The 144,179-nt window shown below is 39.1% G+C and overlaps 2 protein-coding genes across 2 annotated transcripts in view; one reads left to right on the forward strand and one right to left on the reverse strand.

Moving 5' to 3' along the window:
* Positions 1 to 9,350: 9,350 nt before the first annotated feature.
* LOC131971631 (metabotropic glutamate receptor 7-like) lies at positions 9,351 to 104,171 on the reverse strand. The gene is made up of 10 exons (XM_059333159.1): positions 102,729 to 104,171; positions 64,708 to 64,924; positions 54,137 to 54,272; positions 53,369 to 53,523; positions 48,666 to 48,803; positions 44,708 to 44,908; positions 36,043 to 36,182; positions 28,983 to 29,918; positions 18,338 to 18,590; positions 9,351 to 10,483 (listed from the first exon to the last, which is right to left on the reverse strand). Exons 1-10 carry the CDS (start codon positions 103,230 to 103,232, stop codon positions 10,434 to 10,436), a joined length of 2,730 nt encoding a protein of 909 aa, XP_059189142.1. The 5' UTR covers positions 103,233 to 104,171; the 3' UTR covers positions 9,351 to 10,433.
* A 39,588-nt stretch (positions 104,172 to 143,759) lies between these two features.
* The window catches only part of LOC131971632 (amphoterin-induced protein 3), a 2,999-nt gene continuing 2,579 nt past the window's right edge, over positions 143,760 to 144,179 (forward strand). The window contains exon 1 of the mRNA XM_059333160.1: positions 143,760 to 144,000. The gene's annotated coding sequence lies outside the window, so the exon portion shown is untranslated. The remainder of the gene's footprint in view (positions 144,001 to 144,179) is intronic.

Genomic DNA, 144,179 nt, shown 5'->3' on the forward strand with positions numbered 1-144,179 from the left:
TTTTTGTCCAAAAATTTTAAAATTGAAATTCTTAAATGTCTAAAAGTGGTTCTAAAATGCTATATGTATCAACAGAGTATAATATTTGACCAAAATACACCATATTAAAGGATTTTGAGAAAACATGAAGACAAAAAAAGTCATACTATAGTATGTCGATTTTTTTGTCAAAAAAGTTTAAATTTTATAGGATGTCAAAAATCTGAAGAAAAAAATGTATCATAATACTATACTTTATAAACAAAAATTTCAAGAAAATAAAAGTCATAGTATAGTATGTCATCCAAATGCCATGAAATTGTCACTGTACAGTATGCTGTTCAAAATGCCATAAAAATGTCACAGCATAGTATGTCGTTCAAAATGCCATAAAAAGGTCACAGTATATGTTGCTCAAAATGCCATAAAGTCATAGTATGTAATTGAAAATGCCATACAAAAGTCATATATTGTATGCCAAGGGTCATTCTTTTTTTTAAGCTTATCTAAAGTTTGAGAATAAGTACTTGTTTGTTACTTGTTTTCAGAAAATAAACGTCTTACCTTGTCAAGGCCCAGTCCAGTCATTGACTGTGTATCTGCCGTCTTCTTCATTCCAGCAGCTCCTCCGTTGTGTAATTCAGTTACTAAGACGTTGTTTATGAACCATGTTCAAAGACCACAGAGCTGATGCCTGACCTGGCAACTTATCATCACCAAATGATCTGTGTCGAGGTGTGCAGAGGAAACAAATCTGAACCTTTTATAAAAGAAAATGCAAATAAAGATGATGTGTTGAAGGTGATGCATGCAGATAAGACAAAACCAACAAGCCAAAACTATTCTCTCTATTAAACATTTGACACCGATTCGACAATTTATTCAAAGCTTAGAAGTTCCAAAGAAACATTTACATTTCTAACTTGGCATGATGAGATTCTGAGTGCATAATCCTAAACATATATAGAATTATGGTCCACTCAAATACATCATAAACTGTCAGAATATAGCTGTAGTGAGGTGAATTTAACAGGATTGTAATAAGTTGAATCAACATTACATTACATGTCATTTAGCTGACGCTTTTGTCCAAAGCGACTTACAATAAGTGCATTCAACCTGAAGGTATGAGCCTTAAACCACAAGAATCAAGTAAGTACACTGTAAAAAAACAAACTGTTGTTTTTACGGTAAAAAAACGGCAGCTGTGGTTGCCAGAACTTTACCGTAATAAATACAGTGCAACTTTTTTTAATATTACGGTAAAAAGATATTGGCTAGGTTTAAGATTGCCATTTTATTCAATTTTTTACAGTATAAATAAAGAGTTTTTCCATCAAAAGAAACTCTGTTCTGCCATATAATTGACAAGAAAATACTTCATAAGATTTTACTATTAAATATGACAGTATATTTTTGTTAGAGATATTGTGTTTAGAACATTTAACAGTTAGAAAAAGTATTTTTTACAAAAGATAAATGCAAAAATGACAGTGATGGCTTACACATTAAAACTTTGTCTCAGAATATCAGTTGCTTTCACTTAAATTTGCATCTAAAATCTCAGAAAATATTTTTATTTTTTACTCGTAAATGTACTGGTTTTAATCTTAAAGAATATCTGATTTATTTTTCTCAGAAATTTGAGTTTTTGTCTTTTGCCACTTTCATCTTTATTCATGATATTCAAGTTTGTTTATATATAACAGTATATTTTTGACACAAACACAGTGCCAGTGAATATTACAGTAGAGTAATGTATTTTTTTTTTTAAAAAAGAAGTAAAACATACTGTTTTGGCTGATATATACATTTACAGTGTTTCATTGTTACTGAAACTGAATTAACTCATTTATCATTTTACGTCTTTTACTGTCATGGTTTAGCAGTTTTTCACCGTAAAATCTACAGACATTTTTTTACAGTGTACAGAACTTTAAGAGCCAACTGTAATCACTACAGGAGTGCTTTACGTTAAAGAAGAAAAGAAGAAGAGCTTTTTAAAAATGTATTTAAAAAAAAAAAGATTTTTTTAGGTGACCATGACTTAACCGAGGTATTGTTGGAAGATGTCCAGGCTGTCTGAGGTCCTGATGTCGGTGGGGAGCTCGTTCCACCATTTGGGTGCCAGGACAGAGAAAAGTCTGGAGGAGGTTTTGAGGAGAGTTGACCCACGCAGGTTGGATGTTGCCAGCTGTTGCAGAGCGGAGAGGGCGAGCAGGTGTGTAGGGTCTGAGAAGGTCCTGGATGTAAGCAGGACCTGAACAATTACACTGCAAAAAAGCCAACTTGTATTTTTTGGCCTAAAACAGTGATTTAAGTTGGTAAAACTTGGAAATATAAATTATAGATATTTAGGGCAATAATGTAAGTTAGCACAACAAAGGAAGCCAGTTGTCTGCTCAAAAACAAGTTTGTGAGTTGTTGTTACTTATATCTTTAAGTTGGGGTTCACAACAAGGGACAATAGTTCTGATAACTCTTATTTCTTTGTTGTGAAATTCGGTCATTAGCGAAAGCTAGCGGTTAACTGATGCTAGCAGCGCTGCTTGTTACAGCTACAAGAGTAGCCATTAGCGTATCAATGCTAACTCAAAATTGTGGTCGCAACATTAGCTAACATTTCATAGCGGCGTTACAATCGTGCCAATTCAGCACATTGCAGAAGTTAGCAGAAGTAAGGATTAAAAGTTATTACAATGTAAAATTATAAGTTAGTACAACTTACAGTTGAGTTGACAAAAATCTGAATTCAGAGTTGAGCAAACTCAAAAACAAAACTTAAAATATTTAGTTTAATTGTCCAACTTAAAATTTTATCGAAGTTTGTTGCCTTGAAATTTTGACTTCACCCAACTTTTCTTTTTTTGCAGTGTAGCAGCGGAGTACACTAGAGCTAGAGTCGAAGTTGAAGCGTATCCATGCAACCACCAGTAACCAGTGGAGGGAGCGAAGGAGGGGTGAAAAAAAGACACAAAATTACAGAAAATAACTAAATTACTTAAAAAAGACACAAATGACAAAAAAAGACACAAAATGACCAAAACAGACAAAAAATGACAACAAAAAGACAAAATGACCCAAAAAAACACACAAAATGACTAAAAAACACACAACATTATTTTAAAAAGTAATTAAAGGGACCTTCCACACACAACATGGTAAAGTGCCATTCATATAAAACTCACATTAAACTTTCAAATCAAGGTGAGGGCCACAAAATATCATCATGAGGGCCGCAATTGGCCCGCGGGCCGCAAGTTTGAGACCCATGATCTAGAGATAGATGATGCCTTTTACTTTTGCAACTTCTACCAAACTATTTACACATTGCAATGTTAGATTGCAAGAGACTCTTTATTTTACACAGTATAAATCCACCTTGACATAAAGAATTAATGTTTCATTAGTATATAAATATATGTGCTACATATTCACACACAATTCAATTAAATCCACATTCACATCAGTTTTTCATATAAAACATGACAAATAAACCCTGCCTCCTAAGTGTGAATGCTGGATGCCTCATAAGCCAACATTGTTTGTCAGCTTTTTTAATAAAAAACTTGAAATATTCCAAATTTTATTGGTATCATTCAACTTTTTAATTTGAATTCCATCCATTTCCACTTTCCAACTATTCCTACTCCGTCATGTTTTTTTCTGACACATTCGAGTCAGCCTTGCAGTGTAGCAGCAGCTATTCAGCATCCAGCATTCACAATGCAATTTCCCCAGAAATTGCATTCTCTAGTTCAATGCACTGTCCTCTTAGCAGGCTGTCTGTGTGTTGATATTCTCTTGACTGGAAATGATCATGATGAAGTCGACTTGAGTTCTCACCCCACCTGCAGGCTGCATCGTTTCCTCCCACCAACAATGACCACAGCGCCATCTTGTGAGAGAAAAAAGCAAGTTGATTTGAATGCTCTGTGAAGACTGACACACAATGAGCTTGCTTCCCCTGAGAGGCAAACAGGAAGTCTATTCAGAAGTACATTTTGTGATCTGTCGGCACTGGTTGTACAGATCTTATATTCAGAGATGGGGTTGCAAGAATACAAGTCTCTGAGGCAGAATGGGGGGAACGAAATAAAAGGCAGAGATCACAGCAGCATCAGTAGATGGCAGTAGCATTACACCATGGCAAAGGTGCTGATTGATAACCTTTGCATGAGATCATCATATCTTTTGTAGACAAATAACGAGTAGCCTTAAGCTGTTGTAAACAAAACACACATTGGCAATTATCATCTATCAGATGCTGCGTGTGTAGACAACAAGATCCCTTTTATGAGATACTTGAGTTTATTTAAATTCATTACCTTCCAAGTCAACATAACGCCACATGCGAATCAATGAGTGTATCACTGATGGCTGCTATTTATTTAACAGAGCATCAGCAAAGATCCTCAGTTAATTCCCCCTGATAATAAAATGTGTCGGCTCTCTCTTAAGTCACACTCATAATTAGAAAGTGAGATAAGTTATAACAACTGTGAGACTCTATAATTCAGTCACAGATTTAGAAAGTGTAGACTAATTGCATTTCGCTCCTTATCTCATAAATTGGATCCAATCCAGAGCTGGGATGGAAATCCTCGTCTTCAGCCATGGAAGGCGCCCGCTTGCGTGGATGCGGTGGATTTTCAGAGGCATGACAAAGCTAAGAAGTTGGGAGAGTTTCATAAGCGACGAGGGGGGGAAACATGACAGATGCTGCCTTGTGCTGGCTGCTTGCACTTGCGTTAATGGTGTGAGCAGCATGTTAAGCTTGCTGCAGGGGCGAGGGCAGCACCGTACACTTGGCATGTGAGAGGTTAGAAACGTTTACATGGCTGTGCATTTGAGTGTAGAGCAGAAGCAGCAGCAGCACTGAGGTCAGGTTAACCCCCCCCCACCACTCTGCACTGTAATGTCATGTTGAACCAACCTCCGCATGACTTGCAAAGATCACAGCAGAATCAACATGTTGTTTTTGCTCTAAATTATACACAACGCAGCAGCAGGATCACTCACTTTATGCACCATACAGCAGATTCCTCTCGGTGGTGTGCGTTTAGCTGGAAACTCTTTGCCCTCTGTCATTACATGCAGTTCAGACAACACACAACATCTGAAAATAAAACATGAGGGTTACTCAGTATGTGGTTGCTGTACACCATTTCTACCTTTTACTGGCATTGTGTGATCTGCCAGTCTCATGTTAGCACAGGATGTTTGTGCAGAGCTTTGGTCTCTGCATCCTGCATGCTCCCTGCTGGCCTGCTGGCCAGATGGGTCAGTGACTGTGTAGTCAGGGCTTCGCGGGCCCCTTCTGTTCTCCGCGAGGGTCCACTCATGGGACTAAAACCCCGGAGATCAGAATTATAGAAGCTGGATCACAAGGTAGATGGATTGCAAGCTGAGCTAAGACATCCGCACACATATGCATTCAGTGCACACACACACAGGTACATTGAGGAATGCACATTGCCTCCTGCGTGGCAGGGAGTATGTTGCACATACGTGTAGTGCATTTTACACTCTCCTGGAGGAGACGGATCTGACAGAGAGCAAAATGTTTTACCGATTAACGGGGAAATTAACACAAGAAAATGTGATTTTATTTAATAAGCTAGCAGCAGGCCTGATCTTTTTTCATTTCAGACAAGCTATTCAGGAGGGTTACATTACTGAAGTGAGATTTTTCTTGCCATGTCATGTGGAAATTTAGTCAAGTCATCTTCAACTGTTATTGCAGTCCATTAACTCCATTGTGAAGATACATAATTGATGCAGCCTTTGGGTAGAGTTTAATCAAATGGAGAGTGCTCCACACTCCACCGCCAACTGAAAAATGAGACACACAATATTCAGCGATGTAGTTTGTGTGGTAAGACTATAATTCACACTTTGAATTGATTTATAATCATTTGACTGTACACTTCCTGCACAATGCCCAAAGCAAAACTCGTAGCTTTAAAGCTTTTAAAGGTGGATTCGTGTGACGGATTTATGTGCCTGAATAAGGATCAGTTTTAGGAAGAAAGATGAAATAAAAGTGTAACAATTGTTTCTACTAATGTACTCCCAAACAAGTGAAAACAAGTGTGGTGCGTGATTTATTCCATGTACCTTACAGGTTTTTCAAATTGATTTAATCTTTTTTGATGTGGATTTCTGTCACTCTTTCTCAACTATTCATTTGCATTTGAGTATTTTGCTTTCTCTTGAGGCATTCACTTTTCTTTGAAATAACAGTGATCTGTGTGGGATGTGGAAATGCATTGTTCATGCTCCTTAAAATCAAGGGCTTAGCTTTCTAGTTACATTTCACAGCAAGCCAACACTTATCTCTGTCAACTCCTGTTTAAGCCACAGATGATCTGTCTTGCTTTAAATGTTGTTGGCTTTTGTTTGTGCCGTGATCCTGGGCTACGATTTAATGCTTAAAATGTGCTGCTTGATTTTACAAAACTTTCCAAAAGTGTGTTGCATCTTTTAATGCAGCCGAGGCAGAACAAATATGCAACATATTCACGAGATGTACGCCTGCACTCGGTACCTCTTTTCTCCATGAATGCATTTTTCTGACAGGGGAAATTGGGGGAAAGCAGCAGATTAGTGCACCTACTCAGCTGCGAATTCTGAAGAGCATTCGTCTCAGTCAGCCGTCTTAATAACGCAGCAGTCAATTAAAATCCATGGAGTCAGATATGTAATTTTCAAATAATCATTAACGGTGGGAAAGATGGAATAAGAAGTTTGGGTATCGGAAAGAAGGCAGGGGAAGAAGAGAGAGAGAAGAGAGAGAGAGAGAGAGGTATAACAGTTATTACAGCAGAGGCAACACGTACTAAATCCCCCAGCCAAAGATGAGTGAAGATAAAGGAGGTGACTGAGCTAATTGTGTACTGTCAGAGTCCATATCTCTAACGACTGTCAAATGAGCAAATTTCAAATGTATTCTCTCCTCCCACCCAACTCCCCCCAGGAGTAAAAGTGGTGAGACAGAGAGAGAGAGAGAGGGAGAGCAAGAGAGAGAGCGAGAGGGAGAGAGGGGAATAAATACCAGGAGACACTAATGTGATGAGAATGATGCCTGGTCTCTTCCGCTGATTAAAAATGCAATAACGCTGTGACAAACACACTCATGCACACACAGTGTGCAGCCTAAGCAAAGCAAGGAGTGGGTCTGTGGACCCTAAGATAAGAAATGACACCCAGTGACCCCACACTAATTTATTCTCGTAAAGAAGAACTATCTTTTCTTGGATCACTGATAGAAAAACAAACACAGGATCTCGGCTGTGGAGCCCGTTCATAAAATGCACTTATGATCTTCCTTTAGATGGTAATTAGTGCCTGAGAAGATGTGGATGTTATGATTCATGTCTAACCAATGGCTATCTTACTGTACCACTCATTATAAAATCTTAGTGTAACTGTGTGCTGGTAACAGTAACTGGCCTAATTTCTTCAGAGCAGAATGGAAATAGAAGAAAAAAAAAGATGCTGGTAAACAAAATGCATCATAAAGAGGTTTAGTGTACAAGATGCAGCAGGGGGAAAAATAAGAAGAGTGTCTTTATCCAACCCACGTTATATCAGGCCTCAGTTGGTCACTGACGGGAAGCAGATAAGGTTTCACTCTGGCTGGAGTTGGATAATTGGACATTTATGGAGAGATAGGAGAGCCCAGGGCCCAGAAGCCATGGAACAGAGCTAATCTAGACTCCGCATCAGTAAATTGTCTGTGAAAGAGCGCATCAGGAGTTCTGACAAGATAAGGAAGGCTTTCTTTAAAGGCGGAGCCGGACCAAAGTGACATGAAAACTCAAGATAGAAGAAAGCCTGAGCGTTTGGTGCTGGGACTTCTACATGTCACATGAGGCGCGCGATGAAATGTACATTTCACAAAGCAGCGGTGTCACCTTGTCATCCAAATTGGGTCACGCAGACTTGTAATTCTTACACAGTCAGGACACTTTTGACAACTTCATAACTACGACAGCTCTTAAGAGGTAGAACTCGTATTGAGCCTGTGTACGTTTTTAAGAGAAACCTATTGTTCGACTTCAAATGTTCCGCTCATATTAATCTGCAATTGACAGTCCTTAGCGTTTGGAACATTTAAATCCTCTTGGTGGAGTGTGCCTTGCTCTCAGTCCACCATGATTAGTTTCCTTCCTTTGATGTTTTCCCAGGAAACTGCTGCCTCCAGAACAGGTGCATACTGAGCAGGTGGGCCTGACGGAGGAGCCTCCAGAGTTTGGAGCTGGTGTAAAACCATACTTCACACTATTTTAAGGTACAAAACATCCTCTTTTTAACATGTTTTCTGCATATCAAACGTCGCATCTTTCAAAGTTCTGCTTTATATCAAGATCTTAAATACTATTGCACGGGCTGTTTACTATTTCTTTTCTTTTTGCTGAGCTGCAAATCTAAACTCTGTTCAGCCCCTACTGATTACTTGCACACAGACACTGACACAGGCAATTAATTTGGTGGGGGAGAGGCTAGTCTTAATTGGGCATAAGTGGGATTTTTCTTGGCTATGTGCAACAGAAAATGACAGACTGTGCGTATGAGAAGTAAAGACCATCTGGTCCCACAGGAGCTGAGAGAGATGCCAGACAAATGGAAAGAGAAACAACAGAAAACCTGTGTGGGTAAGGATCTCATTCCCTCGCTTTCCCACCATCTCTCTCTTTCTCACACAGACACACACACACACACACACACACACACAAACACGCTCGCACACAGACAGAATAGAGGAATCAGCATCTCTTGGTCATATATCATTTGGCCATGTAACAGCCTTGAGGGAGATGCTTACCCGGTGAAGAAACAGAAGTCTCTCATGCGTGGCCTATTCATGTTTTTATATAATAATCAATATTGAAAATAGTAACATTATGCTTGCAGGCAGGCACAGGAATAAAGAGCGGTTAGCTCGTAAAGGCTTGGCCATCAGCGAGACAAATTGATCTGACATGTTATATTATTCATGTAGGGGATCGGTGGTGAGACTTGGAAGGAGCAGCAGCGAGAGAGAAACAACGGATGTGACAGAAAAGAGCAAAGGGTGAGTAAAGGAGTCAGCTAGTGGACATCCTCTCCACTCGCAGGGTCTCATCTTCTTTGCATGACAGCACAGCTCAGCGAGCCCGCTAATGTGCCCCGTCATGGGGTGAGACAGTAAACGAGCACATGACATTTCCATCGGTTTACAGAAGCACATAAACAACAGCAGTGATTAATTGTACTTATTCATACAGCAGTTTAAACACGCCGCGCTCGATCGTGCTATGAAACACAAACATGCCCACTCATACGCACACACACAAGCACAGAAATAACTATCATATGTTGTCTGGTTTAGTTGTATAAAAGATAACAAAATGATTTTATTACATGTTCATAATTTGACAGACATCACAACATACTTACATGATTGCTCTGATATTAATGCTTCCCACACCATAATCAGGCATATTATACCCAATACGAAACTATATATATAAAACAAACATGCTTGCAGATACAAGGGGCGGGAGGGTCAATCCAACAACAGATTAAAGCCATATTCTGTCATTTTTAATGAAGGTCAGTCCTGGTAAAGAAAACAAACTGCAGAAGGATGCTGAAGCTTAGTATAATTTTCAGAATTTATTTCTCTTTTTTTTTTGGTTTACATCAAATAGAACAGACATACATTGGCACATGCAAAGTGAACACTTTGTGGTGCTTTTCATAACCATCCAAATCCAATTGAACAAAGACTGGATATCTATTTTTGTACTCCAAACATGAAAATACTCTCAAATATTTACAAAAAAAATATACTTACAATGCCCATCACTCTAACAAAGTAATCGTCTGGGACTGTTTTGAGTTGATTTCAGTAAAACAAAGTACTGTATGTGGCAGAGCTTGCTGTTCAAGGTAATTAAATCAACTGCAAGAAAAAGAGGCACAGAAGAAAAATCACTTAAACAATACAAAACAGAAATCAGGTAATGGGAACCCCAAGAGAATATGGCTTTAATGACATTTCAAAAGAAAATATCTTGAAAGCAAATCCACTGTCCTGTGTTTTTTTTTTCTTTTTTTTTTCTTTGTGGTTTGTCCTCGTTCACAGTGACCCCTTTTAGCAGGCAAGTTGTTCTCTGTCAGAGAGAAGGGGGCCACAACACAAGTTTAAAACCTACAGTTTGCTTCGTGAGGCCAATCCAGCCACACTGGCCTACAGCTGTGCTAGTCTCTGTCAGGACTCATGTATCATGTCTGGATGAAGGTTGGATGCTATCCACAGTCCTGGAGTGCATAGGTACTGCAGGTGGTGCTGGGATGCCTGCGCTCGCTCTCCTGTCTCTGTCTGTCTTTCTCTGTTCCTCTAGAGCTCCCTTCCCTTTTCAAATCACAGATAAAAGGACAAACAGCATTCATTTTCAAGCAGATCAGATCCTGAGGTTGTTGTAACTCACATATGTTTTCTTGGTTGCCTGACCTGAGAACAGAGCAAAAAAAGATTAAGATTTACTTTGAGCGCTGCTAAAACAAAAAGCATCTTGAAGCAGACTGAACATCAACTTGTTTTGTAGACTCATCCTCCTGCGCTGTGCATTCTTATCACCAGCTGTGTGCAATCAGTCGCAATATTTTCTGGCCCCGTGTATCATTCCAACTCATATGCCCCCGTGTACAGCCTTAGTTTTCTATTTTAAGATGTTAACTAGTGATAAAAAACACAAACACCACACAAGTGAGCACTGAACAAATGCTAGGGCACGCAATGTGATCCCAGCCTGGATTGCCATGGAAACATATCAGAGTGTGGCTGAGTGCCGAGGTGCTGTGTGTGTTTGTGTATGTGTGTCCTCCTGTGTATCTGTCGTTATGAGAACCAATTTGAGTATCAAACCTTCAGAGTGAAGGTATTTTGGTCTTGTCATGACTTGGTGGTGGTTCAGATTGCCCTAATGAAAATGTGAGCGCGGTAAGTGGGCCGACATTGAGTCAGGGGATGTCTGTATGTGCATGTGCGTTGTCCTTTCTGTACGGAGGCGAGGAGAAGGTCGTCATACATTTTCTTAATCACGGACATTGCTATAAATTCTCATTCTACTGCTTTAATGTTGCTATGGCGACCAGCTCCCATGGGCTATGCAATTAAAGTCGCACCATTTCTTTACAGCTGCATTTTGTAGTCTTGGCCAGCAAGTATGATGAATAAAACATTAGTAAATGTACAACAGATTCTTGCTGTTAACCATAAACAGTCTTCTGGAACATCAGTCTCTTTTTAGCTAGACGCTGTGGCTGTGTGTGTGTGTGTGTGTGTGTGTGTGTGTGTGTGTGTGTGTCTTGTCTGGGATTTAGACAACTCTCTATGCTATCATCCTTGTTTTGAAATATTCTTTCCATGGCTTTTCTTATATTTTGTGTACTTTTTCTGCCTTTATTTTAAGTTTGACAGTGTAGAAAATGTAGATATGCTGATATTCCTTAAAAAACAAACAAGTAAATTCCAACGTAGGTACACAGGCCTTAGTTTGTGCATTTGAAAAAAGTTCTTTATTTGTATTATTTATGTGTCTATTTGATTTGGGATTTTTTTTTTTAATCCAGTTTTTGTTTTTAGTTATTTACATTTAAGAGCACATTTGACTGCTGACCTGTTTGTATAAAATAACTGGTTGTTGTGTTTTCTTAAATTAAACAGTTGTATAATCATTTTAATTAGTTTACAAAGAATTATGGTTTTAAATAAACACTGTGGTGTTGTCGTGAGCAGGATTACTATTGCAACAACACATCATCAGGAGGGAAAAACTAACCTGTCTCACGACAGTCTAAACCCAGCTCATGTTCCCTATTAGTGGGTGAACAATCCAACGCTTGGTGAATTCTGCTTCACAATGATAGGTAGAGCTGACATCGAAGGATAAAAATTGACGTGGCTATGAATGCTTGGCTGCCATGGTTTCGACACCTTTTTAAAACCTCAAAAAGTCATGCCGTGGTTTCACGATGTTAAATGAGAACCATGGCAACCAATAATCCAGTCATGTTATTTATAGGCACAAAGTGGGCCTGAATTATGTATTCCTTTTTATAAACTGTTTTTTGTCCTTTTTGGATAGAATAGCCAGTGAGAAAGAGGACACAACATGCAGCAAATAGCCTTGAGTCTGGGTCAAACAGGCTCTACCAGGTGAGCGTCCAATAGGCCTGTCTTTAATTTTCTTAACTATTTTTATCCACTAATGATGCTTCTAAATAGAACTTCTCATTTGCCTAATTTAATTTTTCTTTTTCCTTTTGTCTTCCATCTTTAGACTTTCATTTGGGCATTTCCTTTTCAGTTTATGTTTGCACACGGCCCTGCTGTCTGATGTCCTTTGGGGATTGGCTGGACATTTAAGTATGCTAATTAGGATAAACTGGCACACGATTTCCACTTTTTCATGAAATGAAACTGATCTGAAAAGGATCAAGACATCCACACATGCCTGTCTTGGTTGAGCTTTATAAAAAAAAACAGCACAAGACAGTGAAACATTTCCACATCTCTGATTTGCGAGGTCTTTTAGAGGTGTAATCATGAAGATATTACACCAATGTAAATCTGCAGAAGTGCTAATGCCGTTAATCCCATAAATCACTCCGAGTCATCTCGTACAGGCCTGATGGGCCCTGAAAGGGAGGTATTTGGCGCTCTGATGGTTACAGGAATTGACGGACAGTCTCCAGGGATGGTCGAGGCACAGTTCAGGTTTCGGGGCGGTCATGCACATAAATTCGCCATTAATAAATGTCACTTCTTCTGCAGCTAAAAAAGAAGGGCAAGAGGAGGAGAGAGTGTGCTGAGGGGGGGAGGCGAGGTGAGAAGACATCCATGTTGGAGAGACAGAAGGTGAGAGACACGCAGAGCAGATGACATGGTGCACTTTTGGGAGGGACTTGCAGAGACCGTGTGTCCTGCTTGGGGAGTTTTGATGTGCTGCTGCGACAGATGTTAAAGTTTCACCCTCAATGCAGAGTGAATTTGCTCATTGAGCCACATGTGTGACTGGCAAGGATATATTCCCCATCCCCTGATACACTTGCATCAGCTCTCTGATTTAAATGTGTGTAACTCACACATTCAGTCACACACAGATACACACAGATGCACACTCGCAGTTGTACGCATCCACACATGCACAAGCTTATTCGGCTCCTGACAGATGAGTGTGACAACTGTTGGGTGTTTGGAGAAATTCCCAGGAAAATCTGTCATCTCATAGGCATAATTCAAAGAGGGGTTGAGGGGCTGCTGCACCTGTGGGTGCCATGATCGCTCTGTGTGATTAGAAGCGTTGCGGGAGAGGAGGCCTTCTGAGACTGTGATATGTGATTTGCATGAGCTGTCAATCATCCCTGTCTTCATCCTGACAGCTAGAGAGGAGCAAAGAGCTTCCATGACAACGTTGGTCTGAAATCCAGCTTTTGCATTTTTTTCCCCCTCTTTAAACCTTTTTCAAGTGTTGGTGTTTCTCACCCAAACAAACACCACCTCACCTAACTATAGAAGTATGTAGGCTTCCCCACTCACGTACTAATACCCAGTATTATCTTTGCTAACAGGATCATGCTTACTGTTTCAGATGAAGGCTGGTATGAGTAACACACCGCCACAGAGACAGATTATATCCTTCCATTTCCCGGCGACAAAGCCCTGCTTCTTCAAATCTCTCCACGGAGCGAGTCCCCCCCCCCTCCCCCGTTGCCTTTCATGCTCACTGTCGTGCACTCGAGTTAAAGGTCTTACCACTTATCAGGAACCCGAGATAACTGGCTCCATTCTATAGGACATTACACACACTTTTTCTTACCCACCCAATTAAATTTCTGGAATGGTTCCTTTTTAGTTCAATAAAGGAAATATGCAAAAGAATAAAAAGACATATCATTTTCCTTCTTTTGAGAAATAAGATCGAAACCTCTATAACCTGGATATATATGTAGATCTCAACTCTTGGCTCTATAACGCCCTGATGTCTATTTAAGCTTTGTTAACTCATTGTAGACTAAATGGACAGACTGCGCCTACTGTAACCCAGAAATAGTTGGTATGAAATCCATGTGTGGGATGCTGGCTGTAATAGTTTTTAACGCAGCCATTTTGACCAACGCTGGTGCATTATTTGGCTTGATCAGTGCAGAACGGACAGTGATAATTTTAGGCTACGTGTGACCAAACATAGAAAACATTCATACTGTTTTTTTTTAAATTACTAACTCCTGAGTTCTGATATTTAAAGCAGTAGTAGTAAACATGTTGTGATTACACGTGGATATGTCCTCTAATGGAGGGATGGCAAGAGCACTTGAACTAATGTTTTTTTCAAAAGAAAAACATGCAGGCACTCTGGTGGATTGACAAAAGTTAAAAACCTTTTAATTCACATGGGTTTGCGCCAGCCGTCATGCGTTGGTGTTTTTAGATGTAACCCATGTAAATTAAAGGGTTTTTAACTTTTGTCAATCCACCAGAGTGCCTGCATTTTTTTCTTTTGAGTTCACTTTTTACCCATTGCAAGAGCACCGGTGTATTTAGGGACACCAGCAGCGCTCCTGTTATTCTGTTTTTAATGTTTTTTTCACTTGTCAATATCTTACTACAATGTGCTACTATGACAAGTGGTTCATGCCAGCCACCAAAATTCAACACACTCATAAACCATAAATTCTTCACGTTTGTGTACAGTAGCAGAATGTGTTGTCAGAGTGTGTTGTTACGTGACTCAACGTAATGTGAGTCAGGGTTCGTACACTTTAGCAGTGCACTGTAAACAATTGTCTTGTAAATTAACAGTAAAATACTGGCAGCAGGGTTGCCAGCATTCTACTGTTAATTTTAAAGTTCCTCTACCGTTATCTACTTAACAGTATGTTGCTGTGATAAAAACACATACTGAATTACAGTAAAATCCTGCATTTCCTTGTTTTTTACAGTAGACTAAAACACAGTATAGTGCTGAAGCTAGTTGCAATATTGTTGCAGTATACAATGCAGTCATTTTTTTGTAAATAGAGCATTTAGAATCAGCCATTGAGAATGTGGACAAGAAGAGACTTAGAAAATATCATATATATATATATATATATATATATATATCATATATTTTATGGGAAACGGCAAGCTACCTACAAATATTGCCCAGAATGCATTGTTTTCTGCAGTAAATTACCTTTTTAAAGGAAAACAGTATGTTACTGTCACAATTTGGCTGTTTTCTTACAGCAATCTTTTACAGTGTGGTCAAATTAAAGCATTTTTCAATTTTCAAGCTTTTTCAGTAACTTACACCTGTTGTAAATTGCATGTTTTAGATGAGTACTTACATACTAAAAGGGGGAGATTTCACTGAACCATACCAACAGAGATGGTGTTACACTTTTAGGATGAACGGTCTTCATTTCAGATAGACTACTCATTATTTTTTACATTGAACATGTATGTGACTACTCCCTGTCTGTCTATGTCACTGTATTGTATTATTGCACTATTTGTCTGTCTGTCCATATCACTGTATTGTATTATTGCACAATAAAAAATAAAAAAATAAAAAAAAAGATGTTTGCTATGCTTGTGATCTATAACATAGATGTGAAACTCAGTAATGAGCCTCTTTGTATTGTGTAATGTTTTCGTGGGTTATTAACTCTGTGATTGTTTAAAGATAATTGCATTGAAAGATGCAAAGATTAAGGTTTTTCAGTTAACTTTTGTATCATAATATCATAATGTGTTACCATGCAAGTTGTTAAGATATCCTTTTCAAGTCCAATTCATACTCATTTAATATGGGCTGCTGTGAAATGAAGCATTTCTGATTCCTTGTGCTATGAAAATAAAGTGCTTTTTGGAAAGCAAAAAAAAAAAAGAACATGTGATTATCTATAGTCTATAGATGGATATAGTCAGATTGCAAGAGAAATACAGTAAGAATTTCAAGCATTTAAAAGCACTTTATCCAAAATCAAAGCACTTTTTAAACCTTGAAAATACAACATTTAAATTCAAGCATTTTCAAGCAACCGAACGAACCCTGGTGAGTAAAAATGCTAAACTGTGTTGTTGAGTCTGTTTTCTTTTCCAGTCCAGTCCGATGTATGAGCTTAAACCGGTTTGATTATACAGTCTACAGTATACAGTATATCTGTCTGGGGGAACAACATCATCCCTGATCGATTATCTCCCCTCTATCGCACACGCTCCGCTCTATTGCACACACTCTGCAGTCAACACACAGAGAGGAAAAGAGCTGTTCTCTGGTAGTAAAGTAGCGTTCGAGGATGCATACATGAGGAAATATGACAACATGATTAACATAATATTATGTTTGATTTATAAACGGACTAATTGAGCCACTAGTGTCTCATGATCATGCACACTTTACTGCACTTCTTCTTCTGTTTATTGTCAATTGGCAAACCAGCTTGGAGATGCATTACCATCACCAATTGGACTGGAGTTGCTGCACTCTAATTTAATTTTTTTATTTTTTAGACGATGGAGCCTCTGTGCTATTATTTTTATTACCTTCATAAGTAATAAGTGCAACTCACAACCCTCAACTGCACTACATTAACTTGTCTGGGAACAATTTCTGTCAGAGTTATATCAAATCAGAAATGCTGGTTGTTTAACAATAAAGACAACGAATTCCATATCCCACACTACTTAATATCATCCCCCAAGAAAATTTTTGCGAGTACTCAATAATAATTTAATGTAAGTACTTAACCCTCTGGAGTTCTTGAGTCCATCATCTTCCCTGTAAAATTCTGGCTTAAAACTCTATGCACATTTTTTTTTTTGGATGATATTCGGACAAGTAAAACTGGAGATCTTGTCAAATGTATTTAGTATAAAATATTGAACTAGATATCATCCTCATTTTACCTGTTATATTTTATAATCGCAACCTGTGTTCATTTTTGCAATATTTAAAATTCTGTGTTTTAAAACATAATTTTCAAGATTAGATTTTATGTTTCCTTAGTTTCTTTTGGGGTCAAAATTTTGATCACGTAAGTCAAAGTAAAAAATTAATTATCAGGACATATAGGTGAGGTCGCGTTGAAAAAAGTGTAATTTCGTTGTCAATTTTTGTTTTCAAATTCAGTTAGTTTTAATTAGTTTTTAGAGTTTGTTTGCTAGTTTTAATTCGTTTTAATTTTTTGGAAAATGCTTAGTTTTTATTAGTTTTAGTGTTAGTTTTCGTTTTTTTTGTAATGGGGTATTTGTTGGATGCGAGATTCAAAAAGGTCACAATAAATGTTTCCTTTATTTCCTTTGTCTGATCCATCTCAGCCCCAATAAGTTTATTAAGTCATAAAACCAGATAGATGAAATAGATTTCATATCAACCAAAAAGGTTTACGTATGAAAAAAGTTGACAAAGATAAAAACGAAGGACATTTTCACTATAATTTTAGTTAGTTTTGTAACCACACAATACAGTTTCAGTTAGTTATTGTTTTTCAAAAAACTCTCGTTTTTATTTTTATTTCAGTTAACTAAAATATTTTTTCAATTCTAGTTTTCGTTATTTTGTTAGTTTTCGTTTACTATAATAATCTTGATACCAACATGGCATGGTGAAGATTTTTTAACAGATTTTTTAACGGACATAATAGCCAAAGATTTCAGAGGGTTAAATATGCAAATTACTTTGCCCTTTGCTAGTCTAATGTATACTTAACCCTTTGATGCACAACATATGGACAACACTTCTAAAGTATAACATGGGTCAAAAATGACTCATTTATCCAAATTTGTATTAAAATTACTTAATACTATAATAATAGTAATTTGTTTCAAATAGTTACTTTCCACACTCATAAATTTAATATATTTAACGTGTTTATGTATAATTTTGTCACACATACAGTGTATCTTGAAGGTATTAACAGAGCTTCACTTTTTCCACATTTTTTTATGTTTCAGCCTGATTCCAAAATTGATTAAATTCATTTTTCCCTAAAATTATACACACAATACCCCCATAATGACATTTTTGACCCATGTTGTGCATTAGAAGCGTAGTGATACAAAAAGGGTTTTTATTCAAAAAGTAAGAAATGAAAAACAAAAAATTAGGATGTATGATGATGAAAAACAAATTGATTGAGGAAAACCTGGAATACTGAATGATGAAATGAATTCATTGCGAAGATATAGAAAATTAAGAACTCAGTCGGGTCACTTTAGACCCATGTTGTGCATCAAAGGGTTAAGTGTGCTTCTTGTTGGAAATGTCCAGTATGTAGCTCTGAGGCTTTGTGATTCTCTCACTGGGCTACTTACTCATGGGGTCAGCAGCGGGGTTCTCACACAGCTCAGTCTTGGCCTCTCCGTTGGGCCTCTCGTTGGGTTTCTGGGACAGACGAGATGACATTGTGGCAGCTGTAACCACAGCCTTGAAGCTACGCTTCCTCTTCTGCACGTTCATCTCAGGGTGGAAGATAATGATGTACACCTTGGGCATGTAGAGCATGCCCAGTGCTACTGAGGCACTTAGGTTCATGGAGATGGTCAGCGTGGTTGTCTGGATGTACAGCTGGAAGAAAGCACAGACAGGTAAAAAAAAAAAAGAGAGATTTTAATATATACTGGAATAGCAGCAAACATAATATAAATCGGCAATTCTGCAGTCTTATGAAGCGGACAAATAAGTAATTTCAGAAATGTATCAAGAAAAATGAGAGACAAGACAGCTATGATGGCTAAACATCTGTGGCCAATTACAGAGCAGTCACACTGTTGAGCACAGAGATGAGGCAAAGCCTAATAATAACCATCGCCTGATAACAGAATATGAGCATCCAGCGAAAAAGTTTATTGGTCGTGGTCCTTTTTTCACTCCTGAAGTGTAGAGAAACTTAAAAGGACCTACGTCACCAGAGGATGTTTGTTTGAATAATATAATACAAATACAAAACCTTCTGATAGTGACTCATTATTCAATTCAGTGATGAAAAAAACATTTTTTTTTCATAATATAACATTATCAGATTTGTAGGTGGTGTTGGTGTGGATATTTGCTGTGTGTAGCTGTGGGGAAAGGAGCAGCCATGCGTACGGTAACATAATCCAGCAGCATTTATTAAAGCCTGACCTCCAGCTACTCAGTCAAGTCGAAGACGGTTCAGGCGTATTAATAACAATAGCAGAAGCACCACCATGAGTTTATCAAAATGTCCTCGCATGGCCTCCTTTCTACCAGTCCGTCCACCCAGACCCTAGACTAGATTGATGGAGTACACTGTCCGGGACATGTTGCAGTCCACTCTCCTCTCCTCTCACATCTTTTATCTCACAACTCAAGCATCCATCTGACCTAATCTACAACCGCTGAGCTGCTTCTTCCTCCACTAACAATTTGCATTTCGTCACACTGTTAAAATAATCACCTCAAGTCATTTTTTGTCAAAATTGTTTTTTTTTGCCTAAATCCTCTCCTCATGACGCCGGCTACCTATGGTAAAATCTCCTACATCCTCAGTTGATCAGATCATGTGATTTTATCCCTTTAAGATAATGGCTTATGTCAAGTGTGTGACTTAAGCGGATTTATTATGCCTAAATCAAAATAAAATGTGACTTAGGCATTTTTTTAACATGCCTTTGTGACTTAAGCAAGATATGGTAGCACTTTATTTTGAAGGTGTCTACATAAGAGTGACATGAGCATGTCATAAACATGACATGGGATATGTCATGAACATTAATGACACTTTAAAGTAACATTAATGCTCATGATACTTGTCATGTCATGTTTCTGACAGGCTTGTGTCACTCTTATGTAGACCCCTTCAAAATAAAGTGTTACCATATCTTGCTTAAGTCACAAAGACATGTTCAAAAACTTGCCTAAGTCATTTATTTCTCTTAAGTTACATAATTTACACACAGTGTTATTACTATGCCAATAGCCATCCTTTGTTACATCCTTTTTGAGTGAAATGATCAATAAATGTCATATGTTACACTTTTGGTGAAGTTTTTGGGGTTTCCAGCAAAACATGAAAAAATTAGTGAGGCGATTATTTCAACAGGGTGACGATTTTCAATATAAATTCCTCCGAGGGAGGAGCAAGCATGCATCTGCAGTAAACATCCGGTCTACATTTTTTTTCTGCAGCCCTGCACGCAGTTGAGTGCACCCTCTGAAAGGCTCTGTGGTAAGATCATTCAGAAGATGTCCATTCATGTGAGAACTACACAGGTACGTTCTCTTCAATGCTTTCTGCATTAAACTCCTTTTCAACGGTTACATAACACCTTTCATTTTGATACGTGGTAATTACACGCTTACATAACCCAGATCACGCTACAATTTATGTTAACACGAATTTTATATAGTGACTTCATCATCAAAAGGTGGTGATTTCACTAAGAGGTAGTGAAGGCAGTAATTCAGCACGCAAGAGCCTCTCTTTTTTCATTGAAGGGTCTTGGAGGAGAAAGAAGAGGGGGCATTATTGTTTCAAGAGCAGATCACCAAAGCCCTCTCACTAATCTACTGCACTTGAAAGCATCAGATGTCACTTGTACGCTGCCAGCTACTGGTGATGTGAACGGGAAGAGGATGCAATTGTAAACACATTAGCCACCACAGTGTATCTGCAGAGCAGCGAAATGCTCACTGATTCAGTGCGAGGATGAAATGTCACCATTTGCATACAGTTTTTCTTGGTAAATAGCACGACTAATGGTAATTTCTTTCATACAGGACAGACTCATTTACATGCCAGTCATGCCTTTGTCTTCCAATCTCCACCCAATCATTCAGATGCCTGATATCATCAACATGCCAATACACTCAACTGCCTCTTTCTCTCTCTCCATCCCCTCCTGTTTCTGTGAAGAGCAGCATCAGAGGCAGTGATCTGGCTGGCGCACCATGCATTAATAACTGTATGAATATCACAATGCTCTCGGTGCACTCTGCTCTGTGTCCCTCCAAGCTGTGGGAGAACAGAAATGTTGCTCTTCCTCTCGTGGGTTGTGAATTTGCAGCGTTTGTGATTAGATATTGGGGCGAGCGATCAAAGCCTTGCGACGAGTACACGTGGCGTCAAATATAATCACCAGAGAATCTCCGCCCTGTGCTGTGTTTCCATGTTTGGTAGTTGGTAACCTGTCTGGTATCCATAGCAACGCTACAGAGTTTGTTGCGGGCAACTAAACACGGCTGGAATAAGCTTTTAATGAGATTCTGATACCTTAGACGCTGCAATGCTGACCCTATCAGAACTGATTTATTGACCATGCAGGAGAGTTGATTCGGGAGCAGGCGCACAATGAGTATTAGGTGCTTACTCATACTCATCGCACACAGCAAACACACACACACACACACACACACACACATACATACATACACACACACACATACACACATAAAACTGTGTCGATATGTAGGTTTTCACTCCCTCTAATACATTTACACACACACACGCACACACGCACGCATGCGCACGCGCGCACACACACACACACACGCACACACACACACATAAACCTGTGTAGATATGTAGGTTTTCACTCCCTCTAATACATTTACACACTGGCACAAACACACACACACAAACACACCAAACCAAATCCTTTTTCTTACTGCCTCTAATCACCGAGACAGGGTTTTTCATTGTGCCTCTCGATGAGCTTGACCCAAATTCGTAGCCCCTCTCACCCACCACTCGAATGTTTAGCTTGTCACAGAACATTCATAATTAATTCCTGTTGCTTTAACATAAATAAATACATGAAGTCATTCTCACAACTGCTTGGCAACTCTCTATTTATAGCCGCGGTAATGATTTATTAACGTCCTCATCAGGAATCAAATCAAACGGTTGCTTTTGAATTTTTCATCTCATTGACAAGCCAAATGCCAATATCCAGCAACAACAAGCGACATGTCTTCCATTTGGACAAAAAGCTGTTGAGGGTAATCCTCATAATTATACCCACCAGGGATATACTTACTGCAAAGGCAATTTAGTTGGGTATGGTTGAGTACTATAAATGCACACAGCGATAAGGAGTTGATTCAGTAAGTGACAATTAGGATGCTCTCTGCCCTGTTAGAGAATGCCTTCAATAATGGATCCAGGGGATTTGCAGTCTCCTCTCAACTACCTGGATGTCTCTCTTGTTTTGGGTGGCCTACTTTCTAGCCGGGCTGATGTCATGAATAACTCTGTCTGGCTTTGTGCCGAAAAACCCTATTCCATATTGTAGACACCGCTTTCTGTGTGGACGGTCTTCCCGTCCTTTTAGCTCTGTGCAGGAGGTCTTCATTTCTGGGCTTCAAGATAAAGATGAAGAGGTGGTGACACATATGCCGCTCTGCATGTGTCAGAGCGGGTCATTAATAGTCAAAACAATCTCAGGATGTTGGTATTGATGTTTCCTCAGCATGATTTGTTGTAGTACATTGTTTACATTTGTTGTTATGGTGATATGTTGCTTTGATCAGTGCCTGTATTCATCAAGTGCAACAAAGTTGAAAAGCAATGCTGATTTTTGGTCCAATATTTAGCACTAAAAGTAAAAGCGCATTGTATTTCATATCTATTGAAATGACTAGGGCAATATTTGGGAGAGGAGAGATGTTTCAGTAATGCTTGACAAGAATAAACCAATATAAAGATATTGTTTTGACAAAAACAGCCATTTCTGTGACTTTCTGCAGAAACTTGGGATCTATGATAGGGATTTTTTTCAGCCGATACTGATGGTAAGGAAGTCTACGATGTACAGCAAAGATGGACTGATTCCAAAAAGTTGTGATGCTGGGAAAAATGTAAAAAAAAAAAATCTAAATAAAATGTAAATGCAACAATTTGCAAATCCTTTGTGACCCTCATTCAGACAAGATATTTAATGCTCTAAATGGCAAACTGTATATATACACTCACTCGAATTTGATGCTTTCTGTTTTTACTGAGCTGAAAATGCAGCTTTGCAACAGTGATTTGTAACAGTTCTGGCAGAACCAGCAATTTAGGCGGTAATAGCTGAAGCTTTGATCTCTGAAATCAAACTTCAAAAACATTTTCTTCATGAGGCGAGGTTAAATCTAAAATAGGGTCTTATATGTTACTTATTATTCATTTATTTTAAATTGTAGCAGAGCTTCAGTAATTGAGAGTTGTGTTCACATTGTTATGGTTCATTTCCCAAGACTGGGTTACATTACAGAAATATTTTCTCCCACCTGTAAAATAAATTAAGTAGAAGACTTCTTGTTCTCAGTGGAGGCATGCCACAGCCCGCTGAGGGTTTCCAACATCACCAGTGTGTGAAACACTGAACAATAGATGCAGTTTGTGTGTGGCATGTTTTGGTAAATGATGTGGTTGGATAGGGCTGATATGATAATTTCACGCAGCTGAGTCAAATTACCTGCTATTTTAATTTGCATATTTTTTTAAAATCCAGACAAGTGGCTTGCCAGTGTTTACTTAAAGCCAACTATGAAATTATAGTATTGGTAAATATCATCATATTTATGATATTTATCCATTTTGGCATCATACGTTTTGCATGTATACCTTTCATAATCGCAAAAAAAAAAATGTGTTGCTATGATCTACATTTTTTTTACTCCATGTGGCAACTTAGCCTGGCTAACACCAGACTATATCACAAATGAGATCTAGTCTGGACACCAGCAATTCATTTTTCCGTAGAGGAGGCGTGGTTTACGATCCTCCAGAGCTGTTTATTGGGCGATACGAATGTCTATCAAAAGCGTCTGTAGGTAGCTCTTAGCCAATCGTACCAGTTATACCAGATGACGTATGTAGAGCGACAGAAATTGATGTTTACATAGCCAGACTAGCCCATCTCTACTTTGAGACTAAAATGCTCAATTCTGCTTCTGTAACATTTTTCTGCAGCATGTTCTGACTCTGGCGGCTCACAGTCTACCGGTGTTGATGTGTGTGTGTGTGTGTGTGTGTGTCTGTGAGAGAGTGTTGCTTGCTGCTTTGCTTCTCCAGCTCTCGCTTTCTGCAAGATTATTTATTTTTACGCCTTATTCCCCCCTCATGTCATTCAGCCACACACATCCACTGATTTTATGTTCAATAAACGACAAATGCTGCGGGTCTCTGGGCGGCGCCGCTGTCCCCCAGCTCGGAGCGAGATCACCAGCGTTACAGCAGCGAGCGGTAGCCTGGCTAGCTGGTAGATTAGGCTTTGGCCAAATCCTGTCGGAAGCAAGGCTAAAACATCCTTTCTGTTGGTGAAACAGGAGTGTAAAGTCAAAAGTTGTTCTTTTAAAATCAACTTTCGCTCTAAACTATTTAAAACGCCGTCTACAGCTAGATGGAATGAGAGTTTCGTGTCTGCTGCAGCCATGTTGGATCTGTAAGAAAACTAGAAAAGCTTCCATCTGTCGAGTAGTACGCGTCATCGTCTTGCCGTCCCTACCCGTTCTGTGATTGGATCCCTAAAACAGGGCTAAGAAACGGCTATAGATTCCAGACTGTCTGTAGGTTCGAAATTAAATCGAGCGTGCAAGGCAGTATGGGTATACCCAGGCTAGCCACAACTGTGAGGAAAAGTGCAATATGTCATCATAATTTCTACTTTGTGGTGCTGAGTGTGGTAAAACCGCACCGCCACACTCTCACCCACCTAATGAATAAATCCTCTTCATGGGATGTTCAACATCTGTTTTGAAAATAAATAATAAATACAACTCTCCCTTCTTTACATTATACTTGACCAGATTTAGCTTTTTGCCGGCAGTGAGCCTCTGGTGCAACCTCGGGGTTTCAAGCATAAACTTACTGATAGGCAGGAAAAATTTCACATATTACTTTTTCAAAAGACTCTCTGCAGCAATTTTCAAGTCTAATTCCCATCAAGTGCAGTTGTTTTTGAGAGAGAGATGGGAGAATTAGAAACTGAAATTTTCATTTTACCTGCTGAATGCCTGGATGAAAAGGTTTTTGTAAAGTTAGTCATTGCTAATGATATTTGGCAGCACAGTCTCTCTTGAAGAAGGCTTGTGGGCACACGAGACATCTTACAAGAGCTTAAGTGGTTTCCATTCACGTATTGAGGTATGTTAGTTTTCATAACATGAAGTTCTCCTTTAAGCATGACTGAGTCCTGTGGGTGTTTTACTAGAAAGTTTCCATCTAGATTGTTTCCACCTCAGGGAAAATGTTTCATTATATCATCATCCTACTCTTCTGAAGTGTAAGAAATGTTCTGTTTTGTGGTCAAAGACGTTTCCGAATAAGAGACATCTCGTGTTCAGTGACAACAGCCCTTAGATCTATTGGCTAGTCATGTAAAAAAACATTTTGTGACGTTTTACGCTATATTGCACATTTCTGTTGTCTGATTGTTCAAACAGATGCTTAGAGTTTGTTTCAAAAGTCAGTTGATCTCCAGGCCTGAGGACAGCTGAGTCTGGATGCTGGTGACTCTCACAGTCATTAACTTGAGAGTGTTGAGTAGTTGACTGAGCACATGCAGGTGCACAGGAGGCGGAGAGGGACGCTCTGTGATCTTTTGTTACTGTTTCTCGCATGGCTTCCCTCAACATAAGTCTGAATGGGCAAAACAAAGGGGAGGGGGACGGAGTCACAGGTGTGGAAAATAAGGGCATCTAAATGGTGTTGAGTTAAAGAAATTCCACTCAGTGCAGTCACAACTTCTGCTACAATAATACAACACAAGATAAGGTCAAATATACGGAAGCCCTAAACGGCCATGCATTCACTTTTTCCCCCCTATGTTTTCTCGTGATAACGAGTTCATTTAATTTGTTTTCTTGAGAAAATGATCTTGTTATCTCGGGAAAACGACAGTTGTTATTTACATTTACATTTAGTCATTTAGCAGATGCTTTTATCCAAAGCGACTTACAGGAAGAGTAAAAAGCAAACAATCAAGGTATAGTGCATTATCTTGAGATAATGGGATCCTTTCATCGAGAAAACAAATGAAATTAACTCGTTATCACAAGAAAAAACGGAGGGAAAAAATATATGAATGCAGGCCGTTTAGGGCTTCCGTACAAATAGCCATGTGAATAGTGTTGGATTATTACTGGCAGCTGGCATCATATCATCACTGTTTTCATTAATCTTTCAATATTGGACAACCCGGGGTGAGAGGGATTACTCAAGTATTTGGTCACGTCTGTGCCTAAAAACACAGTCAAATACATCACACATCTCACATTTAGCCTCCAACAGTTCATTCACATGCACACTCAGACACACAAAGAATTAATCTCATTTGTCACCAATGGCAGCAATATTTTTAGTAAAAGATTGATGAAGAGATCTGTGAGATGTTGTGAGGAACATACTGAAAGGCTAAAGGGACAGTTCAGATATTTTGAAGTGGGCCTGTGTGAGGTACATAGTGTGTGTTATCTAAAGCAAAACCTATAAACAGTGGCACTTAAAAAAAAAAAAGAAAAATCTGTATCACTTTAGGTGAACTTCATATTTTAATATATATGGAAAGAATTATATATATTATATTTTCACCTTTTTACTTTGCTGTCAAAAAGCCCTTTCTGACAGGATCCAAAGCTCTTATTACCATTTGTGTTCTTTTCAAAGCTACCAGACCCCTTAGACCAGGGGTCTCAAACTCATATTACCTGGGAGCCGCTGGAAGTAGTATCAAAATGAGAGAAAAAAAAAACTAAATTACTTAAAAAAGACAAAAAATCACCAAAAAAGACACAAAATTACTGAAAAAACACTAAATTACTTTAAAAAAAACACACACTAAATAACCAAAAAAGATACAAAATGACCCAAAAAAGACACAAATTACTAAAAAAAAGGACACAAAATGACGTTACATAACATGTAACAACAACACGGCAGATAATAAACGGTCCGGTAGCAGCTGCCTTTCTTTTTGTTAACGTCGTCATAGAAACAAGTGAAACAAAGCTCCTGCTTGCGCAATAAAGGGACCTTCCACGCACAAAACGGTTAAGTGGCATTCATATAAAACGCACATTAAACTTTCATATCAAGGTGAGGGCCACAAAATATCGTCACGAGGGCCGCAATTGGCCCGCGGGCCGCGAGTTTGAGACCCATGCCTTAGACCAAAACAGTGATTTTAAAAAAACCCACTGCTTTCTTGGCAAGAGCCACCTTGTATACCACTAGAATTGGCCCGGATTTTATGCTCACACAAGATACTGGTACCTGATTTGTTCAATCCTGTCCACTAACAAATGGGCAACACTAACTTTTATCAATCGGGCTGCAACACAGGGCTGGTCCTTCCAAGAAATGTAGTGAGAGTCATAATCAGGCAGGACTTGCTGGTCTACCGCGGCCTTGATCAGTTAGTTTGTTTGTGTTTCTGTGTGACTTATTATTGTGCAGCTTTTGCTTCCTGCGTGATAAAATATCTTTTTTGTCGAAGGAGTCTGGTAGCTTCAAAGAGGGCATAGATAATGGCTTTATTTCCCTGTCGGAAAGGTAAAGTACTTAAAATATTCTAAATATAGCATACACTGAAACTGACATTTTATTAGGTCTTTTTTTTAAGGTGGTTAAATATGTTAAGCTGCTGCCCCATCCTCAGTGGTGCTTAGCTTAGCCTCTGTGCTGGGACTCCAAACTGGGGGCGTGCTGACCGCCATCTACTGTAGAAATACACTGACTATGGGTAAGTACCTCATACAACCCCACTGCAAGAGAAAAAACAATCATCCCTTCAAGTATAACTAAGCTCAAATGATAGATGAGACGGTTTCACTTCCCCTTAACTACACTGCAGCTTCTGCAAGGGATGTTATCAAGACATGCAAAGGCACTTCTCACTTGCAGTGGCTAGGGAGTAAGTAGAAATGTGCCCACAAAGGCCATTACACCACGATGCTGTGGTGTGAACTGAAGGTGCGTGTAAGGCAGGAGCCGGTGTGAAGAAAGAGTTAACTGCATAAAGGGGAAAGATAAACACATTACTGCCTCGCTAGTCGCCGCGAGTAACATAATGAACTCCTAATCGCTGCTGAGGGTGTAATTCATCTATGAAATCAGCAGCAAATTGAGATGAGGAAAATCAGTTTCTGATCCATCTCATGCGGTAGCTTAGCAGGAAGGATATTGAACGGCGTGCCTCTCAAAAGGTTAGCAGTAACACTTTCCTGTCAGCATCGATATTCTGTCAGTGGAAAACTTCCCCTCCGCTCTGTCTCGTGCACGGGACCTGCCAAGCAGCATGCACCACTATGAGTCCAGCTGATGAATGCATCTGTATTCTGCCCAGTGCACGCAAGATAAGCAATGACTAGCGCGTCAGGTCAAAATGTCATATTCTCAATCAACTCTAGTGGCACCAAATGTCAAATGCATTGTTGAGAAGAGCGCAGCTGTCAAGAAACGGAATGTGTTGAATCAAACTTCTATTTACCCCCCCATTTCACCATGCCTTCCTCCTCCTCCAGCTCCTCCTCCTCCTCTTCCTCCACCTCCAACCTGCTTGTCTGCCTCTCCAGAACAAGGCATAATAGTATATGTTGAGCCTAAGGCGTGAAAGCTAAGATAATGGCATCTGGAGCTGCCGGCACCCCCATCCGTATCACTCCTCAGGCATTTCAGGATTCGGGTGCTTAACATCAACCCTTCCTCCGCCTTTCTATGCCTATTTCTGTCTGCGGTGGTCCTAGTGTGGGCTTCCATGCACATCGGAGCCATGTGAATGTGAAATCAAAAGAAAATGAACCCATAACTTATACAGTCGCTCGATGCGTGTGTGCGCTCGCTGTGTTTTCATTTTGTGTTTGTACAAATATGCATGTGCGCATGTGTTTGGACAAGATAAAAACAGGGCCGAAGGAATGAAAGGGAAATTTGTGAGAGGAGGGAGAGAGACAGACAAAGGAAAGGGTGGCGACAAAGAGAGGGAGAGAAAGCAAAAGAAAGAAATGACTCACCTTCTCTGCCGACTGGGCTGTGCCAAAGAAAATCGGGATGAAGGCCAGCCAGACTATGCAAGTGGTGTACATAGTGAAGCCAATGGGCTTGGCTTCATTGAAGTCTTCTGGTACATCCCTAGTCTTGATGGCGTAGATGGTGCAGGTCACCATCAACAGGATGCTGTAGCCCAACGAGCAGATTATCTGCAGGTCTGTGATGTCACACTTCAGCACACCGCGGGCCAGCATCGGGTTAATGGTTTTCTGCTCATCGTAGTCGATGATGGTGTTCGGGGGGTCAACGGCGAACCACACCAGCACGCCCAGCAGCTGCACACAGATCAGACTGGAAGTGATGGCAATCTGGGAGGTGGGACTGATGAAGCGTGGGGCCGTGACCGTCTGCTTGCCCTGCTCGAAGATCCGATAGATACGGTTGGTCTTGGTGAGCAGCGCGGCGTAGCTGATGCACATGCCCAGGCCCAGGAAGATCCGCCTGAAGGCACAGACGGCTACGTCGGGTTTGGCAATCATGAGGAAGGTGATGATGTAACACAGAAAGATGCCAGTTAGCAGCACGTAGCTCAGCTCTCGGCCCGACGCCCGCACAATGGGAGTGTCATTGTAGCGCACGAAGGTCGCCATGACAAAGATGGTGGCGATGATACCAAGCATGGCGAGGAAGACGGGGATAATTGCCCATGGGGAGTGCCACTCCAGCTTGACAATGGGGATGGGCTGGCAGGCAGTTCTGTTGGGGTTGGGTCTCATGTTGTAGGCACACAGTCTGCAGGAAGTCTCGTCATACTGGTACTGGTAGCCATCACACAGTTCACAGTGCCAGCAGCACGGCATGCCCTTTACCCTCTTCTTCCTCTCTCCAGTTTTGCAGGGCAGACTGCACACAGAGATAGGCACCTCCTGCTCCCCATCTGGCCACTGAAGCTCCTCCAGCTGGTAGAGAGATGACACACAGCACAGGAAGATAACGTTAGCGATGGAGCGATAAGCCAGAGGCACCGCTGAATATGAAAAACCATGTGGAAAGTGAAAAGCACCTGCATTTCGAGCATGACTCAGTATTTAGTGGCTACGAACTACTAATATATTATGGTGCTCATGAAGTAAAATTATTTGTACAATGCAATCTTTGCATACAGCTAAAAACAAAATAATATAGTCGAAAAACAATTAACCTAATACAGTAAAACATCTCTCTTGCCAATTTCTAAGAGGGATTGCCTTTTTAATACATGAAAGTAATTGAAATCACCATGGCAACAGAGCTTACCTTTGTTCAGTGAAATAAAAATAAAGGAATGTGAAATGCAAAAGACATTATGTTTTAATACAGAAGCCAGTGAAGTATGAAATATGTGATGATAAAGACGGAGAATGGGACTTTGGGATTGCAAAATGCCTCTTTTAGACTTCGCAAAGCTATTTCTATTTATGATCTTGTCATCAAAATGAAAAGTGCAGTATACAGGCGCACTGAAGAACTATCTCAAACTCCAATCCAAAAAAGCCCTGAGGTGTTTCATGGTTTAAGCTCAAACTATAGTCTCAATGTACAAGTCGGCCCTAAAAAAAAGCCATGAAGAAATGGAATTTTTTAGGGTCTTACATATTTTGTTAGGGTGTTAAAAAAGCTTTCATAATGCTCTGAGCTGATCTTTTGATTTATTATGAAAGTGTACTGATCCATGGCTTTAAAAGCGCCAGAAGATTAAAGATTATCCAACATGGCACATAGCAATATACAGTATAAACTAAATGAATCAGTTGCAGCCCAACAAATGAAAAAGAAACAAAAACATAGTAAACTACACATTCTTGTGGTATGATAGTTAAAGTGATGTTTATTGTCCTCTAAAGCTGCTTGAATATGACAGATTTAAAACGTGCTTTGAGAGAATCAGTGTGAAACAGCCCACATTAAAATCAGAATGGCATAGCATAAAACTATATTGGAAAGGAACAGGAATTAATTTCAGTGATAATTTTTGTAGTGTGCATTATGCCCCGATGTAATGTGAATTCATGACTTAAAGATACCCTGTGGAGTTTCAGCACTATAATAGTACTACGGAGCATTTTTTTATGAGCGTATCCCTGTTTTGTTTGTCTCATATATGTTCACAATGATGTACATGCACACACAAGGACACAGGGGAAAAGATGCACATTCCTGTCAATGGTTTTGCACTTGTCCACTGATCTACAGGTGGCAGTAATGTGCCAGGGAAGAAGGAGCAAGCTGGAAACCATGGATCTACAAAAATGCAGAATTTGAAATACTAAAATGGCTTTGCTAATGATTTGTGAGGAAGAATGTGCATTCAACACCTTTGTTAGACCTTAAGGATTCGTACAATGTGTTTCAGTCAAGCAGCAGCCCTCCTTTGTTACTCTCCCTGAGGTTTCTTCTTCTTTTCCCCTGTTAAAATGTTTTTTTGAAAAGATTTTCCTTGGCCGCTGTGAGGGTCAAAGGATGACGTACCCTGTACAGTCTGTAAAGCCTCTTGGGGGAACTCTGATTTGTGATTCTGAGCTATAGAAATAAATTGAATTGAAATTGAATTAGGGCTACACGGTGGTCTAGTGGTTAGCACTCTTGCCTCACAGCAAGAGGGTCACCGGTTCGACTGAGTTTTCATGTTCTCCCCGTGTCAGCGTCGGTTCTCACCGGGTTCTCCGGCTTCCTCCCACAGTCCAAAAACATGCACTTAGGTTTAATTGGTGAGTCTAAATCATCCGTAGGTGTGAATGAGAGTGTGAATGGTTGTCTGTCTCTGTGTGTCAGCCCTGTGATATTCTGGCGACCCGTCCAGGGTGAACCCCGCCCCTCCTAATGTCAGCTGGGATCAGCTCCAGCCCCCCAGGGACCCGAGTGCAGATAAGCGGAGAAGGATAATAAATGAATGAATCCATGAAATTGAATTGAACCTCTGGAAAAATAAAGCCAACATGGAAGTGCCAAAACCTGCAGTTCCTTGGATGGCCACTAGAGGCTACAAAAGTAAATCAATCTCCATAGACTGCCATGTTAAAATGGCCAACTTTACAGCAGAAATAAAGATGTTTACCGCCTGGTTTGAAAAACGATCAGCCTTTATAATTACCTTCCCACTTAATGAATACTGCATGATTGTTGAATTGTTATATAATTAACTCAAATCTTTTTTTTGATCAAACCGGAAGTTCAAAGGAGAAAAGCACTTCCAAAATGGTGTAACCGGAGCCACGTTGAGCTTCATTTTGGCGCTACAGACACTTATAAATTAATTCAAACGGTCCAACACTCAGTGTAAACATTTTGGATTTTACAAGAAAGTTTCACAGGGCACCTTTTTTGGGAATACACATATTTGTTTTCCTGCCGAGAGTTAGATGAAAAGATTGATATTACTCTCTGTTCTGTATGCAGCTCCAGTCAGCAGCCCCATAGCTTAGCATCGACACTGGAAGCCTCTAATTGTGAGCGTGAGCCTTTTCACAGACCACCATACCTGTTTACTCCCTCAAGGTGTTTGATGTCTTTAGTTCAGAGAGGTTATGTACTTCATGTCAGACATCACAGAAAAAGGAATGGCTTGGGGTTTGAAGCGTCGATGCAGCGTTAATAACCTGCTCCTCATGCTCTTTAAACAGAATACACACACGTAGCTTCCAGAGCAAACACAGAGAGCTGTTTTTATTCTGACTTCAGTATTGTTTCCCTGCCTCTAAAGCTCACTAATTACCGTGTTGTATCTTGTTTGTTTAATCCATACAAAAAACGACCAGCGGTTGCCTCGCAATGTCACGGTGACTCTAAGACTCAAAGAAATAGTTGAGCACATAACCCCCTGTAAAACCACAACTTCTCATTTTTACACTTCAGTGTTTGTATGGATGGAACAAACAAGGGAGAAAAAAAGTGGTAATGAGCTTGACATGTGATGGTAGGCAGGATTTTTTTTAGCTCAGTTGGCTCATGTTAAGACATGAGAGTGGCATCAATGTTTACAATTAAGGTATAGTGCAATAAGAGACATTAGTGCAGTAAAAAAGGCTAGTGAGAATTATTTAAGGAGAAGAATTTTGGTTAGGTGCGAGGAGAGAAGATGCTCTTGATGCTCAAGGTAGCGAGCTCTTATCTACACTGAAAAAAAAAGATTTTTTGGCCCTGTAGTTATTATTTCAATCTCTTTATAAATTTTACAAAGAAATACGATTTCAATGCTTTTACTTTGAAATAGCAGTTTTTCATGTCGTGCATTACTTAGTGATTGTTTGTTATTATGTGTCTTCAGTTTTGTATGTAAATTAAATCATTTGTTCCAAGTAATATTCACTAAACCAGTTCATTGGCTTAATTAGTTGATATTTCCAAGTAAAATGTAATTGAGGGACATCAGTGAATCTGAAATTTACTTGTGAATTTTCATTAAAAAAAATAAGTGGTTCTATTAAATAAACATTACTTAGCAACAGCCTGAGTAAAAATTACAAACACTTTCTGTGTGGAAAAACTTTCCTAGCTTATTTTAAAATAAATATCACTCCAATTTTTTCAGTGTAGCTCCCAGCAAGAAAGGGAATAAGCATATTCCCCAAAATGTCAAAATATTCCTTTAAAAAGGAACTATTTCTCTTGACGGCTCATCTTTTTTATTTCTGTGGTGTGAAACGGAAATTAAACTGATGTGAGCAAACATCAAACACATGGAAATTCACACAAACTTACCACCAATCAGCTCGCGCTATAACTCACGCTACCCTTCAACGGAAACGTCAGCAGTTAAAAATCCATAGCAGGTATAAAATATCCTCACATCAGACAGGAATCCGGCTTAGGATACTCACAGCATTGCCTCCTCCGAATGGGGCAACTGCCAATAATTACAGATACAGAGCTGCACCTTTCGCAGTGCACACACACACATGCACACACGCACATAAAGTGTGTTTGTGTCGAGTGTACCTGTATGACAAATGTGTTGTTTCTGTGGTGTCTGGATAGATTATCATCTGCCATTTATCTGGGGGCATGAAGGTGCCATTTGTTATTTGGACAATGAATGGTGCTCTCTGGAAAACCTCCCAATTACACACAGTGTGGAAACAGTAATGAGACCAACAGCTCTGTTGCCATGGAGACCGCAGCAAGATTTTTGACACCTTGGACTCATGCGGCTGCCATAGTTTTCATTGGGGCTTTGCTTTAGTTCTTAATTTTACAGTTAATTTGAGCTTTTGTGAGCTGGAGAAGCATTACGCTGAACTATTGATGATCGAAAAGTGTCTCAGGATGCTCATTACAGGGTTACCTTTAAATTAGGTTGCTACTTAACGTGTTACTCAACAAAGTGATTGCTATTGCATTGGAATATAATTGCATTGTAACAGCATTTGGTTTGTAATCACACTAAAACAGAATGCAGCACAAATCTCCAGCAGCAGACGTTGCTCCACCTGTGCCATCCAATCCATTCGGCTGAGTTTAATTCTTGTGAACCAGAGAGCCATTATGCAAATGTTAACTCATCTGTATGTAAATGTCATGTTTTTTTTGTGTGTAATCTGAATTACGTAGAAATACATAGAAATGTTCGGCTCAGGTTTCATCCTGTCATACAGCATGGGCAATTTTCGAACCATGTTTGCCTTGAAATAAAATGAAACTCATCACTTTCTTTATTGTCCACATGAATCACCTGGGCCCATTCTTGTGTTGTGACAGTCAGATCTATCATTGTTGCTACAAACCAACACCTTGCACCTATAAAAAGGAGCGCAGCAGCTGTCTCCAGCTCCACTCCTAACCTGATATTAGGCAGTATTTTTTTGTAGGTAGTTATTTAAAGCTCCCATGAAATGAAAAATGCCCAATCCACGTTGTTATCCCGTGGGTTTAACTATCTTTTCAATATGCCATAAAAAAAACAAAAAAAAACTTCTTCTTACACATTTTCTTTTTAAAATCTCTTGGTTTTACTTCAAAGTACCCAGAGCGTTTTACATGATTTATCTTGCTCTCTTCGGTGTACCTTAAATTCCACCTGATAAAATATGTTCATATCTTTCATCGTGTACAGGAAAATCTGCAGGAAGAGCCAACAAGCATTCGGAGTAACATGGGAGGTGTTTATTAAGGTGTCAGTTTCCGACAGCATCAACATCTCCAGCAGCTCCCTGCCTCCTAACACTGAACATATATGGTGTGACACTTGGGTTAAAAGAATGTTGTTCTCTTCCTCCCACTCCTTTACCGTCAGTCCTCCGAGTGGGAGAAAAGTGATCTCCAACAATGGAGTAATGTCTGTTTTAGAGTGTCTGTTCTCCTACTTTTTTCTCTTTTATGCTGATCTCTCAAATCAAATTTGAATCCTGCCCTAACATCCCTTTTCAGGTGGAAACATATCAAACCCCCTCTTTTTAACAGCTTAAAAAATGTGACAGACGAAAATTACCACATTGTAACACCCTTCACACACTGATTTTTTAAAATCTTTTGTCTGTTTAATTGCAGGATTTTTCCCTCTACATAAAAGCAGCTGTTGGCACATTTGATCATTTTCTATAAAAACGCATGTTTTAATTATAAATATAGCAGTGTTTTATAAAATAAAGTCTAAAAGTTACTTTCAGTAGGACTTTTGAATATGTTTAACATTTGGCTTGCATTAGTAGGCAACACATCAACCGAAATGTGTGTGAACATTTTTCTCTATTCTTTGTTGGAGGAAAATATTACACCTGAGCAATTTTGAATATTTATCTTCTGGGCAGAGAGTAACACTCGTCTTTCTTGCTAAATTGCACAAACAGATTCAGTTTTTGCACCTAAAATACACCAATTAGACTGAAAGTAAAACGTGTCTGCACCTGAGCTCTCTCCGTATTTGAGATGCAAATAATGCGCGCCCCCTTGTCACATAAGAGATTTCAATTTTGGGAAAACACAAAGTCTTCACGCTTGTACGTTTTTCACACGGCTGAGCCCAGACACTCTGTTTAGACACGAGCATTTAAACAACATTTTGACATTGTGTGTCTGTCTGCGCTCCCACTTATCAGTAAACAGTCTTACCCTGAGCTGGAGATTCTCCACCCACTGTCCTACCACCTTATACTCTGGGGTGGAGGAGTTGGTCATCTGGAACTGGAACAGGTCATAGCGTCCTGGAGCATCACCGTTCTTGTTAAACACAACAGAGGTGCCAGCACTGCCTGTACAGAGTGAGAAAAAGAAAACGCAGCACAAGGACAGCGGGGTAGAAAAGTGTTAGAAACCGGCGTGACGGAGTACAGCACCTCTCCTAATAAGAGAAAAACATGAACTTTTAACCCCTTGCCTTGCTGTGTGGTGGCCTAGATGGACCACACAAAGCACCCCAGGGTGTTTGAGTCAGTTACTCCCAGTTAAAGCCTCCAAACACAATGACCTATATCTTGAACCTTTATGATAAACACGTACAGGGAAGCAAGCTCCCTACTGACCAATATAGCACTTTCCCACCTGCTTCCTATGCATCATCACGGCTGCACAATGGTCTCTAGAGAAACATATTTATATATGCGAAGCATGCTTAGATATATGGACTCTCAGCTGTGCATTCGTATCAGAAATTGAAATGAAGGCACACCTCTTCAGGTTTAAAGTAATGCATTTCAATCACACAGTGGTCAACAACAGGAGATGTAGGGAGGATAAACAGGTCAGCCAAAGCATCATACGGTCCCCATCTGCTCTCAGTGTGCAGCAGCCTGTCTCAAGCAGGGCCCTGAAGATTTCTCTAATTAGCTCAGAGAGGGCTGCGGACACCTGAAACATTACGCGCGAGGAAAATTAGTTTTTTAAATGTGTGTTTGTGCGAGCTCTCAGGCCTGTCAGCTGTGTCTATGTGTGTATATCACTCAATTATAACTGCAGAGTGTGTGCAAGATAGTGTGTTAATGCAGATGTCATTCAACACGAGATCTCCCTCGCAGCAGTAAATGTTGAATGGCATTAATGGGAAAGAAAGGTTGTTCTCTATTTTATACATGAGGCCTGCATTGTTGATGAGGTCATTTTTACCATCCCACAATGCTGAGAGAGAATGAACAACTGCTGCATTTTACAAGTCGGTTCACCTTGGCACTGCACATAGTAGCTCGTAAGCACGAATGGAGATACCATTTTTGAAATGGGACGGGGGGAGTCTGATGACACTTGGCATGGGAATTAAGTACTTTAATAGCTCTGGCTATAAAAAGTGTAGAGAAAAGGACCAGGAGCATATGTCCAAAACACTTTTGGGAACATGTTGTCTTTTGTATCTAGAACAGAGCTCGTGGCTTTTGGATGGAAGGCCACTACACCTTTTCCTTCGTTTTTAGCCAGAGGGAATTTCATCTCCCTCCAGTTTTTCTTCCAAGGACATTTGTCATTGAACATTCTACAAAAGTTTCAGGCCAAAAGACTCTTGTTAAACAAGAGAGGCAGAGGTAGCAACAGAAAAAGCCTATTTCAGGCGACAGAATACGAGACCATTTCAATAAAATGCCGCGGACCAGCAACCAAATGTTCCTTTTTGACTTTGTGACACCATTGTGCATCACAAATGTCAGTTTGTAAAACCTTAAGTATCCATTTCCATGTTGATGCAGAGTCACAAAGCCCTCACTATCTCAGTTTATGCAAAGCGGGAGCCTATATTTTCCACATTAACAATGCAGAAATGGCACCACTGGAGTCATTTGACCCTTTGGTCTTTCTATTTAAGAGCAGATAGATATCCACGTGTCGGAGCAGAAAATGAAGCAGGACGGGTGTTAAGAATTAATTCAAGTGCTCTCGTGAAGCCCATAGTGAAAATTCCCAATGTGAAAACCAAACCAAAACTCAGTGGGTGGCAGTCACCGTCCTGTCACTTCTGCTTCCACCAAACAGACAGTAGACTTGTTGACACAGTGAATAAAGATGTTGACAAGGTATTGACTCGTGTGAGCAAAAGCTATGACAGGAATACCATTCTTACTCTACGCCCCGGCAAAAACATACAGCATACAAACAAACACACAAAGTCATTCACTAAAGTGACATGAGTGATTGGGCACTTGGCGCTCTTCAGCTTTAGAGCAAATAATTAAGTGGTGTGTCTGTGTGTGCAGATAAAAAGGCATTAGAAATTCCTTTCAGTTTTCTATTGCCTGATATTTTCAAGGGAGCAAAATGGTCTGTGTAGGCTCCTTAGTGAGAACGCTGTCTAAGATGAAAGATTTATGCATTTGCATGTGGCTCTGAACTAAGACATGACAAAAGTGCACTGCCGCTGTGCCGAGCAGTGTGGGTGGACTGGGGATCCACTGCTGTGTTTCTCTCGCATCATTATTCTTTCCTTTTTTTCTCCCTCTCACTCTTCAGCTCTGTGACTCCGGCGCAGTGGGGAGATCAACAAAGGAGGCTTACACTCCTTCGCTCTCAAACATACATTAGCAGTGGCACATACACAGGATAATGTGCGTGGTTGCAGTCTTTAAATGCAATAAGGGGCAGTGAGATATGCCTGATGGAGCCACAACAGAACAACCCCTGCTTGCCAGTAAAAAGGTTTCAGAATATAAAAGCGAGACAGGAAGAAGTAGAGGAGGTGAAGAAGGAAGTGATCTTATTTTTGGCTCAGGTGAAATGAGCCGCTTTCTTTGTTAGTGCCACACGGAGGTAAATGATTTTCAGAAGCGGAAAAAAAGTCAGCACAAGCCCAGATGGTTATTGAGATTGGACAGCAGATTCTCGATCCGATGCATGAATCTGCACTTAGTTAAGGTCTCCTTGAAATTCTAGCTCTGCACAGGCGATTGCATATATTCGGTTTCTTTAGTTCCCCCTTAAAATCTGAAGGCTTCTCGCCTGCTGGAGCTCTGCACTGCTGCCATAGCGACAGTGTCAAAGAAAGGCAGGCAGCTCTTTAGCCCTTAGCTCACTGACAGAAGTTTGTTTAACGTATTTTTGTCTACAACTAATTGTAAAGAGTTATTTGAGGTGTTAAACGTGATCAACACCTTGCTAACAGTGATCAACAAAATACTTTAGGTGGACAGAAACATACTGTTAATAGATTAATTTAGGGCATGATGTTGCCTGTTTATATTCATAAGCTTTTGAAGAATAATCTGGCGGGATTCATATTGTTCTTGTTAACAAATCCCAAGAAATAACCAAAAACCAGCAATTAATTAAACATATGTAAGTATTGTCTGTTTAGCCAAAGCCTGATACAGTTAATTCCTCTGTGCAAAAGACATCGATTGTTGTCCAAAAACTAATAAAAAACACATCAAAAGCCACATCACTGCACTCATAATTTCGTTAACTCTATGGAGTCTTGGGCTATTTTGTCCGTTTTTTAATCCTTTTCATGTCTTTTTGTGTCTTTTTTGGTCATTTTGTGTCTTTTTTGGTCATTTTGTGTCTTTTTTTAGTCATTTTGTTTCTTTTTTTGGTCATATTGTTTCTTTTTTAGTCATTTTGTATCTTTTTTGTGTCATTTTGTGTCATTTTTAGTCCTTTAGTCCAATATAAAATGTGATTTTGAATCTTTTTTTTTAACTTTCAAAACACTCATGCTCAATAAAAAAATTTAAACGTTGCAAATGTGAACAAAGGTTGCAAATATAACATATATAAGAGGGTTACATCCAGTTCTATCATTTTATACTAAATATATTTGAGCTTGTCTCCAGTTTTACTTGGTATATCATCATCAAACTGAAACTGGCCTCATGGAGTTTACAGCCAGAACTTTAGAGGTAAATTTACAGTAGGGCTCCACGCTGCTTTGTTTTCTCGTCTGGATGTGATGAAGAAGTCATGCTTTGGAGCTTTTGGAGACTCCAGAGGGTTAAACATGGCTGCTGGTATTTATTTTTCAATTGATTCCACATAGACTGTTATGCTGCTGGAAATATTCACAAACACAGCGATTATGTATTAATCCGCAGTTGAAAATAGTACAAAGAAATTCACTATTTGCTCCTCTCTGAATAACATTTGCTACAAACTGCAGTGCCCTGCTGTTTTAGAAACATTTATGACCCATTTTGTAAGATTTAGTCTTCAGCGTGAAAGAATGGGCTTGGGGCAGTAACATATAGTGACAGGGGAATTAGAAACTATTGACATTACCAAAAATTTAGATATAGATATAATCGGCCTGTATCGTTAAAAGCTGATAGACTGGTTTCAGACCTCTGAATCACTGCCCTCTGTGTTGTTGGTTGGAAAATAACCGAGCCAATAAGAGCTTAGTAGGCAGGATTAATAACAGGGAAGTCAACTTCCTGTGCCAGATGCAGAGGAATAGCTGCATTCATTAGAATAAGTGAATAAAAATGACAAATTAGAGAAATAAGAACATCTCTAAATGTCTCAGTTTGTGAGAAAACTTCTGTTTTGACTGAAAATAATCTCAGAGGGATAGATATGTCACTCGCTACAGATTAATTAGGACAAAACAAAACAACCCCTCCTCCCACACTGGAATCAACTAATATGACAGAATAACATTATTAAATGAAATGGCAACTTAATCTTATTATAAGGCTAAAATGTCAGTTATCAAATTCCTCAAGTACTACCTCTGTTAATGATTAATGTGCTGGAGATGAGCTGCAAGTGCAAGAAAAATAAAATGATTTGATCTGTTTTACTAACTACGGTTTGTTCTTTTATTAATACTAAACACATTTAATGACAGTGTGCTTGTATGTTATGAAAAATGTATCTATCTTTAGTCCATTACCTCTTCATTCATTTATTTTACGAAGGAGAGATGAAAGATTTTTCTTGCCCCTGCTCCCTATCAGTCATGGAATCTGTATAAACTCTGTGATGGAAATATACACAGAAATGAGGGAAATGTAATATTAAATTAAACAAAATCAGAATCTTTAGTGAATCGTTAGTAGCCTACAACATGTCAAGACAATAAAGTACATTTCATCCAGTCCTGCATATGAAACATCACTGTGGAGTGAAGAAGAAAAGGGACACGAGGATCTGGGTCCACTTCTAAAAGTAGGGCAGTTTTATGAGAAGATAACGCTGATTCTTTACTTTAAACAGCTGAATGTTATCTGGAGCATTTTGCGAAGACACAATGTACTTCAGAAGAGCCTCTAATGATCACTGGCTGACATACATGCCAGCGAATTTGTAATGACAAAGGTTTCTCTTGTTTTAAACTCGTTTCCCATTTGGCTCTCTTCCTCCACTCACTTCTGCATTTCAGAGCAGTTGTCATTAATAGCTATTTGCCATTAATTGTTAAGTATCTTCCCCATCACTGTCTGTACAGGGCTGAATAATGTAGAGGTTCAAGTACTGGCAGACCCATAATTTATCAGAATGGCTCAAAATATCACACAGATCCAGAAAATATAGTTTTGCTTTGAGCTATGAATGAAAGTGAATGTAAATTTGAACTGGCCGGCTCTCGCCCATTTGGTGCCCTAGGCGAGATCCATTCGTGTTGAACAGCTCCGCTTGCTGTTTCATGGAGGGGGAACTCCCGTTTTTGTTTGCCCATGGAGCCAACCAGGCTATATAATACAACTGTCTGTCTTTATAATTATTAACTTATGAGTAAATTTGCAAAGAGCAGCTGGAGACCGCTAACAAAGTTAGAGACAATGAAAGTGCAAACCACTTGAAAAATGTGCTTAACTGTGTGAAGCTAGCATTGCTTTATTTCAACCTAGCTATCAAGCTAATACAAATGAAACGTCTTCCCACAAAAAAGCATTTAAAAAAAGATTGGGACTTCTCCTCCTCCTCTTTTCTTCTTTTTTGATACTGATTACTGGAGAGCTTTGACGGCCGTTTCATCTAGCAAGATATGTCAAAACATAACCTGTCTGTCACTTGACGTGACCTGACCTCTGTGACAGCGATCTGACCGTCTAAAGGGGGGGCAAGGCAGTGAGCCCATGTCACGTCACTCAGCACCACAAGTGAGAAAATGTCATTGTTTATCTGTTTCTTTATTTTGTTAATATTTAGTATTTTCAAGACAGAACACGAAAGCCTAGCCATAAGTATAAAACAGAGGACGTGATACTGACTTATCACCCATTTTTCTACTTGTTATAGTCAGAAACTGAAATGACTCTGATTATTATGTCCACAATTTTGTTTTTCTTTAAATTGCTTTTTAAATTGACACTGCAGGTTGGTGTGGACACAGCAGCCCTGAGTAAACACTCGGGAGGATAAAGTAGTAGTAAAAGACTAGTTGGACATTTTAAGAAATAACCTTATTTGCTTTCTTGCCAAGAGTTTGATGAGAAGATTCACTTCGCCGGCTCAGACTCAGCTATATTTTGAGCTTAATGCCAACATTAAAGTGCTATCAGCCTGCTAAAATATGCATATTTGGGGAAATTTGATATGTGGCTGCAAGTTGAAAGCAATTGTTTGATATTTGGGGAAATACACTTATTTGCTGTCTCGCCAAGAGTTAGATGAGAATATTGATACCACTCTCAAGTCTGCAGAGTGAATAATTAGCTGGCGCCAGAAGCAGTAGCTTAGAGTAAAGACTGAAAATGGTGGAACAGCTAGTCTGACAAAAAAAAATCTGACTACCAGCACTTTTAAAGCTAATAATCCCTTTAATCTATGCAATAAAAAATGGTAAACAACAATTTGCCATTTTAAAAGGGGTTATGTCCTAGACTGCATGTCTGCTTCTCTGGCCAAGAAACACTTCCATAACCCTTAGCTAACCAGCTGCTGTCTGGAGCTTTATGTTTAGCATGCAGACATGAGATGAGAGCCGTATTAATCATCTCATCTCCCTCTCAGGACAATAAATAAGCGTATATCCCACATTAACCACACTCTGGGTGACTATTCCATTCTGATTGGCTGCAGGGTGCCCATTAATATCAACAATAAACAGCTATTACTGTAAGTAGTTCCAGTAAAACTGTCTGTCACTGTTGACAGGGACGCGGTCAAAGCCTCCCTCTTTTACAATGTACTGCAACACGTTAACAAGATAATATTTTATTTACAACAGAGTGTAGTCCTTCAGTGCCTCGTCCTCTGACCGCCACAGGACGGAGACGGTAACTTGTTAGCTGTAAGAAGTACAGTGACCATCTGAACTCACTGATGCTGCTTCAGACTGCAGCCAGCAATACACAATAAGGTATCATTACCTCATGAAAATAATGATATTGATTTGGGGACAAGACCTGGCTGGATAACTCAGTAGTCTTGTTATTTAACACATTGTCAAATTATATCTATTGACTCTGTTATTGACTTTGGATGTTGCTAAGCTTTCTAATGGGTTCTACGAACTGAGTGGACTCGAAGTCTCTCCTATTGTGAAGTCCTATCTAAAGTTCAGCCTAATTACTGGAGTGCAGTGGTGGAAAAAGTATTCAGATCCCTTACTTAAGTGAAAGTTTTCTCAAGGTAGGGCTCATTTATTGCTTTATATACTGTTATGAGGTTTAATTTTTAAAAATGAGTATAATCATTATAAATGTATATGTTTTTCATGTTAAATCTCGACCCGAAAAGTAACTATAGCAGTTAGCTAAATGTAGTGGAGTAGAAAGTAAAATATTTGCCTCAAAATGTAGTGGAGTAGAAATATACTCAAAAAATACTCAAGTACAGTACATTTAACCTCTGAAGTCCAGGAGATTTTGGTTGAAATTTGTCAACTTCTTATGCATTCGTTTCTGTCTCTGTTCAGCATCTTTCAGTCTGTCCTTACATCACATGCATGGCTCCTTTTTCTCCACACAAACTTGGCTATCAGTCAGATTTTTCATTTTATTTTAATCAACAAAGTATAAAGCTGCCAGGAACCCAAAATACAAACAAAAGACACAGGTTTCTATGGAAATGTACCATGTTTTTTCACCATTTATACACACAAAAAAGCAGAAATCATAATAAATAATAAAACTACAAAACAGTCTATTTGCATGTAAAATAAAAATAGTAATAGTTTTCATTGTAGAAAGGAAATCCACATTTTAAAAATGATCTAGAAACATAAATGGCACACTGTGAAAGCTCCTATGATTGCACTTTCAACTGGCTTCCTCAGCTTGTCTACATATCATATATAAATAAAGTTATTACTGTAAATGAAACGTGTATTTTCAATAAATTGATGGACTCCAGAGGGTTAATCTCAAAATTGTACAAAAGTACAGTACTTGAGTAAATACTTAGTTACCTTCCACCACTGCTGGGCTTGTGAACAATGTTTCCATTGCAGAAGAACCTTATGAGATGGTAATGATTGTTTAAGCTGTGAAAAATTTAAGATTGTGATTGCAAAACAAATAAAAATATATATTTAATTTAATTTAATTTATATTTTAAGGTCTAACTTTGCTTTTTGTTTCAAGATAATGCCATTCAAGGTGTCCATATTAAAGAATTAATGGACACCCATGTCGTCCAATAATTCCTGATAATCGACAGCAATGCTGGAAATGATCCCTTACATGTTACACTATTCATTTACTAATGTAGTAGGGTCATTTAAACATATTTGTCTCTCACTTGTTTTACCTTATTCTGTTTATAGGTGGTTTATCCACAGGATCATCAGTGTTTATGCATGTTTTAGTATTATTCTAGACTGCAGTTTATTCTAATAAAGGGCCTTCCAAAACTTTGCATAAATCCATAGCATAACCAATTTTACATCTTATCCACTCGTTGTGTAAGCACTCACCGTTGAAGCTGGTGTTTCGTATGTACTTGAGAAGAGTCTTTCCCTCGGCTGACTCCATCTGTGGACAGACGCCAGGATGATCAGGACATAAGTCCCTCTGCATGTTGTGGAGTGCGTGGGCCATGGCGTACACCGCGTCAATCACAAACTGCACCTTCCCTTCCTGCTCGTACTTGGAGTCCATCCCAATGCGCTCCTTGCCTGAGGGCAGAAAAGCAAAGAGGAGGACTTACAGGCAAAGACACCATGAGCCATTAGACATTACATCCTCTCAGCGCTCTCCCTATCATCCGCAGCTTCATTTTTATTCCCCCATTTACCATTTCCTGCCGGTGACTTCAATTGTGATTTTGCAGGAATTACACCTAAAGGGACAATGTGGCATAGCAAATAAGAAGACACATTTAATTCCCGAGAGGAAAATATCAAGCTGAGCTGTGAGACAAAGTGTTTGTGACGACTGCAGCAGGCTCTGATTGAATTACTGCGCTGTATTACAAAGTAATAAGCTGCTAAGAACGGACCTCACTTGTCCCATCTGCGAGGTGATGAAGATCACCATGAACTTTAGTAACATACTCTTCTACAGCCGATTCCTGCTCTTTTATATCCTCCTCCCAGTGCACTGCCCTTTCACTATGGGCTGCTGTAAAGGTTTTGCCTCACGCTGCTGATACTCTGCTTGAATACGTAATGCTTCACCTCTGCTGGATTTCTGTTGTTACAAACTGATTTAGGCATTTTTATTCTCCCGCTAGACGAAAGCTGCATTATGAAGAGTGAATGAAAATGAAAACAACAAAAATTCTACTATTTTAATAATAATCATAATCATCACCATGATCATCATCATTATCATCACAATTTCAACATTCAAACTCCCAGTTAACAAAAATGCACCATCGAGGAAATAACTGTGAATACTAAAAGACAATTTTCTCCCCAGTGGAAGCTGCTCATAGCTCACACGGAGAGCTCAGTAGAGGGCCAGATCAGGGTAATAGGACACATATGAAAAAAAAAAATATTGAAGACTTGCATAAACTGAAGGAGGTCGAAAGCAATCTGCGTTGACATTTCAGGTCATTCCTCAGAACTTAACATACATTTCAACCCACACATAACATTTCTGCTTTTCAGAGTTCTGCATAGGGTGCTAAATGGACAGTCCTTGAATGCAAATGCCTCCTGTTTATATTTAACATTCATAAATATCAGCTCAGCCTGACAAAAACAGCAACGTACCGCCAGAATATATAAAAGACGTTTACAACCATTTTACAGAGGGTTTGCTGGGCTCGCTGAGTGGACGAGCATCTTCTGTCTTTGACGCATGATAAAAGACGCCAAACAGGAGATTATAAAGGAAACAAAATCCTTCAGCAAACAGTAATTTGTGTCACACTGCCATTACCGTCATCACGTATGCAAGCAAGATTAATACAGCATCCCACATCACAGGCATCATCCTCGTGGATAATAAATGCAGTGCAATGCTTGTCACACCGTTGACAGGCAGAGTTTAGGTAATATGAGAATGCATCACTGATAACAACACTATCATTAATGCTACCACAGAGATGGTAATACAGCAGAATGGGGGCATGAGCAGTATTCACTTTGCTCTCTGTCATTTTGCCTGCGTTTTCCAGCCTAAATAAAGTGTACTCTGGCTCTGTGCAGTTAATACACACGGCACGACTCTGCTGAGCTGTCAAGGTGACTGGGTTAAGGGGGAAGAGAGGGAATATGGGATTTAAGAGTTACAGGACATTAGCCAGAGGAGCAGACGGTCTGTAACTGTAGTATGACTAAGACACGTGGCGCATTATTATTCTAATAATAAACTCTGCCTGTCCTGCACCTGCTGGGTAGAAACACCTGGTGTTAGACTTTCTGGTCTCGTTGCAGACACAGGACTTGAATTAAAACCCCAACGGTCGATCTGCAGCTACTAATGTGAAGAAAAGGTCAAGTTCACATCAACCTGATGAGGCAGGGTGAACATATGCATTCTCTATTAGTGTTATACAAAATTGTTCTCGTTCTTTCCCATGTCAAAACTGGTGTAGCTGTGCATTTGCAGCTGATATCTTTTCTCTTTGAGGCACTGAGGAGCCGGAAGTCAAAGTTTTGAATGAACATTTGGCAGGTGGTCAGGACTATGTCTCTCAATGAATCCTAATAGGTAGCTGATACATTCATCATATCAACTTTATTATGTGATAAAAGATTTATGTTATGTTTAACCCTTTATCAGGCGAAGAACTATATTCGGTAACTTCAGTGGATATCAAACTGGGTCCCCATGTCTCTCTGTTTGGTCGTAGAACCACATGGATTTCTTCCAGCTAATCAGCAAAGATCAAGCTACGTCACAGACGGTGACCCCATGACAACTGACCAATCAGTATGATAATAATATAATAATATTAACTTTATTGACCTTGACCTCCAATGTAAAAATGAAAAATTTGGAAAAGAAATCTGCAAGAAACAGTCGTACTCTGTAACATTTTGAGAAAAAACTTGCAAATTTACTAGATTAAAGTGGCAAATCTACAAGAAAAAAAGTCGCAGATTTAAGAGATTTAAAGTGGCAAATCTGAGCGAAAAAAGGCGCAGATTTACGAGAAAAAAGTGGGGAAAAAGCTACTTTTCTCTCGCAGATTGAACACTTTAAATCTCGTAAATCTTTTTCTCGTAGATTTGCCACTTTAATCTTGTCCGTCTGGTCCGTCTGGTAATCTGGTCCGTATGTTTTTTATACATTCTGGCAGTATGTAATATCCTCCAATATTCTCTAGGGTTGAAATTTGGAATTTGCACGTATTTCAATGAGTGCCCTATTAAGGGTTAAAGCTTGTGCTGTCTGCCAAAAACCTCCCCAAAATGATCATTGCATGCATTAAGCAACTATAATCAATATTTATATATTTTCAGTGGATCACATGCCTACATGACCCAAAAGCAGAGTGAAAAGGAACAGGGCCATAAAGCTACAGGTTTCATATTATGGATTTGAGAAAATCCAACAGCTAGCCATTGACCGTGAAAAATGTGTTTTTTCTGACTTATACATATGTATTTCAGTCATCCTTCAGCCAACCAGACCTGTGCATGTGGAAAATTGAAACCCCTGCATTGTTTCCCCCGCTCCTCCTTGGTCTGCTGGCCCTCCTACGGGCCGTTTCAATTTGCCACTCGTTGGTGCGTAGATTCGGGTGCATTAGCATAAATCGGTGAATAATTACTCCCAGAGCCGTCAATCAAGGCTTTGACCGCTCCCACCTGCCTCTGCTTTCAGTCCGTCTAAGACGCCATTGTGACTTCAGTATTGCAACTCAGCTAGAGATGTCAAAGCTTAGACTAAGACACGCCAAATGTTCTGTTGTTGGCTGCAACAACGAGCACAAAAGTCTATTTTCTCTCCCACCAAAGGAGGATAGAAGGAACCAATGGCTCGTCAATGGCTATTTTTAATTTTTTTATTAACCAGGTTCCTGCAGTAGCTAATGCTAACGCGTTAGTCTGTGCTAACCATTTTGCCCTTGACTGCTTCACCAACATGGGTCAGTTCAACGTCAGATTTGCCTTTAAACTGATTCTTAAGGTTGGAGCCAGACCCACTATACGTGGCCAAGCTACAGCAAACGTGCCATCGGTAAGTTTGTACTTTGCTACTTTGTGATATCATGTACAGTAAAGAATGTGCAGTTAGCGTTACCTTGGTCTAACTAATAGCATGTCTCACCGTGCTAACGTGTGCTATCGGCTTGTTAGCAATATCATCTTGTCATTATCTTGTTGGACCCTGAACCAATCCGATAGCACAGCAGGCAATAACAAACAAAGAGGATATGAATGCTGACAATAAACATGAACAATGAACATATGCATTGTCTATTAGTGTTATACAAAATTGTTCTCATTTTTTCCCGTGTCAAAACTGGCGTACCTGTGCATTTGCGGCTGGTATCCTCTCTCTTTGAGGCACTGAGAAGCCGGCAGTCAAAGTTTTCCTCCCAGAACTCAGCGAACCACACGTTCCTGCGGTTGTTCTCCAGGGTGAGACCAGTAAAGTATTCATCAAACCCTGGGAGCAGAGGAAAGAGGAGAATGGCTCAGTTCCGGACCAATTATCAACCAATTCAGACCTGGAGGAAATGAAGCGAGACTTGCTGCAGCGGTGTCGTTGCGGTGGAGGTGGTGGAGGTGGTGGTGGTGGAGGCCGCTAGGTGTTGGAAGCACACCAGCAAGCACTACTTCATCAAAATTTGACCACGGTGGTTCCTCTTCCTCTCAAGCTCCGATAGAACTTTAATCACCTCTTTCATCTAGGAAATTACATTAATTAAAAAACAGGATGCATAATAAATAACGCAGGGATTGTAAGTGGTGCCGCAGCCTGTTGCCTCTGGCTGCGAGGTCCTGCAGGTGCTGAACAGGTTTTCTTCCCTTCATTAAATCCATTCCAATAGAAATGGATTGAAGGCATGATGTATTAGCTTAACACTCATTTCAACAGGGATTAGGTGCCTGTGCGAAGCATTAGCTTGAGGAGAGTTAATTTGCTGCAACAAAGGAAGGAAAAAAAGCTTGTATGCTGATTTTTTTTTTCTTGTTTGTGCAACATTACCACCCAATGTGGGTCAGGGAACTGAGCTGGGACAAAACTCCGCCGTGAGATTCAGGGTGCAGTATCTTTTGTTTCGCAATTATCTGTCTTGGGATTTATCTGAATATCACATTTTTGAATCTCTCCGTCTGTGTCTCCTCTCTCTGTTATCTAGTCATGTCAGATGAGCCGTGGGTAGAGGTGATAATGGCTAATCAGAGCTGAATGACTCAGCTGATTTTCTTTTCAAAAGACCATCAATGATGCATGGTAGATTAATAATATTCTTGCTGCCTCCAAGTGTACATTTGTCCTGGCTAGACCTCCCCTAATTACAGGAAGCTTCATAAAACTCAGACTTTCAAATTTCCTCGATTGTAATGATGAGTGGTTATTGAGATTACAAAGCTGGACCGAACTTAAAATAGACAGTGCATGTTAAGAATATTCTATTTCTGTGGTCAATATGTAAATTGTACAGAATATTTTTCTCCTATTTCTTGCAGGGGAGCATTCAGCCACAGTTTTAAAAAGAAATCCACTCCTAAAATCAATTTATAATGGATTTTCTTTTGGAGTTTAATAACAGAAAATGTTAAAATGATCAAAAAACTTCAGTGCCTGAGATTAAAAATTAATTTAAAGCTTTTTCTCAGACTCATCCGTTTGTGTCCCTTTCAACAATGATGCAGCAGAGACCAGAGATACCAATTTCTCCACAGACAGCAGGCTGGGAAGAGATGAGAGATTTTCCCATTTTTAAGCAAATAAGCAAACCCACACTGATGAATATATCTGTGGTGACAGCAAAAAGTAACACACTTTGCATTTATTGGTTTCTGTATCTAATAGATACAGAGCAGCCAATTTTCCCACACTGACTTTAGTCTGGTCATGTACAACCCACGGCCAAATGCAACATCAAGGTCACACTTGTTCTCTGAGGATCGTCCAAAGTCATTGCGAGAAATGTAGAAAATTGCCAACTGAAGTGGAAATAGATGAGGCAGAGGGGGAATGGGTACACCAAATGTAGGCGTAATGTGAAAGAGGTCGGAGATGATGAACCCACAGAGAATTATCACCTGACTCTGCAGTTTCTCTCAGCCTTAAGGAGCATTTTAGCACCTTTTAGCTCACTGTTTTGGTTAAACTATTACTGGGGTAGCTGGAGAGTGTATTTTGAATGAACATTTGGCAGATGGTCAGTAAATGTCTCTCAATGAATCCTAAGTTCAAGTTCAAGTTACTTTATTTGTACCCAGAGGTAGATTTTGTTTGCAGTAAAGAGTCCTCAAACACACACACAAAAGAGGCATATATCACACATCATTCAACTTAAGACAGTGGGAGTTAAGAAATGGCAAGTTAAATAAAAATTAAATTAAATTAAATTTAAAATTAAAAGTTCTTACAGGTCCAGACTATACTCAGATATTGATGTGAACTAAAATACGAATTGCAAAAAAAGAAGACAGAAAAATAAAACAGCAAAATAAAATAAAACTTGTTTAGGTTGTAAAAACGTAGATAAAGGTTAAAATGTATATATAGAAATAGTAAATGCATACATAAAAGCAACAATAAATAAACACCTGTGCAAAGCATAGCTATGACTTGTTCCTCAGTGTAATGGCTGCAGGGACAAAACTGTTTTTGTGTCTTTTTGTTCTACACCTAGGGATTGTAAACCTACGCCCAGAGGGAAGAAGCTGAAACTAACAGGTAGCTAATACACATTCACCATATCAACTTTATTATGTGATAAAATATTTATGTTATGTTTAATCCGTGATCATATAACGTTCGTAAACAACGTTCAAAGCGCCGTAACAAAAAACGAGGCCACGTGAATCGCTGCTGTCGACTTTACTCCAAATTACAGACTTGAAACTTTCTCCATTTTTTTGTTTGACGCTCCGAGGTCATGTAAAACCAAAGATATGATCGTTTTAATTTTATATTACAAAAATACTTATTCAAGTGTAAAAGTAGGATGGGACGAGGCAGGCGTGGCATTTTGTAAAAATGGAAAAAAGGAGTCTAATAATCTAACACTGTTTCTATAAATAAACATGTTTTTATGGTATTTTTTTATGAACAGTCTTATTATATTTAAATTTTACCTTTATATGTTCATATTTGTAACCTATGTTTACCTTTTCCAGGTCTTAGACAGTTCATTGAGCATATTTGTGGTTTTTATTGTCATGAATAGTAAAATTTTATTTAAGATTTCATGATTTTTGTGAATTTTTGGGCTCAATATGTTAATAAAGTGGGTTAAAGTGAAAAAAAATAATTGTCAGATCATGTTGAAGTTAAATACCAAATACCAAACACCAAACATGAGTATAGTAAATATTATGTAGTATATAAAGAGCAAATAGGCTCAGACCCCAGAGTGTTTAAGCTTGTGCTGCCCGCCAAAAACCTCCCCAAAATGATCATTGCATGTTTAAAGCAATCAATATTTATATATTTTCAATGGATCACATGCCTACATGACCCAAAAGCAGAGCGAAAAAAGAGAATAAATATTGAACTTGCATTTGCCTGGAAGTCAAAAACATGACTCCAAATGAATGCTAATGTTGCTCCATAACTGCTGGATATGTAAATAGCCTGGACTGTATATGGTAAATAGGCAGTTGGTAACTTAAAGGTGATAATATATTCATGTTTCAGTGTTGTGTTGACAGCTTGATTCATTACCCCCCAAGTGACCCAAAAAACAGTGATTGCAGGGTGTTTTTGATAAAAATTTAGATTTAAAAAAAAAACTATTTTCTCCCCAAAGTAATAACAAACACACACCAAACAGCTGTGAAGTGCAGCTCACCAAAAAAAAAATGATTTTTTTTCTGCTTCTGGGAGGTTTGTTCGTGTGTTTCAGGCAGGAAGACAGACTTTGTAGAAGACGCCCCAGGAGTCACAGGACTGTTTACTGATTAGCTGCGGGTATTCTACGGCTGCAATTCGACAATTCAATATCCAAAACTTTTAGTTCGGCCAGACCTCAACACAGAATCAAATGATCATAATTTGCTGAGCTCAGCGCAGTAAGCAGAGCTTTACTTAGACATGCAATGCTGTAAAGCTGTACTTCACTGCTACTTGTTTTTTGGCATGAGGCATCAAGAACACGATAAAAATCAAAGTTAGATATAAAACAATTAGGGTTGTCAAAAGTATCGATACTCAAAAAAGTATTGATACTAAAACGTTGTATCCGGATACTATACTCATTTTCAAAAGTATCAATACCTAGCCAAGGAATGAACACTTAAGTTAAGTTATTGTTATTTTTTTTATCAAGCTTGCCTAATATTTTGCACAGCATACAACCTCAAAATATTGTTCTAATTGTTATTGTATTTATTATTATTTTATTATTTTTTGCACTACCTCTGACCTGAAGCTTGTTATCATGGTTGCAGTTTATTTTTGCACAACTGTTTTTTATTATAAATATTTAACCTGTGGTTCTGTTAATTTTTACATGTTGCATTTTTCTTGTTAATAAAAATATTTCTGTTCAATTTTGGGGTCTTTGTTTTTATCCTTGTGGTATCGAAAATGAAAATTTGGTAACGCTTTATATTAAGGTCCTTGTAATAACCATTAATAAACAAGTAATTAGGCCCTTGTAAGTCCTTACAAGATGCTTATTAACATTATTGTGTGTTTATAAGCTTATATAAGTGTTAATAATGGCATTACAAACACTCATGACCCACCCATTATGTCTTTGCCATGCTTTTATTAATCTTATTTTGTTTGATTATTGATATTAAAATATACTTTATTGCTCATCTATTATAAGTGAACTATAAGTTAACTATGCTTTTTGCAACTACCGGATCTAAAGCGAGAACAATGCCTTATTACTTGTTAATTAATGGTTATTAAGGACCTTATTATAAAGCGTTACCGAAAATTTTAGTATCGTGACAACCCTAAAAACAAATACAGTAACAACATGTGGCAAAGCATACAGTGTAATTCTGTGTGTGTGTGTGTGTGTGTGTGTGTGTGTGTACCTTCAATGGAGGAGCGTTTGGGCAATATAGTGACTGCTCCCACCGCTACATCCTCGAGCTGGTGGATCGGGCTGCTCTTGGCCCCCCAGCTGTCAGATCCAATCCACAGGAAATGTCCCACCTGATTGGCCCTCTTGGTGGCATTGAGAACTCCCCTGCAAGGACATCCATGTGTGAATTAGGAGAGAGCATGGGAGGTGAGAGCAATCCAATATCTATTACACAAAGGCACAGCTAGCTTTAGCAGTCGTCTGGACATTCACAGCTCAGACATGTACAGTTCTTCAGTTTATCTCATTAAAGCTGCGAGGAGAAGGAGGGGAACTATTGTTATTTTCTCTGTTGTGCTGAGCAGAGATGGTATTTTTATCTTATTTAAAGATAACAGGGAGATACAGTCATTAATCTCAGTGTCTCCCACTCTTCTTTTCTTTTACATTTCACAGCCATTCATTCTGGATTTACAGGTAATAAATGTTTGATTCTGTGATTCTTTACATAAATGTTTCCCATGGGGCACTGTAAATGAAACAATATCTCTGTGTTGCTTTGTTGTGATCTGTATTCCCACTTCTCCTCCTCGGAGGCACGATTGTGTTTGTGTTGTTGGAGGTATGTTTGTGTAGCAGACATCCCCGTACAAATGGTAAATCTGTGCCTCTAGCCTGTCTTCAGGAGCTGCTACTCAGAGATTAAAGACCTCAACATGGCAAGCCATCAACGCGGTAGAACAACATGGGTGCAACCCGAATGTGTAGTGCTCCTCACCGTATGTCTTCTTCACTGGCAAAGATGATGACTGCCCGCGAGTGCTGCGTTTCTAGCAGTTGTTGGATGGCTTTGTCGTAATCCTCCAGCTTGGGGTTGTGGGGAATTTTCCAAGACTGGGCGATGCAGATTCCACCTTTTTTTTTTTTTTTTTTTTAATGGGAGAAGAGTAAGAAATGATAAGGCCTCTGGGATGAGATCCCATTCACTCACTCACTCTCACACACAGATTCACAAACACTCACACAAAAGCCTGAGGTCACAATAACTGATTTTTTTCCCCTATAGAAATCTCGCTCGTATGGAAATGGAAAACATCTAAACACAACAGCGAGGTTTTGATGATGCTGTCATGCTCGCTATAGAATCTAAATGATAGTCTTACAGTGCATACATTTACATTTTGGCAATGAGCTGAAAACCACAGCCACATGCAATATCTCACTCAAACTGCGCCTTCCGACTGAGCACTGGAGTCATTTCACAGAGTGAGAGAGTTATAAACATATCTGCTGTAACAAATCCAATAATCCACACCAACAGGGACATAAAGCTACAGGTTTCATATTATGGATTTGAGAAAATCCAACAGCTTGCCATTGACTTTTCATTTAAAGTCATTATCAAACATCTCTTGTTGGACCCTGAACCAATCCGATAGCACAGCAGGCAATAACAAACAAAGAGGATATTAATGCTGACAATAAATCATTCTCAGACAGGTCACCACTAATGAGTTTGTACAGGATGAAGGGTACTGATTACTTCCGTGCGTTGCTAAATAGTGGTTACATATTTGGCACAGTACATTATCACAATTGGCTCTTAGCAGTTGGCTAGATTTTGTGTCTTAGGGGTTATATTCAGCAGCTCATTATCGGGTAGAGAACAAAATATCTTTCATAAAGAAATAATAAAATAGAGTTTTGCTTCACTCTGGTGAGGTAATTACAGATACGGAGGACAAACTAACCTTTGAGGCACTTTGGATAAACAGATAATACGATCACCTGTGCGAAAGAACTACTGTAGGCCTAGATTTGAGGCGGCAGCTTGTGTCCTGAGTCAACAGCAAAGCTCTACCCGAGCCAATTAAAATTTCTCCCACTCAAGCATTTTAATAGCCTACCCAATAACCTTTCAGTTTGAGTTTCCCTGAGTAGACAGAGAAATGGAAGGAATCTTCTAATTGCCAGTCTCCTCAGGCTCATTACTTTGATATAAACAGCTTTTAGCTGGCGGATCACACATCTCCAGTCACGGTTTACTGTGGCAATTCTAATGTCAGAAGATAGAAAAATGACAACGGCTAAACCTCCTTTTAACTATCCATTTTTCAAATATCAGCAGGGAGAATTAGGAATATTTCTCCGATGCGAGAAAACATTTTGTATGTGCTGAAAATTCCTCTGGGGTAGCTGCTGTTATCCTCCCTAAGTGGACTAAGCATAAAAATGGAGATCCAGCAAATGGCCTAGCTGTTGCTTAAGGGTTTGTGGTATCCTGTTAAAGTGGATCGCGCTTGGTGTCATTTGTGCCGAGCAGCCAGCGTAGTGGGTCTCCAAGGGACGACAACAAAGCTCTGTTTCAGCACAGAGATTTCAGTTGATTTCAGCCACAAAGCCAACTAGTTTGACACTGCAACTAGCACTGTAAAATATCTGAGTCTGGTAATTCAGTGGCAGCTCTCAGTTCGTAGAGGTTCTATTTCTGCAGGTAGGTATTTTTGTAGAAAATCTTTTAAAAAAAACGGTAACACTTTACAATAACCAACTAAATAATGTTTATAGATGGTTTATAAACCAATTATTAACCATTTACAAAGTGCTTTACATATTTAATCGTTAAATGTTTTCAACCAATTTATTAAAGGTATATGAATCATTTCAAAATCATTAACATACTTAATATGGAGTTAAAAATATTAAAATGGGTGCAACTAAAACTATTTATAAACAATTAATAATCATTTAATTGTTTGTTAATGGTAAAGTAACTATAAACGTACATTAATAGACATGTTTATAAATAAATATACATCTATTTGCCATTTATACATGATGAAGTTAGTTAAACATTAATAAATCATGTATTTACCATTCTAAATGGTCTATAAGCAGTTTATAAATGATGATTAAACATTAATGAACTATCTGTTTACCGTTTATAAATGATGGTTATTGTAAAGTGTTACCAAAAAAACACTTGACGACCAAATAGATTTGAATTACAGCCTTGTGCGGGATTTATTTTGCAAGTATCAAAAACAGATGATAGACAAATCCAAATGGTAGAACAACTCTGAGCGACAACACCCTGTGTCCCTTTTTATTTTGCAGGTTCGTGTGTCATTGTTTCTGTGTAACCAAGGTTTAATGTCCTGTTATTTCCTGTTATGTTCCACTTTTGATATCAGAGCACACTTGGGATTTCCTAAATCAGAGCTGCTCTGATCTTAATCAAGCAGGTATTTCCTGTAAAGAGACTGTGACTGTTGGTCAGATTTCTGTGTGTTTATCAAAACATGTTTGATGCATATTTAAACTGCTATATAACAGATATTTTAATACATCTTCAAATTAATTCACAACAGTATCAAGCATGCAGTAATTCCAAAAAGAAAGATTTAGTAACGCTTTACAATAACCATCTAAGTGATGTTTATAGACCAATTATTAACCAAAGTGCTATACATATTTAATCTTTAAATGTTTTCAGTCAATTTCTTAAAGGTATATGAATCAAAAATCATTAACATACTTAATATGGTGTTGAAATGTTATAATGACTGCAACTAAAACTATTAACAAACTATTAATTCTAATGTAATTGTTTGTTTATGGTAAAGTAACTTTTAACTTACATTATTTTTTACCATCTATGCTCCATTTATAAATGATAAACATTAATAAAAATATGTATTTACCATTCTAAATGGCCTATAAACAGTTTATAAATGATGAGTAAACATTAAAAAACATTAAAATCTGTTTACCATTTATAAATGATGGTTATTGTAAAGTGTTACCAAAGATTTTTTTTCTAAAGTCTCATAAAAATGCATTAAATGACAAAGAGCCCTGTGGGCTTCTAGGAAGAGTTATGATGGTATAACAGTCTTTTTGTGCAGAGACATATTATAGGTTACAACAGTCAATAATACACACAGAGACCACAGGAGCCACTGATGAAGATAAGAAGCTTTTGGAGCAGATCCCATCTTCAGAGAGAGAGAGAGAGCAAAGAGCTGAACATGCTGCTGGCTTCTGACTGCCCTAAAGGCTGCGGACTGGCGCTTTTGCAGCAATGGCTAAATTATTGAATGGCTGCAGAATACCTCATCTGTCAGTCAGTCAGATGGTCAGTTAGTCAGGGAGGAAGGCTTGATGTTAATTCAAGTATCGTATCTGTACTTCCACAGTGCTGCGCTGTAGGTCGGAACGCCTTCACCTGTCACTGGAAGGCACTGTGTGGACTTGAAAGAGTCGTCGACTCAAACAGTGGGTTCAAAGAACAGTTGCATGTCTGTCTTGGCTGGAGATTTGTGATGTGAGGCAGTTAAATGTCAGGCTCTGGGAGAAGAAAGTCTTGTACTCCGGCTTGTCGAGGAATCCAAGAAATGGGATTGTAAAGTAACCTTCTGGCTGCCACTTAAGACGCCAACATACATCATCCAAACTGCTTGTCGGGTGGTCCGACCGCTTTGGAAACCCCCCTGCTTTCATCCCAAATCAACATTCACACCCACTTCGTGCAGTGATTGGCCTGGGCGTGGTGGTAAAGGAGGTCAAGCTCTTTTTTTTCTTCTGTTATGCAACTATTTTTGACACTTTGACTGCATAACCAAGTGCAACACTTCAATGTTTTCCACGAGAGGCTGTCTGAAAATATTCACCCTTATCTCTTATTACCCTTGAGGCCATTTTCACACCCATGGTTTGTTTGCTCTGGTCCAAATCAGTTGATGAGTTTTTAAACCTGAAGCGCTTTCCCCTTCGTTTGGTTTCTTTTCATACAGAGAAAAATCCAAGCGAATCAAGATGCAGCACTACACAACATGCAAGCCTGTTCACTCCACTTATTGGTCAGATGTGTGTGGGGCAGGAAGAAGGAAGAAGGACTGTTTTCTGGACTAGTGCATATTTCTATGAGAGAAACATTGCTATGCAATTTTCCAGCCAGCTGCTACAGTTTGCATGCTCTCCAGCGTCATAGAATGCAAAGCCCACCTGGTTACAGGAGCCATTTAGCTAAAACTGCAACCTTGGGGGTTGAAAAGTGAAGCCAATGTGGAAGGGCCAAAAAGTGCAATTCCTCAACTGGCCACTTCAGGCTGGCTTCAAAAGGGAGTAAATTCTCATTGACAGCCAAGTTAAAAGGCTCCCTTTACAGTGGAGATAAACATGTTTTCAGCCTAATTTCATGACAACTGTGAGGTTTTTATATAACTCAGCCATCTGTTTTATATTGAGGCTTGTAGTTATGCAAGTGGCTGCCCTCACAGGTGGAGCCACACTTGGCTCTTCAGGCTGTCTTCAGTGGCTCCCTGTGGCAAAATGAAACGTTTATTTCTTTACATTTTAAATTTAAATTATCATTGGTGTAGGCCCAAAGCCATTTGTATTCTTCAATTGTGAAAATGTGCATATTATAATGGCAGTTAAAATGTTTTAAAAACATTTTAGCCCACTAAGATGTGCATCATATCAGGCCTAACCTTTAAATTTAGCCAACTTCAAGTTGAGTTTTCTCGCTAGGCTATAACTTTCAGTTCCAAATCTCCTGAGATATTTCTTTGGTTTCCAGCCTCTCATCTGCATTCTGACAAAATCATATAAATAAATGCTCATTATGACACATTATTAATGTTAATCTAAACTTAGTAGACTGTTTTATGTCCATTTTTTGTCAATTTGTGTCTTTTTCAGTCATTTTGTGTCTTTTTTTTGTCATTTTGTGACTTTTTTTTAGTCATTTTGTGTCTTCTTTTAGTTATTTGTGTCTTTTTTTAGTCACTTTGTGTCTTTTTTCCAGTTATTTTGTGACTTTTTATGGTCAATTTGTGTCATTTTTAAATAAAAAATAAGATTTGTGGCTCCATTCCAACTTTTTTCTCTTATTTTGTCCGACAGTGGCTCTTCTGTTAGTGAAGGTGAAGTGATTTAGGATCTTCAGAAACCTGTGGGTTACGACACTACGTCCATATTTTAAACGTTGGGTCAGATTAAAGTTGGATCATGTTCCCATCAAAAACTCCAGAGATTGTTTGGACCGATCTTGTGGATGTTTTGCTCTGCATGCGAGTGTGATTGTCGTGTTCGCACCTTCCTAAACCACACCAAGGGGGTAAACACTGCAGGGTTCTATTCAACCAAACTAAACACGGCAGGTGTGAAGCTGCCCTAAATCTATCTAAACTGAGAAACTGAGAATCTAAAATCTCCGCTAACATTGTATGAAAGTATGACGCTGACATTTTGAGCTAAACTTTTTTCATTTACCTATGATCCTACAACATAATATCAAACCTGTATGCACCGTGAACCCCTACCCTCTGCTCCACATTTGATTAATATATCAAAGACAGCTAAATGATCACGATGGCTAAATTCATCAGGCCTTGGAAGTTCTCCGCTTATCTGTCTGAGTGCCATAGGTCATGCACTGCATTAACTGCTTCAATTATTCATTCTCAATGCCCTCCGTTCTGAAAATGCACTCCAGGGCGAGGAATCTAGCTTCGCCATTTTGCTTAGTGAAATACAAATCCTTTTAAATTAGAGGCTCTTGATGGATTCGACCCTCCGCCCGCCTACTGAACACCCTCGAAAACCCAAACCTCCAGGGGATCCATAATGCTGCAATTATATTTATCACCTCAGCAGTCAAAAGGCAGACCAGCTCTCTGCAGCCTCTCCGGCTGAACACGTGGGAGCACATCAAAATGGGCTGACATGCGGCTGACATTCATATTCTACATCTGTGTGCCCTTCCACTGCCGGTCTGGGACTTGGCAATGTCGAAGGGTCATGCAGAAGTATCATGGTCTATTTAACACTGTTTGCAGATGTGTCAGGCTTCCTCCCCAGTCCTCTCCTACTGCTAAATATGAGTGCTATACTTAACTGGCAGTTTTTCCCCCTCCTCACAGCTCAGACTAGATCTAAGAACGCATCGTGTTGGCAACTTGCTGCAATCAATTCCACAGTGATACTTTGTGGGAGGTTTTCCTCAAATGCTAGTCTTTTTATCAAATGGGAAAACTGAACTCCATCGCTCTGGCCTGAGTCCAGACAGACACAGAAAAATACAAACAAGATTAATCTCTGCCAGCTTCACCTGGAGCCAGGATGAAGGTGCACAATGGAACAGTGCCTAAACAGGGAGAGAGAAAACGGAGCAAAAAAAAAAAGAGAATAGAAAAAACAAAAACAAAACAGAAGAGATCAATACAGGCTGACCATCAATCCAGTCTCAGCTTGGGGTAATGGGTAGCCATATTGCATTAGTCCGCTAGATGGTTCTCCTTGAAGTGGTGAAGCGAGAATCCTACTAATGCATCTGACATTTCACTGCAACCAAACAGAGCAGCTACAAAAAACATCTCAAGGCCTCACTGATTGGCTGCAACAAAAAGCATGCATCCAAAAATGTTTGGGTGCAACAATACTGTAAATCTGCTCACACTACATTTACAGTATTTTTTCATATATTTTCTCTTTCCATATTCAGTAAGATGTTTTACTTCCTATTCAATCCAATCCATTCCAGCCTATTCTGGTGCTTAAAGTGCCTTTGAATGAATCCTGTGAATGTACAGTTATGCTATTACATAATTAATGTGTTTATTAAAGATGGGATGCCTTGGGTATGGAGGCTTTTTCTTTGGAGGAAATAATTCCCATTTGTATAAGAATACAAAATATTGCAAAGTGACTGCAGCTCAGTAGCAATGGAATGAGTCAACAACAACAATGGCTTATAATTTCATACTCCTTGTGTCGCTGTTCAAGAGTCATAATAATAGCCGTGTGTTTACTGCGTTTTGCATAAGAAAAAAAAGGAAAAAAACATCAGTGGAAAAAATTCATCTGAGAAAACCAGCTGGAAGAAATTGTGTTTATCCACAGGATATAAGATGAATGAAAACTTCCGAAATAAGCCTTAAAACGTGACTTTTTCATATTTGTTCCGACGAAGGCTACTTCCTCTCTGTGTCGATGCACAAACAGCTTTAAGTTTTAATGAGTGATCACACTGGACACGAATCTACACAGTTAAAATATTCATGCATGCTGGACTTCTGATCGGTGCCTGTGGGATGTCATTAGCTTTCTGCATTTTAGAGCTTTCTGTACATTAGAAGAGACACACATCACTCCCTGCAGATTCACAGGAAATGGATTGGGATCCATATAAGGTCGAGAAGCAGCAGAACACTTGCTCGTGTTGTCGTGAGCTGCGAGGATGAGCTGTCATGAATCATGGAGGGTAATTTTTCAAGCCTAGTTTACATTCCTGTTAAAGTGATTATTTTACAAATATGGAAAAGAGCTCAGAACACTGAACTTTTGCCAACTCTTGTGCATTAAAACACTGTTGTTTTGCTGCTGGTTTCAGGATTGTGTTATAAAAACGTATACTTGTTCTCATCTTGCAGAAATACTGCAGCAGCAGATTGTAAGCCACACGTTTTCACAGAGATAGATGACCTATTGTACTGTAAAGCAACTGAGGATCTCCAGGCGACAGCAGTGACTGCTGATTCACATGTAGCACCACATGCCATCAGCAGCACCAATGTGGAAAAAAACAGGTGAGTCAAGCATGTGCACAATTTTAAGCCCAGTTAGAAAGCAAAACCACAACACTATGCCTGAGTGGAAATGTCTGTTGTGAATACTCTTCGACATCTTAATCCTAAACCCCAAAACCCAAATGAAAACTTAACAACTTAACTGTTAAACTGAAAAAAGGATCATTGCCACTTTTAACAATCACCATTAATGTTACATTATAGGAGCCAACAAACAAGACTGATTCTAATAGCTTGTTTCTAACCCATTCAGTGGTTCAGCTCTCTGTGTTTAATCATATGGTTTCTTAGAGAAATGTCTAAAGACAGCCACTAAAGAGGCTTATTTTCTAAAGAGTAGTGCTTTTAATCGATTAAAATATTTAATTGGCCTTAATAGCATGATTGCCCATAGTTAATTGCCGTTTAATCTCACAATTCTAAAGTATTTAGTACTCTTATCAATGTGATAGTGGACAAGAATGCTTGCTTAAATCATTGCAGAATCATTATTGGAAATCAACCAACAACACAGCAGTTGGAGGGCTTCACAGGTAGAATTGAATTGGCGATGTCCAGATGACATCTTTCTTACTGCTGGTCAACATAATGCTCTGTCAGCATGAGGTAACTGTGATTGTGAGTGAAGTCCAATAATCTCTAATGAGTCCGTCCCTACACCTCCACTACTGGTGTGGTCTTCATACAAGTTGTGTACCTTCGATAGGGAGGTAGTTATATCACAGCAACCCTTATCCTCCACAATGTTAATTGGCCTGCTGCAAGGTAGGTAGGTGTTTCAGGGCTAACAGGACTGTCTGCATCATTAGTTGTGTGCTTGGCCTGCAAATGGTATTTAAAGGGGACATATTATACTCGTTTTTAGGTTTGTACCTGCATTTTGGGCTTCTGTAGAACATTTTGCATGCTTTAGTTTTTAAAAAATACATCATATTTCATATATTTTACAATCTGCTCTAATGATGGTGAGCATGGGAGAACGCTTTCTGCCAGAAAATCTTTCTATTGTGGACGATTTTGTGAAAGGGTCAATATTGACCATAACCATGACCTTTTTCTAAACATAACCAAAAATAAAGAAAGAAAGAAAAACAGAAAAAAGTCAAGTACTCCCGTCTCCTGAGTGAAAGTCCTGTGCTTAACCCATAGCAACCTTCTACTTTCTGTACTTTGATACTTGGGCAAGATACTGAACCCAGAATTGCTCCGGATGCTGCATCATCTGTACATGAATGCGTGTGTGTGTGAATGGGTGAGTGCTGTAGTGATGTAGTGCAACAGCACTTTGGTTAATGGACTGCACTTGTATAGTGCTTTTCTAGTCATAGCAGCAACTCATTTACCATTTATACTACCACTACTACTATGACAGTTTTCTGTCTCCCATGTAGTCAAGCAGTGGGTGGACATATTCAGTTGGGGGCAGTGTATTTATATGAGTCTGCATTTGACATTTGGAAGGAGAGCCCAGTCTGAATGACTTGTTGAGTCCCTTGTTTTGTGATTTAGGCAGCAGAAAACACAGATAACTGACTGGGTTGTCCTATTTTACGGTTTGTGGGTTGGCAGACACTCAAAAACACTCATATTTACATGCACAAGCACTAGAAAAGTAAATTTTTCATAATATGTCCCCATTAACACAAGATGTACTCTAATGGTAACTTAATTCACATAGACAGTAACTACAAATTACTTTGGTCTTGTTGCCCAGCTCATCTGGCAGGAATCACCCACCACCAACATGATATTATCACCACACTTCACAATGAAGTCACAATGCAATGTTATGCTGAATATTCCATAACTTACATTGCTTACACTTTTTTTCAACTGCATATTATGTCCCTAAAGGGAAACATCTGATTTATCTTGTTTGATAAGCTCACTTCAATCTTTTTTTTGCCACAAAAAGTGATAAAAGTGAGCCAACATAATAAAAATTTACACAATAAAAGATTGATTCTATGCGTCAGTGTATCTAGACATTTTTCCTCCACCAGTGTTCAAAATGCCCTTTTCTTTATCCATTGCTTGTTAGCTGCCATGTGACTTTGGGCAAGTTGTCATTACATAATATGCATTAATGCGTCAAAACATTTAGTGTCATTAAAATGAATTTGCACTAACGTGTTATTACTGCGTTAACTTTGACAGCTCTACTTAAAAGAGTAAATATCTAAAACTCCGCTGCCTATGCACACACCCAGAGGACCAGAGAGGTTTGAACTGAATGACCACAAGGCTGACTGACCACCATTATCATTCTCAGAGCTCTGCACTCTCTCTGGCAGGGACAAAAATGAGATTGAGTGAAACAGAAAAGGCAGAGTGTAAAACAAAACTCATCGCTCCCAAATGACCAGTTCTCTCTCCTCTCTGCTGACTAAAGAGAAGACAGACATTCTCAAATCCTTCCTTCTCTGAGTGTGCATGCAGCAAAATAATCTGGACTGTTCCATACATGACAGGGACATGGCTACAGGCCATGTTCACTATTGTGATATAGCATCTTTTCTACAAGCAGTTTCTCCGTCTACATTTCCAGTAACACTCCACAACTCACTGGGGGACTAAAGCAGAGTTTGCCAAACAGATCAATAATTCATCCACCCAAAACAGATTTCACAATGAATTGGAAATGCAAACTGATCTTACCCTGGCAAAAAAAATGCAAGAGCATGCTTAAATCCTGGAAATACATTTTCAAAAAATCATTATAATTCTGTGTAGTGCCCATCACACCTTTCCTTACCTGCTTCTTTGGAGAGTTGTGTGAAGGCCTCCACTCCCTTCTCTCCATAGCTGCCTTCTGAGGCGATGGTGGAGACGTAAGACCAGCCCAGGGCTCGGATAATGTCCACCATGGCCTGGGCCTGGAATGAGTCTGGAGGAACCACCCGTGAGAAGAAGTCATAGCGTCTGTCATCACTCAACTCCGGGGCTGTTGACGCATAGCTGATCTGCGGGATCTTGAGGAGAACAAGTGGGGTTGGGGAGGGAAAGGGAAACGTTTATTCTTGTGTTGGTGCTATTCTGGTGCAGCATCCTGGCTGGTTGCTATGGTGACTGGTCTAAGAAATCACATGTTTTGAATGACTGTGTGCAAAATCACACACTATTTACTATAAAGGTGCATTTACTGTCTGCCAGCCTTGAATTTACGGTCAATATGCCATCAATTCAGTTGTTCACAATGAAAACAAAGAATAGTGTCCATGGCATGAAGGGTACCGTTTACCTTTCAGCATTTTCTGACAGGTGGGATGTACAGTTATTATTTGAGTATTTGGAGCATTCTTAGACATTTACAGCATATTCGAAATATGGATCTCATCTGGGGTTGTTACTGCAGACACATAATACCTGCCTGTTCACAGTCAGCTCTGTGCGTTTCACACAAACCAACTAGCCAACACTTTGCAAGGCTGCGGTAGAGATGCATGCCTAAAAAATAAAAAAAAAAGCCCACACGACTTCTTTGAAAAACTTGGATATGTGCAAATACCACAGTGTCGACCTTTTCAAGGAGGTGGTTGAAGAAATGATAAAGGAAGTCTGTGTTTGCACGGTCGAACAAGTCCAGTGGAAAACTTTGAAAAGAAGCAAGATGGCACAAGGCTCCAGCAGTTTCACTTGGTAATTTTTTTGACATGATAAAAAAAACATTTGATGTTAATTGGAGTATACATGGCTGCATGTAAACAGGCATTAGGAATTGGGAATATTGTATTTTGCAGAAAATGCAATATTTTTTGCATGCAAAGCAATCATTTATTAAATTATCAATACTGCTCTCCCCACAAAAACACCCCATAGGTCATTTGTACAGGCAGCAAAATTCAACCCATGTTTTAGACTACGTTTAAATGATGACGGTCTGAACAGAAGACGCAAAAGTGGCGTCGCGTCTTCACTTTTTATTCCGCTTTTTCAGGAGGAAATCAGCGTGGATATGGTGACGCAAAAGTGTGTGGAATTGGATTGGGTATATATGCCAGGCGGCATCACTTAAAGCGATAAGAGCATCTTTGGGCATGCAGAAGTTTTTACGCTACACATTTTCATCAGCTACTCCAGCCGTCTGGCTCGCCTCCGACCAATTGGTGCATCCAAAATGTGATAGAGGTAATTACAGATCCTTCTCTGTTCAGTAATACTATCTGTACATATCCTGTTCATTTCTTGGAAAGACTCCTGTAAGTTTATTAGAGCTGCCAGAGCAGCTTGAAGGTCCGACGGATAGAAATAATCCCACGTTTGTTTATTTCCCTGTACTGGAGCATGTACGCTACCGGTCAAAAGTTTAAGAACACCCCAATTTTTCCAGATTTTTATTGAAATTCAAGCAGTTCAAGTCAAATGAACAGCTTGAAAGGGTACAAAGGTAAGTGGTGAACTACCAGAGGTAAATAAAAAAAAGGTAAGGTTAACCAAAACTGAAAGGTAATGTACATTTCAGAATTATACAAGTAGGCTTTTTTCAGGGAACAAGAAGTGGGTTAACAACTTAACTCTATGGAGGCTTGGGCTATTTTGTCCATTTTTAAATTCTTTTCATGTCTTTGTAAGTCATTTTGTGTCTTTTTTTAGTCATTTTGTGTCTTTTTTTGGTCATTTTGTGTCTTTTTTTAAGTCCTTTAGTTCAACATAAAATGTGATTTTGAATCTTTTTTTACTTTCAAAACACTATCATGCTCAATAAAGAATTTTAAATGTTGCAAATGTGCATTAATTTCAGAGTACACTGAGACATTAAACTGCATCATTTTCAATTAAATTCTGGAAAAGTTGGTGTGTTCTAAAACTTTTGACCAGTAGTGTATGTGACGTAAACATGTACGTGATGTGAGCAGAGTTTTTGCGTCTTGGCAGTGTAGACGGACACGCTACGGCGGAGCGTATTAAAGCTTTCCTCTTTGGATGGTGGTTTCAGATTTTTGCATTTTTAAGCCCCAAAAACGCCGTCACCGTCTAAATAAAAGGCACTTCCAATAAAATATTTTGTCGTTTTTACCCGCAAGCATCCTTGTGTAAACGGGGCCTTAGCCTGTCCCTCCTGTAGTGGCTGTAGTCATTATGAATGACGGTGATGCGTAGTATAAAACAAGGAAGTTGCACGCAGGGCATGTGGATGGGTCAAACAGACCCAGGACTTTAACCCAGGAGAACTTGGTTCAGTTCCCATCCAAAAACAAAAGTATACAATGTGATTGAAGCATCACAGAAGTTTGTCCCTGTAACTAGGGCTGGGCGATAAATCGATATAAAAGATATATCGATATATTGTTAAAAGTGATATGGAATTAGACCATATCGCATATATCGATATAGTTCAATTTTTTTTCTTTCTTTATATATAAATGCTGCCCTTACTAGGGTTTGTCATATTTAGTTATTTTGTAATGTTTGTTATTCTTTTCTCATCTAAATATATTTATTTTGGAAAAAGATTGGCCTTTTTAATTTCATAGGCTATTTTTTTAAATATTTTTTTTATTTAAAAGTGCTCTTTATAGAGCTTTGATTTCTTCAGTATTTATATTTTACTTAAATAAGCGGTTTTAATAAAACTACTCGTGACATGTCATATTTGACTTTGACTCAACATTTGCTCTCACTTTGTGATCAAAATATCGTGATATATATTGTATATCGATATCCAGCCTAAATATATCAGGATATGACTTTTGGTCCATATCGCCCAGCCCTACCTGTAACTACATGAATTCCGTTTAAATTTTTACAGTTTAAATGTTTTATAACACCTTACAAGGACATTTTTTGCCCTCAACCTAGAGAAGTGGTTTTGTAGCTTAAATTCAACAAAACTGCATCTGTGAACTGTACAGTAAGTATATTGACATATGCACTATTTTAGGACGCTCTGCTCTGAACAACAAAAAATCTCATATGGGTCATTATAGGTGGCATTGACAAAAAAATGATTGTGTCGTTTAGGTTGGAGATCTTGTTGAAATGATCCAATCACAAAGGGTTAAAACATAACCAGACATGAGCAATATGTTATGTTTTACACAAGTTGTCATTTACAGTAAAATATTTTTACATGCGTTTCACCCATATAGACAACAATATTTATCCCATTAATTAATGAATTGAAAGTCTAAATTAAAACACAAGCGTGCTCTGCACATCTCACAACTCTTCTTCTGCCCCTTCCACAGGCAGATGATGGCTTGCACAAGAAAACGAGTGATACATATTTCATATCATCTAAGAATATACTAACATTATGTAATGCAATATTTTACAGAGCCTATATTGGATCTGTTACCTGGGCAACATGCTGCGCTGTCACTTTCTTCTCTTAACATATCAATGAAGACTTAGTGCAGAAATGTCTTTGCAGCAGTTTTTATGAACTAGCAGCACAGCCTCACTCTGTTACACTTCCCTCCTGGTGAGAACTCGATCTGTCTTCACCACATTACAGAATATTAAACTGAAGGATTCAGCTTTCAATTGCATCTCACCATCTTTCTCAGCTTTCAAGTCTGAGAACAAAGACAAGGAATAAAATTTGACTGAAGTTTCCACACCTGGGTCACATGATGACTGAGCAAACTCCATCTGCTGAGGACGACAGCGGGAGAAGAAAGGCTACTGAGTAGACTAGTTTATTTCTTCATCAAATCTATCAAGTGCTTTGATTTACATGGAATTAGTAAATGGACTTTGAGTTAAGTTTTTTGTTGGCAAACTATCTGTTTCCATATTAATCTTAATTTATTTCTTCATCACTGATTGCAAACACACTCTAAGAAATGATTCAAGGAGCCTGTAAATGTGACAGTAATATAAAGGTATGCATACTAAATAAAAATGCTGAATCATCATGATGAGTGCTTGAGTTGACTACATCAACATTCATTAGTAGAACTCCAACAGGAATCTTTGTGCAAAATATCCATATATAAATTAAGTTTACTTCTTCAAAATAAATTAATGTTTGACTCACAGATTACATGGTTTAAATATTCGTAATAATAAGTGTACAATAACTGTAAAACCAGTCGGTACAACACATTTTTAAAGTAAATCATGAGCAAATTTGCAATTATATCCTACAAATGTTTTCAATATTATTTTCTCAGTTTGTTTAGCGATTTCTACTCAGTTTTCCATATGCTTAACATAATATTTCAGTGACATTTACTCAATTTATGTGGTAATTGAGCCAAGTCAATTCATTCAGACGTACTTGAAAATATGACTTAAATTTACTCATTACTCATGTTTTGTTTAACCGATTTGACAGCTTTCAAATCAACTCAATAATTTTAAGTGTAAAAATGTTGCACTGATTGAATTAAGTAATATGCAGTATTATTTTTTTGAGGGCCTAAAAAGAGGCAAATTTTTCCTGTCTTCACCACTAAACACTTAGTTTGCGTTTATTGCTAATCACCAAAGGTTAGCATGCTAAGATGGTGATCGTTAGAAACATTTTACCTGCTTTGCATTGTAGTGGAAAATCTTAATAGACGACAAGAGTTTCTTAGAAAGAAAAGCCCTGTGCGGGATTTAATGACAAGTATCACAAAACAGATACAAAATTCAAGATACACAAACAGATCCCTGGTCCGAACAGCAACTGTGTAGTTTTCTATTTCTGTCACTATATACCTAATGTTCGTGCGTAAGGTCTCATGCTTTCCTGTTATCGTTCCAAATGGTGCAGTGGGATTTCCTAAATCAGAGTTGATCATATCTCAATCAAGCAGGAGTTAAAGGGACTCAAACGGTTGGTCAAATTCTGTGTGTTTGTCAAATCATATTTGATGCATTTTTAAACTGCTATATGTCTGATATATTAATACATCTTCAAATTAATTCCACGACAGCATCAGCATGTTAGCATTCTGGAGTTATGGAGGCACAAATGGTGCAGTGGTACAATTCAATTGAAAGCCAAGAGGTACAGTATTTCTTTCAGTCTGAATACACTTTTAATGTCGTTTGATACAATCTAAAAGTCTCATAAAAGCAACATTAGATAGAGGCTCTATCCATCTGACTGCATTCACCATGAAAAACCTTGTACAAAGTAAATCAGCTGATAAATGGATCCAGTACAAGGATGTTCACAGTGCAGCCAGATAAAAAACTAAACATCTAATCAGTAACTGTGCTGGAGGTTTTGAAAAGACAATCACACCTGGTGGCATGTCGGGGATCAACCTGGCTACCTCCCTGTTAGACAGGTGGGTGCACAAGCGGGGTCATGCATCACTTGTTCTTGAACCCAGTGCAGTACCTCATCACACAGTCTAATCTAAGCACTGTATGAATGCCATCCATTTCTGTTAGAGTGATCAAAAGGAGCCGGACACTGGGGAAACACAGGAATGAGGACACAGCAGCTCGCTGATGGGATAGCTTCAACTCACAGAGTGTGAGTTATAGCTTTGACCCACAACTCAAAAGGGGTCAACCGCACAAAGCTGACAAATTGAGGAGTCAAGCTCAAGATGACTCAATATGCTTCGAGTCACCAAAAAGAAAACGAAAAAAAAAAGATATGTGCCGAACTACAAAAGCAGCAAACACAAAATCAGTGATGCAATTAAACAAACTCACAGGTGGGAATGCTGCTGCGATGCCACACGTTAAATCACTCCGGGGCTGCCTAAATTGAGTGTAGTGGGTCAAAGAGGGAGCGCAGCAAAGTAATGGAAAAGCAACAGCAGTGGTGATTTGCATTTAAAAAGACTCTTCTTTCCAAAAAATTGAAGCATCTATTTGAAACATTTGATAGTGGATGTATTTTAACAGAGCTGCTGTAGTAATACTATGCAGTCAAAAGGTGTTATAGGTTTGTTGAATCACGTCCCATCTTCGCCTCAGCTGGGACAGAAAGCTGCTTGAACATTTGTCTCTCTGGAGCTTTTTGCTGCAGGGAACCATTTAAGATGGCAATGTCTTTTTACTTTGTCCCAGGCTTGTACCCTGTTGATACAATTTCTCAACTCCTTATTCCCCAGGAATCTGAAAACCTCTGTGTTTTCAGAACGTGCTTTTTTTAATTACCACATTGACCTCCAGGTAACAAAAGTGCTAAACCTTGATTGAGTAAATGCTGAGGTGTGAGGATTAAACCTGCAGGAATTACGATACAAGGAGATGCTGACTAACTAATACTGATTAGAATCTAACACCTTTGTATTTTCTCTGTCGTAGATAATGGGCTACAAATCAAGTGCAAAGCCTGATAGTAAGTTAACCTTCTTCACGAATTAAGTGAATTCAAGTGAAACCTTCTGAACTTCATTATGTCTTTCTCAGTAAATTACGAGCAACAAAGTTTAGTTTGCCACTTCACAGTTGCATGATTGATTCCCAGAATGGTTTCAACCAAATAAGCTCTTGTTGCAACAAATTGCAGCAGATTTAAATTCTTTCATAACGCAGAGATAATAAGGCGAGACGAATGGATATTTTATCAACATTTTAGAATCATTTTTTGTAAGTGATTATCTCTGATTGAGAAAAGAATTATTTTCTTTTAATCTTTCTTCTATATTAGGCGTTTATCTGTTTCACTGTTCCGCTGCATACTGATAGCAATTCTCCTTAATTTATTAAGACACTTCAAAGGCCCGATATTGTAAAAGTGAGATTTCCAGGTCTAGGTCCTATATGAATTCTGTAAAAGTACAAAATGTTCAATCCACAGGGAAATGCAGACCGTATTTAGAAACATTGCTTTTTAACAAGCTGTCAGGACTTACATAACATTGTGAAAACTCAGGGTTTTCCTTAACATTATAAGGCTTAGCACAGCACCAGGCTGTTCTGGGCCCCACCTAAGCCGAATCAATGTAAAATCAATGTGGAGAGCATCAAAACGAGCTAAAGGATTTTTCTCCCAACCATCAAATAGTTGTAGTTGGTTCCCACTCTTTGGCACATTTTCTCTTTTTAGCTTTTTGATGTTTATTATCTGCTCTAGCTTTTCCAAATCTTTGCACACAGATATAGTACGGCTATAATAATGGTCCAAAATGATGTGACATTGCATATTTTTAATTGAAAAACAGAAAATTATTTTGGGGAAGGACACAAAAACTCTATGCCAAATATGTGCACCTAAGTCTTACACAAACCGGCTGTATTGACAGTGCAGGGATGCAGATGTGAATGGCCTTGAACAGGCAGTTCTCATAAACAGTTTATAGTTATTCATACAGAAAGTAATGCACTGGAATTAGAGCTGTCTCCCTGCATTTTATCCACTGAAGCAACTCAATGTTATAAGGCACGTAAGGTACCACATGGACCAGACCAGCCGCCATCATCATGTGTCTGTAATGTGCTGAAAACAGTGGTTATTAGTATCATGTTTCAGCTATCAAATGAATCATATCACCCATAGTTTTTGTAAGAAATCATAAAAAAACAGTTTTTCAGGAGGGGGTTTAAAGCATTAAAACAGAGAGTTGCAGTGTGTGAATACAGGTATGGGTATATAAATAATAGGGTAACACTTAAGATTAGAGAACACATATTCAACATGAATTAGTTGCTTATTAGCATGCGAATGAGTAACATATTGGCTCTGAATTAGTCATTATTAAGTAGTTATTAATGCCTTATTCTGCATGGCCTTATTATACAAACAGTAAGCCATTAACTAAGAGTTTTCCCTCAATAACCTCAGAATTATTGCTTATTAGTAGTAAGTAAGGACATTGTTGTATATGAGTTATGATCTTAATATGCTTTACTTTGTATGGACTTTATAAGTCTCTACATATCAGACCTTTGACGTGACTGGTGGCTCCTTTTGGATGAGGATTGGTAGATTGTAATGTCAAATGCAATGTCAAAGGAGCCACCAGTCATGTCAAAGGTCTGCAGAAGGGGGCTATTTGCCGTTTCGATGGTTTTGTTCACTGCTATGTAGAGATTATAAAGTCCATACAAAGTAAAGCATAATAAGATCATAACTCATACACAACAAATTCCTTACTTAGCCTACTACTAATAAGCAATAATTCTGAGGTTATTGAGGGAAAACTCTTATTTAATGGCTTACTGGTTGTATAATAAGGCCATGCAGAATAAGGCATTAATAACTACTTAATAGTAAGTAAATAAGAGCCAATATGTTACTTATTTGCATGATAATAAGCAACTAATTAATGTTGAATATGTGTTCCCTAATCTAAAGTGTTACCAATAATAGAAACCTTAAAATCTTGACAAAGTGTAACATGTCCCCTTTAATTCTCTGAGACATGAAATATGGTGTCACACATGGCATCATGGTCAGTGCTTCAGTGGCAGCAAGGTGAAAAGGTGACGCCGATGCCTGCAAGTGTTGAGCATCGACAACCACTCCAATAACCGCGAACCGATCATGTGCAACTGAGTCCAGGCCAAGAGAGAATGATTAACGATGCCTCCTTTCAGTATCACAATTACCCAAAGCTGATGTCTGGCACCTGTCATCCGCTGTATACATCAAAGTTAGGATTGCTGAGGGTAATCGCCTGGCTTGCTCTTGAATGTATCTGGGCTGACAGGATCGATGGAAGGAAAACACAGAGGTCTGTTATGGGGGACACTGTTTTATTGATTTACCACCACAAAGTGCTGCAGCCGCCCTGAATAAAAAATCTGTTGCTGAAGTCTAAAGAAGGTTAAGAAAAAAAGAAGGCGGGAGGTGGTATGTGGGGGGAGGGTGGTAATCTGCTTACTGACATTAAATGAGAATTTCAACCTGGGTGTTTAAGAAGGGAGGTGACTAAGCGAGGTTGTGTAAAGGTTAGACACGTTCACAGTAAGTGGGAATGCCAGGTGAAGTTAATTAGAGTGCCTTGGCCTTTCCGTTGCATTTTCACATACGGCGGCCCACAAGCACCACGGGCAGCTCTGGAGAAAAGGTGAGAGACTGTAATGTTTGTGCTTTAATCGTCCTGCTCTGCTAATGCGAAGGTGATGAGAGCAATACTTGCAGCTAGTTGGGCTGCTCTCATATGCTCCATGCAGGAAGAAATGTTATTTGAAGAAAAATAGGCAGCATATGGCACAACACGACTCTCAGTTGGGGTAATGGCAACCATCTATCCTTGCCATCTGAGAGGAGGGAAATCTGCAGATATGAAAAGACAGGCTGTCTCCACAGAAAACAGAGGGGTATGACAGTCCATGGGTTCTTAAACAAAAACATCGACAAAAAACAAAGGCCATCTTTCACACAGAGAGATCCCCTTACAAAAGGCAGCAATGAGTGGACTCCATCAGTGTCAAAAATTAGGCACAGAGAACTAGAGCGTTGTCCAGGCAGGGTTTGGTATCCATTAATCTGAGAGCAACACTCAGAAACATAGCTGCTAACCAAGTGTGAGTGGCAGACCTGAAATGTTTCCCATGAATGGCTTTAACTGGGCCGAGTGCGGCCAGGCAGTTTCTGTTGCAGGAATCCCTGCGCCTCTATTTGCTGCATGATTAGCTTCTAAGTATATCTTGACATCAGTCAGCTCCACTCGGCTGTTTGCAACAATCTCCACGGTGATGGCGGAAATGACAGCGGGTTCTGACAGACCCGGCTCTAACCCCATGCTGCCTGTGGCCGGATGCCAACGCACAGATTGTTCTTGTGACACCAGCACAATGACATGCTCTCACACACTGTAAGTAGGATCCTATATGGACTGGCCAAAGAGCCATTTTGAAAGCAATTTAAAAACTACACACATGATGGAATAAATATTTGCTCACAGACACACAAAAAAAAACCCCTAGACAGAAGATTTATTCCTGGCTCCACTGCCCGGTGCTGTAAAACAGCAACGGTCGATATCCTATAAACAAAATAATACAGTACGATAAACAGGCCTATAAAGATATTGAGCAGTTATCAAGTTTTACATCTTTCCTGCTAAATCAAAGCTTAGCAAGTCTGTGACATGGGAGGGGATCAGACAGCCGTTGGTTTGTATCCAGACGGCAGTGCCATTTGTTAGCAGGGCAGAGGTAATGACTGTGTCCATACATGTAACCTCGGGCTGGGCTTTGGTAATCTCTCTTCACCAGAGCATGGCACTGCCAACACAGCCGAGGAGGCAGGGAGGGAGGAAGGGCGGGGAAACCGACAGCTTTCCCTCCCTCTCTCTGTCACTCTCTCCCCCTCTCTTCCTGCCCATCTGTGTCTCTCACTCAAACTCTCCTTTTGTGAAGGCTGCGTTTCATCATTCTGCCCTCACACAACCTGTGACTTTCAGCCTCGCTCCACTGTTCTCCGCCCTTCTGTGTGTTTCAGCCCCATCAGAGAGAAGGAGACAAGTGAGTCTCATCTCCCTGTGCGTCTCTCCCTCCCTGTCATCTGTCTGCACGCAGACACGCCCACACAGATGATCAGCAGACACTTCCTGCCCAGAGAGGTCCTCGGGCTGCCAGTTTCGCCCCAAGCCGAGACAATCTGCCCTCAGTCATTTGCTCACATGCCACCAAAATTTCCCCTCCCCGCTGTTAGTCTCCTTTTCTCCCCATTTTCTCTAGAATTTTAATCTAAAACCTGGCTCCTATTAGCTCAGGTACACCTTATTTGAATTAATCGCTTTAATATGTTTTGTCGGAAATGTAATGCCGCCGGCAATGCAAAATCATATCAGCAGGAAGTTCATTGTCAGCGATTTTCCCAAAAATATCTGCATGTGGCAACTAAAGCATTATGAATAAATGATTAAAACGGCATTTATCGTTTTTTGGGAACATGGCAGCAGCACAACGACCTGTAAACACATTGACATACCGCTTTATAAAGTTGATTTGGTGTGAACATGTTAGCCAACAGCTTCCTGTTCACGCATCCAGCAGACACAGCAAAGTATGCCCAATGTTAATGGTATTATACAGTGGGATTTTATAGATTTTTGAAAATAGCTTCTGGCTGAATAAAAGGATACTGATGAGAGCAATGAGAGTGATCATAAATAATGAAGCAGAGGGCCAGAAAACCAAAATGATGGTTGAAAATAGTAGCATAATGTAAGTAATGGCATTAATTAGCCTCGTTCATTCATGCCATTTTGAGATAATCGGCATCAGCCAATGGCTGTGCTGATGAGGCTGATTATTTTGGGGTGTTTGGAGGGTCCTCCCCCAGGACATTTTCCGCATCAAACACTCTATTTCTAGTCATGTACTTGCGGTCCTTCAAAATAAAAGTCCTCCTCTGCTCAATTCACTTTTATTGGCGAGGGGGTGGGTGACAAATGCACCTGATCTTATTGTTGAGGTGGAAATGTCCCCTGCTGGCAATGCAATTTATTTAGTCGATACATTTCAAATTACAGTAAGTACTTGGCAGAAAAGGGGCATTCAGCAGTGACTATGTACATAATAACAGTGTTTATTATCAATTTTGTGTGTCAGTCAAACTGTTTTTTTTTATAGCAGGAAAAGAAATTGCATTATATATATTCCCCACTCCTTAGCTCGAAACTTCTAAGTTTCATTTAAAATATTGACATTTTAATTCTAAATTAACATTGAAATGCAGCGTACTTCGTTTTTTTTCCATGTCTATGAATTCTGTTTAAGCCCAGTATGTCTGCACAGTTGCAGGCTGCATTAATATTATTAGTATTGAATCATATGCAATAATATATTCCAGTGGTGGCTCCTTCAGATTGCTTCTGACTCGTGTGTTTAAAACATTTTCAAAGATGCCAAGGTGTTGTGAAGTCCAAAATTCAGAAATTAATTGGAAAAAAACATAGTATAATAATGTTATAATTCATCATATTCATATAACCACAAAAACATCTATTTAGAATGAATCACTTTTATCCAAAATGAAGATTTTTTATTTTTCATTTTTGGATGATGACAACACAAATTAAAAGCTTCATTCAAGAACCTCAATAGAAGCTTTGAATGTAAAAAAGGGTTTTCAATACAGCCCTAGTTAAAAGATGTGTTCTGTACGAGAAAGAATTCTCTTTTCTCTTTCTTTCCTCCATGTTTCTCACCAAGGCCAGCGTCACATCACACTCCTACTACATCTCTCCTCCATTTTCCAGCCAGTTGTTCTACAAGGACCTTACCTGAATAGTGTTTAACCAGTCTGGGTGTTTACTGTGCTTTGCAGCAGATTTTTGCTACAGGACTCACAAACACCACCTTTTTCAGAGTTGCCCACACCGCTGAACTAGACTTCGTGTTACATGACAGAAAGTTAGGCTTTCATAATCCTTTATCTAACGCGACCTTCCACCGTCTCCTTCTTTCCGCCCACTTCCCCTTTTCCCAGTCGATTCCCTCACCCTCCGTCTCTCCTGCTCGCACCATGCCAGTCCCCTGGGCAGCTCCAGTGCTCTGTGCCGGGCCTGAGCTCTTGCATGGCTGCCCTGCCAGTGTGTATTTTAAGACAACCAGCGTGTTTCTCCATGGGTACAGAGGCTAGGTATGACTCACAAATCAGATATTTGACCAGGAGAGCCACACAGTAGAGTAGAGCCGAGGCGTGGGAGGAAAGTGTGGATAGCTCACAAAGGGAACCTGACCGACCTCTTTCTTTCCATCTGGTAAACAGACTGCTATTTCAACTCTATTGGTGTTTCAAAGAAATAATCGTTTCCCAACACCAAATAGCTTTTAGAGCCTCATCGGAGAAGAGTCTGTAGCGACTAGAGGCTCATCATCTATGTAGTACGGTGTAAAGGTGCAGTGAACGCATGTCACAAATGGAGCCTACTACCTCCACTTAAAGATCTCGTCTTTCAAGCTGACAAGACAGTCAAACTTTTATGCCGTCACTCGTGAGAATTATTTTGCACGCTGCACCTCTTCAAGTAATTTTGTAAAGCTTTCTTTTGATTTCACACAAAGTGAGGCCCTGCAGAGAACAATGCAGTTCATCAGAACAGCCTTGATCATCGTGGCTGTGCTGTGTGCTCTCTCCAGGTGCGACAGAAACTCGACTAACGGTAGGAATAAAACACAGCCTGCAGGTTTATGACTAAGTGTTATCAAATGTATTCTTTTATATCCACAGGGTCTCACATTACAGATGGCTGTATTGATTTTTTTCCAACTGCAAAGTGCACTGGACACAGATTTGTTTTCTCTGTGTTCTTTTACAGCCTGCATGATAGCTTCATTTTTTTCTCGGAGAAATATAAAGTATCAATAAACCAATAATGAAATATGCATGCCATTACGCCCTGGGTTGGAGAAAAACAAGAATAGGCTTTCATGAGTAACATACGAAAACGAATGTGTGCGTTAGTGTTTTGGGAATTGTTGGTGTGTGCAGCATCTTTACATCTCTGCTCCGCCTCGTTGCTTGGTCCTGTTCTAATCTGGCTCTGACATATTATTCACCAAAGCGCGAGCATAGGTGCATGTTTTTTTCCCACCTACACCTGGAGCATGCAGGGTCTGACACATTCATTGTCAGCGGTGCACCTGCAACACTCTGACCTGCATCCCAATGACTCCCTCTGTACTACCCCCATCTCTCCCTCTATGGCTCTCTCTTCACATTCGACAGAGCATCATCACCAGGCCCATTTCTCCCCTAATAGTGCAGACAATGCGGGTGAGCCTCCTCGATCTTATCTTTCCTCTCTGTCTGCTCCTCACAAAGGATTCTTTAGCAAGGCCATGTAATTACGAACTGATCACAGCTGTGAAAAATATCACAGATTCCTATTTCCTTTTGTTAGTGTGCCTGAACTCCTACTTGATGCTGCACACTTGAGATATACAGCATGTAGCAGCTCAGAACAGAACACACTTTAATAGGCGTTTATTTGCACACTTGGCATTGCCTGCAGTGGTGCCTTGAACCTCTCCCAGGGTTGAGATTATATTATTTTATCAGAGACACCTGCATTCACAACACACGCCAAATGCACTGTCAGCCCGTATGGATCTGAGAGTCAGAGAAGTTGCAAATGTTAACAAGAGTGTGCAGAGGAACACACTTTCCTACATAAGCTTCACACACACATTTACATAGATAAAACGGATGTAATGCCTTGCTGTTTTGTACCAGGCATTGTGGACTGAGCGTACGCAGCCGTAGTGTAATTTCTGCAGAGCTGATATTCTTATGTTACAGGAAATAGGCAGAATTAGCTGCTTAAACTGCCATTCAAAGCAAGATACTCACACTCATTGAGCAGGGCTTTACAAAACTGTCACAACAACAAAGAAAATCTATAAAAGGGCAATAAAAAACCCAAAACACAGTTACAAGAAAAGTAGTTAAAATGAAATGGATAAACAAATGAAGAAATGAAGTCAGAAACAGATAAAACACTCAAAAATAGCAGCATAAAACTACAAGTAGGCAAACCCTGAGTACACCAGAGTATAAAGATGATAATAAAAGTGATTTGAAAGGCAACCTTGAGCGTGTTTTAAAGAAAAAGTCTTCAAGGTAGGGCATTTCACAGTCAGCTATAGGGCTTTATTGTTTAGCTGCAGAGGCAGACCTTCCTCCAAGGCTTTATACAAATCTTTTCTCCTTCACTGGAATCTGCAGACTCTAACTGGCCCTCGCATTAACTGTCTATAACCTGAAGCATTTCATTGGTTGTTGGTGGAAGTGTACACCCACGACCTGGCAGGCACAGTTCAGGGTACTAAAGTCCCCTCGCTCCCATAGTCTCATGGTCCTAATGGCAAAAGCACAGTCACCTTTCCTCCTCTGTCAAGACAGGGGACAGTCAGAACAGCCTGAGGATCTCGGGCTGAGTGTGACTCATGAGGAAATAAAGGGTCTGCTGAGTGTCAGAGCACCGCTATATGTTTTCACTGTGATCTGGATGTCAACAGAAGATTGACTTTAAATCTTGAAGCCAATGAGCGGATACTAATATCAAAAATGTATGGTCCCTTAATGGTAAAATTTCTGGCTGCTGCATTTTTAATGACCTGAACGCTGGAGGCTAAAACATGGAAAGTGAAAAGTTCTCTTAATGTAAGAGCAAATATATGGTCCTAGTTAGTTTTGTAAATTATTGTTTTTCTTGGCACTTTTTAGCCACATGGCCTCAGGGGTGGCAATTTGTGTCGTGGGTCTCTAGGCGTGCAGAGCCTGAATATAAAGCTGTTCTTCATTAGCCATGCTAGTGGCGTGGCTTTAGGGATGGTAATTGCAATCTTGGTCCACCACTTTGGTTCAGACTTAACTATTACAACATGAGATGGAGTGCCGTGAAATTTCGTGCAGACATTGATGACGCCCAAAGGAAGTAGCCTACTGTTGATCCCCTTACATTCTACATTTCCTCTAACGCTGCCAGTAGGTTGTGGTTTTCCTTTGGTTTTCCTGCACTCACAAAATTAATACTGCATGTTACTTAATTCAATCAATGCAACATTTTTACACTTAAAATTATTGAGTTGATTTGAAAGCTCCCAAATCGGTTAAACAAAACATGAGTAATGAGTAAATTTAAGTTATATTTTCAAGTATGTCTGAATGAATTGACTTATTGGCTCAATTACCACATAAATTGAGTAAATGTAACTGAAATATTATGTTAAAAATGAGTAGAAATCACTAAACAAACAGTAAATATAATTGAAAACATTTGTAGGATATAACTGCAAATTTGCTTATGATTTACTTTAAAAAAATGTGTTGTACTGACAGATTTTACACTTATTTTACAGTTATTATTACACATATTTAAACCATGTGATCTGTGAGTCAAATATTAATTTATTTTTAATTAGAAATTTTACACAAAGAGTGTTGTTGGAGATCTACTAATGAATTTTGATGTAGTCAACTCAAACACTCATCATGATGATATTCAGCATTTTTATTGTGTGAAATATCTTGAAATCTACTCCATTCAACATTCATGGTGCGCCAAAATGAAACCTAATCATTTTGGTGATCTTGCTAATATACCACTTTGAGATTGATTTCAATTCGGGGAAAATATAACAGTAACAGTGAAGCTGTTGATGACTCGCCATTAAATTATGTCCAAACATTTACGCCTCCCTCAGAATGAATTCCAATCACTTTGCAATCCCGTGTATTTTCATCTAGCGACATCATCAAGCATGTTTAACATTCTGACATTCGTATTTTAGTTCAAAGCACAGCCTCACAGAGCTGCTACCACCACTGTGGATGCTTAGTCACGTCACTGGCTTTTGAGGCTTAATTTTACAAACTACAGTTGACTAATGGGATTTAAAAGGAAGCATTGGTATTTTTCAACCTGGACCCAATTTTCCCATGTTTTATGTGTCTACGTGACTCAAAGGGACAACAGTTTTTTTTTACACTGTTACATTATTGAGCAGAGCGTTGCAACTGGCAGCCACTAAATGGGCTGCAATGTAATCCTTTGGAGTAATTGCGCACAACTACTGTTTGTCTGCTGTCAAAAAACAGACCAGATCAAGCGAAAGTTAAACAGACACATTTTATTTCTCTTTAGCCTCCTTTCCATAATGTGTCACTTATAATAACAGTCTGAGTTTGTCAGTTGCAAAAACAAACTGTACAAAGTGTACTGCATTACCAGTGCTGGGGTGTAGTGAACTACTACACTTTGCAGTAGCTTGCTAGTAGTTCAACTGCATTTATATTTGAGTAGTGACTTAACCCTCTATGGCAGCTATTCTCAACCTTGGGGTCCCGACCCTAATTAGGGTCGTGAGATGATTTCTGGGGGTCGCCAAATCATTTTGGAAGTCAGCTCTGTCTCCACTGTGTTAAAGTGCTCATGTGTTCATGTGTTTTAGTTTTTTTTGTCATTTTGTGTCTTTTTTTTAAATCATTTTCTGGTCAATTTGTGTCTTTTTTTAGTCATTTTGTGTCTTTTTTTTTTTGTATTTTTTGGGTCATTTTGTGTCTTTTTTGGGTCATTTTGTGTCTTTTTTTGGTCATTTTGAATCTTTTTTTGGTAATTTTGTGTCTTTTTTTGGTTATTTAGTGTCTTTTTTGGTTATTTAGTGTCTTCTTGGTAATTTTGTGTCTTTTTTGGTCATTTTGTGGTCATTTTGAGTCTTTTTTGGTCAATTTGTTTCCTTTTTTTGGTCATTTTGTTTCTTTTTTTGGGTGATCTGAACTGTGCGTGTGAGATTCTGTTCAGTGAGCGGGGGTCGAGGACAACATGTTATATTGGGGGTCGCGACTCAAAAAGGTTGAGAACTACTGCTCTATGGTACAGTATTGCCCTCAGGCAACATACCCATTTTTGGCCTGTTACATTTCTACAATGCATGTTTTTGAGTGATGCAATACTTTAAAAAAAGATGGAAGACCATAGGGAACTAATAACAAAGCTTTAATTTGTCACATGATCTCCAGGAGGCCATATTGACTAACCAAAGGAAACAGCTTTGCCATTTTGCGCCACAAAAAAATCACAAAAAAAAAGTCATTTATATAATATATTCCTTCTTATAGGTAAGTAAACCTTCATTTTTGAGAGTTTCATACATTTAGACTGTTCAGGACATTCATTTCAATGGGTTGTTGGTTCAATGGTACCATGTTTCCTACAGGCAACATAGGGACAAGAAACCAGTTAAAAAAGTTCCTTTTATCATGTTTTTAAATTTAAAATGTTATGTATTGTACCCCGTTGAAGCTACTGAATCTTTTACACGTTTATTAAATAATTGATGTTGAAATTATTTATTATTACTTTTTCACTTGTGCACCGTTATGATACAATGTTGCCTACGGACAACAAACCCCAAAAACTTCCACAATTTTTCTTTTTTTTATTTCTTCAGATTATGTTTATTTGGTCTATTTTAAGACCAAAAAACACTACAAACATTTTTTTCCTAACAGGCAGCATGATGCATACCATAGAGGGTTAAGTACTTAAAATACTTTTTTTGCCATTTTTTGTGGAGTCAAACTACTGAAACTATAAACTAGGCCATAAAAAGTAAACTTTTTTTAATTAAAATTATTTTAGCATTGATACTACTGTAATTAAACACCCTTTTTCAATCATCCTGAACATTGTGAAGGCATGCCTCGGCAATGGCATCCATCCTACAGCGAGAACTACACACTTATTAATTTTGTATAACAGTACTCGGGTTAATCATTTTTTTTAGTTGTGGTCACATTTAACACTCATTTTCAACAAGTGGGGTTGTGAATAAAGAATAACTTTTATATTTTTATATCTGAAAATCTTTTTACTAGTTCTAAATGGGATTTGTGGGGAAATAGACATGAAGAAAGAACAAATAAAGTAAAAACGTGAAAATCACCAAAAGTGCCAGTAATGCTTCTGAATCTGGCAGCATCGGATAACAGTATTATATGTGCTAAGGAAATTAATCTGTAGTCAAATACGATGTGTCACTTTTAAATTTCTACTGTTGTACTAATAATAAGATCTGAACATTCTGAACTTATGTACACTACCGATCAAAAGTTTTAGAACACCCCAATTTTTCCAGTTTTTTATTGAAATTCAAGCAGTTCAAGTCAAATGAACAGCTTGAAAGGGTACGAAGGTAAGTGGTGAACTGCCAGAGGTAAATAAAAAAGGTAAGGTTAACCAAAACTGAAAGATAATGTACATTTCAGAATTATACAAGTAGGCCTTTTTCAGGGAAAAAGAAATGGGTTAACAACTTAACTCTATGGAGTCTTGGGCTATTTTGTCCATTTTTGAATTCTTTTCATGTCTTTGTAAGTCATTTTGTGTCTTCTTGTGTCTTTTTTTGGTCATTTTGTGTCTTTTTTTAGTCATTTTGTGTCTTTTGGTTTTCTTTTTTGTCATTTTGTGTCTTTTTTTGGTCATTTTGTGCCTTTTTTTAGTCATTTAGTCCAACATAAAATGTGATTTTGAATCTTTTTTTTACTTTCAAAACACTATCATGCTCAATAAAGAATTTTAAATGTTGCAAATGTGCATTCATTTCAGAGTACACTGAGACATTAAACTGCATCATTTTCATTTTCACCATCAAGTTGGTGTGTTCTAAAACTTTTGACCAGTAGTGTATATATACAGTTATTAGACAGTATGAGCTTCAAGATGTATGTACATTGTCAATATGATCAACTACTTTTTCTAAGTAGTTTTAGTTGACCAAACTAGATTTCTCCATAGGGTAGCTTTACTGTAGTTGGTAATTGGTAGCTTGCAAAGCTCTGCTTTCAAAGTAGCTTCCCCAATACTGTGCATTACATTGCAGTCAGTTTAATGGCTGCTGGCTGCAGCTCAATACTGTACCAATTACAAAATCTTGTTATCCCCATAGACACAGGGAGGTGGGAAAACAGGATCCAGGTTGGAAAAAAAATAGTTTCACTTAAACCTGCTCATTATTTCCTGTTATTTATTGCAGTTTAAAAGAGCATTTATTTACAACAATGTGCACTTTTTATCACAAACTTATTTTTGTCAAAGTCACATTATAGTTATGTGTTAACCCAGTACAGACTCTTCAAATCAGGGATGGGCAACTGGAGGCCCGGGGGCCGCAGACGGCCCGCACCCTGACTTGAAGTGGCCCTCAGTACAACTACATGCATTTGAGCATGAAATGTTAAAAGTGTAGTGTAAAAATGCACAAAATTTCTTCTTGCAATTAATGTTGGTCTGCTGTTCTTGCACTGAACGACATAGTTCAGAGGAGAAATATTCAACTATAGCAGCATTATTGATGCTAAACCTATGAACACAGTAGCAAGAAAGTATTTCATGAAGAGCTTATGACAGATCAAACATTAGTATTCGCATCAGATTGTGACTGAAAAACAAATCAAAGTCTTCGGTCGAACTAAACTACATAAAACCACTTTGACCAACAGAGTGGGTGAATTAAAGTGTAAAAGACAGAACAGTAAGTGGTTCATTTTGATTTGCTTCAAACCTTTTGTATTCCTATTTATACTGTTATACATGCATTTCACCATGAAATATGTTAAGTTACTGCACTGTAAACATATTTAAAATTGCAGTTTCATCATATCCGGTTAAGTGCACGGTCCTATATGTGGCCCTGTGGTAGTGTCCATGAAAAATTGTGGCCCCCTCCAGCATTTAAGTTGCCCATCCCTGCTCCAAATCAATGAGCTCTTTAACTGCTTTACCTCATAATGATAATGTGACATTAGGCAAACATATAAACATGCAGGCATGGTCCTTAAAACTCTGATGCACCACTGCTGCTACTACCAGACAACCTTTTACTGTTATGGGCACTTGAGCAGTAGGATGGAAAGAAAGGTAGGTGTTATATAATTGAAAAACCTTCAGGTAAAACTTATTAAAGTCTCTCTATGTCTGCTATCTTCCCCGCGGCTCACTCGGATGAAAATGACCCTGTGTCGAGTCGTGACCCGGCCACTCCTGAGCTCTCTGCTCTGCACTGTGCTGCAGGTGTAGTGCATCACTGAGGGCATCTGACCAGGTAGTCCTGTCAGCAACACACAGGCTCTGCTGCACAGCCAGAACAATGGACAATGGACAAGAAGCTTTTTTTTCCTGTACCGTACTAAACAACCTGCCAACTCTGGAAGGACTGGACACAGTTTTTTAGAGAGAGAGCTATTCTTTGTAAACAGACTCTCATTCTCACTGAGATCATGATTCATCAGAGCAAGTGTCTCGACTAATAGACCCAGAAGATTTATGTGAAATGTGTTTTTGTGACATGCACATTTCACATAACTTCCACTCGCAGTGAGACAAAGTGTCAGAAGGCTGCACACTGACATGTATTTCAGAGCCAGAATCAGAGATGCGCAACAGACGCCAGATCAGACAATTACCCTCAGACAAGTTAACCAGCCGAAACAGGAACAGGCCCAGTCGAATACAATGCAACTGTCACACACCGCTACTGAAGGCTTATCTTTATTTTCAACAAGAGCACTAACATGCGTCTTTCCCAAAACAACTCATGTGGATCTCAAATCTGCTCGCAACACAATCTGTCAAATGAGTTGAAATGAGACAAATGCACGAACTTGGAACATCTGAAACACAGACTTTTTAAACTTGCTGCTTCATTGACTATCAAAAACAAAAATGTGTGAAATGTGCAGATCTATTTCACTCGTACAAGTATTTCAAATGTCAGTTTTATTATGAAGGAGATTTTATGTAGGTACACTATTAAATAAAGCACGTAATAAACAGTACCTTCTTATACATGTGACATGATCTCATAAAAGTTTAAAATATTTACATCACATTACGATTTTACACGTGTTGCATATGTATATATGTAAGTTGGTGCATTGCTCAATAAAAAGCAACACATGCATACTTTTATGACTGTGTTTGTTTGCATGCATATCCATAGTGTTTATGATTATAAATGTATGAATCTATGAACCTGGTCTCACAGGAATCTGTGAAATAGCCACTGATTCGCTTAACTCAAAATCCGTGGAATAGCCACAGAATCACTAAAATTTCCGTGAAACTGACACGGATTTCGCTACAATGCAAGTTAATGACAGTCATATCCCGTGGCTATTCCATGGATATTTTTTCCTATTGGTTTGTTCCAAGTCACGTGACTTTCAAGGTCCCGGCGGTCAGAACAAAAAGCATGGCGGACAGTTTTCTCATTTTTAGTGAAAAAAATCAATATTTTGACTTAGTTTCTGCATAAAAATGGATTTTGATCACACTTCTAGCGAGAAATATATGTTTTATTTTCTAAATATTCACTCAGTGAATGTACATAATCACTTTGTATGTTGGAATAGTCACGGGATATGTCAATAACTTGCATTGTAGCGAAATCCGTGTCAGTTTCACGGAAATTTTAGTGATTCTGTGGCTATTCCACAGATTTTGAGTTAAGCAAATCCGTGGCTATTTCACGGATTCCTGTGAGACCATGTTGGAATCTATATGTACCTGTTCCTCTGTCTGTGTGTGTATAAGAACATATTCATTAGTCAATGATTGCAGTTTATCTCTTGTTTTAGTCAGCTTTTTCACCTTTTAATCAAAAGTTTCCGATCAGTTCATGTTCTTATTTTCATTGGTAGAGCTTTCCAAAACTGTACTGATGAAATTCTGCGATTCTTGATACCCAATTCGATACCACGATAAAAAACAAAAACAAGAAAATAAATCCCTTTTTTTCATCCTGAACACCAAATACTGTATAATGCATGGATGACAATGAACACTGGCGGTCATCCAGAATTCATAAGATCATTCTTCCTGACCGCCAGAGTTCATTGCCATTCAGGTATCAACCTAGTGTTCTTATGGGGTTAAAGGAAAAGGCCGGGTCCCTCTCTATGCTGTAAAACGTGGATCTGACATCTTTCAGCAGACTTTTACTGGCGATTGAGCCCCGGGAGCTCTGTGCGCTACGGCATATACGATGTGTGGGCTTCCCTCTGTACGGTATCTGCAGTACTGAAGAACGGCCATTGTTTAACCCTCTGAAATCTTGGGCTATTATAATATAATATATAATAATATATTATGGGCCTTTAAAAAATCTGTTAAAAAATCTTTACCATGCCATGTTGGTATCAGTTTTTTCAGCGTTACCTCACCTATATGTCCTGATGATTAATTTTTAACTTTGACTTACTTGATAAAAATGTTGAACCCAAAAGAAACAAAGGAAACCATAAAATCTGATCCGAAAATTATGTTTCAACACATTTTAAATGTTGCAAATATGAATACAGGTTGCAAATATTACATATAACAGGTAAAATGAGGAAAATCTATAGTTCTATATATATATTTTTTTTTTTTGGCATTTTACATGCTTCATTGAAAGCGAGAGACAGATAGAAAGGGGGTGACAGAGGGGAGGACATGCGGCAAAGGGAGCTCAGGCCTCTATACATGGGGCGCCTGTGTAACCCACTACGCTACGGACCACCCCTATAGTTCTATATTTTTATACTAAACATATTTGACATGATCTCTGCTTTTACTTGGCCGGATATAATCCAAAAAAATCTAGCATGGAGTTTCAAGCCAGAACTTTAGAGGGAAGCTGATGGCAAGACTCCATGTTGCTTCATTTTTATGTCTTCACGTCATAAAGAAGTAATGTGCAGGTGGTTTCATGGACTAGAGGGTTAAGAATCGACTTGGTATGGAAGTATCAGTTCTTGTGAGATCCCTACCCTAGTGGCTATTCTATTGGTATTTTTGTGTTTTTGACAAAGCTCAACTGGGGATATACTGTTCACACATATAAAATCTATTTAATTCTGAGAAAATACATCCTCATGCAGTGCCATTTCATCTGTTTTTAATCCATTATTTTCAATGTTTGTTTGTATAGTGCTGTAAAGGGTGTGGCAGCTCGGCTTCATACAGTAACACAGTAAGATAAATGATAATAATGATAAATAACGACAGAGTTCAGAGGAGTAATATTCAACTACAGCAGCATTATTGATGCTAAACCTATGGACACAGTCACAAGAAAGTATTTCATGAAGAGCATTTGACAGATAAAACATTAGCATTCGCATCAGATTGTGACTGAAAAACAAATCAAAGTCTTCGGTCGAACTAAACTACATAAAACCACTTTGACCAACAGAGTGGGTGAATTAAAGTGTTGTGTGCTTATTTATTTCTTCTTGTTATGTTCATTAGGGCACATTCAAATTCATAACCTCTGTGTGAAATGTTTTCTCCAAATAAAAGGTGGGATGTCTTTCCAACTGTGCACAGGAAGTGGAAAATTGCTTGAGCAGTGAGAGTGGAGGATTACTGCCACTCTCAGGCACAGACACTCAGGGGGACATCGTTGATGTATTCATACCCTGGAGGCTGCAGCCCAACCTCAACCATAACCACTACTTGTCTAACCGCAACCCTTTCCCCAACTAAGTAGGCTTAACCAAACACTAAATCTAATAGTTAACCTTTGTCTCCAGAGAGCTGACTGCCTGGAATGATCAATACATGCACACACACACACTCACACACACACATACATGTATTTGTCACTTAAAGGGTTAGGGCATGTGGCTGCCAAAGATGTACTGTTGGCTATGATGCATCTGCCTCTTCAAAAATTTAACAACACGTTAGAGCTATGAAGATATCATATCGGGACTGCTACAGCTGTGACAATGGTCAGTTTGGGCTTGGGTTTCTGTTTACGATGCTTGTGGACATTGCTGATAGTACACTTCAGTCATATCTTCTGCTGGCTGCAACCTTCTGCTCTCTATCAAAGCAAATGAATGAACGTAAACACGACGACTTCACAGTAAACTCCTGTTCAGTAAGTAGAAGAAGAAGAAGAAGAAGAAGAAGAGGGGAAATATGCATTTAACTCTCTGAAATCTCGGTTAAGTCATGGTCACCTAACATATATATATATAAAAAAAAAAAATTCTTATTCTTTTCTCTTCTTTTCTTCTTTAACATATAGCACTCCTTTAGCGATGACAGTTAGCTCTTAAAGTTATGTACTTACTTGATTCCTATGGTCTATGTCTAGTACCATCACGTTGAATGCACTTATTGTAAGTCGATTTGGACAAAAGCGTCTGCTAAATGACATGTAATGTAATGTAAAAAACCTTGGGCTATTATGTCCATTTAAAAATCTGTTAAAAAACCTTCACTATGCCATGTTTGTATCAGTTTTTTCAGCACAACCTCACCTATATGTCCAGTTATTTATTTTTAACTTAGACGTACTTAATCAAAATGTTGAACCCAAAAGAAACAAATAAAAACATAAAATCTGATCTTGAAAATTATGTTTTACACACTGAAATGTACATGTTGCAAATATGAACACAGGTTGCAAATATAACATATAACATGTTAAATGAGGATAATCTCGAGTTATATTTTTATACTAAATATATTTGACATTATCTCTGGTTTTACTTGGTCGAATATCATTAAAAAAAAATCTGGTATGGAGTTTCAAGCCAGAACTTTAGAGGGAAGCTGATGGCAAGACTCAATGTTGCTTCATTTTTATGTCTATTCGTCATGAAATATTGATGTGCAGGTGGTTTCATGGACTCTAGAGGGTTAACCTAAATGTAAGTCCAGTTTTAATGGATTTGTGTAGCCCACGGTGGCTCTATATTATAAAGGAATGAGGGGATGTAAACAACAGCTCCTGTGGGGAATACAAATAAAACCACATGATCACGTACAATACATCTGTGTTGCTGGGATGTCATAAACAGGTGAAATCTGAGGCTGGATTATAAATAAAAAACCTATGCTGGAGGTATCTACAGCAAAATATCCATTAACCCCTTGTGTCTAGCATAAATCTGACCTAACATTATTTCTCTGGAGATTTGTCCGAACCTCAAATACAACACGTCTGGTCGATCCCTTTATCTCGCCTCAACAAAATCATAACCCTGAAATGTACTGGTTAACCTTGTAAGGTGCAGTTTTATGACACCAGATGGGAAACAAGTCCCTGTAATGTGAATATTTTATCATTTTTATTTCCCAACAACATGACTAATATAAACAGTCCGGATACAAGAAAAACCTTAAGCTGTAATATGACAGCTGGACCAAACTAATGGAGGTATTTAATCAGGATTATAAAACAGTAATCTTAAAACAATACCTATTTATCCCTCCTTAATAATATAATGCATCTTAGAATTGTTTCCCCTGGCAGGAGTGCAGGAGAATGATGTTTGACTGCCTGATGTAACATACAGATGGTTTTGTTTCCCAAAGGCCTCAGCAAATTTACTGGCAAATATTACATTTGATTGCCCTTCAACCTCTAGGTAGAGAGTGCCTGACAGCTCTATGCATAATCCATTGATAAATTACATGCTATTGATCCTCCTAGCCTCGTTAAGGGTCACATGTGAGTGCTCCAACACTGATAAGGCAGTTAAAAAACACTATATTCTGTCAGCGATTGCTCCCGGCCGCAAGTCAATTGTAGTTTAGGCATCACTATTTGAAAAGAAAGAGCTTCCCCAATTTACAAAATGTCAATGGTGATTGAGGTCTTCCCCCAAATCAATGCAACTGTCACATGCAGGCATCTCACAGAGTGCCTGAAACCTCACGGGATTTGCATCTGAAAATGGTTATCCTGTCAACTGATTTTTTATGTATGCTCTGGCTGCTGCAGCACGGTATACTTTTTAAGCTCAAAAGAGCAGAGACACATAAATATGTTCAAACAGAACTCACACACCACTGCACAGCCAGCCAGGAAAGAAAAAAAAACACACACTCGCCAAATATCATCTCGAGGGAAATACAGACAAAATGAAATTGAAGCTAATGAAACACCAAAGTTCCACTCTTTCATTTTCACATGTAAAATCAACAGGTATTTTAGCATAACTACCCGAGGGCCGTGCTGCACTCTAATAATTTAGTCTCTGTATAAAGGTCCACACTGTGCTGGCTGATATAATGGTTATATATTACTATCTGTTGTTAGCAACCGTTCTGATGCACCCTCGGGCCCTGCTGTAATAACACAACTGAAGGACAAGGAATGAATCCAGATGACAGTTCATTATGTATACTGTGAGACAGCACACTGGACCCTGACATCCCTGAGATTTAACGGTACACACACACACCGAGTGGAACACACACACGCACATAGTGTAGAAACACAAATGTTGAATTCAACATTTTTTTAATGGATCAGTTCACTTACCTCTAGCGGTATCGAGCCATGAAGGAAGCTCTGGTCTAATTTGACCAAGTGCTTTTACGCCAATTACTATTACTACTGCTAATACAGTAAAAAAGCATATGGTTTTCAGCTACCCCTTTATTCTATGCTATTTAATAGTTCAACTTCCATACATTTTAGAGGGAAATATTGTACTTTTTAATTCACTAGATGCCAGATTTTGAGACAGAAAATATATAATCACCTTACAAAAGATTTTCTTTTTTGCCTGACTAGTGAAAACAGTAAAATGCTACTTCAATCAATTACACATGAATGCATCAGTAATAATAATAATTAGCTCATATAATACATAAAACGCTCACATGGCAGGATGAGTACTTTGTGTGCGAATTTTGCTATATTTCTGCACTGGTAATTGTGTATTTTGAACACAGGACTTCTACTTGTAATTTATATTTTTGCATTGTGGTATAGCTCCTTCTACTTCTGTAAATTAGGGGAATATTTCCTCCACCAATATCTGCCACGAAAGATTTGTGCCATTGCCTCCAAAACAATGGTGCTGAATAGGATTTCGATTGTGGTGCTGCTTGCTTTAAACAATCACTTCTTTAAAAAATAGGAAACAATGTTGCAACCAGGGAGCATAAATGTAAAATGATTGTATCAGCGCAGCTCGATACCACTAGAGGTAACTGAGAAAATATAAATACTGCAGAAGAAGGACCATTGTGCTTTCTCTTCCCCCTCTTGCAGCTTAAGCTGGCGTGCGGTGACTCCCCGTCTACTTCTCGCTACTCTTCAGTGGCATGCCTATCTACATTAGAGCCCTCACATGGCATGCAGTCTAAACAGAGCCTCGTGCCACCAGCCTCCAGGGACAGCAAGACAGCCATGTGAGCAGTGCACCTCCTGTCCCTTTTAAGTTAGCAGCACATTGCACAAAGTTTATTGTGTTTTGAGTATATTGTTACATCAGCCTTTCAGCATTCATTTGGTTGTTCCCTTCCACTGATTTAGACACTGGAAATATGAACCTGGTCTCACAGGAATCTGTGAAATAGCCATGGATTCGCTTAACTCAAAATCTGTGGAATAGCCACGGAATCACTCAAATTTCTGTGAAACTGACACGGATTTCGCTACAATGCAAGTTAATGACAGTCATATCCCGTGGCTATTCCATGGATATTTTTTCCTATTGGTTTGTTCCAAGTCACGTGACTTTTAAGGTCCCGTCGGTCAGAACAAAAAACATGGTGGACAGTTCTCTCATTTTTAGTGAAAAAAATCAATATTTTGACTTAGTTTCTGCATAAAAGTGGATTTTGATCACATTTCTAGCGAGAAATACATGTTTTATTTTCTAAATATTCACTCAGTGAATGTACATAATCACTTCGTATGTTGGAATAGCCACGGGATATGAATCTAACACTTTGGTCCAGACCACAGAAATCACCCATTGGTTTTTGGATTATTGTTTTGAAGCCTATTGTTTTGAAGAAGTGACCGTATTTGTGAGGGTGGAGATTGGGAGGTTACCATCTTAGCAGGGCCGGTTGCCTTTAGCATTTGCTATGCTAAGATAACAGCTAGTGCGAGAAAGTTGCATCTGTAATTTATATTAACTGTCATATCAATTGGAACGCTAATTTTGGCATTAAACAATATGTATTTATTGGAAATACATACAGCCGACCCCTTAGAGCAGGAATGGGCAACTGGAGGCCCGGGAGCCGCATACGGCCCACACCCTCACTTGAAGTGGCCCTCAGTACAACCTAAATGCATTTGAGCATGAAATCTTAAAAGTGCAGTGTAAAAATGCACAAAATTACTTCTTGCAATTAATGTTGGTCTGCTGTTCTTGCGCTGAACAAAAAAGAAATCACACTAAGTGGTTATTTTTTATTTGCTTCAAACCTTTTGTATTCCTATTTATACTGTTATACATGCATTTGAACATTAAATATGTTAAGTTTCTGCACTGTAAACAATTTTAAAAGTGCAGTTTCATCATATCTGGTTAAGTGCACAGTCCTATATGTGGCCCTGTGTTAGTGTCGATGAAAAATTGTGGCCCCCTCCAGCATTTAAGTTGCCCATCCCTGCCTTAGAGTATCTTTTAATGCAACTGAATGCTGAGCGAGACAATTTTAGGCAACAAAAGTGTTAAAATAAACCTTCATGAACTGAAAGGCTCTATGTTCTATAAAGAACACACAGACAACAACCAAAAACAATCCAAATCCTGCTTTATCAAGTGTAGGGACCATCTTTGACAGAAGGAGCATTATGCTGTACTAAAAAAGACTTAAAACTCAGACTTCCAATTGCAGCTAGTGGAGTCGCCCCCTGCTGGTCATTAGAAAGAATGCAGGTTTAACTTTCGTTTTGGGTTTAGTTTTCAGGTCTGGAGGATGCAGCTTGGTTCAGACTGAAATATCTTTCCCAACATTCATGATCCCCAGACTTTGTTGATCTCATTTGTAGTTTTGAGAGACATTTTTGACAGCTATTTGTGTCCTCCACAGGATGATTTGTAATAACTTTTCTCATTAGACCAAGAGTGTCTGCATACTTTATGACAAAAAACTGAAAAGCTACAGACATTCCCATCAGCCTCAGCTATACTTTGCGTTTTACTTTTGCCATTGTGAGCATGTGAGGAAACTGACATTTGCATTTATCTCAAAGTATCACTGTGGTTAAGCCTTGACTCAGAGCTGCTGGGATGGCTTGAATGGTTGACTCTTTGTCTTGTTACGTTCTGTTTGCTCCTTTTTTCCTTAAAATGCAACATCTTTTATGTGTTACGAGGGGATTCTCACTGACAAGTAGATCCACAGGATTAGCCGGCAATATAATTTCTAAGGTGCAATGTGATTTTAGAGCTGGGTGTGGAAAGTGTTGAGGAAGCGATAAAACAGAGAACAAAGCACAGATCCCAGGTCTAAGTGGAGCCACAACAATATTCCTCCTTTGAAGCGGCAGACACTCTCACAGGCAGCACAAAAGGCAGCCTTTTAACAAATTCACTTAACTCATTTAGCAGGATTTAAGGAACTGTGAAAAGAGAGAAATGTAGCGAGTAAAAACAGATCATATTTAAAAGGCAAATTTCTTATTGATCTATACAGCCATTTTGTGCTTGCATGAGGTTTTCTACAGCGAAAACAGACTCCGATGTTATTTAGTCATAAAGCACAGGAGTCTGCTATGGTTGAGTGACTTTGTAATTCAGGCTCTGTCCAGAACGTTGCATGGATCACAGACCAGTGCGCTGAAACAACTACAAAAAACTACAATTAGCCCTGTGATAATGCTTTTCAGCCCACGCTGGATCGTTTTCTACTGAAGCAACGGGGACATTTTTCCTTTTTGGAAGGATAAGTGAGAGGCCGACCAGCAGCCAGCAGAGACCTCCTCATGCTTCTCCACTCATCCCCGTAAGAGGATCGGACGTAATGGGGTTTCCTCTTCTCTCGCTCCTTCTGCTCGCCAGATAAACTGCAGAAAACTTCCAACAAAGTCTAAGAGTGCTATTCTTGTCACATTTTACAGTCATACCGACAATAAGTTTTGATGGAACACTGGTGTGACCTCGATGTGAGCAGAGCTAAGCTTTTAAGCAGGTGCCCTCTTCCCCGCCTCCCATGCAGCGGGAGAAAATGGGGGTAATAGCCTGACTGGGAGAGTCAAGCTGCTGCAACCGTCAAGCAAGCCTGTGGATAAATTAGGGCTGGCAACTCATTAAAGATACAGAAATGATAAGTGAAAATCATAACAGAAACAACACAGTATGTCAGAATGGAATAAGTATGTACCAGCTATGTTTTCATTGAGAAACATTTATGCATATAGCATGCTATTATGTTGCTGAATAATGAAATGCACCATCCCCCCAGGCCTTTGGGAATAGCCAAGACCTTAATATCAAGCGTGCATGGTTTCTTATATTCTCCCCATGGCAGGCTGATGACCTCATGACCTCATGTCAGGCGCAATGACAACTTGTTTGACACAGGGATATTTTATTCATTCTATTAATATTGCATCACTTGCTCACACTGCATCGTGTTTGTGTGTGTGAATATATATACCTGCTCCACTGAACATGAGAGAAACAGCACTCCCTCACAACACCATCCCCCCCAAAAAGGGCAAAAGGATGATAACTTTGAAAAATAAGGCTCTCGGGCAACATTTCTGTGTGTTTATTCATTAAATTTTTGCCTTTCCTAGAGTAAAGCTCAAGCTCTGAAAACAATTAACAATCATAGACTCTCATTCTACAAACATCCCAAATGAAATACAGAATTAATTGCTGTTTTTTTGCTCTTTATTTCACCCAATTCCAACATCAAATCTTAGCACATTATTGCCTAATCCTGAGCACAGCTGCTATTCTGTCCATCCAGATGATTTTGGTTAAATGCATTCATCTGCATCGCTAATTTACTGTCGTATTCACACCCAAATTCCCTTCCTGTCATTTAAATGACGCAAGCGAGACGTGTTTGTTTCTTGTCATGAATTGATCTCGCCTTGTTTGTGTCTTGCAGAGTTCAATCTGATTGAAATCTGACCTGCAGGAGACAGCAAGATTCCCCGGCCGGCAGCCTATCTGAAGAGCAGGTGGGATTGACCTCTCCTTAAGTATGTATTGATCGTTTGTGTCCTTGTTTGTACAACTGCATGCTTAAAGAACACAAGCAGCAGAAGAAGGTCCATGCTTCTTGGCTGTCCATTAGTGCTAGACAGGGATAGTGGAGAAAAAGGGTATAAAGTCAATACCAAAGTGTGTATTTCTCAACGTGTGGAAGGCTATTTTTAGCGAGTAGCTATGCTAACACCTGCAGCTCATGCTTGTAACCCGGCCCACATTTATTTCCTGTCCCACCTGCTTTTTGCCACAGCATGTGAGTAAATATCACCTTGCCAATTCTGGTCTGATCGGGCCATAAGTCAGCGTCTGGTTAAATGGCTGGAATGAAAACCAGCAGGTCTCTGAGTCCCAAGGAGCAGAAGTTAGAATCACTCGACTATAGATAATGCATTTAGTAAATCCACGGGAAGAATAAAAGTACAAAATATTCATTTAAAGTTTCTGAATCCTCTTTAACTTTCGTTCTCTTTAATCATTTATGTGTTGTTTGCTTGCCAGTACATGTATTAGCAATATAACACTAGAATTATACTGTACAAAGGTTTGCTTACTTCATACTGCATTTCATATGCAATACTGCAGGTTTTGGTTGCCATTTCTTACTTTTTATGTTTGCATATTTATATAATTTAAAGGGACGAGATCAATTGTTCTATAAAACCAGCACAAACACGTTTAACGGATGACTCACAAAAACCCTTTGAAGTCTGTCAGAAATTTTTGTTATTTGTGAAAAGCGTTTTATTAGACCATAAATCAAATGTGTTCATTGTTTTGAGAGAGCAGACCTGCTTCTGGAGGCTTTTTTTTTTATTCAGTGTTTTGTTTTTGTGTTCTGCATGAAAACAGCGAGACAAAAAACACCTACACGGTGCTATCTTGTTCCCAATTCTTCTTTCATTCTACAAGGACGTGGCAATGCTTCAAACACAAATTGTCTCCCTCTGGGCCTCAGGTGCTATACTTTTAATGTAATGTAGATGTGTTAGTCGCTAAGGTTCGGTGCAGTCGTTCCCCCTGCTTTAATAATTGGACATGTTGTCCTCACATGTGTTCTTCCAATGACCAAATTCACACATGGTGTGTGAAGTGTCATCACAGCTCATCTATAAATAGTCCAGGCGAGCACACAACCTGATGTCATGTTGATGTAGAATAAAAGGAAAACAGGATAGAAGTGTGTGGGCAGCTTTTTTCTAGCAGATTTTTACTACATTTTGTTTGCCTCATGCATCAAACTATTGATTAAACTGTACAGTTTGTTTTACATTTGAGAAAAGTCAGACAGATAGACTTTATATTGCAGGAATCCAGAGAGATACTGTAACAGTTTAACAACACCGTCTATACCAGGGGTGTCACGATATAGCCCTATTGGTGATAACCGTGATATTTAAAAATGTTATCATGTTAATAATACACATATTGTGTAAATAATCTAGTGCAGAGATGGGCAACTGGAGGCCTGGGGGCCACCTACGGCCCGCACCCTCACTTGAAGTGGCCCACAGTACAACTACATGCATTTGAGCATGAAATCTTAAAAGTGCAGTGCTAAAAGGCACAAAATTACTTCTTGCAATTAATGTTGGTCTGCTGTTCTTGCACTGAAAAAAGTAAGTAAGTGGTTATATTTTATTTGCTTCTAACCTTTTGTATTCCTATTTATACTGTTATACATGCATTTGAGCATGAAATATGTTAAGTTACTGCACTGTAAACATATTTAAAATTGCAGTTTCATCATATCTGGTTAAGTGCACGGTCCTATATGTGGCCCTGTGGTAGTGTCAATGAAAAATTGTGGCCCCCTCCAGCATTTAAGTTGCCCATCCCTGATCTAGTGTCTCTAAACTAATTTCGGTTTCTTTCTTTTTGTTCCTTTCTGTAGCGGTATGGTTTTTTATTACACCCTCTATCTCCACCTCCCTACACAAACATTTGGAGTGTAATTTATTTGCCAAAAAAGAGAAAAAACAAACACAATAACGGTTGAAGTAAGCATGAATCCTTTTGGCCTTGATGGTTGTCAAGTGAAAATCAGATATTTTGACAATCCTACTCCAATTTTGAGTGCAGGAATGAAAAATATCTCCCTGTTCATTCAATGAGTTTAACCCTGAACAGGTTTTGGCTCGATGCATAAAATGAGGTCTGTGGTTAACACAAGCTGATGGGATTTTCACATTTTGTGTTCTACAACATAAAATACATCAGTAAATATCCCACTTGTGAAGCTTTTATGTGTCTTCAAAAAGGAAGGCAGTTGCTACCAAGTGGGTGATGAGTTTACAGAGGTTATCAGGACATTAAATTGCATAATCAGTTAAGGATGATGAAGTCATGCGACCACAGTGTTGTTTGTCCAACGTTAGCTTTTTACTTCTGTTGGCTGCAGTAAAAAAAATCATGAAACTGCTGTGAACCTTTAATGGTTTAATAAATAACAGTCTGATTTTCAAATCTACAATTACTTATAGATTACATTGCAACCTAACAAATATAGTGGATATGCAAGCTCATATCTTTATAATATATTTCTTTTGTGTTCTTTTCAAATAACAGACGATAGAAGTGTAAAGAATAGGCCATATTAGATTATTCCAAGACATACATGAGGGTATGTCCCTGGTATATTTTTCATCTTGTAAGGAGTCCTTGACTGAAATAAGATTGCTATACAGTCACAAACCTTTTATGTTCTTTTTGCCCATCTGACTTCTCTCCATTTACATACAGTAGCCACGTTTAATTTGGCTCCACCAGAAGCGAGAATTATGTAACTGCCCATGTGCACGAACAAAGCCAATTCAAAACTAAAATTCCAAACACTAAGAAACATACATAATAAATCAGAAATAAAAAAGCTTTTACATGAATTTAGTCTTTTGTTAACCAAGAGGATGAACCTTAGTGTGGAGAGAAATGTCAAGATGCTTGAGAAAGTGCAATTACTTTCTTTGTTATCATGTTTCACATACTTGTTATAAAGTTATAATATACCAAGTGGAGACTCTGTGTCTCACTCTACATAAAATCCAATTAGCGGGTGATGGAGAGAAAGCAAGAGCCAAACCACTGGTGTGGTTCATGAAATATCCATGAGACAGTTGTGTTTTCATTCCTTCAGCAATGGTAATGGAACTCTTTGTGTGCATACAGCATAAGTGAGTGTGTGCGTGTGTGTATATAATCGTATGGTGCATACTTAACATACTAATCATGTCTCCTATGATGGAGCTGAAAACAATGCCAGAGATGTGACTAATTGACCTGCACTGCTGCATGCATCAATGTACAAATGGCAACAGTGTTTAGAAAAACAGATAGAATTAACCTTTGCCTTTTTCTGTCACTTTGAGTGCTTATTACATAACACACACACACACACACACACACACACAGCCTTCATATTCCTTTGGTGTCCGTCTTTACCACTGTTGGCTGAATAGATCACACCGCGAGGCTTCAATCCCCCTTCAAATCAATCACGGTGATGATTCTGTGAAAAAGGAGAGATAAAAAGCCGAGCGAAGCCTGTCAGGGCTATGAGAGCAGAGGACGTCAATGCCTCTTTTAGACAGCTAGTCTGAAGGGGCCGCTTCCCCAGACAGGAGGACAAGACGGAGTTCACCTGCATTCAATACAAAGTTTTGCTCCGCCTTTGAGAAAAGAGATGCGACAGAGAATTGCGAGCTTCACTCCCTGATGTAAATGTCATCTGGATAAAAATCAATTTCATGATTCATTCAAGAGGCCAGGACTTACAAATGGGCAAAGTTGCCCGCTCTTTTCAACTACAGTGTCGTTCTTCCTGAGAAAAGACCGGCTGCTCATGAGCCAGACAGTGAGGCTTGGGTGATTTTTCAAAAGGTGCGCAACATCATAGCTCCTGGTAACAATTCAAAAGTTTGGCTGATTGATTTTTTTCCTCCTGTGGCATTGTTGCTTCTCATTTCCAACACAGCATGAAAGGCAGTGAAATAAAAACATCTTAGCAGCAAATCGGCCTCACCATGGCAACAGTATTGATCAACCCTCCTAGGTCCTCAGAAAAATCTATCCCTCATGTCAATTTCCCAGCATTAACAGTTCAGCAGCTACTCATGTCTTGAAAAGACAGGCATGATATTTAGAGTACGGCAATAAATTCTACAATCACTATGCAGCGGCCGTGATGATTCATTTATCACAGGGGTGAGCCACACAATGACCTGATAATATTCAAAGAGAACAAAAGGGGAAGTAGGCTAGGAGGACAACTCAGCAAGAGTCATTGACTGAAGGCTCGCAGTGTAAAGATTTAACTTCAAAGTCCATTAGATTGCTTAGTTATAGACCTTTGTAATCAAATGTGATTCAAATCGACAAGGACAACAAACAATACACTTTCTCAAAAGCTCTCTTTAGCTTTGATTTGAGAAAAAATCTGCTTGTATTCATTAATCATATCAGAGCAGGTGTTCTGTCAAGCTTTTGGCGCTTTTGACTAGAATCATTTGATACTTGATGGATTGCAGTTGCAAACAATCTCAGAAACTTGTAATGGCTGCCACACACACTAATCAAATGCTGTAAAACTAATGAGGCTAAATGAGCTGGGAGCTCTCCTTTCTGGTAAGTATTGATTATACAGTATCGTGTGGCCTCACATTTAATTCATCATCGTTTATTATCCGTGCTATCATCACCGCTGGTACCATGGAAAAAAGAAGTGTACTGAAGGGCTAAAAGGTTCAGAGGGAATTTATCATGTGTGCAGATTTGAATGTGGTGATTAAATCCACCTTTCTGGAAACGAAAAGAAATGTAGTGTGGTGGGACGGAGCTGCACGACTCTGACTGTTTAATCTTAAAGCTCCAGCTTCAGTGCAACGTCGTACATAGACTGCACTCCCACGGTTTTACACTGGTACACCTGGTGTGAGGAGGAAGAGGGGATAGAATTAAGAAATCATCCATCTCCCCTGAAACGCTCTGAATTTCCCAAATGCATTCATAATGTTACCCAGCGAGCGTGGAAATAAAAGGGAAGTCTTGCAACCGTTGCAGTCTGCAACAAATAACAACTGTGTCGAGGATGCTTCAAAGTATCACTGGAGGGTTTCACCAACATGGATAATAAAAAATGTATTTGTTAACTCAGCCTACAGTGAGAGTGAACAGCAGCCAAAGCCAGGCTGAAGTTTGCGGTTGGGACCATCAATCTAATTGTCCAGCCAATGGAGCCAAAAAAACCCCAGAGGATGGCTGCTGTAAAAAGAAAAAAGAAAAACACCAAGACTTTTGCATGTGTAAGTGTGTGTGAAAAGAAAGGAAGAGGGGGGCTAAAAGCATGTTAAGTACTTAGATGGTCTTGCAGTTAAACAGCTACTTAGAGCCAGGCCCAATGGGTTGTCTAAATGAACTGGAATAAAACACAAGATGACAAGACTGTGAGTTACAATCTGCAACCACAAATCATTAGCACTAACACTGCAGCCTGATGATCCTCGCCGCTGTCCTCACATGAGCAAAACTGTACAGAAATGTGCACATTTGCAAAAGCATCAACATGGTATTCCAAGTAATTAGATATTTTGCTATGGAGATGTGTTTTAAATAATTAATCTGCTGTATTGGTGCCCTGCTGCGTTTCCCATTCCACTGCAGCACCAGCAGTGGGCAAACACTATCTGTCGACACGCAGCCAACAGGAATAGAGATGTGTTCCCATAAAGCCATGCTAACTGATTTTGAAATTAGTGGTGCAAATTCATTTCATTTACTTGCAGTCATCGAGCTCAATTAGGGCGCAAAGAGTTTGAAACAAGCTCATTTCCAGGAAGGGGGCCCCCTGTAGATCAAAGCTACCAACTCCAACATTAATCAGGGCTTTCAGGTTGAAAACAATTCATAAAAATGCCTGCAGTTGCTCCATACAAGAGGCTCATATAATCATGTGCAATCACATGAAGCAGGCCTGTTATTCTCAGGAGGGGGTTGTTGAGTTTGGGTGTGATTGTGTCAGGCTGTCAGTGCCCACTCATCCAGACTCTGGAGTGAGACTGGAACAGACGGGAGCTGTTCTTTCAGCACCACCGGGGACAAGCAACAGCACACTCAGCTGTCTCATCCACACAGTGTAGTGGAGGGGGAAACCACCCAAAATCCCTTTGTTACAATAATTTAAGTCTTGAGGAAAATTAGTCATAACATGGAGAAAAAGCAAATATATATTTAATAGAACCTTTAAAAAAAGCATGCTTTTCTTGTTCAAATCTTTGATCTTTTCCCCTGTGGGATAAGGCTTTTTGTTGTTACTACTAACGGCATCCCTGTTCTCATGTGCTTCCCGGTACTGGGTGGGTAGCAATGAGGCGCAACACTTTCACTCCTCCCTAAAAAAGATTTTTACCTGCTTGCACACACTGTAGCTGCACCAGTTTTTTTTTTTTTTTTTTTAAAACACTATTTTAAAGCCATGAAACTATCGCTCACGCTCAAAGACTTGCCTGAAAGAGGCGTAGGATGTTGGCAACCATAATCGATACTGAGCTCGCAGAGGCTCCGATGACTCCCACCACTTTTTCAGGCTTGACAAACACCGGTGGCTCCCCATTAGTGCATCTCACGTCGGAGGTGTCCTTCGTGATCAGGGCTTGAACAAAAGTTAAAGATTGCTCCAGCGCGTAGGTATCCCTCGAACAAGTGTCCAGCACCCGGGCACCTAAGGTGATGTTAGGTAAGAGTTGCTCGTCCTGGTTGATTTGATCCAAAGCGTACATCATGGCCTCAAGCCGCTGGATGCCGTTCTCCTTCTTCAGGTCCCCGCACGGCGTGCCGTCGGCCCCTCTAGCATGCACCGGGAAAAGTCCACCGAGGGTCAAGTGCCCCTCAGTCCGTATTGAATGGGGCGCATAAGTCTCCTGAGGCAGCGCGAAATCTACCACAGTCCTCATGAGCCAAAACGCTCTCCATATAGCGCTCAGCTTCACGCACGAACCAGGACGAGCCATGATCAACTTTTAAAGGAAAGATGGGGTCTGCAATCCGCCGAAGATAGAACCAGAGAGGCAAAGAAGTTTTGTTAAAAGGAACCCATTGTTGTCAGCAACGAGGAGATTCAACAAGCTGGGCTGGAGAACCAAGACGCAGTAGATGGCTCAGACAAACTGCGCCCATCGCTTTGCTGCCAGGAGTGAGCGGTGCAGCTTGTTGAATAGTGAAGCTCCTGACGGTAATGCAGTTCCCTCGGAACGAGAAGCTACATCCATTAGTCAGAAAATATCAGTAATAGAAGATGGTCACCCGCCGCAGATGAACTGGCCTAATTCTGTCCATTTATGCTGAATCCAACGCGCGATGAAGCCGCAGCTGAGAATCTTCACAATCTAGAGCAGCAATTCTACCAAATAACATACAGTCAATTTTAAGGAATAATGTCTCAAAACCAATACTTAGATGTTAGGACCGGCAGAAGTGGGTGACATTCTTCAGACCAACTCCACGGGAGCGCAGGGATGGCTCGGTCGGCTGTGGTGTCTGTCTCCCAGGGGTGCATATCATCTCCACAGTCTCCAGAAATAAAAAAAGAGAGAAAGAAAGAAGGGAAACGACCAGTGTGCGCCCAAATGAGCGGTCACTGAGCGGAGGACTGAGGAAAATCCAGCTAATTAAAGCCCCGGCTCTTTCTCGGTCTCCGCAACCGCTCGCATTTATACAAAATGAATGAGTCACAGCGAGGGATTCACTGTGTGCGCCGAGTTTTCAGCCCCCTTTCCTTGCGAGACGTCATTCAGCTGGCTAGAAAAAAAAAAGGAGCATCACTTTATGGCAAGGTTTTCAGGAAGTTGTCTTGAGACAGTTAAACGCCAAGGTAAACAAGGCGAACAAATGCACTTATAGACTTCAATAGACAATTGTTCCTCTGAGTGCCTCTCAGTGCGCATTCATAATCTCTTTCTCTCTCTGCCTCCCCTCCCTCCTGCATCCCCCTCAAACGCAAAAGTGTGAGAGTGTTTTTTCCCTCCTTTCTTTTGATGTTGACGGTGGCATGCATGAAACAGAGATCTGTGGCATTATGAAAACACAGCAGAGCTGCAGGTATGGAGGGTTTCACCCGCCGACTAAAAAGTGCCTTTCCTGAAATAGTTTTGGATTCATTACTGATGCACCTTTAAAACGGAGGAGGGAGAGAGAGGGAGCGAGAACAGACACGTTTGGAGGGGTCCAGGCTGGTCTCCCAGGCAACCCTTCTTCAGAAGACACTCCTGATTCATCCTGTGCACCCCGCACGCACTCACACACACACACACACACTCACACACAGAGAGACACTCGCGCGCCTCATGCTGGCACGCACGCTGGCACACAGGCTGGTGAGAATTAACCACACCTTTAGGAGCAAGGAGCCCTCACATCTTCCTAACAAAACACTATCATCACCAAACTATTTAATTGCACAGATGGTGCTTTTACAAACAAGCAGATTATGATCATTTGCTTTCAGTGGCATGCATTAGCCAGGGACTCACTTGGCAATTTGTGGCATTAATAAAAATTAGAAAAAAGGTAGTTTCTGTCTCTAATTCGAATCTCATTTAAAAAAAAAACATTTCTAGGCTCTGCTAATGAATGCTATATTCATTCAGAGGGTTACAGTGTGAAAATTGTGCAGACTGAGCATTTTATAGATACATAATTCATATAGAAGTAACCTACAAAAGTTACCAACAATAGTATCCACAGGGCTGCAGTTGTTCAGAAATCACAGCTGCACCATGGGAAACAGTCAAACAGGAAACTGTAAATGGATTATAGGATGAGTCAGTTAAGTTGCTTGATCACTGAGTAATAAACAGCCTCTGAGAGTTGCTTTATCGTGAAAATGATTATGAGGCATAGAATCCCATTTTATGAACATGTTCGTTCCATTCGTTTCTGTTCAATTAAAAGATTAGAAAAGGCGACATAGCTCTAATTGAAACATGTCCTATTGACATTACAGGCTTGGATGGACAAATTTCTAATTAATTAAGTTGAATAGAGATTAATTCAAGCCTAATCCTGCCATGTAGTGTATTTATCTCCATTAGCCGCACTGATTTTGCATGAATATCTTTCAATAGGCAAATCGTGCATGTCTGACTCCAAGCATGTCACTGTGGTTCCGGGTGCAGAAACTGCACGGTCGAGGCCAAAATTCATGAGCTGCACCAAAAATACATTTAAGGACAGTGTGTGGGAACTGCTGGGAAGAGACTGCTGAGGAGAGAAATAAGGGATGTGAGATGGGAGGGAGGCAGATGGCCTCCTCCACTGTGAGCACACTGAGACAGGCAGGCAGGCTTGGAAAAATGCAGCAACAGCTCCTACAAATGACACCCTGAGAGACTGGTGTCGCCACGCACGACACTCATTCCACTGCTCGGACTTTGCGGTAAGAGCTTGACTCCCACTTACACTGTCAACGGAAAGGTTACTTTTGAAAAATGGGGCCCTCACCATGATTTAATTCACTGACGAACCCTAGGAAGAGGGGTCTTTTCCCCCGGGAAGGCTGTGTGATTTAGACCGAGATTACACTTTGGTTTGGATCTTCTCTCTTTCTCCTTCTTCACTCTCACTTCACACAGACAGTCACGTGAACACACACACACACCACACACACAGACTCAAATAAATTCCATTTCAATTTCCTCGTGGGAAGTAGGTAGCAACAAGCAAAGAGGAGTGTGAATGTATCCTGCAAGAGGTTTATGCTCAATATATAGCTGACCAAACAAGCAAACACAGCCGTAGTTTCCATATGTCTGGAGTGCACTACAATTCAATGCATCCCACTAGATGAATTACGAGCTCCTATGAGAGACTGGAGCTTTTGTTTCAAGCATTCAATAACACGTTTGCTCGATGCAGTCTTCTTCAAGTCAATTACAGGGCTGGCACTGTGTGCTCCTTAAAAGAACGAAGAATCAGAGGACAATAAAAAGTCCACCTTCATGGACAAGAGGCAATAAGGTTTCCTTTTGGGCTGACACTAGGCACAATGGGGTCTGTCCGTCAAATTAATTAACCTGGAAACCTGTTTAATCCCCAGACACAAATGAAAGGGCCGTCGTATCCACGGGAAAGAAATAACTCCAGAGCGGGAGGTAATTGCATGTCGGGGTGATTTGTTCGATAGCAAACAGGCCACCAGCCCTGTTTGGAGTCATGCATATTCCGTGAGGGGTGAAGTGTTAATGTTAGATCAATGTAGGGGCAATGTTAGATTAGCAACATGAAGGTCACTGAGCTGCCGGGCCCCCACGTCTCATTTTGCGCCATCTGCTTTGGAATAATAAAATCAGGCTATCTACACTTTCCTTCATCACTGTAAGCAGAATCAGCGCCTGTGAGGAGGGAAAAAAAACATATTGTAATTCCACAGGCACGCTGTATGGGAAGACAAATTCTTACCTCTTCTGCTGTTTATGCCAAAGACAAAGCAGGTGCACTGCAGCTAGGACGATAGACTCTCCACGCTCTCAATTATGATTGTAATCCATCTGTCATACCAGCTCTCTTCTAATTATGTCTCTGTAAAGTTGCTGCTGTGAGCTCGGTACCCATTCACACTCTGAAATGTGAAAGATAGACAGATAATGCACAAGTGGCCACTGGAATGCATAACTGCAGGGGTAGCTTGGTAACAGGAGGTTTTTCTCCCCAGGCCATCTTTGAAATTCATGTGTTATATGACAATGAGTCTGCCTAAAAGAGATTCCACAGAGATGTGGCCTCTGAGACGAGCAAAAAGTTAAAATGAGAAAAACGAATTTCAAACAAGGTCTGCTGCTGTTTTTCTTCCTTACTGATGCTACTAGTATGTGCTCTTGATTGGAAGTCCGCCTGGATAATGATCAGAGGTATTATATTATGGCAGTAATGGACCTAAAGTTGCTGACCTCCCACCCACACAGCACTAGAATCTTCTACAGGCCCTATTAGCTGGTGACTGGGCCTTTGTTTTGATGGCTAACCTCATGGTCCACTGGCCTTATGTGATAAATGAGTGCAGCTGTGTTAGTTAGCCAGGAGGACTTCAGACACAGATTTGATTGTGATAGCAAATGCCTTCTGCCTGGTGTCTGTTAATTAGCCGGCCTTTTGGGCAGCTCTGGACCTCTGTGAATTACATTATCACAAGTGTCTTCATAGTACATTGTGATGGAGGAGGAGATTTTGTCCACAGTCTTTGTGAATGACTCACGACAACCCCTCTGTGTGTGTGTTTGTGTGGGCAGGGGGGATGATGTCACACGCCTGCAGGACAATAGAGAGACAGGTACTGATCACCACCTTTCATTATTTTACCAAAACAAATGTTTCCTTTCTACATACATCCTGTTCCATTTATCGCTACGCTGATTTTATTGGCGATGTTGGCTTATTACAGATATAAACATCAGTATCTATTGGTATTGGCACATTGAGAAAACATGTATGCCAATATGAAAATCTTTTCTACAGAATATATGCAGTAACGCAGAAAACAATGCTTGAACTGATTTAAAAATGGTGCCATTTAATTAATTATTATTATTATTATTTTTAATTATCAGCAATTGACTGATACTTAAAATACCCAACTAGTAAGATATTAATTTAATTTGTATTTATTCTTTATTTAAATTGTCAACAATTGAAAGATACTTAAAATGCCCAACTATTTCGATATTTTTATTTTTATTTATTCTTTATATAAATGGTCAGCCATTGACTGATACTTATGATACCAAAATATTTATTTAAAAAAAAATTATTATTCATTATTTAACTGGTAAGCAATTGACTGATACTGAACATACAGTGCTAATATTTATTTAGACATTTATTTTACTTTTGTTTATTCTTTATTTCAATGGTCGGCCACTGACTGATACTTAACATACCCCACGATTGAAATATTCATATTATTTTTATTTATTGAACTGGTAAGACTGATGCTGAACACAACATAACAACAAGTTATTTATTTAAGAAAGCAGCTTTCCAAATAAACATCACATCACATCAGTGCAAAATCATTACACAATCCAGATAAAAGTGCTTATTTTAATTCCAGGTAAAAAATTACCTAAAATTTGTATTGGTATCAGTCTGAAAAATCCAACTTTGATTATGACATGCCAGACAAAAGCACCAAATGTTGCCCACATGCTCTCTATCACCATTGGTTTCAATTTTTGGTAGGAGCCACTTCATCAAGATTGTGGATCGGAGATGGCAGCCATATAAAGTCTATGAGAACCAATATATCTTCCAAACCACTTAGAAGGTCAATCTTGGTGTCAAAATCTACATTTTCTGGGTCAAAAAATAATTTAAAGCTATTGAGAATATCACTAGATGATAATTAGATCAAATAGATATGTTCATTTTGGCCATGTATTAACTTAATTTCCAACTCAGTTCCTAAGCAGTTGGACATATAGTAATATAGGTCATATACAGTGCATGTATTCTGAAAAATTTATAACATGAATACATTTAATTAAACTTTATTAGCTTCACTTTCATAATTTATTGCATTTACAACCAAAAAGATCTTTGCAATTCCAGTGTGCCTTCATGCATGAGCACCTTGCACCTTTAGTGCATGTTATCAATTTTTCAAAATACATGCACTGTATATGACCTATTATAATAATCATCTAGTGATATTCTAAATAGCTTTAAGTGATTCTTTGACCCAGAAAATGTTTATTTTGTCACCAAGATTGATCTTCTAAGTGGCTTGGAAGATATATTGGTTCTCATAGACTTTATATGGCTGCCCTCTCCAATCCACAATCTTGATGAAGCGGCTCCCATCAAAAATGGAAACTTATGGTGATAGAGAGCATGTGGAAAAAAATTGGTGCTTTTGTCCGAAGTGTCCCCTTTATTTATCTAAGCCGTCTGACTATTAGGTTTGAAATGTAAATGAATATTTTTGTTGGTTATACGATATAATAGTAGTTACCGAGAAAAAGGCAAAGAACAAATCAAGAATGTAAACTATGTAAGTAGTTCTAATTACTTACATAATATATACTATTTTCATGCCTCATCAAGTAAAGTGGTGAATCATACTGGGTAGTTAAATGTTTCTCATCATGATTTATCCCTCTGTTTCTATTTCTGTGTTCCCTCAAGGAAAGCATCATCCTTTTTACTGGGAATCCAGTTAGTTCCTTCACAACAAACCAGAGACAGAATTCAGAAATATATAACAACCTGCACTTTGATAAACATCAGGACATTTTCACAGTACATTGTGTGCAGCTGAAGTGTTTTGATCTACGATTACCATTTTTATTCAACAGTGATTTGTTCTAGTTTTGAATTGATTTTTGTCTCCGTGGTAAACATTGTCCGGCAATAGTGTACAAGTACAGATATGATTTCAAACATATTGCAGCTCCGCTCTTCTGATGTGATACAAAGGAGAACTACACTTGGATTTTGATAAGAAGCTCAAGTGCCAATTGTCGCCGTGTTTAAAATGACCAATTTGAGCAGATTAAATGTCTTCATGTTAATGAGGACGCCAACACTGAGACACTGCAGATGGACATCATAACCTCATCATCCCTTTCACTTTGGCAGGCGGGCGTCCCGGTTTGTTATTCATTTCAATTTATGTTCTGGCAGCTGGTCACATACCACCACTTTGATTTAGCGTCTGACGTGTCTGCATTGCGCAAGCCCACACTGTAAAACCCAACTTGTTGTTTCAACTTAAATATTTGAGTGTCCATGCTGCGAAAGAATTTTATGTCAAGACAACAAAGACATTGGAGTTGACTCAAATGAATCTTGCTATTTGACTCAATATTTTTTTTGCACAAACATTTGTTGTATTGAAAAGGAAAAAATAGTTATAATTAGGGCCGGGACTCGATTAAAAAAATGAATCTAATTAATTAGAGGCTTTGTAATTAATTAATCGAAATTAATCACATTTTAATCACATATAAATATTTGACCTGACAACAGTGAGAAGTAATTTTTTTCACATGGATTTTTAGTATACCATTGAATATTGACTGAATATATAAGCTTAAGCAACAGACTTTTTTGTTCAAGTCCAACAGACCAGTGCAATTTTTGCCATTAAGTGTAGCAATAGCATATTTAGAAATATAGTACATTTCAGAAATTCAGGTAGCCTACAGGTAGGTAGACACTAGCTATAGGCACACTAGCGTCCACGCTAGCTGCTATATGTTTAGCATTGAGGTGATACTTGAGGCTGGATGTGCTGCGGATATATGCGAATTCCTTGTTGCATAGCAACACAACCATGCTCTTATCGACGCTTCCATCCGTTGGTTTTTTGTAACAAAATGTCCCATCATCCACGGGGCCAACCAAAGGTCTCATCAGCTTCTTCCTTCATGTTCACTGTGGTTTGTTGTTGTCTGAACTCATCAACGCTAGTTGGTGCTCCAGTATAATCGGTCCTCCTGAAACTCATCCAGTGAGAAACGTTCCGCGGTGCAAAAATAAGTGCGATTAAAATGTGTCAATTTTTTTAACTTTACTTTAATTTTTGTGTAATTAATTAATCTTAATTAACACGTTAAAGTCCCGGCCCTAGTTATAATGACAAACAAGCAACATTGGGTGTTACAGTGTAAACACCAAAGTGTTTTCCAAAAAACTCATTGTATCATTGCAACACAAATGAGCTCATTCTTCCATTTCTCACATGAACTTTACACTTTGAAAGTGTTGAAAGTGTGTGAGTGGATTGTGCCTATGCTGCTTGAATTAACTGCAGTGCTGTTTGTGTTGCAAATAACATATTTCCTTCAGCTCATTACCATATGGAGCTGCTAGCAAGGACTGCGGTGGAGGGCAGGCCTACTTATTTGAGATAAGTGCCCCTGCAGTCTTTACCAGAGTTTGCAAAGCATTCTTAAAAGGTACACACACACACATGGGCACACACACATACTTTAAACAAGAATTTGCTCATTTCTGACTGCTTGCTGCTGCGCAATTCATCATGCACATGAATTAATCTCTCTCACTCATTAGGTGGAAATTAACTCTGTTACAAATTACCGCACATAGCTATCACATAAGGTGGAACAATAAATCACTACTTTTATGGATAAAAGCCATCTACTTGAATCGACGCTTATGGCTGCCGCATGTCATCTCCTTCAGCTGGAGGCCGTACTCAATTAAAAGAGGTTCAAGTTAAACCGCTCGCCATTTTGACCATGTGCAAGCCTGAGGAGCGTGCAGTCTGACAGTAATCCCCTGGGTTTATCTGTTCAGTGAGCTCAGGGCTTCTGCGGTCCCCAAGTATCCCCTCCTGTCTCTCAGCCTCGGTCTGTCTCCCTTTGGGCTCCCCATGGCCCACTGGTCCCATAGGAGCACTGACGCTGGAACAGTGGGTCACAAAAGCTGCCTTTTCCCCAGGGCCGCCCCACTGTCAGTACACTCGGTGCCTTTTTGAGTCATCACAGCTGATCTCTCGCATATACTGGGAGAGTGGAGGTGAGGAAATGCATATATTCATACCTACTGGGTAACAACATCCATGGCTTGTTCTGGATGCACTCTGGAGCCACGGTGAAATCAGGGTGCCTATCCCTAAGTGACATCTCCTGCTGAAAAATCACTGCTCAAAGTGAAACAGAGTAACCGGGACCACACTATGTTTACAGAGTTTGGAGGGAGGAATGATTGTGTATTGTAGAATTTAATGGGTGCCCGACAGTGTCGAATGAAAGTGAGTCCTGTCGACACAGGGCACTGCACAATACAGACAGAGCAGAATGGGACTTCTTATGGTTGCTCGGGGATTGAATAAAGCCCAGTTCATTTGCTACATATCACGTTTTGTTACATGGTTTCCGACAATTCCTCATATTTCATCCGTGGAGCTGGCAATGGGCCTTTTATATCCCTCCTATTTCCTCCACCTTTCAGCTCGCTTTAAGCTCCTCCATGTCATGATGGTGTTTTTTTTCCCCTTTTGGAATTTCTCCCTTTCTTGCTTTCAAGCTGAAAATCAAATCTATAAATCAAAGGCAATGGGAAAAAGACACGGGGACTGAAGGGCATTTAAATCCTTTCAAAGTTCCCAAAGCTTCAGAGAGCGAAATAAACAGGAAATTAAAATGGATCTGGAAATGGTAGCAATCCCTCTTTTCGGGGGATTGGAACCAGGTGTATTTCTTAATGCTTCTTCCTGCTTTATATTCTGCTCTGTTGGGAATGGATCCTCCTTTCTTTTATTAATTTCCTTGAAAAAGAAAAGGAATTATAGTCTTAGAGAAGTGCTCGAAATGCCAAGAAATTCGCAACTGATTCTTTTTGCTTAATTAAACACAATTAAAAACAAAAAACAAAATGAGTTGTCACGCTTAAAGGAGAACTTTGGGATTCTTCAACCTGGAACATCTTCTCGTTTTGTATTCAAGTGACAACAACATATTTTGAAATGAGAATGTTACAGCTGGCAGCCGGGCCAGGACAATTGATAATCTCTGACTGTCACTGTATGTCCAATCATAAGAGCTTGTTTTTGTCACTGACATGGTGACAAGATGGAAAAGTCTTGTCTTCTGAAAAACAAGTCAACTGAGTCACCTGACAAGATTTCAGAACAACAGTGGAAATGTGAATGAGAACTATAAAGGATTTTAAAATGAAAATTCGGAGAACACTTCTTCGATAATGTGTGTCATATCTCGCAATGTTAACCTCAAAACTTGAGCGGGTGTCTGAGGGTTTTTTTCTAGTCAAGAACTAATTTTTCAGATTATTCTGACACCACATGAATGCAGCACAAATGCCTTACCTTGCAATGTTAAGGAAAGTAAAAAAAAAAAGTTATGGGTTCAAGAGTCAAGATTCAACGAACCTTTATTGTCATTACTGTATGTTACATGGGGCGGGAATGAAAAACTCATACTCAGGTCCCAATAAGCACTACTGTGTGCTAAACCAATATATAAAATAGAAATAAAATAAAAATAAATACTATAAATAGGCTAAGATAATGCTGTAAAAAATGCTGTAAAGAATGCATAAGAATACGAATGCTTTCAAAATTAGAAATGTTGATAGTTTATTTTTTTAGCAATTATCAAAATGCAAAGTGAGTGAACAGAATCAAGTCTTCTAGGCACTTTTCCACACCTCCACACCAAGACTTTTGCAAAATACACTGTAAAAAAAAGTGTTAATTACATCAGAAATAGGGCGTAAAATTAAAAATTGTATAACGTAGTAGACACTTTTAATTACCGTACTAACTGTAGGAAACACACAGTTTTGCTGTAAAAATACAAAATGGTCATGTAAAATTAATGGAGAAATACCATGATGTGTGAATGAATGACACAATTACCCTAAAAATAACATGCATATTCAGTCTAAATTACAGTTTTTGCTGATATTTACATTTAAATTTGCAGTAGAAAACCCACTCACTATAATTTTTTTACGGTGAAGTTCTGGCAACCAAAGCTGCTGGTATTTTACCGTATATTAAACTGATTTTTTTTTTACAGTGTACTGTATATATATATGTATATATATATATATATATACATAGCAGCAACATCAAAGGCAGCAGAAGTATGAACAGATGATGCATGGCAGAATGTAGACATGTACAATAAAAATGTGTCCATAGAGGAAATAGTGTCCATCAAATACTGATGTTCAAAAGTGTCTATCAAATACTCTCCATGTGCCAAAGTGCTGTCAAATACTAGTTCTTTTTTGGCCCATCTTACATGAAGTTAAAAAGTGAAAACTCCTGCTGTCAGATAAACATACAAACAGGCACACAAACCAAAAACATCGACTATGAACAATGATTTGTGTTTGTGCATTTCTGAATTATGCCAACAAAATGTCAAGCAACACTTTGAGCAGCTTTCATAGACTCCATTAGTTCGATATGGACAGGCTGACTTGTGGCTAGTTGTGCTAGAAATGGATACTAACAATGCAGCCCAGACACTGTGCCTAGCAGACCATCTGGCCTGCAGGGGCCATTTTGACTGGCATGACTACTGCCAGCCAAAGAAGAGGAAATCCTATACCGAAAGAGTAAAGCAAGTAAATAGAGGTAAGAGGTAATCTAATATTATTAGCTTAAACCCTCTGGAGTCCACGAAAGCGCCGGAGCACGACTTCTTCATGACGTCATGACGTAAAAACGAAGCAGCATGGAGCCCTGCTGCCAGCTGAACTCTAAAGTTTGGGCTTTTCCAGAAGTTTCTATGTCTCATTTAGTGCGTCAACTCTTTTTCAGCAAAAGTAAAAATCACCACAACCAAGTGGAACATGATTTTACTTTTACTTTTACTTAGATTATTCAGATTTTGCAGTGTGCGTTTCAACGTTTTTAATGCAATCTTTTGTTTTTTGTGTGTGTGATTTTGGGGCATTTTTTGTGTGTTTTTAGTATTTTTTTTTTTAATTATTTTGTGTTTTTTGTATTTTTTTTTGTGTTTTTCTTGTGCTTTTTGTGTATTTTTTGTGGTTTTTATGTGTGTGTGTTTTTGTAATTTTTTGGTGTGTTTCTTTCGTGCTTTTTTGGGTGTTTTTAATATTATTTTTTGTGTTTTTCCTTTTTGTGTGTGTTCTGTGTGCTTTTGTGTTTTTTTGTAATTTGTTGGTGTGTTTTTGTGTGTTTCTTGTGTTTAAAAAAAAAACAAAATTGTGCTTTTTGTGTGTTTATTTGTAATTTTGTGTGTTTTTATTTTTGTGTGTGTATTTTGTGTGTGTGTGTTTGTGTTTTTTTTTGTTTCAAAATGTCAAAAAGACAAAATAATAATCGAGTGAGGTTGTGCTGAAAAAGATGATACCAGCATGGCATGGTGGTCATAATTGAAGTTGCATATACAGGCAGAATGAAAAAAAGTCAAAAACCAACAAAATAGCCCCAAACTCCAAAGGGTTAAGTTATTCTGTCCACCTGGCATCAGTACACAACAATGCATGGCAGGATAAGGGCAAAAACACTCACACAATTAGCGAGTAGTAGGTGCGAAATATCAACTGATTCAAATCTAATTATAAAATATCTTTATACTGTAGAATAATTGCCCTGGAGGATTCCACTGCAGCCTGTTTTGCAGCTGCTGCCTGCAGCGCTCTCACTCAGTTCTGGACCACTTTCAAAAATTCTTGTCCCCATTAGTCACTTGGATACAAAAACATGGGAAAATAGGGTCAAGGTTGAAAAAACAGAAGTTTCCCTTCAACATGCAAAAGCCTTCCTGTGCTAAGTCGCTTTTAAATAACATCTCATATGGGCTCAGTCTTTTTACTGTATAGCATCACGTTGAACATCCCCAACGACTGTCTGCTCACCTCGCTGTGTGTTTTACTGAAATACTGCTGCTGAACCAAGTTGCTCGCTGACCTTCAGGTTGAACCTAATTTGCATAAAAGCATATGATTAGATGCGCTGCAGCCACCACTGAGAAAACTAATTTGTTCACACTTGACAAGCACAAACCACATCCATGAATGAGTGAGTGACCACAATTTATCACTGGTAGCCCAAACCTGTGAGTCTACAACCTCTGTGAGGCTCTACTTAAACACATAGCTAAAGGCAAATGTACACGAAATAAGAAAGGTAACATTAAACAGACACTGGGCCTCATGGAGCAGGCGATAAACCAACACATTTCCTTTTATTTTGTTGTATCCATAATTATTATTATTTTATTTTTTTAGGGCCCTGTAAAAAAAATGTTTGTAGAAATTGCAGTAAAACACTGTCTAATTACACCAGAAATAGGGCGTGAAATTAAAAATTGTATATCGTAGTAGACACTTTTAATTACCGTAAATCAAAGAATAGCACAAAACTTAAACTTTTACTGTCATTAACTGTAGGAAACACACAGTTTTGCTGTAAAAACATAACATTTTCACGTAAAATTATTGGAGAAATACCATGATGTGTGAATGAATGAAACAATTACCCTAAAAATAACAGGAATATTCAGTCTAAATTACAGTTTTTGCTGATATTTACACTTAAATTTACAGCAGAAAACCCACTCACTGTAATTTTTACATTTCCTTTTATTTTGTTGTATCCATAATTATTATTATTTTATGGCCCATTGATTTGACAGTACACTGTAAAAAATGTTTGTAGAAATTGCAGTAAAACACTGTCTAATTACATCAGAAATAGGGCGTGAAATTAAAAATTGTATGTTGTAGTAGACACTTTTAATTACCGTAAATCAAAGAATAGCACAAAACTTAAACTTTTACTGTCATTAACTGTAGGAAACACACAGTTTTGCTGTAAAAATATAACATTTTCACATAAAATTAATGGAGAAATACCATGATGTGTGAATGAATGACACAATTACCCTAAAAATAACAGTCTAAATTACAGTTTTTGCTGATATTTACATTTAAATTTACAGTAGAAAACCCACTCACTGTCATTTTTATATTTCCTTTTATTTTGTTGCATCCATAATTATTATTATTTTATTTTATTTAGGGCCCATTGATTTGACAGTACACTGTAAAAAAAAAGGTTTGTAGAAATTACAGTAAAACACTGTCTAATTACATCAGAAATAGGGCATAAAATCGTAGTAGACACTTTTAATTACCGTAAATCAAAGAATAGCACAAAACATACTACATAAACTGTAGGAAACACACAGTCTTGCTGTAAAATATAACAATTTCACGTAAAATTAATGGAGAAATACCATGATGTGTGAATGAATGACACAATTACCCTAAAAATAACAGTCTAAATTACATTTTTTGCTGATATTTACATTTAAATTTACAGTAGAAAACCCACTCACTGTAATTTTTACATTTCCTTTTATTTTGTTGTATCCATAATTATTATTATTTTATGGCCCATTGATTTGACAGTACACTGTAAAAAATGTTTGTAGAAATTGCAGTAAAACACTGTCTAATTACATCAGAAATAGGGCATAAAATTGAAAATTGTATGTTTTAGTAGACACTTTTAATTACCGTGAATCAAAGAATAGCACAAAACTTTTACTTTTACTATCATTAACTGTAGGAAACACACAGTTTTGTTGTAAAAATATACAATTTTCATGTAAAATTAATGGAGAAACCCCATGATGTGTGAATTAATGACACAATTACCCTAAAAATAACAGTCTAAATTACAGTTTTTGCTGATATTTACATTTAAATTTACAGTAGAAACCCACTCACTGTAATTTTTACACTTCCTTTTATTTTGTTGTATCCATAATCATTTTTTTTAGAGCCCATTGATTTCTGGGACTATTTTTCTTCTCTTAGCTAAAAGAAAATTGGCCAAATAGTCAAGAGCACTTTTAACAAAGTAACGACAATAAACTGTCTGGGAACTATAAAAGTCTGAATGAAATTTCATGACAACCCATCCAACAGTTATTTCAGTCTGGACCAAAGTGGGGGACTGACTGACTGATATTGCCATCCCCAGAGCCACGCCGCTAGCATGGCTGAAAATGACACAACTCAAAGTTGGATTGCCTTTAGACTTTGCACTCATAGGAGCAGATTGTTGGATAGGAGTGCAGAGTCCTATGGGTTACATTTTTCCTCTCAGACAGGCATTTAATGGAATATACCAAGACATTTAGTTGAATGACACATTCAGATGAAATATATGACTCTCGCTTCTACATCTGTGCAGCGATGGAGAAGCTATCAGAGGAAAACATTATAGAACATGTTATTCTTGGCAGCCGCTGCAGAATTTTAATGAATCTGAGCCTAATGCATGCGTTATGCTTTCCTTGATCACCTGTAAAATACTATTGATTAACATCCTATAGATCGTTTCACATAATATCAAGACTAGTGTTGATGTTTAACACTCATTTCAAGCAGTTTCTTAATCAAAGACGAGCGCCAGGAGCCCTGGGCTGCACAAATACAAACAGATTTACTGCTCGTGGTGCAGAGATCGATATTTTTTTCTTCATTGTCTTGACTTGATGTGTGAAGTAGAAATCTGAAACTCAAACATAATCACATCAAAATGACTGTTGTATGAAAAATGATACGTCTGGTCCTTTTCTCCAATAGACTCCTATACAATAAATTGCACCCCATCAAACTGACGTTATAAATCACAGCACTCTGAGGCAAAGGCAGGAATGAGAGGCATGCTTTCTTTTTAAGTGGAGGCTTACAATTGAACCTCAGGCACTAGAGTCCATAAATCGCAGCATCAATTATTAACCCAAATCTGTTTTAATGTGCCAAAAGAAACCCCAGTGGGCAGGCTAATGCAACTAGCAGGAAACGAGGAGAACAGATAAAATGACCAGTGTGGCCAGAGTCTGCCCCTTTTTGACGACGGGGCTGGTCTAGAGTGCAGGAAAGCATCAAACATGAGCCCATCCTTTCAGACTTTAGGGGCAATCAGGAGCCATATTAGCAGCTAAATAATAGAGAATTCCATTCATTTGAGAGTGGAAATATGCTGCTAGATTGAGCCTTGAGGACATAATTGACGAGGGCCTCAGAGACACAATGGTGCTCAAGGGAGATGGCGGGTCCAGCAAAGCAACTACATCCCCCGTTTGCTCTCCGGATGCTTTTAGAAAACATGCGTGTCCAAGTTCGCAAGGTGATACAAGTGATTTGAAAGTGCACTGAAAGTAAACAGCAAACCATTAGGAGACGACCTCAGCAAGACGACCTCAGCAATCACAACATAGCTGCAGGGATGTGGGTATATCATGATCACAGGCTGAGACCAAAAGCAAATAGAAATTCGTTCCCTTCAGGGTCAGTAATTTTCCGTGCGGTTCATTTTGCAGTAAATGTTTTTTCAGAGCTTATTAACCTGTTCAAGTCAGTTGCATAGCATGCAGCATTACGCTGAATGCAAAACATCTTAAGGGCTCTCTGCTGTGAGAAGAATGCAGGTAAACACCTCTATCTTTTATTAATCTCGCTTATGAAATCCAATCACAAACGCAGATAAACAGAAACAGGACAGTGAAGGATGCCGAAGCTTCAAAAAGAACAAATTGTACAAACTGAATACTGGAAGATATTTTGCTTTTTCTTTATCACTTCAGGAAAAAATCAAGTTGAGGCGCTGATGACATTTTCCTTTGCTTCAACTATTTATTATTTAATTATTCATCATGTTTTTGTGGGGGGAAAAAAAGGCATGCCGATACGAGAGCAAGTCCTAATTTTGAAAAGTGGATGTTTGCCAGCTTACACAGCAGCAACCCAGTTGCCTCCACTCTGTGTACACGATGAAAAATCTGTAAATGTTTTTTGATTTTCACACTTTTAAACATTGATGGGGCAAAAATCTACGACTGCAACACATGCATCCAGTCAGTCGATGGTAGTTGTTCTTACTTATTTAAGCAATTGGCTTTATTTCTACCCGGTGATCACTGGGGAGGCTCTCCAGGATGAGCTCAGATCTATTCCTTCATCTGACAGAGGAGAGGAGGAGAGTGTGCAAGATGAACACTGAAGCTGTCTTATTAGTGCTTAACTCTCCTGCTCAGGCCTTCAGATTGACAGAAAAAAAAAGAAAAAAGTGTTCGTGCAGGCTGCGCCATAAACAGTGGCAGTGATAAATATCTGCTGTCACTTCCAACATGACTCACTTGTCTGAGTCTCAGCTTTACTGCACACAAAGGAGGCTGGAGCAGAGCAACCATACACTGCTGCTAAATCTTTATCAGATTACAGATAATAGATGCACTCTGTAAAAAAGCTTATATTACCTGGGAGTGAGTCGAAGCGGAACACAGTTCAGCACCAAATAGTGAATAATGAGCATAATTCTATAAAGGCACACACAGGCATTGATACAGGTAAAAAGCCATATAAGCCCTCGTTACTCTTGGAATGGACGGCCCATTCGTGTCGTTTTATGTCGGCTTTAGTTTCTTACTCCTGCCCTTGTTTTTAAAGTGGCCACTTCAGACAATGAATAACAACAAACCTGCCTGTGTTGGATGCATTTTTTTTTTGGTTTGCAGGAAAGGAGGTGGAGAGTTTCAGTCCTGCAGAGAAGTTGCAACAAAAAATTCATATGTGGTGTGAATTATTCTGCAGAGAGTCACATTTACACAGCCAGTGGATTTAAACAGTGGAGAGGGCGTATTCAGAAGTGAAGTAACACTTCTGCAATATAGAAATGAAAATTGCATATGGAAAATGTCACTTACAGGAAGTAATTTTTTAAAGGGGAGCTCAAAGTTTTGAAAGAGCAAGCAGATGATTAAGGGCCACATAGAAAAAAAAGTTGCTTTGTCCAAGTCATTCCTAACTTGACAGAAGCTTATTTTGACACATTAGTTAAGAATTGTATTCAATTATGCTACTGAAAGTAAAAGTATTGAAAGGGATGACGAAAGATGAAAATATAATGCATGCATTTCATGTCATGTTCGACGGGCTGTACAAGATGTTTTTAAGGGCTGGCATTGGTCCACAGGCCGCACTTTGAGCAACTATGACTTAAAGAATTCAAAATCTGCTAAATGCTAAAATCTAATCAACAGTGCACACATGAATAGTTCTTAACTGGTTTACTGCCTGGTCATATTGCCTTTGCTCTTTTACGTTCCTTATTGAAAATTGCTTATACTTCTTTGACTTCTTTTTCCCATTGTTCTGTTGCTGTTTTTTTTTCTCTTATCTTTGTCTGGTCCTTCCTTTTTCCACTCTTGTTATTTTAATTGCTCTATATTTGAATTGCCCTATCTTCTCAAAACTGCCTATGGACAAGTGTTGCGAATTAGCACTTGTGCTAAAACACTTAAACAATGCATCTGGTCTGTCCAATGTAATTGCTAAGTCCATATCAAATAAACACTAAATAAAAAAAGAATTAAAGGTTAAAGTAGGCTTAATGCAGGAGAACAGCCCCCGTGAGTGCATTGCTATCATCTACTGTATACTAATATTGTTTGGGCCAGCACTTATACTTCTAATTTACACAAATTATTAATCACACAAAGGAATTTGTTAGATGAGCCACCTTCTCTAATTATTTGTCTCCATCTGCCCCTCTGTTTAAGAAACTTCATATATTGTCAGTCTACGATATTAATATACTTCAATTATGCATATTTATTTATAAATATATTCATCTTTCCCACTTGCTGCCCAAATCTTATGAATTCGTTACAGTTAACTCTCAGGTCCATCCTCAGAGGCTCCATACTTTGGAATTCTCATATTCATGTAATTAAATTATCTTCATCCCTCAATAATTTAAGTTAAGACTGAAAGCTTACCTGTTAAATCAAGACTCCTAATAGTTTATTTTCCAGTATAGTTGTCATTCGATCATTATCTCTTGTACTTTCTCATACACTCATATACAATTATTTTACATTTAGCACCCATGTTTTTATTTCTGACTTTTTTGTGTGTGTGCTATAAAATGGCACTTGTATTGCTTTCTTTTTTGTTATTTGTTGTTGCTTTCTCTCGTTGTTGTTGATGATTTTTGTTTGTATATTTCTTGGGGAGGTGCTTTTTAAGCCCATATAGGGGTTTTTTTAACCTCTCCCGCACTTATTCATGTTTCATTTCTGTTTTTTGTAATTGTCTTTTCTTACGGTGCAAATAAATAAATACAAATACTAATACTGTAAACTGAACAAAACACTTGTGTTTAAATGTTTCATTAATTGAAATAAAAGGTCTTAGGCACACAAAAAGGTAAAATATTGTGCATAAATTTGTAAATAAAAAAAAATATATATATATATATATATATTAGTGAGAATTTCTCGTTTGCCAAGATAATCCATCAACCTGACAGTTGACAGGTTTAAAATTTGCAGTTTTATTTTTTTTTTAAGGAAAAAAAAGAAAAGAAGAGGTATTTATCAGGCACTCTGAGCTGTTGGTCACAGAAAATTGTTCTGGAAAGAGAACACCAAAGTGCCAGACGTCATTGAGAGTGAGCTTTTGCCCACTCACATCACTTACAACAGACTGCAGTCAGGTCAAGGCCCTGGTGAGGTTGACAAGCACACAGATGAGCTTCCCTGAGACAATTCCTGACAGTTTGTGCAGAAATTCTTTGGTTGCGCAACTGTTATCCAACAGCTTTCTTTCAGGTGAAGAAGCTGGATGTGAAGTCCAGGGCTGGCGTTCTCACACGTGCTCTGCTGTTATGAAAATGGTTGGATGCACTGCCAAATCGTCAGAAACAACACTGATGAAAGCTCAGGGTAGTAAAATGAACATTTGTTTCTTAGGCAACAGCTGTAGAGGACATTCCTGCAGTCAGCACACCAATGACACCCTCCTTCAACTTACAACATCTGCGGCATTGGTTTGTGTGATAAAACTGCATATTTAAAGTGGCCTTTTTTGTTATCAGCCCAAGGCACATCTGTCTAATAATACTGCTTTAAATCAGCATCTTGTTATGCAAAGCCTGTCAGGTGGATGGATTATCTTGGCAAAGCAGAAGGTCTCACTAACAAGGATTTGAACAATTTTTTGTTTACAAAACCCGAGGAAAATTGGCTTTTGTGTGGAGGGAGAAAGTATTAAATCTTTTCAAAAGTGTTGCATTGATATTTTTGTTAATTATTATTGATGCATCAAGTATTATTGTTCTGTTGTGGTATTGCGTTATATTTTATGAATTCATAGTATGTTTTGCACGTAAAATCCTAATATGTAAAGTAACAGCCAATAAAAGCTGTCAAATAAAGGATTTTACTCAGTGGTGTAAGTCGTCTTTTATCAACATCAATGTGACAAAAACTTAAGAAATGATCATCGATTTCAGAAAGAATCCCCCCAACCCTCTCCTTCTACTCTCAACGATCAGGTAATCGAAGTGGTGAACCATTACTAATAACTTGGCATAAGGTGTGGGAGGAGGGTGGGCTGGTTTTCATCAGTGTTTGTATAATGCAGTAATCATTTTGTTATGTAAACTTCTTTATTTTGTTTATTTTATTTTTATTCTTTGTTTATATATGTGCATATGCAAGATATCCAAGTTTTTATTTTTATTTATTTATTCAATTTATTTTGTATATATATAGTAATAATTATTATTATTATTATTATTATTATTATTATTGTTTGTGTGTCTGTTTGTTAATTCACTGTTAAAAATCAATAAAAATTGTTGAAACAAATAACTTTGCATCACAATCGATGACAAACTCACCTTCGGGCCACATGTTGACGCCATCTGCAAAAAAATCACATCAGCGCATGTTCTTTTATTGTAAATCCCATAATTTTAATGTCGACAAGACTTTTATGAGAATGTTTTATTGTTGTTTTATTGAAACTATTCTTTCTTTTGCTTTTGTGAGCTGGCTTGGGTCCCTCACTCTGAAAAACAAAAACAGGCTGCAAAACAAGGTGTGCGGCAAAATTGCCCGCAACCCTCTGACTGATCTTAATTCTCTATACGAGACCAGGACCCAGAAGAGGGCACAGTGAGTCCTGGCCGACCCAAGTCACCCCCTAAACAGCTGCTTCACATTGTTGCCGTCTAGCCACAGATTCTGCCTGCCTACATGCAGGACAAACAGACACAAAAACTCTTTTGTCCCTGCTGCTATAGTTTTATTTAAATAATTCAATGTGAGATATACAGTAGTGTTTAATATAATAGTAGTCCAATGTGACTAACCAGATTAATCCAGGTTTTTAGTATATTTTTTATTGCTACATGGCAAACAAGGTACCAGTAGGTCTCTTTTTTCAAAGAGAAATGCATGTAACATGCACTGAAGCCACTTGATGAACATGATGTTCAACAAGTGCTGGCTTCATCCTTAAATAGAGGTCACTTGATTCACACCTGTTTTTTTTTCACAAAATTGATGACCTCACTGTTTGAATGCCAAACTGCTATTTTTTAACACACCCATTTCAACTAATTGCCCAATTGCACAGCCTTAAGAGCGTGCATATCACGAATGCTGGGTCTTGTTGGTTTTCTGAGGCCCCGTTTACACCAGGACGCTTGCGGGTAAAAATGACAAAATATTTTATCGGAAGAGCCTTTCGTTTAGACGGTGATGGCGTTTTTGGGGCTTAAAAACGCAAAAATCTAAAACCACCTTCCAAAGTGGAAAAGTTAAATACGCTCCGCCGTATCGTGTCCGTCTACACTGTCAAGACGCAAAACTCTGATCTGATCTGCTCACGTCACGTATGTGTTTACGTCACATACATGCTCCAGTACAGGGAAATAAACAAACGTGGGATTATTTCCATGCGTTGGAACTTCAAGCTGCTCTGGCAGCCCTAAATAAACTTACAGGAGTCTTTCCACCAAATGTACAGGATATGTACAGATAGTATTAGTGAACAGAGAAGGATCTGTAATTACCTCTATCACATTTTGGATGCAGCAATTTGTCGGAGGCGAGCTAGACGGATGTAAACGAGACCTGGGAGATCTAGTGATGGTGGAGAACTTTGTGGAAGGAGTAGCTGATGAAAATGTGTGGCGTGAAAACTTCTGCATGCCCAAAGATGCTCTTATCGCTTTAAGTGATGCCGCCTGGCTGCATACAATCGAATTTCACACACTTTTGCGTCACCGTATGCAGCAGATTTCCTCCCAAAAATGCTCGTCTAAACGAGGAAGAAAAAGTGAAGACATGACGCCACTTTTGCGTCTTCTGTTCAGACCGTCCTCGTGTAAACGTAGCCACAGAATCTACTGCTCCTACTGGTACCTTGTTTGCCATGTAGCAATAAAACATATACTAAAAACCTGGATTAACCTGGTTGGCCACATTGGACTGCTATTATACTGAACACTACTGTATGTAGTATGTATTTTGTCTAATGTCGATGATGGCTGGTTTGTGCTGTATGTATGTGCTGATTATGATGCATCCTGCTGTTGCACAGTGAATATCTAATAAAGATAAAGGTTCCTTGAACCTTAAACCATAAATGTAGTGGAGTAAAAAAATAAAAAAATTTCCCTCTGAACTGTAAAAAAAGTGCTCTTTAAAACAGCTTTCTGTAAATTGATCCATACCGGAGATTGTCACCTGTTGCTGTTGATAACTGACACATCCGTTTTAATCATACATTTATTCTGTGCATGTTCATCATGCTTCCCTCCCACCATCTAAACACATGCAAATCAGCAGGATTAATGACTGCAAATTACCCATAGGTGTAAGTGTGACTTATTATATGAATCTGTGATTGCTCCGTGATAAACTAGCTGCCTATCCAGGTTGTTTTCCTGCCTTTATATTCAGACTATGCTGCTAAAGACTCCTCAGGCTCCTGAATAAGAATGAGAAGTTGATGACAATGAATGAATTCTGTGCATTTAGCTTCCCATTAATGGAGCAGCAGAATAAAAGCCGGCCCCCCTTATTGCTGCAAATTACTGCCAAGCTTAGATCAGAACAATAAAGTCTTTAAGCCTTTATATCACATTACATTAGTGAACATTCATCTAGCAGAAGGGGGAGTGGGTTCAAATTCAAAAGGAACAATAGTTCAACGTCATAGAGCCAATACCTTAATGCTTTGAAGAACTAAACTGCCAGTCGTAGTGCTGTAAGAATTTCTAACTTCTCTAGAATACCTGAAAAGAATCTATATTAAACACAATTTTTCGATACCACGGGAAAGAAATCCAAGACCACCTACTATAATCCTTCATGAGCTAACAGCATGAAAACCCACATTTTTTATACTTTATACTGAAAAGGAGTGAATGATTGATTGACTGATTGATTGATGACCAAATCACCTTTTCCATTCATGTCGCCTCTGTTGCCCGGTCATGCTGCTTTGCACTTTACAACATCAGAAAAATCAGTCCTTACCTAACTCAACATGCCACTTAACTCTTTACACAAGCTGTCGTCATCTGGAAAAACTTAACTTCTGCAACGCCTCCTGACGGCCTGCCAGACACAGGTAAAACTGCACAGTAAAACCACTTCAGATAATCCAGAACGCTGCGGCATATGGGCTGAAATATGTGCCACCAGAAACTGAATTTTAATTTTTTATATTTGAATTTGAATTGCTTAACTTGAATAATTGCATTAAAAAACCTGAATTTGAATCACATCATTTGAATGTGTATTGTTCAATTTGAACCATTGCATTGAAAAACTGAACCTGAATTGTAATTTGAAATTTAAATTTTTAGTTTGGAACTGAACATTCAGTTCTCACAATTCAAATTCAGTTTGCAAAATTCAATTTCAATTTTCTGCGACAAACATCCGGGTAGCTGAGGCAAAGCAATCGAGCACAGATACACAGAGCGCCAGAGCGTTTTCTTTTGTAACATTTGTTGCCACCCGGTTGCTACTCGCCACGAAAAGGAGGAAGAAGAAGTTAGACTGGCTTGTCCATGGATCTGGAACGGAACGGAGGTTCTGATTGGCCGAAGAGGTTCTATGGCAACCGGGTGGTTACCAAAAAAAATATAGGTGCTGATTGGCCGAAGAGGCACTCTGTGTATCTGTGCTCGATTGCTCTGCCTCAACTACCTGCAGAAAATTTTAAATTGAATTTTGCGAACTGAATTTGAATTGTGAGAACTGAATGTTCAGTTCCAGACGAATAAATTCAATTTCAAATTACAATTCAGATTGAGTTTTTCAATGCAATGATTAAGATTGAACAACACAAATTCAAATTATGTGATTTAAATTCTGTTTTTTAATGCAATTATTCAAGTTAAGCAATTCAAATTCAAATATAAAAAATTCTAATTCAGTTTCTGGTGGCACATATTTCAGCCCATAGCGGTGCTCCTGGTCTACAACCAGCCGAAAAGGTCACATGTCACACTGCTGCTCATTGAGCTCCACTGGCTACCTGTTGCGGCCCGCATCAAACTCAAATCTCTAATGCTGGCACCCTCACTTGAAGTGGCCCTCAGTACAACTACATGCATTTGAGCATGAAATCTTAAAAGTTCAGTGTAAAAATGCACAAAATTACTTCTTGCAATTAATGTTGGTCTGCTGTTCTTGCACTGATAAAAAATCACAGTAAGTGGATATTTTTTATTTGCTTCTAACCTTTTGTATTCCTATTTATACTGTTATACATGCATTTGAGCATGAAATATTTTAAGTTACTGCACTGTAAACATATTTAAAATTGCAATTTCATCATATCTGGTTAAGTGCACGGTCCTATATGTGGCCCTGTGGTAGTCTCCATGAAAAATTGTGCCCCCCCCCCTTCCGTTCCTACCAGAGCAGGGGCGTCCCTCTCTACCTTTAAAAACCTCCTGAAGACCCAGCTCTTCAGAGAGCATCTTCTCTCCTAGCACCACACCACAACTCTAAGAATTGTCACTTATGCTGCACTAATGGCTCTTATCGCACTATACCTTGATTGTTCCCCTTTTTTCCTGTAAGTCGCTTTGGATAAAAGCGTCTGCTAAATGCCTTAATGTAATGTAAATGAATAAGACAAGTAACGAGAGGACGACACTGAGTGAGTGGAGGAGGCGGGGCTAGTGTGTCTCAGCTCGCTGTCAGACAGAAGAGACAGAACAGCTGTTACCTGTCTATCAATACCACAGAAAATTAGTTTTTGAACTAATTTCAAGTCAGTATTAATATGCACCGATATTTTTGACACTAGATAGTAACCGTAAATACTTTCTAATATGGCTTATTTTATTTCAGGGAAAATAGGCCAAAAATAATAATAGCAGTAATAAGTAAGCACATTTTCTATTTTACCAGGCTGTAAAAAGTATTTTTGGCTGGTGCACATCCAACTTTCTTTCTAACCCTCTTAAATTAATTGGCACGACCCCTTCATTGGCCATTTGACCACTCACTTTCTGGAAAAAGTAATGTAAAAGGAATTTATGACCAATTTATTATCATTTAAAACTCCAGACTTTATATTTTATAACAGTAGACATTTAACTGCAGTTACGTGGTGACCTATAAAGCGAGAGACTCATGACCATGTGCAGTATTAACGACTTATTTCCAGCAGAAGTATGGATCTACATATATAACAAAAGGTGAGGGGAGATTTTTTCTAAACTGGCTCAGTCCAGCCATGTGTCTTTTTCCTGGAACTCCAGCCATATGGGGGATTAGTTTGAGCTTTTTGGCAATAAAAGAACTAGAATTATAATCAATCAGCTTAAATTAAATTCTGCTTACTCGCAGTCATAAGCATGATTAATCTATATTTTGTTTTTAAAAGCAGATGCATTGTGTGCAAAGGATTTTTTCCACAGGATATGTCAGCTAAAGTTTACCTCTGGGTAATTAAGATTGACTACCTCTCATAAAGAGACACGAGGGATTGGCAGACCTTTAGAATTCCACCATCTTTATTTCCCGGCACAGCGACAACATGCAGAGCACTCATGCTGCCAAATAGCCTTTGCAACACAAATCTTAAAAATCCTCCAACCTGCACACAAACATTGCCTCTATTTGAATGCATCAAGCAGCAGTGGAAACACCATAATAGTCCTATAATCTTACAGCTTTTTAAAAAGCTAATGTGAGCACGGTTTCCCGTATGCAATAAGCCACTTTGTTTGTTGAAAACTCGCCATGTGGCAAAAAAGCAGCTGCTATCTCTGCAGTCTCAAGGGGCTAGTTAATTTTAGAAAGATAATCTCCTGCAATATGCTGAGGGATTAAGACGTTAAAAGTCCCAGTATGGGAAGACGATAAGGCTGTATAGTCATGGAGTGCAAGAAGCATCCAGTGCATTTTAGGAACAGAGAAGTATGTTATCATGCTAATCAGCATGCAGATCAGGAAAAACAAACACCAGTTGTTCAATGACATGTCTATGTAATTTGCCACCACCCCTCTGTCTGTGAGCCACAAATGATGATAGTGATGACGGCAGTTCATCTTTGGCTATTAGCATTGTCTCCTAAGGCTGTATTGCAGTTCTTTCTCAAGAGATTACCTGCAGGAAAGGAATGCCATACTAAAGCAGGGGAAGTACTCTCTATGGCTTAATCAATGTCATTTGCATATGCAGGATAAAACTAATCCTCATCAGGGGGAGGTTCTCCACCTGAGGCCCTTTCTTGTCCTTTCCGAGCAATCCTTCTCTTATTAAATGATCCCTTGACGATATTCACCTTGCCAGAGAGAACAAAGCGCGCTATCACACGGCGTGCAGAGGGAGGGGAATCTACAGGGATGTTTTGCCTCAGTATGAAAGTGTGATGTGCTGTTGAGAATAAAAAACCCGAGCTAGGCTGAGCTGATTGTTGGGGAAGTGCAGAGCAGGCCTGCTAAAATACTGTTGGGGTCTGGAAGTCAACAAAACAGCAAGTTCCAGGTGAATAACAATGTGTGGATTTGCAGGAATCAGGTTCAAAGACTGTAGGAGCACAGCTAGCTTGGCCTGGCCACCCGCTTGCTTCTTGGGCAGCTGCCAAGGATTTTAAACAGCCAGCCAGGGGTTCCCCTGCTGTTGCTCCGCTGTGCTTGAACGCAACACATAACATGCAGAGGGGGAAAAAAATAACTAACGTACCTGAAGCAACCTGAGAATGGAGAAGCCATTTCTCTGTTGGAGGGATTTGTGTCACATTAGAGGGATGCTGAGCAGAAAGGAACTGGGTTTCAAAAGATCCCTTAAGGCCCCCGTTCAGTGGAGACAACCTCTTCCCTCTCACAGGCTCCTTTCAGTATAAGATAAGCAAATTTACACTGGCAGACAAACGTGACATTTTCCTCGTGCAGGAGCTGCTTAAGAGGAGGCTTCATAGGTGGGCAAGGCTGATAAGACGACAGCCGGGATTGGAGGGACTGGAAAACCAGCGTGAAAAGGAGATGACAGAAATCAGCCGGAGTGGGATTTCTCCAAACCTTTCATTTTCAAACATCCCTCATGCACAGATACACCAACGGGGAGAGGTTCAAGCTGTGGTGACCTGCCCGCACTAGACCAGTGCTCCTCCTCATGCTTATTTCTTTATGGTAATGTCTACCTTAGGGGCCTGTTTGGCTGCCTTTTCCTGGCTGAGGCTCATAAGAATCTCACCCTGTTTAGAGGCTATAAAATGGATTACAGACTCATTATCAACAGTGCAGTGTGGCCATAGAAGCCTGTCGTTTACACCACATTTCTACTGTGTCAGCCACAACACCAAATTCCATGGCGCGGAGAGTGTCGAGGAGTGTGTTTTTTTTGTGCATGCGAGCAGGAAAGTGCCTGCACTAAAGGCAAGGCTGATCCCCTTTTACACGGTGTCTCATTTTGGAAGTTGGAGCAAACTGATTGGCCATTGAGTTTACTGACGGACTTAAACTTCATGACCATGGCAGGGAATCACTCTCTATAGCAGCAATATATTCAGCAGTGTATAAAAAATATACAGATATTACTACTTTCTTTTTCTGCTCTATTTTTCTTTTTACTGGCCTGACTGCAGAGTTGCACTCAACACAGATATCCACGGTGTGGCATGTCGGTGTGATGTAATGTGATGTGAAGCACTGAAGGTCTGGGCTCAGAGATGCTTATACACGAGACAGTTTAACATCACTAGTCATTATGAATTTACCTGCAAAAGGTGATGAGAGAAGAAACTAGTATTATTCAGCTTGAGAATGACAGCATTGGCAAGAGTCTCTCTAAATCAGATTGATGATCCATTCTCCCTGCCCCGGGGCCACAGTAATGTAAGGGCCTGGGATCCACCGAGGCTGCAGAGAGACAGATGGGACCTTGTCTGCTGTGACCTTGCTGAGCTAATATTTCTCCCAGGCCTTGTCTGTTGCCTCATCATTAAAGGTGCCATGGCCATTAACATTGGGGGAATACTTCAAAGACACTGTTTACCTGGACAGGACACAATCCAGGAGGAGAAAAATCGCAGCGGTAGAGCAACAAGGCAAAGAGTGATTGTTTGGCAAATGGAGTGTCTTGTGTGTGTGCAATGTGTTTAACAGATGCCTTCGAAAGCCACTCAGTGCTACGCTTATGCAGCATGCATAGGGGTTTACTCTATGGAGTCTTTATGGTTTCCATTTCTGACTCCTTTTCATCCTGCCTGTATAGACCACTTAAAAATGTTTAAATGCCATGTTGGTATATTTTTTTTCAGTACAACCTCACCTATATGACCTAATAATAATTATGTTTTTTTATTCTGACTTACTGGATCAACATTTTGAACCAAAAAGAAAAACCAACATAAATGTGATCTTGTGATTGTTTGTGTTTTTATTCTAGTGTGACTCTATTTTATTTGTGTCTTGTGTGTTTAGCGTAACAATTTTGGTCATTTTGTGTATTTTTTAAGTCATTTTGTGCCTTTTAGGGTCATTTTGTGTATTTTTTTTAGTCATTTTGTGTCTTTTTTGGAAATTGTGTGCCTTTTTTTCTGGTCATTTTGTGTCCTTTTTTAGTCCTTTAGTCCAACATAAAATGTGATTTTGAATCTTCTTTTTACATTCAAACCACTATCATGCTCAATAAAGAATTTGAACAAAGGTTGCTGATATAACATATAAGAGGGTTACATCAAGTTCTATAATTTTATCCAAAATATATTTGAGCTTGTCTCCAGTTTTACTTGGTATATCATCATCAAACTGAAACTGGCCTCATGGAGTTTACAGCCAGAACTTTAGAGGTAAATTTACAGTAGGGCTCCACGCTGCTTTGTTTTCTAGTCTGGATGTGATGAAGAAGTCATGCTTTGGTGCTTTTGGAGACTCCAGAGGGTTAAAATACTGTCCAGAGCTCAGCCCCATCACAAGCTTAACTTCAACAATGTATATATTTTTACTTTTTTTTCAGTGCTAATGATAGAAACAATGATTGAACATGTTTGTAGCTGCAGAGAACATAGAACTACATGAGGTAATGTAAGAATTCACCAACAGTAGAACTTTCGTAGCATTCACTTTTTTTCTGTCAAGGCTTTCCTTCAAAGCTACCTTACAGATAGGTGACTTCAGTCTGGGTTGCCAACAGTCATAAAATGGAAAAAAGAAGAACAAGCGACCTCAGTGAACTTGTCATGGAGTCAGAAAGCAGAGTGACAGGTGGATGGCAAGGTGGGGTGAAAAATGAGTTCAGAAACTCACAGGTTTTAGAACAGAATGTAAATTGCTCTGATATTCTGCTTGCAATATGTTTTGCATTTACAAAATTATACTGATGTAACATGGCAGGCTGCCTCCAGTCTAGTGTAGTCAGTCAAGTCTCAAGTTACTACGTATGAAATCTCTCAGCATTGTGAATGCAATTGTGGTTTGAGCAGTACATCAGAGCAACTCAAATGACACCATGGCTAGCTAAATGGAGGCTGCTTTAACACATTTCCTCACTATAATGTTGTGAAAAAGAACTAGCTTTTAAGGTGAACAAGTACCGAAAGAAACTGCTAGTTAAAAAAGGGTTAAAGTTAAAGCTAGAAAAAAAAAGGTCTTAAGTTTCAGCTGAAAGAATCAGTGGATCAACAAAAATGTATCTGCAACTATTCTGAAAACTGATTGTTTGTTGGTAAGACAAAAACAAGTTTTATGATCATGTCCCTTTGGGAACTATAATAGACTATTTTTTGAGATTATATAGATGGAACGATTAATCAATTAGAAGAAAACAATTGGTAGATTCATCTAAAAAAATAATGAATTGTTGCCATTTTCTTAACATTTTATAAAGCCTTTAAGGCATTTGACTGTTTGCAATAATGATACTTTGAAATCATCTCTTGGCATCATTTTTAATAGTAAAATGAGACATTTCTTCAGATATACAGATTTTTTTTTATTATAACACTCTTGGGTTCCAAAATTGTAAATTTTAAAATTCAAGGCACATTTGCAAAGAGATAATATAGACAGTGTTAGGCTTGACTTAGTCTTGATTTTAGATTAAGTTAAACTGTGACAAAAAAAGTGAAAGTTAGCCGCCCACCTTCAGGGCCAAGAGCCATGTTTCCAATCAGTGAATCTGCTGAACAGCGTTTCCATGGTAACAATCAGTGACACCTGCTGACCAGTGGCAACAACTGATAAAAAAAAAGAGGAAACATGGATCATAATTAGTGGTTTGGCAGGAAAGGAAAGAGTTTTCGAGGCTGCAGTAACCTGTTGGAAATAAACAGCAATGAGGACATCAGCAGTCAGTCATTAGTCTGACTCAAGAGTTAGCACAAGTTAAGAAGCCACTGCAGCTCAACTACAGGTCTGAACTGTGTTTTTAATGCTGCTCTTTGTTCTTGAATTGTTAGTCTTTGCTGAATTAGAGTAAATGGAGCTGAGGATATGCTGTTTTTGAATGTCAAATGAATCCCATTAAAGAGAGTCAAGAATTAAACAGCTTTGTGCAATGGTAAAAGTCCGACTATCAGTTAGATGTAAGCCAAAGTTAAAGTCTATCTTTGAGAAAATAGTCTCAGCTGTCAAGTGTTGTGTCAAGTGTGTATTTTTAATTTCCATAATCATCATTCACATGGCTTTAAGCTGGCTGCATGTTCAACATAGCCGTTTATTTTATCATTTTTTTCCGCTATTGGTAAGTCATTCTTTTGCTGCTTTGTGGGATTTTAAACCGCAGAATAAATCCACTGACATTAGGAATGGATTGCGATGTAGGAGTCAGACTAGGAAATATGGTCTAGGAAGCAATCCAACGGGTCACAGTTACTCACCGCCAGCCAGTAAGAGAGAGATAAGGAAATAATCAAAACAGAGAGGCGAGGGCCAACTTCAGCCAGGCTGCACTGACAGATGGGCTCCTACTTTTATTCTTTGGTACCCCTCCTCTCTTATTTTATCCAAACCAACCAACGCTCTCTCGCTTGATATGTGTTGGCTTATGGAGACTATTTAGTGTTTTATAACCTTTCTGCACAATAAACCAAAAGAACACCCTGCAAGCTCAAACTCCCTTATCTCCTGTTCCTTATCTCTCATTAGCATTGGCCTGTGATGAGCATTGGGGCTTTGCAGGGGGAGAAAATAATCTATTGAAATATGGTTTCATTTTGGATCGACTTTATCAGCAAAGCAATTTAAATTTTGATAATGAAGAACACTGTAAATCCCCCAAGTGCCCTTGTACTGCGGCATACATACAGCACAACAGCACGCAGCGGGTGGTAATCATTGTGTAATCACTCAAACAACCATGCACATCCAAGCCCCGGAGCCTCCAGCCACTCCCCAGGCAGCCCGGCCCCTGATATTTGCCGGGCTTATGATTTGTTCTGGGATCTAAGCAATAAGTAAAGCCTCCTCGTGGCCTTGTAGCCAGATTGAATTGCAAAAACATGTTGCACCTGGTGCAGCTGGAGCGGGAAGGAGAAGCAGCAACACTGTCTGCGTTCACTATCTGATGGCTGCAACCTTATTGAAAATCTGATAATGATATTTGGCGAGCTTAATGGTTGCCCTCTGCAGGCTACAATCAGTCTCACTCAATCCTGTTTTCGTACCCACCGCCCCTCATCCCCCCTTTTCTTTTTCATCTTCTGCCTCCCTTTCCCAGCGTGTGGCTGACAGCGAGCGGCGTGATATACGGCTGCTTGGCTCAGTTTTAAGAACCCACGGCACCACATCATTTTTCCTTTGCATTTTGTTTTCAGATAGAATTAGCGTCTGCGTTAGTGAATAATCAATGAGGATCACTGCAGGTGATCAGCACGTGCCTGTCTGCCTATTGTGTTTATTCTATTTGATTATCCTAAAGGTTCAGCTGGGAACAGCAGCATTAGCTGGTGGGGATTCAGGGTCCTGCTCAAGGACACTTCAGCAGGAAAGATGCTAATGTGACAGAGGCTTGAACCTTGCTGTTCCTCATTAAAAGGAAAGTCTTTTTCCTCATTATACCCCTTGCTCTTTTATAGTAAATGTAGGATAGCAATACATGGTATATGTTCAGAGCTTCACTCTAACATGAAGGTGTAATGACCCAATTTGCCCGCAGGGAACATTAAAATTTCATCTAATGTGTTCTAATGGAGTCATACAGACTTCGCTGAAAGACAGTGTACATCTAAAGTCATCTATCTGCGGTTGTAGCTGACTTTAACATTTTATTAAGGCTTCTACCAGCACGAACAATACATCACTTCCTCTGAAATACCTAGAGGCTTTCAAGCTACATTGGCATTTTCATTGTAACGCATTCGCAATAATTAACATAGCTAACTTTTTTATTGTGATTAATAATAGAGTAGAAGATAGCATTATTGAGCCACACATTTAACTGCACTCATTAAATTCACTTTCCTGAATGCACCAACTCAGACTACTAAGCAGGGCTGTGAAAGGTCAATGTGATCATTATATAATTTAGCTGGAGTACAATTATGAAAAGGTCTAATAAGAGCAATTTCTGAAGCTCCTTCTGTGCACACCCCCTTTTCTGTGGAGCTAATTGTCAAAATGTGAAGATCCATTTCAGAGGTTGATTAAAATCCAAACATGTAAATTAACCTTTTTTCAAAGCTACTGTAAGGTACTTAAGTACAATTTGAGTTGTTTTTTACTGGATCATTTCAATTTTCTCCTATTTATACTTCTTCTCCGCTAATTTCAGAAAGATAATTGTTATATCTGATTAAATGATAAACATATCTACAGAGACCATGCTTGTATTTTCTCTTTTCTTTCATTTTGCTATGATTATCACGCTCCCCTTGGTAACACTGTAATCGTGTCGAAGGGTTTGGAATATTGAAGCTTGTGTTTTCAAGCCGCAACAGGCAAATAGCACTCATTTTGTCTTTAATGGTTCCTTTACAGATCAAGATTTTCTATTTAAAAAATATATGAGCACTAATAAAATCCAATGTCTTGTTAGTAGAGCCAGTTTAATTAGCCAATATCAGCCTATTACAGACATGTTATCTATTGGCATATGTTTTCTGGAAAAAATTAACATATCACATCATGCAGAAAACAACAGAAATGGTGTTATGTGATATCATTTTATTTTTATTCTTTATTTAAATGGCACGGGATATACATACTGAACATACAGTACTATTAAGCAAGTTATTTTATTTTGTATTGACCCTGTATATAGTGAATTGTTTAAGAAATCAGCCTTCTGAGTACATTTGCAGGCATACTGGTGCAAATTCAGTGTACAATCCACATAGAAAAGACTTATTTTCATTCCAGACCTTCATATTGGTATTTGGTTAAATTTCCCCTTTAAATTGGTATCAGTCAGTCTCTTATTGTTGCTCTTGTTGAGCAACAGCTTACAAATAGCAGAGCTGAGAGTTTCCCTCTAGACTCCTCGGATCATTGAAAGACTTGTTTAAGACTCAATATGCAAAATTATCCATTAGAGTGGGGAAAAAAGACAAATTTATGGAGCAGAACTTTTTTCTCTGCTTTGCCTCATTCATCTTAATGACTACTGGAATAAACTACTTAATTATATATAAAGTAATTTTAAAAAACAACTAGCTCCCCTCAACGGTCTGCATTTGTGAAATGCTACTTGCAGAATGACATGTGAGGACGTGGAAGAGGAAGAGTGGCCGGAATAGTGTTGTGTGTCCCGATCCAAGCCGTTTTGTTTGTTTCCATTTCCAGAGCCAGGGCTGTGTATGATCACAGCACACACACAGTATGACAGCTAGCCGACAGAGAGGAGATATTTGCTGAATTAGACAAAAGTGTGTACAAGATTAGAATCGCTGAATGCATCTTAAAGTAGAAGTATTTCACTTGTTGTGAAATATCTTTACACTGCTGTATTGCTAAATTGTGAAGAATATGAGTACTTCTCCCACCACTCTGGCTAAAAGCAAAACCCACACTGTTAGGTACTTTTTTTTTTTCAGACATCCTTTGAGAAACAACTCATTTCTGTGTGGAGCACAAAGTGGAATTGAAAAATATATTTTGAAAGTTTCGGCACCTCGTCGGCTTTGCAAAGAATTCAGCGCAAATACAGTATTTTTCCCTCCTGTGCAAGCAAATGCCTTTGACACGGGGGGCAAAGTTGGGAATGGTTCCAGAAGACCAACTCTCCATTTTGCTAGCTTCAGCACTCAATAGCTCCATGATTAAAGCCAGTCTATTTTATTGATTGAAAGGGAAGGAAAGAAAAGCCCAGAGCCTTTCTACTCTTCAGTCTCCGCTTCTCCATCTGTAAAAGTGGTGGAAAAGCCTCCCTTGACCATGTCCAGGCAATTTGGGTGGAGCGGGCTTCTCCTGTTGCACTCAGTGACTCCGGCCATGCTCTGTTACCTCATCTCATCAGCTGGGAAAGTATTTGTGCTTGTAGCTCCGGAGAAGGCGGCCACGAGTTAAATTGAGTTACCTGTTCAGAGATGGTTTCATTTTCCACGGATGGCCCCGGAGATCCTTGATGGAACTGCTAACTGCTCATCACCCCTCATGTCCCCTAGTGTCTGTCTGAGCAGAGAGCAGCGACACGGTGACAGCGGCGTGGCTCAGGTGGCACAGACAGCTGGCTGCAGGATCCATCACACTACCCGCACGCTGGAGTGCAGGCGAATAAACCTGCTATATGTAAGATGGTGTTTTTTATCGTTCATCTTTGTGGCCTAGCTGTTTTTCTACCAGCTTTCTCCTTTTTAAAATAAGTGCATAGATCAGAAACCAGCTTGTGCTACTTCCTGTCATATACGCTGATTCTCTCAACTTCACTTATTCTTTGCAGAACAGACACCGGAGGTAAAAAAAAAACAAAAAAAAAACCATTGTCTGCATTCATGGCCACGCACAAGGACGCGCAGTCACGCAATCAGGCATATCAGATGATATATGGACAATGGATTCCCTGAGTAATAAGATAATGATTAATTTTATGGCCGTGATTTATATGAAATCTCTATATTATGTACATTAATCCTTATTGATTAGGACATAATGGATTTTCTAAGATACGTCAATCTGCCATAAATGATGTGGAAGGGTAAGAGGCTAGAGGCTCGGCTCATGTCCTGTCTGTCTCTGTTGATAACCACAGGGCAGGAGATGAAAAGGGGAGAGGAGAGGTGTAAAAAAAAGTGATGTGGGGAGATAAGAGTTGAGAGGATAAACGAAAGGAGAGGAGTAGAGGATGAGAGGAGAAGAGGGAGGAAGCAAAGGAGAGAGAGAGAGGAAGGTTTAGTGGATGAGCAAAGGGCCGAGAGAGAGAGAGAGAGAGAGAAGGGAAGATATTAGAGCGGGGGAGAGAAACAAGAGATGACAAAAATGGGGAAAAGAAGAGAAAGGAGATGAGAGGATATACAGATAAAAGAGCAGGAGAAGAGCAGACAGCCTGCCACCCCACAGTCACGTCACACAATTTACTATGTTCTGGCCCATAATGTTTTATAGCACAATCACTGATAGCACAGTAGTCAGTAGTGATCTCATTTCACAACCCATATCCTTCGGTAATGTGAACACAAAGGGAGAAGCAGAGCCATTAGCAGTGTCCAGTTCTTCTCATCTACTGCTACTCATGCATAATTGGCTTCCATGGTAGGAAGCAAGAAAGGGTAAACAGCAAGCAATCATATTAACTCCTGTGAGTCCTAATTGAAATCCGTTAACAATCAGCGCAGATGATAGAGGCTGAATGGTCGTGGGGCTGTTCATACCCCGAGCCCTCTTTTCCCGCACGCTGCTCTCGGTGTTTTGACACGCGTGGAGACGTGGGCATGCATTATAATCAAGAGTTATGCCTGATTCCTGTGCTAATGGGTAGCGTAAACAGAGCCGCTTAACATCTGCACATGTGGGCATTTTGCATCAGTCAGAGATTTGTTTTAAATTAAAATCAGTTCTGGTTTCTGTAAAACCCAGGGGATTTTAAATGGAAAACAGTCAATGTCATAATGAAGGAATGCCTCTTACATGAACGATATGCCGTTTTAGGAATCACTGTCATTCACCATCTTGCCAAAAGTTAGATGAGGCGATCAATGCAACGGCTACAGCCAGCAGGCGTTTAGCTTAGCTTAGCATAAAGACTGGAAGCAGGGGTAAACAGCTAGCCTGGCCCTGTTTGAATACAAATTCACCTACTATCCCCTCTATAGCTCACTCATGCATACATTATATACATTACATTATATGTTTGTGTAATCCAAACAAAGTGTAAACATTCGACTCCCATGTACGACCACAACTGACACTTGTGGGCTTTAACTGCAGGGACAAGTCACAGTGTGTAGTGAAAAATGTCTACTATTCAAGTTCCATTACTCAATTATTATTTTTCAAGTACCTGATGCAAAAAACTTACTTAAATTAAATAAATTGTCTTTGTACAGTTTTCAATTTAAAATATGTAAAAAAATAATAATAATAATAATAATAATAGCAAATTTTACGGTGAAAAACTGCTAAACCATGACAGTAAAAGACCGTAAAATGATAAATGGGTTATTTCAGTTTCAGTAACAATGAAACACCGTAAATGTATGTATCAGCCAAAACAGTATTTTTTACATTAAAAAAATAAATGCATTACTCCACTATAAAATACACTGGCACTGTGTAATATATAAACTGTAATATATATACAAGCCGTCATTTTTTGCATTTATTTTTTTGTAAAAATACTTTCTCTCACTGTTAAATGTACTAAACACTACATCTCTAACAGTAATACACTGTAATATCAATAGTAAAATCTCAATTCATGCGGCATTTATAAAGTAATTTCTTGTCAATTGTATGGCAAAACAGCGTTTCTTTTGATGGAAAAACGTTTTATTTTTTACGGTAAAATATGGAATAAAATGGCAATTTTAAACGGCAAATCAACAGTGCTAATATAATTTTACCTTAATATTTCAAAAAGTTGCACCGTATTTAGTACGGTAAAGTTCTGGCAACCACAGCTGCCATTTTTTTACCGTAAAAGCAACATTTTTTTTTTTTTTACAGTGTAACATAACGTGTCTACTAGTATGTTTTACTTTTTCAGTCATTATTGTATACATATAGCTACATATGGAGTAGTTACTGAAAATATTAGCGTTCAGTTTTATACCTTTATGTTGCACTAGTACTAGTTCTAGAGGAGAGGCAACAGTGCTTTACTATTCCAGTTGAGTCTTCTACCACTAGATGGTGTGCTTGTCTCTTCTCACTTATAATACACTTCATCCACCAGATGGGTTGAGTAGAGAAAAGCTCTGGAGAAGATAGACTCATATTGTCTTACAGCATTATGCAACATATGAAACCACTTTCTCACCAGGTTTTGGGGGTTTCGAGTGAGACATCCTCAAATAATGCACCGCAATCATTATGAATACACGGCATATGGAGCAGCCGAGCAGCTCCTCGCGACAAGCAAACAATCCTGCTCTGTCTGAAACTCCTTTTCAACAGAGAGCTCATCTAGACGGCAAATTCACCCGCAGAGAGAAAAGAAATAAAACTCAATCCTCCGAATCTTTATCCAGGCACTGACTCATTCATATTTGAGCGTCTGGCTGTCAGCCATGCTAACAAAAAGCTGTTGAAAGGCAGAATAAACACTGAACAAGGGGTGTGTATGTTCAGGTTCAGGGGTTTAGAACTGGCAGACAGAGGTTATAGAAACCCTTCAGCTGCAGTTTCTTTTAGCAACACTGGATATTTCAGTGCATGACATGTCACTTTGTCAAATGTTTATTAGATAATGAACAATAAGCTTGTTTGTTCCCTGTTCTTCTGTTTTAATTTAGCTTTAAAATCGTTTAATCTTTTAATCTTAAAGAATTAGGATATTTGCTTTTTATGAGCCTGGCATTATTTCTGAAGTAGAGTGGAAGAAAACTAACAGAATGCATCTAAAATACATGCCTACGTTCCTCCACTCCAGTGCTTTAATGTTCAACAAAAATATTCTTCTTCCATCTGAGAATATAAAGCTTTATATTATCGCCTCTTAGTGAGCTTCGCTGCTTCTCAAGGGCAAGATAAGAGCAGACATTTCCCTGTGCTGTTGTGTATTTCTGTTTTTTTCTTCTCCTCTGCAGCAGATGGTAAAGAGAAAATCACTTTCTGCTGGGGGCAGGATGCATCAGGGTCAGGGTTTAAGCTTTGAGGTCCACTCAGAACCCGGATGATTTGACAGGACTATTTTGCATACGCCGAGTCTAATCAAATATATGCAGACGAAGAAGGCGGGATTTGCAAAGCAGCTTGATACAAAGATACTGATTAGATTAGGGATTTTACTGAACAGCAGGCTGGAGCCGCACGGTCCAGTCTGACAACAGGAACATGCAGGAACAAATAGAGAGACACAAAAAGATTTTCAGTCCACTCCGCGTTGGGGAAAAAGGGAGAGGAGATAAAGAAGTGAAAAGGTGTTAATATTGACATTCTAGAGGACCTCATTCTGTTGAAACTACATAGACTAATGCTGTATGATGAGACGCAATCAGCAGTAAAAAGGCAAAAATAATTGCCTTGCAGTTAAAATGAATTGAAGTCTGCACAGAAGCTCGGCTCTCCCTCCGCCTTGTTTACCTGTTCATGCGTTGATTGAATTGATCTCCGAGGAAAATGCCAAATGATTGGACTCGAAAATGACAGATCCTTTACAGAATGAAAGTCAATACAGAAAATAATGAGGCACTGGAATGTTCAAGTATGTCATTGTTATGTCAACAGCAGCAAAACAAGGGCTGACTGAGAGAAAGAACATGTTCCCGGCATAATTATACTGCAGCTAAAAACAAATGCAGCCACTGACATCATGCTGGCACCATGCTGCACCTTATTCAAATACTTCTTTTGCTCAGATTCCAAACCGTGATTCATTGCCAGCTTATGCAGATGAAACCACTGGTTTGTGGGTCTGATGTGATACATTTATAATTAGGGACTTAAAAAAAGCTCTACATACATGACTGGAGCAGCCCATTGAACTAACAGGAGTGTTACATAATACCTCAAATCAATGAAACATGTATATTTAAAAAGCTACCCGGAAGGAGGTTTTCTTTACAGTAGGACAAAGTTCAATTTGCAGGAGAGGAGACAAATTACTTTGAGGCCATTTGAACCATGATGTAAGCCCACATAAACATAACACCTACAAGGAGGGCCTGTTTAGAATCCTTTTCTAACATATCTCAAATGTACGTGTGTGGGCGTATGTATTTCTTACATGTTCCAGCCAAGCTGATGACTAGCCTTGGGACAAGATTGTGCGTAATGCCACAAAGCCAAAGATGGTGATGGCTTGTTCATTTCGACACAAATGCATCCAAATGTGTTTTCTTGTCCTTAATCCTATTCTAAAAGAGGGAATATTTTAGACTGCTCTCAGACTGAGGGCTTCCACATTACATTCCCTCTTCTGTTCGTTGCCTCAGTCTTCCTGTGGACTCCACATCTGCTACCAGCAGCCCACCTTTTGAGAAGCAAACCCCATCCAGCGAGCCCAAATCCACGGGGAATCGGCTCTGTGCCTCTGCAGAGAGAGTGAGTGAGTGAGTGAGTGGGAGTCAGTCAAAGCCCGGAGCACTTATACAGAGGGGGGGAGGAGGGTTGGGGGGTAGCAGCGAGGAGGTGGCTGCTGGGAGGCAGAGCTAATTCACTGTGACAGAAATCAGAGCTGTCAGGGCCACCATGACCAAGCAGCATGGACAGCATATATCCAGTCAAACCCACAGCCAAGGGGAAGGAGGGTTGTCGGGGGGCTCAGAAAGAAAGAGGGGGACGTACTGATTAAGGCACTTAGAGAGAGAGTGTGTGTGCATGTGTGTGTGTGTGTGTGCTGGGCAGGTGGGGAAGCAACATCCATCCACTCGAAAAACTCCAAAATAGAAATGACAAGGTAAGGAGGCGCACAGGTAAAGAGAGACCTTCACAGGCAGGAAGACTTTCAACACAGAGGCTCACAAAATACACGGGGAGATGAAGAGGGATGGATGGGATTTGGCGAATTCGACAACTCACAAAAACAGGTGTATTTACTATGATAAGTAAACCGACATCCAGGCAGAGCTGCACACACACACACACAAAAAAAGAAATAAAATACAGTAGCTAAGTTTCGGTCCTCTGGGATTATTGGTGAAAGGTTACCGGATAACGCATGTAATATTCATGAGGAAAGCTTCTAGGTTGGACTAATCTGTTATTAAGTGAAACACTGAAAGTTTAATGGAATAGAATATTAATAGAATATTGTGGGAAAACTGATATCATTGAGAAAGGGAGAACGAAAGATAACGGGAAGGAAGGGCAGCCACCAGCATCATTACTTAATGATGAGAGAGGGAGACACAAGGCTGGTCTCTAAATGACACAGAGGAGGAGGAGGGGATTGTGGGAGATTAAGTGAGCTCTGTGCTATTTGTTATACACTGCAAAGCACTGCAGGATGTTTGTTGAGCGGCAGTCTCATTTGGGACGAGGAGAAAGCCAGTAGGGGGACCTTAAACTTGGCTGAGGAGAAAGGCGAGAGCTTTGTTAGTGGAGCGCCTCGGGAAGAGGATCTGAGGAGAAGATAAGGATTAGACAGCAATGCTATGGGTATTCATTGATGGGATACTTCGGAGAGGAAGAAGCGCAGGAAAGTTGGACTCTCATGTTGTCGCAAAGCAGTTCACTTTGGATTTGGGGTTTGAAGTGTTCTGTTTTTTTTGGAGGGGAGAATGGGATTAAGTAAGTGAGCCAAATTGCTCACACGTTCCGAAGTGGTGTGAACTTTTCCCCTCTGCCTCAAATTCAAACAGAGCGGGAACTGCGTGTGAACTAATGTCTGAAAATGTTCAAGTCAGCTGATAATAACTGAGAAGAAACAACTTTTTCAGGTGTAAGTATTTGCATATGTGACTTCTAAACACATTATTAAATATGTTTAAATACTGGTTGGCAACTATTTAGATATGCAAACTTGATCATCTTGAATCAGAAAAAAACCCCAATATGTGAATATTTTCATGTTTGTTGTCTCCTTTGATAGTAAAGTGAATACTTTTATGTCCTTGACTG

This window comes from Centropristis striata, chromosome 5, assembly GCF_030273125.1.
Source record: "Centropristis striata isolate RG_2023a ecotype Rhode Island chromosome 5, C.striata_1.0, whole genome shotgun sequence".
In the NCBI taxonomy this organism is placed as follows: domain Eukaryota; kingdom Metazoa; phylum Chordata; class Actinopteri; order Perciformes; family Serranidae; genus Centropristis; species Centropristis striata.

Bases quoted from the DNA above. Each gene is read 5' to 3' on its own strand.
- LOC131971631 (XM_059333159.1), bottom strand. From the start codon at position 103,232: ATGGCTCGTCCTGGTTCGTGCGTGAAGCTGAGCGCTATATGGAGAGCG. The intron at 64,925-102,728 runs GCAAGTCTTTGA...GTTCTCCTCAAG, and splicing joins ACATCCTACGCCTCTTTCAG to ATCCCGCAGATCAGCTATGC. The intron at 44,909-48,665 runs GTACGCCAGTTT...TTCTGCCCTCAG, and splicing joins TACCAGCCGCAAATGCACAG to GCAAGGAGCGCATTGGGATG.